The sequence below is a fragment of the Sceloporus occidentalis genome, unplaced genomic scaffold, assembly GCF_023333645.1.
Source record: "Sceloporus occidentalis isolate IW3139 unplaced genomic scaffold, rSceOcc1.0.p SCAF_208, whole genome shotgun sequence".
Taxonomy (NCBI): Eukaryota; Metazoa; Chordata; class Lepidosauria; order Squamata; family Phrynosomatidae; genus Sceloporus; species Sceloporus occidentalis.
Genome location: NW_028317188.1, coordinates 1,210,801 through 1,354,979, shown reverse-complemented (window position 1 = coordinate 1,354,979; position 144,179 = coordinate 1,210,801). Strand labels below are relative to the sequence as shown.

Genomic DNA, 144,179 nt, shown 5'->3' with positions numbered 1-144,179 from the left:
ATAACTTATGTAATGGTATTTCTTGGCTACCCCAAGCCTCAACTATTAAGCCAGTATCACAACCTCATAGTGATGAGTCCCATTAAGGATGAAACAGCTGTCCATCACTTCTATGCCTTTCAGCTAAGATCAATCATAGTGCCTCTAAGATGGGAGGGGGAAAAGCTTGATCCTCTGGCCTTAAGGTCAAGGTAGTATGGAGCCTGAGGTGAGAAATTGAGCCCCAGCTTGTAATATGGTGGCGTCACTCCCCACGGTCTGCGCTCCCCACGGTCTCCACTCCCCACCTGGGGATGTGAACTGCATGATGAAGCACTTGTTATGGGCTTGAAAAGAGGATAATTTTTTTTATTTCAGCCAAGTGCTGAACACCTTATTTATTTTCATGAATTGCACCTAGAAGCAGAAGCTTAAAAAAAACCCAAAAAACAGCTGTCCATGAGTGGTGATCTGGCTATTGCACCTCTTCCTGAGTTTTGTCTAAAGGCTGTCCTGTATAGCGAGCGATTACTTTCAAGGGCTCCATGTATAAAGTGGATATAGAGGCAAAAGTGATAATTGTTAACCTTATTTGCATGCGCCTACCCAGAATCATTTGGATTGTGGCAGCACCATGAGATTTCTGAGGGAAAAACAAGCCTTCTGGCTTGTCTGGTGTCTGTAGATGAGTGTTTAATAATACTTCTACTACCCCTTAAATTTAAGATTTAAAATGACAGATTTCTTTGTATGTTCCAAGTTGTTGAATAGTTACTGTGTATATGTAAGAAACATAGGTAAATTCTAGACTGTACATCACATCTCGGGAAGCATTAGAGAACACTGATTAAGAATAGGGGATTTGAACTTTTTTTTCATCTGAAGTCTCTGGCTTGGCTTTTTTGCTTTGGATTTTTTTTATTACAACCTATTAACTGCCAACGTTGGGCTTTATGCATTATACAGCTAAACAATTTGGAAATGGATAAAAATAGACGAAAGTGTAGAAGTCATAGAGTTACAGTATCCTCCGAGTAAAGTATTTGAAATGATGGATTTTTTTAAAGAAAGTCCAATTGTTTCTTTTTAATTGGTAGTTATGTCCTTATGGTAATGTCTTTGTCTTCTTGAAAAGAGGGAAGTAGGGAGTGAAAATTGCATTTCCCTGGAGGTAATTTCAGTCCTAACGTGACTAAGTGATGCTGTCCATGTGTCTGACAAAATCTATTTCAGTAAACTAGCTTCCTGCTTTAATTTTGCACTCTTATTATTGAAGACTTGAAATACATTGTCAGTTTCTCTGTGTTTCCATGTGCCTAAGGAGTTTATTACTTAAACAGCGATGGGCACGTTGGCAGCTCATGTGTCGAGTATAACCCGGAGGTCTATATGACCCGGTCCCACTTTAGCAGTTGCTTCTGTTCATGCTGTCACGTTTAACTGCTAACATCAAGTGATTTTTTGTTAATAAATGTGGAACATTCAGTATTTGTTTTATAAAATTAATGGAAACAGATCATTGGCAGGGCAAATGGCTACAAAGTATTCTGTGCTCCAATGCCTCCTTTGCTATCTTCTAGCTTCGTGTTGGGACCCCTACATACTTATGGCACTGAGTAATACTACTTTACTCATATGTGAGCTGGTGACTAGACCTCCTTGCTTTTTTGTTGCTGCTTTGCCAAGCCTGTTTCTATCTTTAACTTATTCTGCTCACCTTATAATTAGTTGCATATCCAAGAAGCACCACTATATAAATCCTTATAGCTTGCTGCCTATTAAAATGGGCTATTTAAGTATGCCCCAGGTGTTCACTCAGTCTCTTGGCATAAGAATCCCCCTTTGGGATATGAAGCCCAAAATCTAGAAGCAAAGTGAGGAACTACTAGAGTTTTCAAGGGAAGATGGTGGCCAATAGGCCAACCAGCCTTCCTGACAAAAACTGATTCTTTTAGGAACCCAGCAAAAAATAATAATCATATAAGCACCAGACATTTACTAACATTATAAAAATAAAATCTATCACTTGCAAGCCATAGGCCAGGCTAGTGAGGAATTAAAACAAAAAGTGCAATGAAGGGTCTCAAGATGTAATGAGGGTATGCATCACCACCATGATAGGCACCCATAAGCCAGGCCTGTAAAACTCCTCTTTGACTTCAGTGCACCCTCAGCCTTAAGGCCAATGGACCAACTATTCTACATATTCCAGGAACAAGTTGATGTTACTCAAATGTCTGAAAAGCAATAAGCTTATCTGCGCTTTATAGTTACATACAGGATTTAAGATAAAAGCTTGAGGTGTTGTGCTTTAACTATGTCGGTGAAGTTGGTGAAAGTGCCAGTGCCATTGTAAGGCCATTGAGGAATATTAGGTTGCCAGTCATCTTCTTCTGGAGCCCATCCTTCCAAAGGAGATATGGAGACCATTATAACCAAGGTAGGGTGGTATCTTCTTGGTCCCCTACTAAAGGGAGACCTGGCTTCATTATGGCATTTTCTGTGCATAGAAATTATGAGAATAAATCTCAATCAAGAAAAAAAGTGACGCACATTCACTGAAACAAAAAGGTACAGCATGCAGGAGCAAAGCAAAAGGCCCCAGGCCATGGCTGACATTACAAAAATTAAGCAAACCAACCAACCATAGGCTGATTTGGAAAAAATATATATATATAAAAAGGTTCAGAAAATCAAACTTTCCTTCTTCTTCACATAATCTTAACTTAAAGGCCAAAGCTGAGAACCTCAAAACAAGCCTTGTCAGCAAGATTCAATTAGCATGTAGGAAGGCACTGTGAAGAAAGAGGTCTACATCTGGGCTCCTGTTTTCTCTTAGGGATGACTAAAAAAAATTCCCAAAGGGGAAAACCTTTTCAAATAGATATGAGAGAAGCTGTTCTTAAATAGCCTGCTGTATAAGACTAATCCTACTCACAGGGGTGGTCTAGAACCAAAATGCTCATTCCAACTAGACTTATACTAATTATACCCCATTAATAAGGCCCATGAGGATTGAAAATAATTTCTGTACTTGTTGGTTCTCACATATATTTTAAATTTTCCTTGTATTTTGGTTCTAGGCTCCCCTTGTAGGCAGAATTAGTCTAATATTCTGAGAGGGCTTTTTTAAAACTAAATGTAGGACTCTCCAGAGCAGGGAGTGCAAGTCGGTGCATTCTCAGATAAGATAAAAAAAACCATACTGTCTATTAAAACTACATTTCCCAGAATCCCTTGCACGCATTATTCACAGCTGTAATCAGGATTGCTGGGCCAAGTCGCTGTATGCGAGTGAATTACCAGGATTTTGCTCTGCGATGCTACCGCTTACATTAAAGCAGGAAATAATCGCACTCGACATTGTTAGCGAATAAACCTTTTAAACTATGCCATTTGCACACATTAGGTTTTTGAAACCACCAGTACATTAGAATTGATGTTTTGGTTAATGTTACATATTCTACTTCTGTGGCTGAAAAACGCACTTAAGAAGCAATCCGCAGCCATCGTGTTTGTCGTTTGATTGAATTGATGGCTGTGGTTGTAGTCTGTGTCGAGGCGCACACATTTTGTTAATCTGGTGGGGGCACAGATGGACGGCATCATTCCTTGTGTTGTGGGAGCCCTGTAACATGTTTATGTTCTCCTTACACAGTAAACTCAAAAAATCCCAAAATCTGACACCTATGAACTTTACATGTTACAGATGAGTCTGACCAATGCTGCCCAGCGGTATATCCAATTTAAACACTGAATTCAATGCGTGTGAAGCGTATGAGTTTTACATACTGCAGGGGGGCATTTGTCAGCCTGGCATGCAGCGTGCAGAATTCGCACGCAAAAAATCAGCACAAAACTATACATTTCACACCTCTGACACTAAGAGGCTGAAACTCCATTTTCAAGGTCGTGTTTTTGACCCATGATGTTGAATTGACTTCAGACTTTTGCGTTTTTTATAAATATCATTTATTAAGCGCCAATAAATTACACAGCGCTGTACAATTTAAATGGGGCAGTTAACACACGTGCATAACAAATATACATTAATACATACGGACCCTGCCCATGAGCTGCCATGTAGCTTTATGGCACTTTATACAATGTTCTTGGCAGCAATGGTGGGCTTAAGAGGGCCCTGCTTGTGAGTTTACAATCTAAAGGAATTTTATGGGTAATTGAAACAAAAGGAGGGGTGAAAAGAGAGAATAGCAGCTGTCTTGTAGTAGTTTTTAGGGGTAATACGCAAAAGAGAATGTACAAATAAAATGAGGGGTTTGGGGTGAGTGCTTGGTTTCAGATGGTGGTTTGCAGAGGACTTGTGGCGTTATATCTTTGATACGGATCAGCAGGGCTTGTCTCGTCCGCAGCAAAATAATAATGGAATTCTATAACACTGAACAGCATCACGCAATTAGTACATACCCAGCAGGAGTTTATTACGCTATTGTGTCAAGTTGTATGTTTGTATGTTTCACCGCACGTGCTTGCATGGATCACCATATCCATTCCAAATTCAAATGCGAGTCTTCACGATAACGCAAGCAGAGAGGATGCTTTTAAGATGAGAAGAACATCAGCTTCTCGCAGAGACACAACTACATTTTATTGCTATCCACGGACGTATTTAATGCAGGCAGGAACCCTGAAACGGCACGCTGTGTTTGGAGGCAATGAGTGTGTGCATTTGGCAGAGCATATGAATAAAGTATCTTTTTTTTTAAACTGAATGCAAATCTGGAGAAAAAGGAAACTTATTTACATTCAAGATGGGAACCCTGCACTCAATGTATCTGCCAGAACCTTCAATCAGACACACTCCTTAATGCAAACAAGTGAAGTCTGTCACACGTTGACTCCTGCTTCTCATTACGACGGATGGAACTGACCAAAAAAAGGGCGCCAGGCATAATGGCTCAACGCATATAGAAACCCACGATATTAACTTTTTCTTCCTCCGGTAAAGTGTGTCTACTAACAACAGAGGAATCATTTATAGAGTCTTATTATTATTCATCATTTTGGGATATCGTAATGCTGTTTCTAATTTAACACCAACTTCACAATAAATGAATGTTTCCCCTCAAATGCCCAACCTAAAGACAGTAAAAGGCGATACCTTAACATCGAAATTTTCAATAGCATTATTTTAATCAAATAGGATACAGCGAGAGAGCAGCATTCTCCCATGCATGATAGAATAAAATCCATTTTACACACAAAGAAGGTGGTTATAACTGTATTCCTCTTTATTTTATTACATTCAGATTGCCAGTTTTGAAGATTTATACCAATGCGCTATGGTGGAAATTAGCTATCTGAAGGAAGCTAAGAATATATATGATCTGTGTTCTTCAGACACCCCAAAACTTGACCCATTAGTTTTTAATTAGTTGATCCTTGAAGACCCAATCTGGTCAGTCGTTTTTACTGATAATCAAGTAGAGAATGGCATATTCCAATGTAGGTGGACTAGTGACCAAAGGCAGGTCTCAGTCCTTGCTCTATATAAGATGACTAACAGCAGATATTGTAGAATCTCATATGTTGCCAAGATAAATTGATTTTCTCCGTAACAGGAGGTAGTTTTCAAAGAATTACATTTTTTAAATGACATTTTATTTTTCCTTTAATCTATCATAGTGAGACATAAGATGACTCAAGTATCAGAAATCATATCATAAAAACTTAGAAGGAAAAAAATAAGTAGACTATACAATATAGTAAAAATATACTATAGATCACTACAGTAGAGCTCCTAAAACCAAATGTTCCTACTTCAGTAGTTGGAACTGGGCAACAAATTAAACAAGATCAATAGGTTGTTGTAGAAAGATACATTGTTTTTTTTTGTTTTTTTTTTACCCAAATGCTTAATCTGCAAATTCTTCACATGAATTGATATGAGAGCCGGTAATATAACACTAGACAAAAGATAATAATGGTTTCCTCCAGTGTAAAAATATACTATATAGCATTACATGTAAATCCATAGAAATTTATTATATTTAACAATTTACTTGCATGAAAACCCATATGTGCCTTGTGTGCCTCTGGCAGTCTAGTAATTATCCAAGAAATTTATTTTTTAAAAAAACCAAATATTAGCGCTGTTACTTAAGCTACTTATTAATTTATTTTAATTAATGAGGTTTATTGATGAAGCTCTCACATTCACATTAATATCTAGTGCAGGGCTAGAAAATAATTACAATAATCCTCACCAAAATGTTCAGAGAAGAATATTTTCAGTGTGAATGTATATAGAAAGAAAAAGTGACACCTTTAGACATGGACAAGATATCATCAGCTGATACCTATTTTTAATGATTTAGAACCGCTAATAATTATTTTTCTTTTTATCCAGGTTATCACAATTGTTTACCCTAAATCCAGATATTCTAAGATATAGAGGATAGAGGCATATGATGGTCAGGACATTAAGATACTTAGGATATGGGATTATATATTTATACTACAGTAAGAAGAATAGATCAAGCATTGAGCAATACCCTAATAAGAACCCTTGCACTTATTTATTTGATTTCTTTTGCCTTGAGTTAAATAAATCACAAACATTGTCATCAGTCTTCTACACCTGGGACACAGAACTGGAGGAGCTCTATAAAGTTTGGCTGAACACCCCCGGACGCTCACCATCGTCAAAATATTAGAGGATCAAGTCGTTCACTTTTATCTTGCAGTGTGAAATGTTGAGCGAATTGCTGGAAGAATAATGGATGTTTGAAGAGATGAAAGAGCTGGAGTGAACATATATCTCAGTCAAACAGGCAACATTAACAGCGGCTTTATTAACTAGGTAAAATGGTTTGGTTTTGAGTGTTAATTAGTTTAGTTCCCTTAATATGTCACAATGATTAGAATTGCAGTTACATTAGAGGTCAAAGCAGGACATTGAGTTTTGCAGCTGTTAAGTCCAACAAAATGGATTTTTTCTATACAAAGTGCCTTGATGTTTATCATACATGAGGCTGTTTATAGTAGTTGATTAGACTAGAATGTTACAAATGAAGAGTGCCTTCACGTTGGATCTTAAGGTCTGGTGTTTCTGGTGGATCATTGAAGTCCAGGGCGGCAAAAACCTAGTGGGGGACTGTGATCACTTTGGAAAAGCTCTATTGGGGTGCATGCACAGACAAGCAGTGATGGGGGTCCTTATCAAGCTTAACCATGCCTTCCTGGACTTCAATGATCCAACAGAAACACCAAACCTTAAGATCCAACGTGAAGGCAGTCTCCATTTGTAACAGTCTAGTCCTCACTAACTTCCCCATTTTAAGACATCCTAAGACATTTTTACTTCTGCAAGCAGGAGGAGATTAAGATCTATCTTCATGACACAGATCTATCGTTAAGCACCCTGTGCAGGTTCCTGGCTGTAGTTTTATTTCCTTACTCCCTGATCCTCATGAATGTATTAACTGGTGGGGAACAGGAGAATAGCATCTTGTTGATGAAGGAACGAAAGACCTTGGTCGCCTGCTTATGCACTGTGGTGATCCTTTGCCCGGTCACCTCTGCATCCCCTACAATTTATCTCAATGCACCGATGCTTTCCTGTTGGGTTTGCATTACTGCTGGCTTGTTTTTTTGTCTCCCTCTGCAATATGTCTCTAAGCATGTCTATTTAGAGCATCATAGTAGGGTCATTCTTATCAGAGCATAACCTTGAGTAAGTAGAGTCCCTCAGAGCACAAACCTTAGTGCACAAAGAGCTCTAAGGGGGTTTCCTTTCAACCACATGCCTCCAATACTCCAACAGTGTAATCATTGGGATCTTCACACAATAGGACAAGGGAGAACCCTCATTGACAGAGGAAGATGTGCAACTCCTATGGCACCAAGTGACCCACAAATGAAGAAATCTTTGCAAACTGCACTGCTGGGTTTGATGAGTCTATAATTATTTCTTATTTAAAAAAATCCTCCATATCCAGACTGCTCAGCTGAAACTAGATAATGCATTATTAGCAACAATCACTTCCAGATAAATATATATATATATTTGTATATTGAAAGGTATTTAGAGTGGATTAATAAAACTGTCCAATGGGAGCAATAAAGTGATCATTTGGTTATCACCTGCATGCAGAAACTTGGAAATAGACAAAAAATATATATATATATATACTGTATATAGTGAGTTCTTTATAGGACAGAGTCTGGATAAACATTTTTAAAATGGGGAAGGGGTGCCTCTAGTATATGTTTGCTTCATGTGGGTTAACATGTTGTACTCCCTGCTTCAGTAACACTGGGCATAGCTGAACAAGTAAGTGAGTGTTTGGAAGCTGCTAGGGGCTCAGCTCCTGCAAGCTCAGAACGCACACACTGGATGTTAGATGCAGAAGCTTTGAGTCACTGTAGAGGAGTCCTCAGACCCCAGCTCCTGGGTGTGTGTGTTTCTATATATATATGTGTGTGTGTGTGTGTTTCTATATATACATATATATGTGTGTGTGTGAGAGTGGGTGAGGCAGAGAGTGGTCTCTTTAGCTAAACACAACACACAGACAGACAGCTCAGGCATTTCACCTCATCCCTGGAAATCAATCACATCAGCTCTGAGCAAGGAGGATAGAGGCAGGCAAAGGCACCCTGGCTTGTAGGGGTTATTAAAGGGGATTGAATGCATTCAGCGTGTGCAGGAAAACAGACCAGAGACCAGGACAGGACCTTGTTCGGACCAGCTGGGACTCAGTCAGCAAAGGTAAGTTTCCTGCATCTATTTGCCATCCTTTGTTCAGGATGGAACAGAAGCATCATTTCCATAGCAGGATCACATGCCTCCAGATTAAAGGTCCTGTGTTTCTCTAACCCAGATCCTGATTATTTTCTCCAGAGGGGATAGAAGAGAAAGTGATCTGCAGCAGATACATTTAAAGCAGTGCGCTTGAACTAAATCCCCCTTTAATAATGACGGGGGCTCTGCGGATGACCCAGCTCATTGAGAACATGGGGGTGATTAGTAACAAAGGGCATACGCAGGTTAGTAGGATTTAACCCCTTCGCCCCTGAATGGAGCTGGCGATGCGATAGATCAGAGACTTCAGCACTGCTCGGTGTGGACAGCTCCCGGCAGGGGACTGTGCTTTGTGTTCAGCCAGCGCTGGAGGGGCTGCTGTGTCTTTCATGAGGTCCTGTGCCAAGAGCTGGCCCCCTAACCATCCTCAGCTACACAAGTTTTCTCAAAAAGACCATTCTATGCTGGAGCAGCTGAACTGTTTATGGGGAAACAGGTGTCTACAGATCTATAAAACTAGAAGTATTGATTTTTTTTTTAAATTTAAATGTCTGGTTGAGAATTGAAAGTTTATAGAGATGATGGCTAAAATATAGATAGTTTGTATCCCCATATTGGATATCATTCCGGATAATAAATAAAGGGGTCTTCGGATCATCTAACTCATATGGCTTGATTCCTCTTTTGGTCTAAAGATTAATACCTTAATTCAATATTATCTATCAAACTCTCCATCCATCCATCCATCCTTGTTCATGTCTTGTGTACTTCAAAGACATTTGTAATTTAAATGATCACATTTTATGTGTAAAAACCACACTTTCTTAAAGTAATTTTGTTATCCGGTACTAATTTTCATATTTCATATTAATGCATGATACATTTCAGATCATTATATTATTGTTGAAATTCATAAAACACTGCTGTTTTGTTTTGTGATATTGGAAAGAAATTGCAAATAGCATTATGCGTTTGAGTGCAGTGTTTGATAATTCATTAAAAAGAACATTATGGCTTGATGATATGATGAAAGGTCTGTCAGTCGGAGTAACAGTTTATGTTTTAGTATTGTACAAGTAGGGGGTTGGTATTGACATGCAATATATTTGTTTTGGGAGACATTTCTGTTTGTGCATTAACAGCTGTCCCCTACTATGACCAGAATATTATATTACTCTCGGATATATGTAATTATGTTGTCTTTAGGCCACCTATAAATAATTGCATGTGAGTAAAATGCAGATAAATATATCATTCACTTTAGGAAGATTTACTAAACCAAGCAAATCCAGAGTGATTTTATTCTGTATATATATATATATATATATATATATATATATATATATATATATATATATACATACATATACTCGGTTATTCTCGCAAACCTATTTTATATCCCGGTGAGGATTTCCCATGAAATAACACTGACATTTTCATTGTCGTGAAGTATCTCCAATGGTTTATTGGTTAGTAAATCTACTCTTTGGAGGATCAAAAGTATGGAACTCAATTTTATTAGTTCTAAAATGCCAACTCAACCTAATTGCACTGCCTACTTTAACTTTGTTGCTTGGATGAAAATCAAGAATATCTAAATCACAGAATGACAAGGTTGACTAATGGCTTCATAGTATAGGCTATGACCAAAATGGTGTGCCATGGGCAGAAAGGCTGGGGTCATTTGTTGGTCATTTGTTGAACTGAGCACATTTGTGGTATTTGGGGAGTCTTAGATCAGATTACCAAAGATTTTATGGGAAAAACCTAAAACAACCTTCCTGTTCCACAAGACAATTTTTGTGCTTCCCTATTTCATAGGGGTTTAGCCTACATCTGATTACAGATGGAGGATGTGATGGGTTGCCCCGATCTGACCAACACATAATCGGTATGAAGGACCACCAGGAGATATATTGTAAGGTTTCTCTGATATAACATTACTTACAATGTATACAAATTAAATATCTATTTCTCAGATATTATGCATAAGCTCATATGAGCCTGAGTACAGCCAATTACTTTTTCATCACAATCCAATTGGCAGTCAGTGGCTTATGATAAAATCCAAGCCATCTCATGCATCTCACCATAAGTGTGGATTCCCTTTCCAGACAGATGGCGTAACCTATCTAATGATGAATGGAATTATCTCACCAGCCAAAGAAGAAGAATGTATTTGTTTGCTCCCTCACAGTCTAGATGTTACGCATTATGTTGGTGAAATGAGAATGTCTCTTAGCTAACATGATTTGGAAAATACATACGTATGTACCGTTCTTTACCATGCTTGGTTTACTTCTTCAGGTATCAACATTCTGCATTCTCTGAGATTTTTCAATATAAACTTCCGGGTCCATTTTTTGTGTTGCTGTGAATTAAATGGAGGTATGTGAGGATAGCAGAATTTACCCCTATTCTGAGCTTCAGCAGGATTATGCCAACCTACGCACCCTGATCCTTCTAGAACAACCTGGCAAAAGCTATAAGTGTATATAGGTGTCTTTGCCTACAACCCAGTTAGATATTCATAGAAACCTAGAACTTGATGGTAGATGAGAACCTTTTGGGCCATCTAGTCTACCTTTTTCTCCTGATGTAAGACTCAAACCTTAATAAGACCTTGATCTTGTCTTAAATTCAGTATGGCTTTATGCCTATCCAACGCATGTTTAAATTGTCACATGCACACCAGCATGCATCGGACCTCTGTCTGCATTGAGCATCAGTAAAAGAATAAGAAACTTAGCATTTAAGATGCCTTAAAATGGCCCGGGAATGAGTTACTTAGTTCCTTTTGTTGTAAAAAATGCAACCCTGGAATTCTACACATATTTCCGTGAGAGTTTTTGTTTGTCATATATTACTTTATTGTAGGTGCTGGGTTATATATGCTATTAAAATTATTCAAAATACTCTACACATGGACATCTACATCAATGTCTTTTTTAGTAACTGGTTCCGCAAAAGAGCATGCACTTTTTTTCATAAAACCCCCCCACACCACTGATTGTTGGATTAGCAGCCAATTTTCTCAGAACAATTATTCCATAACCAAGCTAGCTCAATTTACAAAAGGTCAAAAACGTGACGCCTTGGGAGCAAAGAGAGGACAATAGTTTATCCAATATGTAATCTGTATAAATTAGTACACTGGTCTTTGTGCTACCCAGAAGAAGGATATCTTATTGAATGGATGGCAGGATTTTTTAACAGCATGGAAACAAATTATATGTAATTTGCAAAATAATTGTTATTTATATGTTTAAATGTGTTCTTTATAACTGGCTCTTAAGAAACACAGGTTTTCTTTGTTTCATGAATTCACATTTAGTATGGTTGAAATGTGAGTGCAAGCAACATGTTTTTCATGTTTTTTTTAGTCTTTTAGGATGGTACCATAGTTAGCGGACGATCCAATAGTAACATGGATATCTAGATATTAGACTTGTGTATTTGGATTCGTACGAATTGCGAATTTACCGAATTTACTCTCACATTCTTGTTCACTCTCTCTCACATACTCTCTAAATGTTTCCCCACCTTCTCTGCTTCCGCAACTTTATCTTACTCTCTTTATCTTCTATCTTTGTCTGCATCCCCGATGGGAACTACCACCAAAATGGTTTCACTTGTGGTGACGTCCACTACTTGTGGAGAGGTCCACTACCCATCCAATCGGGGGAGAGGACGTCCCCTAAAATGTCATCATTTTGCCCTCACTTCAACTTGGAGCAATAAGACAGCACCTGCTGTGACATCCTCACCGGGATTCCTCCATTCGGGGGAGAGGATGTCATTGCAAGTGCCATAATTTTGCGCTCTCTTTGGAGACAAAAGTCCATGGGACCTCACTCGGTTATAATTTTAGCAGTTAGACTAGGATAGAAATGTAGTCATTTTTGTAGGGAGCCTTTTCTTTAAAAATCTGTCTTTTCTCAAATCTCACAGACTCTTAAGGAACTATATCTGGGGAAAACCATATTTCATATGATACAATTGTGCTAAAATCTTTATTTTTTATCTCCTTTATTCTCAGAATTAAATGGCTTATTTCTACTTTTTCTGCTAAATGTGTAGATTTAGAACATGTGTCGGCAGTAATGAAATATGTTTTTATGTACATGTTCTACCCTTATTGGGTTAATGTCTGTGCTGTCTGTGTTTGTGGTGTCAGTGTCTTGCATCCTATTTGTTCAATTGTAGTTTTGCTTGCTAAATCTATGGAAATGTATCCTTAAATGTTTTGTTTATGAACATGGCAATGCAAGCAACCTTTGGATAAGACACTGAGGATGACTGATTCATAATTATTATAATTTTCGATAATCCAGGCTACAAACCTTCCACCAGTTAGAAATTCCCTTGTACCTTGTTTTCCATTTTGTTGAAATTATTAGTATTATTATTGTTGTAATTGTCCACTCAAATATTTCCCGACTTCTCAAAAATAAGTTTTCTCATAAATCAAATACTTTAATGTGTGATTTTAAGTCTTCATTTTCAAATATTAGTGTAGGAAATGGTAGTACCATTGGGATGAAAGCATAGGTTAACACGTGTTATGTGCTACATTACTCGGCTAAAGTGTTATTATTATTTTACTCTAGAATATGTTGAACCAAGTGGTTTAAAAATGACATTTTCTGCTCTTTCTGCTCTACAGTAGTCTTCAAGTAAAAATAGTTTCTGTTGCAGTTACGTTATGTGCATCATGATATTTATATCACATGACATAATGAGTATGTCATAAGACATGTGACCTTTCGGGAAGTAAATGGAGTTGTTTTTTGAAATGTAAATGGAGTTGTTTGAAATGTTCTTTGAAACAAATTAGCAGAAGAGACACTTAATCACCCTGTCTTGTAAGTATTTTTGTTGCAGAGGTATTTTATATAATTATATGCTACCGATGTGTCTCGTCCTTATCCGCTCTTCATCTCAATCCCATTACTGCTGTAAGCCTTTTCTGATGGATAAATGTGAATGTAAAAGAAAGTTAAAAGCTCAAAATATACCTTTCTGTGTCAATATAATGGATAAACTTTATCTATTGAGTTTCCTCTTAAAAAAATTCTATCTTGTCACATTGGCTTTTTTTTTCCCTTAGCACCTCCGTATATCAAATTAATTTTAAAATCTGACATTTCCTATTATTATAGTAAACATCAACTGTAGAACCTATGATTATTATTATTTGTATTCCATCTTTCTTATTTCAGTTGTTTCCTATCTCTACCCTTGAAATTTCCATTTTTAGGTTTCCGAGGCTTTTGGATTGCCTACTTTATTTCTGTTGCTAATAAATTTAGCAGCTGATAAGTAGCTAGGAATAGTAACTGCCGCACCTGCAGCCAAGCCACAGAAATAAGTTTCAGCTACAGATGTGAAATGCAATACTTTTTAGTTCCGTGCCAATAAAATTCAGAAGAACCTAGATATTATATGTGAGCTTTTGAAATTGCTTTCTCCAGATCCCAATCACCAAACACTAAAATCCGGTCTTATTCATGTGTGCAAAATGTTCTCCTCTGTTGTTGAAGAAAGAGGTCATAATCTAAAACTAGACGGTCAGAAGCTCAGGTGTAGAAACACAGAACTTGATGGCAGATAAGAGCAATTTAAGGAATTTTTACTTTACTGATAAGGCAATAAATTAGTCAAACAGCTCCCCCCCCCAAAAAAAAAATAATCCAAAAGATCATCACTAATTGTTCAAACCAACACACATTAGCAAGTTTTTTTTTTAAAAAAAAGAATATTTACTTATCTGGACTCCTGACAGAAATGTATACATTTAATTGGTAGAAATAAAATGAAAAAAAAAAACAGTGATCACTGCAAAGATTTTTAAAATTGATACATTTGTAGCAAGCCGTTCAATTTGATAACCTTAATGTAGTTAATTTTTTCTGGAAATTGATATTTTTCTGGCAGAATGCCCAGCAATGTATCATATCTCTGTTCAGTAAACATTTCAAGAGACAAAACAAATGTACTGATATAAACACAGTGAAATATGAATTTGAACCCCTCCAAGGCTGGTGCATATTTAATGAATTAAATTAAATTACGGTAAAAGAGTTAAAATGTCCAGGGTATACTGTTCTTACACTTCTGAGAGCATGTGCTGTATGTTTGTGTTAGTATTCTACATTACGTTAACTTAATTTAGAATGGTGCGAAGATTTCTCTACAAACTTTTCATTGTACATGTAAAAAGCTACGGTAATACTCTGCATATAACGATGACTTTCTTTACTAAATGAACTGCATTGTATAGTAAATTTCTAAGACCATGTAGGTCCCTTTTACAGGCATATTACATATATGACGCTGGATATGCTGATACATTTATACAATAAAATGCAGTCACGAGGAGATACACAGATTGTGAATTGATATTACATTAGCACCGGGATCTCTGGGGGAAACACAAATCCATTATTACATTAGAGTGTCTGAAATGTATGGATGTGGGGATACTGTGAAATAAATTCTTTTGAGGTTTATTCAGTAAAAGAAGAGTTGACAAAAGAGTATGCATATTTACTATATCCTCTCACCTGTAAGTAGTGTTTTTTGAGGTTTTTTGAGTCAGCTCATGGAGTTTGGTCACTCGTCTATGTTTCTTTAAACTTCTGTCCCTGTCCAATAAAATCTTCATTGAGATTGTGAGATGTTCATCTTTGTCTCCCATGGCTTTGTTGTATGTGATATTTGTTGTGCGTTGTTGCTGTTAAGGTAACCGGGCTTGCATGTTAGTTTGTAGTTAGTTGTGCTGTATTTGTGCCCATATACTGTAAGTCCTGTTCAAATTTAAATAGCTTGTGTGTTAGCATATGCCTATTATTATTTCATATATGGTATATATTCTGGAGCAAACTGGTCTTATCCCACCACATTAGCAAAGAATGTTCCTGGCTGTTTCAGGATCCCTTGGTAGCTCAAAAATCCCTTTTGGAAACTTAAATTTCTGTTTATAAGCATCAGGGACAGACTGTGGAAGTAAACTGTCCCTATCACTTTAAGACCAAGTATGTGCGGCCACCGACTGGACATGCGTCAGTGTCGCGCATGGAAGACCGGAGGAGGCCTTCATGCAGCAGAGACCTAGCCTAGCCATCTTCTGCATGGTCACGTCGGGCTGCTGGAACATCTGTAATGTGCACTAGGGGGCACATCTGTGATGTGCAACAACAGACAGGACAGGCCTGGCACTGGAGTTAAGAACCCAGAACTGCTGTGCGGATGCACCCTAGCGTGGTCCTTTTATGACACTGTTTATGACTCTTGGCTTGTTTGACTACTCTCTCCCTAGCGATTTCGTACTTTGCTGATCTGCTCTGTGTTCCATACCTGGCTCTCCTTAGTACCCAATCTGTGTTCCAATCTTGGCTACATCCGAACCTGGCATTGAGTGGCTTCCTGTCCTGTGTACCTGCCCTGGCTACCTGTACTATGCATCTACCTGTGGCACCTCCTATATACATGTATCTGTCCCTTCGGCAAGTGCTTTACCATAGTATTTACCTCTACCTGAGCCTCCCCACTTGGGATCATCAAAGTCCCTGGTCTCCTATCTTAGGGCTCAACCCTTTCGGCTGGTGTATAAGGGTGAATAACTCCTGTGGCGTGTGCTCCTGGGGCTGGTGCTGTGGAATATACTTTGCAAAGGTAACAAATTCCTTTCTTTACAAACTGCCTCTTTGAATCATTCTTGGAGAACAAAGTGCAACAAAAAAATAACACACTCGAAAAATGTAAAAAAATGAAAAGAAAAAAACAGATGGAGAAAAAGGGTTATGAAATTCTCATCTTTATCAGTGCGTTGAGCAGTTCTGTATGCCAGTTCCTGATCCAATTTCTGCAGTCTTATCTTTACAAGGAATTTATCCCAGAGCCGCGGCATGGGGAAGTAAACATGATGCTTGTTTCAATTTAGATATAATTTAACATTAAATATATGTAGTGCCTTGGTCAGATTAAATAAAACAAGCTTTTACAGTCCTGTTTTTCTTTCCTCTCAGACTTATTTAACATCGATGTTCTAACATTTCCACGGCGGGGGGAAAGACAGCAAAGTTAATTTGGAAAGGAAACGTGTTAGCAAAATGTCATTTCATATTCACGTTGCCAATAGCTTATGCTGGTGTTATCTATATGCAATGCAAATGAGTTTCTGCCCATTTTGCATGTTATTCTTTCATGAGGTCAGGGAACTGCAGTTGGAAGCGAAAAACTGAAAATTGAAAAAAAATAAATTGCTCTTTTTAACGTCATGTCTAAACTGGAACATTGTTGGCTGAGAAAATTGAGGTCATTTGGATGTGTGGAAGTGGGGGAGGAAGGCAGTTTTCTATTTTGAATGCAGATGTTGACTGAATTAAATACATTGCTTAAAAACGGCTCCTTATAAATGAAAATATTGATTAATCAGATGATTCGGGTAAATCTAATTAATGTATAAAAATGTATATAAAAATGACCTATGCTCTATGTGGGTGGCATCCCAAATCTAACATAGCACCTATAGTAGACTTGTACGGATTCGAATTTGTACGAATAGCAGATTTACCGAATTTTGATGAATTTGGCGATTCATATGATGGCCTGAAAACAAGGCCAAACCTTGGACTAAAACAAAGCAAACAGCTCCAAATATTTGTCCAAAATTTGTGGGCCCACGTTCACTCACACTCTCGCTCACTCTCTCACACTTGCATTCTTGTTCAGTCTCTCTCTCTCTCACACACACTCTGTAAATGTTTCCCTATTCTCTCTGCCAACCACTTCTGCTATCGATCACTTCCGATTTCTCATCTTCTTCAACATCTTCCTCTTCTTCATCTTCTATCGTCTCCCTTCTCTCTTCTATCTTTAGTCTTCAATCCGCTATCTTCTATCTTCATCCGCATCTCTGCAGATTTCCCCGGCAGAAACTTATGCCAAAATGGCGGCACTTTCAGTGACGTCCTCTCCCCGATCCTCCAATCAAAACAGAAGAACCTGACATACATTTATCTAACATAATACGATGTGTCCTTAACTACCCAGGAAAGGAATGTTGCCCAGAAAGAATTGTTACCAGTGAGCTCATTATTTTGTGACCAGTTATGTGTGTGTGAATATAAAATTATTTTGTGACCAGTTATGTGTGTGTGAATATAAAACATAGATTAGTAGGCGTGGGTGGCAGTTTGCTAATTTAATGCTCTAGCCTGACAAGTTCTCAATACAAATAGCAGATTAGTTTATTATCGTTAATTAAATGAAAATAGATGAAACTTTGACTCTAAATTAGCCTCTACTGTATAAGAACCAGATTACACACAAAACCAAAAAGTTATTACAATCAGCGCTCACAATTTCATTTCTTCCCTAATAAAATGTATTTAATAATAAGATTGCAGGGAAGATGTATCCATTAGTTACTAATTCTTAATCACGGAGAGAAGATCTTGATTCACACTGCTGTAACATAGATAATGTCTCATAATCTACAGAATAATTAATCACCCAATAGTATCCAGTTTTTAGATTATCACTAATTAAAAAATAATTTAAATACGTCTCTCTTAAAACTAGATGATGCTTTTTTTGTATGAATTTGCACATTTTACAAAAGACGGTCTTTATTGTACACCCAACTCAAATTATCTTCTGTGCTTACATCATACATCCATTTTAGCCTTGATCTCAAGTTATATCATACACAGTAATATGGTTCTTACAGTTATTTTCCTGTAAAAAAAAAACATTTAGCAAGCTCGTCAAGCTGTATAAAGTATATTAAAAAAAAAACATACTGTACGTCAAAACATAACCCTATTTTTTCAGTGTAGAATTCTGACTTGACTTCAAATATATAGTGTATATTAATACGTAATTGGAAACATTCAGAGCTCCCTGTAATTTGTTTACTGGTGGTATGATTTCAGCATGGTATGCTTACAAATATTCTAAATATTATAAATGTTATATATAAACATATATTTACAGTTAATAAAAATACTTTGTATGAATAATTATTTTTAAAACTATACAATATCCCATTTATGGCAGCGTGTAGTTTTATGTTGTTTCTTATTGCCAGATCTACGCTTAGATTTGTATTCATGTGTTTAATATTTCATCATTGGTCAAATGTAGCTCATACATCATTCAAACTGCAATTTAAGTCAACAAACATTTGAATTCCACAATTGGAGTAAGTTTCGGCCATATAGTGCTGTCCCACCAACTGGTAAATTATTGATACAAACTCTGATCGACCGGCGGTTTAATTTCTTCAAGGTGACATGTATGCCTTGAAGAAAGTATTCCTACCATTCCAGCTCAATTTCCTTAATATGGAGTAACTTCGCTTTCAATAACCTCTGATTCATTTATTTCTCTGAAAGCAGTGATTGAATAACATTTAGATACTGTTTTCAATGAACAAAGTACGCTCGGTAAAAACAGATTACTTTTATTAGATTTGCTATGTGTTATAGCTGACAGTGCATCATGGAGGTTGAAGGGTAGATGGGAAAAGTCTGTGTCTATCAGTCATAGCCTATGGAAAAAAAATGCGGTCTTCTGAGTTTGGGGTGAAAATGCAAATATGAACCAAGATATTTAATGAAATGAGCAGAAATGTACCAGAATAGATAGCTGTCAGGGGTAGAATGTGACATTGAAGCCAATGAGTCATGCAGTGTATTTTCATATAGGGCGACGCTATGCTGGATAGTATACAGGGTTTATACAGCATAAAGTATACAGGGCTTTGGGGAGTGATGTACTTTCACTTGCACTTAGCCCATTTCTTTTCAAGGATACTGGCTTTTAGAGTTGTGCTTCATTTAGCATTGAGTTCAGCACTGCGAGCTGCCGCGTCGACGATCCTTGGGGCTCAGTTGAACTGCCTGCAGAAGACTTGAGAAAATAAACCTTTGCATTTCATTAGTTTGCAATGATTGCTTTGCACTTAAGGACTGACAAATTGAGGTTAATTTGCTAACCGCACTTCATTCCGTCATGCAAAATGACATTTTCTAAGCTCCCCTTTCTTTGCAGTGGAATGACTAGAGGGCTGTTGGCATCAAATACATCTTGAAACCTGAATAACCCACGGGTTTTAGCCATTTCAGCTGTCTCTTTTTTTATTATAAACGTTACCAAATTAACACAAGGAAAAAATGATCTTGCAAGTGTATGTGCAATGTTAGTTGTTGATAGTTGGAGGTTTGATTCACTTAGCAAGAAGACCGTGCGTTGCCCGCTGGTTAGTTGTGTGATGTCAAACAATCACTGAAGAAAGCTAATGCAGGAGGTCAACCCAGAGGAGCATGGGTCCAAAATGAGGACCAAGGCAAACTGGACACAGATGATTACTGGTTAACCATGCAGCTACTGGACATGAAGCTGGAGATCTTGACAGCTGACAATGTACATAGCAGAAGAATAACAGAAATCATTGAGGTCACAGAAGATACAATGGTGGTGGGCAAAGGAGCAACTGAAAAGGTCCATAGGTTCATAAATATTGGACAGGTGTAGGCAAGAGGCCATAACCAATATTAGCAGGACTGGTGAGGTCAGGCAAATCATGGTCAGAATACAGTACCAGGTTTGTAACTTGAAGTTCAAATAAGAACAGTCAGGTTGCAAAGTTCAGAATGACTCTATGGGGGTTAAGCAGTGAGATCAATGAGCATAGGAATAAGAAACAGAATACAATAAGCAAGAATACTCCAACCAAATACTGCGCACAAAATGTTTAACCCCGTAATATCCTTAAGATGTACTATTACATCTTAAGGTATTTCCCAAAGGGTCTGTCCAGCGAGAGAGTCACACAGATGTTACTTAATGCAAGGTCAGCTTATCCCTTCGTGCAGGAGAAACTCCCCAGGGTAGGTCCTTCATCAGGCATGGATAAGTAGGTGAATTGGTTTAATTTTTTTTACAACATATTGCTTAGTGAACAGCTGGCCAAATATTAAACACATATGCTTGCAGAAGGAACTGCGAAAAAACAGTCCCCCAGGAACTTTGAAAGGGACCTGGATACTTTTTCAATGAAGCAGAACACAGAGGGCTATGTATGATAGTATCGGAATTAATATTTATTTAGCGATTGTTGATCCAAAGGAGAAATCGGATGGCCATTTGGAGTCAAGAAGGATTTTTTTACCCATTGAAAGCACAATTCGAATTTTTTTGCCTTCTTTTGGATCAACAGCCGTAAACAAGGAATAGGTTCAACTTGAGGGGCGCAAGTCTTTTCTCAACCTAAACTACTATACTAACTGACGTGGGAGAACTGACAATAAAAAAACTAGGAGAAATCAAGATGTGGCTAGGTCAGATCAGACGTGGCAACAAGGTTTTCCCTGCATGAGCTTCTTCAGGGTGGAACAAACAGCATTCCACCCATTTTCAGACACGATAGACTTTTTTTTAATCCTTCTTTATATCTCGAGCGTATTTTGCAAAGTTTACTCTTAATATAATTGTCCCACAACAAATATCAATGACACACAAGAAACCAGCTTAGGAAAGCGAGTCTTCGCTTTATAGAAGGCCTCTCCGCATTTCCCAGTATCACACTCTGCAAATTAATTGCTTCAGATGATTAATTTCTGCAGCTGTATGCTAAGCAGCATTTCCGGAAAAAGCTCTTGTCATTCCTTGTTTGTGTATATTTGTCACTATGCACGTGGCCCTGGTGTCTTTTAGAAGAGCTGTTAGAAAGGCCTCCCTGGGTCTGGTAGAGGGAACCACGTCTATGTGGCCCTCACATTCACAAATTGGCAGAAGAGATCAGATGAAAACTTGGCCTTGTGCCATAAATCTGCAGCGAGTGGCTTTGGAAGCATGTGAAAGGACCAGCAGAAGCTGTAATTATGTGCGTGGCATATCCTGAGCCCTATACTTAGGACAAGCTGTGTATAAAAAGGGAAGCGGATAAGTCACATTGTATCTTCTCCGCACAGTGCATGTCTATTCAGCGTTTGCTAAACATACTCACACTGATACATTCTGACATCTCTGTTCCCCATGCTAGGTGCAGGTGTTCTGTCGACTGCACTAATGATACAGATTTGCTAACCTTATCCTTCTCAAACTGCCTTTTGCCTTTGATTGTTGCTTCACTGAGAGATCTGGAAACACCGCTCACATTTTTCCACCCTCAGCTTCTCAATTGTTAGGGAGCATAAATAACACATATATTGTTTTTTATGTTTTTCCTTTTCAAAGAAAGCCCTTTTCACCAGCTTTGTCTTGTGATGGCTGGCACCGTGCTGCGGCCTCACGTTTTCAGTTGTTACTTAACAAGAGTTACAGAACAACTATAAGACTGCGGATATTCTCTGGCGCCAGACAGCCACGCAGTCTGCTAAAACAATGCCCAGAAAGTGTGTGAAACCTTCTATCGGGGGTGAAAGGAGGATTCCAAAGCAATCTTTACAGATGACGTATCTGATAATATAGGGAGTATTTGCAATACAAGTCGGTTTTCAGCGCTGGATACAGTTATAGTTGTATCTGATAGAGTTCCTCTAAGTTACCAATAAAAATCCTCTCTTTGAAATCAGTGACTCGGACCATATAGGGCCCTAAGTATTTTACAATAACCATGGCATCCTGTCACAGCAATTTAATAAAAGAGATGTATATGCCCGTCCGTTGTTACTTTGCATACACATTTACATTTATATGACAGCTCTAGGGGCTGTGAGTGGGTTTTGCTCAAAATACGTAGAGAGCTTTCAACAACAAAGGCAAAAACATATGCGTGACATTGTTTGCCTCACATTTTGCATCATGTAGGCCAACTTACGAGAACCCATGATCTGTCACCTATGTTGTTCAGAAGAACAGGAAACCAATACGCTTTCCTGATGGTCAAATGCCTCTTGCTATCAATATAATGAAAAAATAAACTGCTACATGCTAAAATCCCTCTCATTCCGGTGTCCCAGGTAGGATACTCAACAAAGTATGAAAAATAAAGTATATTGCATTTTTCAAACCAAGGGAAAAAATAATTACTTCTGCAGAAGCTGCAGCTACAGAGCTGCAAGAAAATACCTCCCGCATGGTCTGATGTTTCCCGACACTGATTGGCTGCTTGAAGCAGCCAGTCATTGACAGGAAAGTGCTCCCTCTGAAAATGTAATGGGGGTGCATTTTGCACGTATGCACAGGGTCTCATCAGACCTCACAGTAGTGTTTGCTGAGCTAGCACTGGAGCTCACGGGTACCTTGAAATAAAAACATCTTCAGTCGACAACGTACATCTAAATAAATTGAACACCCCATAGGAATCTGAAATAAACACCCTCAGGCCAACAGGTAAAACACAGTATAGTTATAGCAAGTTAACCCTTTCAGTGCCAACACATGGACTGTTGCACTATGTTACCCATACTCTAAATTGTTACTGAATTTATCTTTTGCCACACCTTATTCTCAGTCATTTTCATATGGGTGGCTTCACATTCAGTTAAATATTCTCAATGTTTAACACATAAATTGTTATTTTTTACAACTTAACTATACTGGTTGATACAGTTGCAAAAGCAAGAAACATATATTGATTTAACACAAGGGTAAACAGAAATAACAAAAGAACTGACTGAACCACATTGTCATGAGCTTTTGCTGGGGTAATGACATATGTTAACCACAGTTATATGTGTCCATTGCTTACTTGTGACTCTGACTTTAGCATGACATTTTGATTTGCGGCAAGCCTAAATTTCAGATGGATCATTGAATAGAACCTTATATAATAGAATAATATACATAAAAAAACTGCTCTGTTGCAGGTCCTCAATTATTTTCCCAAACAAAAAATATATATGAGAGATCAGTTGTATTTAAACATATTTACGAGAATGTTGAAAAAACACTGTTATTCAAAAATTTAATCTTTTAGAAATGACAATGCTTGTGAAATCACTAGTGCATTGTTTGAAAACTGCAGAATTTGTTGATGCAGACTATACCATGTACTATTGAAGCCTATTTCATGCTCTGATGAAAAATGCAAATCTCTGCCACAATGACTATTGTTTGTGTACTGGGAGGTAATAAATATTACCATTATTTCTTAAACATTATGCAAAGGTTCCCATAATAAAGTGAGTTTGCATAAATGAAGCAATATATATATGCAAGGGAAGGCCGGCACAGTCTGGCCCAGGAGGTCCCATTGGCCCCTTAAACCCCCCCCCGTAACCTACAGACCCACTGGCACACATATTTACACATACATACTCACACTAACACACATACATACGCCAACACACACACATATACACATTAATGCTCACACACACTTACACATTCATGCTAACATACACACACATATGCAAAATTATGCTCATACACAAACATTTACACATACACATTCATGATAACACACAAACATAGACATTTATGTTGACATACACACTCATGCTAACACACACACTTATACAGCCTGTCCCTGAATGTATGTTTATTAGAAACCCACTTGATGTGTATATTATTGAATATATATTACTGAATGAGACTCACTTATCTCTTCTCCATTGTTAAATGTACACTTTTACCCTTACTGATTGACAAAGTGTGTAGTTATGCTAAAAGCTCTGAAGTAAAAGATTTATTTATTTTTAAGTATTTGTTTACTTTAGTTGCATATTAAATACCCTTTCAGTCTTATCTCCTAGAAAAAACAAGGTCATTATCATAGTGAATCATAGTAAACAATTAAATCCCTCAGTCCTGTTTTCAGAGATAGATTACAGCTAATGATAGTCCATGGAGGGAGATATGGCTACATAAACTTTGACATAAAGCAATCAGTATCGCCAGTCTCTGGGACAAAGGTGACTAAATATCACATGCAGCAGTGAGCACCATCTCGACAAGTAAAAAGATATATTTTTCATTAAGAATTAAAACAAATATTCCCTTAATTCTATATAAAATATTTTAATATTTCACTGTAAGGATGCCAAAAACGAGAACAAGCAGGGCTTTGGGCTGCATTACATTCTTGTACTTTGAAGGTTATGTGTATACACGACGTTCCTATATGGGCAAGAACATTTTAGAGATTAAAGAGATTCTTGAAATATTCAAACAGAATGTTCTCCTAGAACTTAAACTGAACTGCAGACATGGATACATCAGTCTTTTGTGCTCTTGTGGTCTGCATTGCAGTGTGAATTCCCATAGACTTATGTAAAGGCAATGCATTTTTTTTTTTAAATTGTCCCTAAAATGAAATGAGAATTAAAGTAGAATTGAATTAGGCCCTATGTTAACGCCTGCCAGAAATGATCTCACACTTCAAAAAACATGAAAATGGAAAATTCGGGACTGGAAAAATCAAGCGATTATACTTATGGTAAATTTCACTCATTAGTATTCAATCGCACAAAATTACCTAGTAATTAGTTGCTTAATATCCAGGAACATGATTATAGTTCTCTTGGTAATCAGATACACTGCTTGTATAATTACCATTCATTGCACCAATGCAGCATTGACCCCAAGATGCACTGATGAGATATTTTAGACTTTACAGGTCTTGTTTGGAAAGAGATAAATTGGATACATTTCACCAAACAGATTTATAGGAACAGGTTTGCTAAACTCTTAGTGAACTAGTCTCCTTGTTTTAAGGCTATGTTAGGGTTAGCTGGACAATAGCATTAAATAAATATCTTATAATAAGAATATGTTGAGTAATGTAGTAACATTTTGACATTTTCCAAAAATTTTAATTGTTCTTTTATTAATGTCCTCTCTTTGATGTAGAACTTATACCTCAGGTGGACAAGATTCTATAATCACAGCTAAGTCTCGGATAAAAAGAATACCAACTTGTCAATAGATTGCAACCGCAGATTACTTGAAAACAATGATAAAGAAAATAGAATCTATTTCTCAAATATATATGAACATTTTGTGTGATTAAGCAGTGTAGCAAATGTTAATATTAAATTCAGCCTTCAAAGTAACAAGTTCACAACTATTTTTTTTTTTTAGAAGTTTGGACAATTTTAGAGTTTTTTAGTCTGCCCGATTATAGTTGTTGCATATTGCTGTTAAGCCAATTAAGAATGTGGTGGGTCTTATACACGGTGTCACCAGTACCTAATACTGAGAGGACCACCACAGTAGTAGACACGTATTGCTTATGGTTTCTCATGTAAGGATCTATCACTTTGCCAAAGAATCTATGGTATCATTTGCCTTGTAGTTAGTTCTCCTATGGTCCATTCGCATTATTATCATTCTGATCTTAATGGGTAATTTTCTTGATAGACTGCCTTTGAGTGACATTTCCTCTTTTGAGTAATATGGTTGACTCCAAAACATGCTTGCTTCTTAATATTTTGCCTGCATGTGCTGACATTTCCATGTTTCCTGGATGAGAAAAAGAGAATATCATAAATAGTAACAAAATGTTTTACGCACAAAAAAGAGACCTAAGGAGAGGATAGAGAGGTTAAAAAACCAAGGCAGGGTATATATGGAATATCACCTTTTCTATAAGGTGTTATATTTCTGTAAGCATGATGCTGCTAACATGCTGTGATTAATGTGGCGTGCAGCACACTTCTCTGGAAGGCTTTACTCTAATCCCCCTAAAGGCATCCGTATTACTAGAAAATTGTGTATGGTGTTGGATAGAATACAGCTACCAAGTATTTGCTTGTAGATGTTTCTTGATCTTGCCTAAAGTGATTAATTACCATCCTTCCAGAGGTGACTGTGAAAGGAGTTGTAGCTTGAAAGCCTGGTAGAACCGGATAAAACCTTCCTTCGTTAAAAGCCAGTGGTGGAACTTGGGTTGTAGTAAGTCACATAAATGGCTCTTGATGCACTTGTTTTGTTTGCCTTATGGAAATTCAGTCTTGGCTCCTGACTCAAGTTTGAAAGACTGGATTAGGCAGAGGTATTTTAATACATTGTAATGAACTTCAAAGAAAAGTGGAGCAAAACATGGATAAGTACTGGTAAAACAAGCATGACACCATCATAGAGTCCATTATAATGGACTACAACACTGGTGCTCCTGCTTCAACTCAAATTTATCTTTATCTTTTTGCAGTTGGTCAGTGACTTTAGGCTCAAAAACTGATTGCCGGATCTGCAAACAGAAATGCTAGTCTAGTGTATGGCATGGCAAGACAGTATGGAATAGACTTAAGTCCAAAGGGACCACGTGCACATGAAGAATAAACCAATTTCCCCGTTTCCAAACAAGATAATTGTCACGCCTAGTGCACATACTGTAGGACTTGTCTGTGCTTGACCTTATGTTTAAAGCTTGCAATTTGATTTTCAGAAGTTAATTCCTGTCCTTAAAATACTTACTACAGAATATCTGATTAAATCATAAAACAATTCAGTTTTTGCTAGTTGTGTTACGGAAAAACAGGCAATTCACAAAATCGTGACTATCAGAATACATACATACACATATATATATATATACACACATATATATATATATATATATATATATAATAAAGTTTTCATTGGTTACTGTATTTTTTATGTATGCGTAGCCCTATTCCTGTCCAAATAAAACATCCTTATTTGCAATGTCATGTATTTAAGATTTCCTTGGCTAGGGTTAGCAGATGTTCCCTTTTACTGAGGACACGTATGGAATATGTATACTGCAGGGCTACTTTTAAATGATTGCAGCCTTTTAGAATGCTTTTTTAAGAACGGTTTCCAGTTAAAGAAGCCATCTTCTCTCCAACCACTGGTGCCATGTAGTTTTTTTTTTTTAAATGGACATAAGGTTACCTAATAATTCAACAATTTTACACATATATTATATTACAATGTTATTTTATAAGGTCCATCCTAAGAGTACTGCGCTTAACTCAAGAAAAAATATGGCATGCATTAAAATGTTCAAAGCATACGGTATTCAACACTATATTTAAAATATGCAACAATCTCAACAACTTGGTTATAAAAGTAAAGCAGAGATTAGAAAGTTCTTGTTTCCATTTAGTAGCTCCGACAATTAAATAGTTATATAGCAGGCGAGGTGAACAGATATGGTGATGTCAAAGTTATACGCCAAAACTGAATCAAGAACACTATTCTCCCTTATGTCCTAAAAACACTGAAATGAAACATAAAGGGATATTACTTCTGCCAGACCTAGACAAATCATCTTTTTCTTTGAAGCTCAGTCCTGCCTTATCAGTTTTATTGAACCGTAAACTTGTAAAGCATCAGAAATTCCAATGTTTATCTTCTAAATAAAAAATATATATCTTACATAACTCGTTCCTTTGTCTTTTGTTGCTGTTTCAGATGAAGGCTGCGGAAGTTGAGGACCAAACATTGTTTACAGATACGTACTGCAAAATCTGCAATGCGCAGTTAATTTCTGAATCTCAAAGGGTTGCACATTACGAGGTGAGTTAAAGACTCTTGATGATGTCAGACTCTATGATGTCATGTCTTTGGAATGTAGTTTTTAATTATAATACGAAAGCGCTACTTGTCTCATTCTTCCAGTCCATTTCTTTATTTGCTGGGCAGGGGGGTGACATTTGGTCATGTCCATGCTCTACCTACTACCCACCTGCTATTGCCTGCTGTCTATCCACTCTATAGTACACTTGTGCATTCAGAATTGTACAAATTGCAAATGTACAGAATTTTAGTAAATTTGTACAAAGCCTCAGAAATGAGGCCAGACCCCCACAAATACAAACAAAACAAAGAATAGCTCAGAATTTTTTAGGTCCATTTTCCTTACACATGGTTTCAAAGGGGCAGCACTATTTCGAAGTGATGGTGCAAATGTATCTTTCGCACTTCTCCTGCTATTTCTCCTGCTAATGAATCACATTCTGAATGCCTGTGCTAAATGATACATCAAGAATGACACCTTCCAGGAAAATGTGTTATAAACATATAACCCTACATCGCAATTGTTGTCCCAGTGATGCTGTCCATGTGACCGGAGGGCACCGCATGTACAAAATCATTTCAGCACAATACGTTTCTGCTGATGTGAACTGGTTACTTCTGTAATTTTGTTGCTTAATCTGGGCTCTAAAGAAAAAAAAAACAGCCTATTTTGAATGTCATTGCAGTAATGATCTACTAATATATTAAATAATTTCCTGGGATAGTTGGGCCATGGTATTTTATGGCGAGGATACTGTGGATTTCTTCTAAATTTCAGCTTTTATATATAGCTCCCCTCTAATGGGTTTGTTCCTGCCTTCAGTGGTCTGGGTTCATATCATATAGATTTTTCTACTAACAATGGCAACTAGATGGTGTGTGTAATATATCTCTGAAATTGCAAGGTTCAACCAGGCACAGAAATACCATTCTTAGGAATGGGTGGATGAAACTTGATGTCAATCCCACCACGAAATTTAACGGATGAAATGTATCCAAAATCCCCATCATAACCGCTTATCTCTTACAATGTTCAGAGCCTAAACCAATGACAGGATGGAAGACTGCTATCACGACACTTAGATGCCAGCAGTCATGCCCCCATTCCTGATTGGGCGAGAAAGGGGCTTTATTATCAGCGAAAACTGTACATTTTAACAACAGCTGAGAAACTCATTAATTTTTTACATGACATTTTGCCGCTTGATGATAATGACTTTAGAACACTTAAGGCAATCGTTGCATATTTCCTGCGTGCTATGAAAAACAACAGCATGTAACGGGTACGGAGCTCTTATGGGGCATAGCCATGCATATTGAAATATCAGCTTCTTAATTGCCATGTGCTTGTTTATACTTAAAAAATGCATGTAGGTCAAAAAATAAAATGCATGATTTGTGTCATATGCAAATTGCCTCTGGCATCAAGAAATGAAGTTACAAATCCATTTTTCATTCAGGTTCAGGAATTCCATTTCTGGGAAGGTAGCAATTAGACCCGAGATCCCCAATTGGAATCGCAGTTGAATCCACTTTTGGATTTTGACCACATTTGGATATAACTTTCTGCCCGTTGGCCTTTTAGAAGTGTTATTTAGAGCTCGGAATCTTACAGATGAATTTAATATCTAACATTGGGTTTCTGATTTTGCACCCTAAGTCACTACATACTACACAGTCAACTGTAGACCATGGAGGTTAAATTAATTGTAGCCGTTTCAGGTACACACATCCCAAAATTTGCAACTAACATACATATCTAACCGAGCCATTTATAAAGAGGTATCTTATTTTCAACACATTTTCTGCTGTTTCTATATACGTTGTTGAGGCTTTTTGAGGTTGTAGATTACTGTGATACCCTCATGCCCATCATCCTGAGCTCTTAGAAAGGAGGGAAATCAGAGGAAAAAAGAGGGACAGAAGGATTTCGGTCTCAAGAGGATCTTATTGTCCATTAAGCTGATTACAGCTTCTCCAATCCATTCTCTTGGGGACCACTGGTTGTGAAACTGGTGTCTAGAGAGTCACCATTGCTGCTTGCAGGTGCCTTATTTTGGTTATTTAATTATATATTCACCATGAAGGCAGGAGGTGCTTCTACATTTAATGTAATTGCATTATACACTTTTTGTGCACATTATGTATATTCCTCTTCTGCTGACATATTTCTACTTGATGATGACGCCCTTTGGTCTCAATATAAGCCACCCATTTCCCCTGAAATCTATCACATTTTGGTTTGTTGTACATTTCATCCAAATAAGGTTTTGATTCCAGTGCAGCCCATAATTGGATGCAGAGAAGTTAAATAATAATATAATGCAAACTAATTCTGCAGTGGGGATTTTTAAACATCACTAGTGGTGACGGACATATCTATAAAAAGGGACAGATACAAACATTCTTTACCCACATTTGTTTGTCTGTGTTTTTTTTGCTAGACCTACATGCATAGCATTTCCCTAAAAGCTGCCTTTTCTTACTGTCTCTTGTTTTATTCATCAAACATATTTACATTCACATATTTATTCATGCCCACCGCTTCTGCTTCAAGCCTCCTCTGAGCAACAACTATTCAGATTTGTAAACTGAACAGATAGGGCCAGTTTTTAGAGAGATTTCATCTTTTGTTCCCCTCTTGTTGATCGTTGTTCAATTCATTTTGCATGAATATGCCTGGTAAATATTTTTTTATTAACAAAAAAAAACAAACCATAAGAGCCATTTACATAGCAATTGCCATCTCGGTGTTGTATCGATAAGAAAAAGAATCAGCCATAAGGACAAGACGACTTATGGGACTCTGGAAACAGATGTTTTCTTTGCTTCTTATAAAGATATTTGAATTTCTGTCCACCAAGGCTCTGATCAAGGGTCTTCTTTTTGATGCGTGTCTCACATCTACCCTCTCTTTCAGAGCAAAAAACACGCCAACAAAGTTCGACTTTACTACATGCTTCACCCGGAGGATGGGGGACCTCCTTCAAAAAAGCTACGTCCTGATGACCCGGTAAGTGGATGAAATAATATGAGGACAATTTTCTCTGAACCATAACAGAAAGCCTACTTTATTTTTTTTATTGGCACCCAGTAGGATCAGTGATTTAGTTCAAAGCAGCTGTAATTTTCATAATATGATGTTTATTGATAAAAAAAATGAAAATCTTTGGTCTATAAGAATTAAATCAGATGGGAAATCTGATTAAAAAGAGAGGGACTTAGATTAGATGTCTTCGGTCATGTCAGAGGTGTATTCAATAACCGGGGAACATTTCAACCCCCTGCTTTCAATATGTGTTTTGAACGGCCACCAACAGTGAGCTTCTCCGGGTAGAAGGGCTGCTCTTACCCTGTATTCTGTATGGCAAATATTTGGAGATTTCTTGAAAGACATCACCAATTAAACTACGCATTATGCGGGGCCACGTCAGTTCTTCTTGCAGGTGAAGCTCTCTGGGTTTTTCCCATCTTGATGCATAACGAAGTTGGTAAGTTAAAATATTCATCTCACTAATGAATCCAAGAAGCAGAGAGAGAAGGTCTCTTCAGATGAATGGCTGGGTTCCAATGACATCTTATAAATAATGATTGCTTCTAAGAAAGAAAGTTTATTTTTAAACTTGAGTGACGGGTCAATATAATATTGGATATCTTCTACTCATAATGCATACTTGCTAAAAGACTTTGCAATAGTATGTACAGTAAAGTACAGTAATGCGGTAAACGCAATAAATACCGGCAGTTTGTCAGGGGTAGACAACATTGGCTGGCTTAGCATGATGAGAGTTGTATTTGACAGCAGCTGGATTTCCAGGTGTTTGCCTATGAGTGGTTTTAGTTTTTTGGCTGTGCTCTAGAGATGAAAATAGGATTTGTTGAAGCATATCAAATAAATGAAAGTACAAATTTAGACTCCAGAAAAAGATAAAAAGTTCTATGAAAGAGAGAGAGAACAGCAGGGAACGGGAGTTAAAAAAAAAAAGTCTAAAAAATAACTTGAGGCGATGCAATGCGTGTGAGCCTGCGCAGCCGAAATAATTAACAAAAATAAAAGCTAATATACTGAAAGTGGCAGCAATAAAATGCTAATTTACTGAGGGCTGCGTTTCCGATCCGGAGCAACATGTACTCTGCAAACGAGAGCTACATATTCTGTCTAATGTGTTGAACTTCCACTATGCTTACCGCAATAAGCCAAATGGCATATGGAAATGGGGGTCATTATACCTTATTACTTATATTGCTAATGTTAGATGGGGCCTGGGTTCAAATACTATTTTTTGTAAAGGAAAAATGCTTTAATCCCTGGCTAGTGAGTTTCAGGTGCGCTAAGGTCACAGTAGGCAGTTGATCTCACTGCATTAAATATTCATTATGAATGTGCAACCGTGGTGAGTCCTTTATGCAAGGAGAACTTGGCTAACCTATATCTAGGTGCATCTGTGTGCACGAAATGCGTAGGGGACATTTATTTCTCTTATATTTATTTTTAACCTTTCGTAGAAACATAGAACGTGTCAGCATATAAGAACCATTCGACCCATCTCGTCTGCCCAATTTCTGAATACTTTCCTTAGCCCCGGGTCTTTTCTTATATCTAGGATAGCCTTACACTCCTTCACTGTATTAACCTCTACCACTTCTGCTAAAAAGACTATTCCATGCGTCCACTACCCTTTTAGTAAAGTAATATTTCCTGATATTACGCTTAAACCTTTGCCCCTCTGGCTTAAGACTATGTCCTCTTGTTATAGTATTTCTTCTTTTAAATAAACTCTCTTCCTTTATCGTGTTGACTCCCTTTAAGTATTTACATGTTTCCATAATAGCCCTCCTGTCACGTCTTTCTTCCAGGCTATACATATATTAAGATCCTTTAACAATGAACCTATATAAAAACTAATGCATATTGCCCATCGGTTGTAAATATAACAATAGAGATTAATGTAGATGTAAGACTAGCAGTTACTGTAAGTTTGTACGGGTGATATTAAATGTATTTTTCTATAGTTTTTTTTTTTAAGTGCAGACATCTGAGGTGGTTTACAAAACAGGATTTAATGAAACCCCCGGTCGCTGCTTTTTGTTTTGATGAATGCATTCACAAACCCCCAATTGTTTCCATTAGTAAGAGTATCCTCATTTAAGAAAGAAAATCCCTCAAGGAGACGTACAGGGGTTACATTATACAGTAGCTTCTCTCTAATTCATTACAACCAGCTTTGAAAAGGAATTCTCTGCTAGGGGTAATTCTGTTGTTAACATCAGAGACAGCGCTAAGGGTTGATATGCTAAGTAGAATTCTCTAATACTCTTGGGTGTCTGCTTTTAACGGAGAGGATACATTACAAGAAAATCTCTAATAATGATATCATCAACTCTCTCTTCCCTTATTATGTCTTTTTTTGTTTCTCTTCTGGGCATTGTATCTTATGCGCTTATTTTCTCAGTGGTTTTTCTCCCATTTATACAAGAAACAAATGAGGGTTTCATAACATTCTGCAAATTCTTGAAGTGTAATTGAGTGTAAATGTGAATAAAACCTATGAAGAAATTTATTGATCATTGATTTTTCATTATCCGCTCATAATTTTGTGTTGTACATGACAAATCACAAATCAAGTGGCTTAGCAAAGAATATATAGTGCTCAGCCTAGAATCTAAAATGAAGTGGTTATGCTAATAATTGCACCTTATAATTAGATGTAGAACTGTGTCTGAAATATGGTTGTACTAGTGAAATAAAAGATGGTAATTCTTTGATTGACAACCAAAACTGAGACTACTGAGTAGCTCAATACTATAGATAGCAAATCTACATAATGTCTCTTTTTTCACGTTAGTGTGGATAATACAGGAAAAGTCAAAAGGTGACATTTCTATTTTTTCAGAAAAACCTAGTTTGAATTTAAAAAAGTTAGAGTGTTTCTATACTCAATGTAAGTCCATTAGACAGCAATGTTTCCAAACTTCCTTTGCTAGTATCATTTTAGATCAACATAACATTATTTGGCTGTTAATTCCACAATTTGGCAGCACTTACTGTCAAAGAGTAGTTTACTTGCTAATCATGAAATGTCATCTAAGGTTAAGAAGTATGCCCCGTAAACAACATTAGGCTTGTATATATTTGCATCTTTTGGAAGGCTCTCCCAAAGCAAAGATTGTCTACTGGGCCCATACCAAACACATTTTATTTATGAGGGCCATGACTGCTCAAGCATATGTTACAAGCCAGATGATGTTGCTTGCTCTCAGTTGCACATGCCTTACATTAGTCCGCATTGTATGTTCCAACATACAGCTGGGTAACACTTACCAAGGACTTCCAAAGAATTATAGAATTTATAGGTATCTTCTAAATGGTTGATATGACATCGCTAGGTTAACTTAACTGCTAAATATAGGCTATTCTACAATCTGATCTAATGTACTAAATTAAATTGAGTTTAGTATTTAAAATTTACATTTGATTATAGAACCCTGGTGCTTTACTAAACTTCCTCCAAAGTACTCCCCCCCCCAAAAAAAACCCTGCAAAATACAATATTGAGTAGTGATCAATAGTGAAACACAAAAAGTGCTTACATTTTACTATTAAGGAAACCTGTTGTGATTCTCAAAAGGTAGAGAATATATACAGAGGTGTGACAAAAACAAACGACACTTAAATCCTGAGTCTTGCTCAAGCCACATTACAGAAGAAAAACTTCTATAGCAAACTAATCCTACCAAACCACTGGTCCAGGGCACTTAAACATCTTGCTCTATGGTGTGTGCCCATTCTCATCTGAATATTTATAAATATTTTCTCCCTTTGTTAATAAAAGGAAATTACTTCCTTGTCCACAGTCAACAGAGGCATCTCAAACAGATCTATGATGTGGTCCCATCAGTTGTAAAATATATGCCTGAGAATGTTGGTTTCATTGTGCCTTGTGTATTGGTTTTAGACTAGTGTTCTGGGGAGAGCGGTTGTAAAATGAGATACTCTCCCATGTGGGGACTCATCATAGGACAAGTTATGGAAACATTGTGCCCTCTCTACAAAGTTCTTTGTACACACTCTGGAGTTAATGGATATCTTAATGTTCAATTGTCCTTTACATATGTATACACAACATAACGCCTGATAATAAAGTCTTCACTAGATTGGTGTGTATGGCAGGTTGAAGAATCACTTTGGAATTTTGTTAAGCAAAATCCACCAAAAAATTTCCATTGATTTAATTCTCTCTCCAGCCAATAGAAATCTTGTTTGCTTGTATCCAGAAGGGAAGTGGACAATCATGACAGAATGTCATTAATCGAGTCATCCTCTTTATGGAGGTCTTCAAGCTTGGGTGAATTCTGCAGGGACTATATCCAGTATGATCTGGTTTCCATCAATCACATCTGCAGTTATGGGAATTTATGTTTTACAACGATGAGTACATTTAGAAGGGGCAAATGCACGATCAATACGCTTCTCTGCAGTTGATGGGGAAATGCAATCATCCTGAAGCAGAACTACAGACATCCAGACATAACGGAAAAGAGACACATCCTAATATGTTATTATCTGATTGCTGAAGGCAAGACACACATTACTCTGTACTGCACTATAGTATGTATATTAAGAAAAATTCTTCTGACATCTTAAATCCTATAAACATTTCTAATTTTGCTACATAGTGTCTACACAGTTGAAATAGTTGAAATTAATGGAGAGATGATCTGGGAACATAGACATAGAACGGTGCTGGTTTTAGGTGCTAAATTCTGAGGAGTCACCGTGGAAACCAATGGAATGTTTTTGGTGATTGTTCTACGGTTAACCCTGTCTCAGAATTACATTTTTATTAATATAGCCTGTTGACTTCTTTACTTTTTTAAGAATTTACTGCCAAGGATGTTGAAACATTTCCAAGCATATCTGTACAACAACATAACTTATACATTAAACAAACCCGTTCTGCTTCCAAAGTTGCTTTCAACTATGTCCTAAGGATATGTCAATATAAGTTTCTTACAACACTGTGCTTAGAAAAAGTTATGGGTCCTTTAATGATTTTTTTAAGTGCTTATTTGCTTCTAACAAAAGCTTTTGCAAGAAAGCTGATGTCGATCACATTAATAACAATTGTGAGTTGCTAATAGATCATATAACTTAACAGGAAAGTAAGCGACAATTATCAATTAACTAACTAAAGAGTGCTAAAAAAACGTGGGGCATTGATGTATTTCCACTTTTAAAATCAATGCTTGTGCCTTATGTGTGTAAAATGTTAAATCCCAAATGCATTTCAGAAACTCTAAAATGAACCAACCTTAAAGCGAATTTAATTGTCATCTTTTTTACCACTTTTGTGACTGTAAATAATAGAATCTGTTTAGTTTATTATTTTCTACCAACTTCCATTGATTTCTGGCCCATTGATATTTAAATGTTTTAATAGTCATCTATTATTGATTTCTGAAAGGTTAAGCACTGAGTGTGATGTATTTGCCAATACACCTATAATGGCTATTTGTAATTCTGATATATATTTAATACACAAAAAAAGATGCAATCATCCCGACAATATGTTTGTTAGCAAAAACTGTGTTGTATGATTAACATAATTAAAGTGTTAACAATTTTCAAACAACTTAAGATTTCATATTTCTCAACATGACTTAATGATAGTCTCCCATATCTGATTTTAATAGCCATTTGATGACATTGTGCTTTATTGTTTGTTAAAACTATCAATGTGGAGTGTTTCTGATGTCATTTAATTTATTTTTCAGGTTTTCTATAGGGTGGAACAAAGACTCGTTGATGATTTTTGTGTAACAAAATTAGATGCCCTGACTTTACATTAATATTTACGTGAACAAAAATGTTATTTACATTGATTTATGAATTAATGGAGGGATTAAAAAAAAAATACATGTAAATGGTTATTTTGTGCTCAGCTCACATACACACACACACACATATATATATATATATATATATATATATATATATATATATATATATGGCAAAAGTATGTTTTTTCCAGCTAAAGCAATAGACAGTTCTTACATGCTGTGATTTCTGAATATTTTATCTGTTTATCTGTCTGCAATAATCCTGCTGAGCACCAAATGCTGCTGTCTAAATATTTTTAGTGCCTGTTACATAGAATGGTATCCCACTGGTAGATTTGAAAAAAAAGACTCTTCTGGGTGAGAGAAGAGATACAAATAGATGTCTTCATTAGTTGCGCACTGTATTGTGTGATGTCATTTGAGGTGTCACATGATAAATGGCAATTTTTTTTTGACATTTAGGAAAAAAATTATCAGGTCAAAACATCGCAGGAGGCACAGAAGCAGACATCATGTTTCTTATTGTCCATTTTTCTCATTCTTGCATCAAACAGTTGACATTTTAGAGGGAATCAATCACCAAGTGAATTTAAAATGCCAAACAATATTTAAAGGAAGAATATGAAGAGTATACAGGTTCCACTGACTACCATATAAAGAGGATGATGTTATTGGTCGCAACATGGATCAGTGTTTTACCCTTTGTACACTGGCTGTTATGCTGCATCATATTTGCAGTATTTTTGCATCTAACACACCCACTCAACACTAACACACATGCACACACTAACATATCCACATTCACACTAACACACTCATCTGGACACTCACACTAACATATCCAGACACACAGACACTCACACCAACACAACCAGGCACTCAACACTAACAAACCCACCCAGACACTCACATTAACATGCAGACATACCCTAACATACTCAGACACACACACTTATTTTTCCCACACAAACACATAAGCCGACACACACTAACATATCCAGACACACCAACATACTCGGACCCACAGACAGTCACGCTAACAAATTCACACCCCGAAACTTACATTAACACAACCAGACACAGTAACACACACTGACACTAACATAACTGAACACACAGCAAGACGCTAACATAAAACCACAGTAACAAACACACACAGACAAACAAACTAACATGCCTAGACACACACTGACATATCCAAACACGCAGACACCACACTAACATACCCAGACACACAATGTCACACACACTAACATACCCTGACATGCACACATAAACAGACACACACTAACATACCCAGATATACACACTAACAAATACACACTATACCCAGACATGCACAGTCAGCACACTAACATACACATACACACAGTCACACAACTCATTGTGAAGCCTCAGACTGCCCTTAATGTAGCTTGCAGTAATAGCTGTGGCGCTCCTACCGTAAGGTCACACAACGTGAAGTGACCTCGCCTCTTCCTTGGAATTTGGGGAATAATAATGCTGCTGCCTTTCTCCGTTGGGGCAATCGCCCCTTTACCACCCCCTGGATCTGCCCATAGAACAAACTTGGGAACATGTTTAGTTACGCACCTAAATCCACCTAAAGGACACAAAATATCTGCTGGAATGACTAATTGAATCACACCATTCAACTTAAAGCTATTCTTATGCCTTGCTTTATTATATAAAATTCAGAAGTACACCCCTCTGTCCACAGCGCAATAATATCAAGCTTAGCATAAAAATACCTCTATAGAATGCTAATTACAATACATATAGTGATGGGATGAAAGTTAGAATTTTGATAGGTATAATTATCATGTTTGCATCTAGGATCTTTCCCCATAATTTAATCTACTCTTTAAAGCATCTGCTTTTGATGTTAAATACTCATGTAACTGTCTATGTATAAATAATATATCAGGTTAAACCAACCTCCTTCATAATTAGTTTTTTTAAATTGTATTGTTATAAATGAAAAAAAACCTTAGAAAACATTATATTATAAGTGAAATGAGAATCACACATTACAGCAAAAATTACACTTTCATTTATGTGACTTTTCTGGTTCATTGGTGACATGTAAGAATGCAATTAACTCCCATTGAGTCTGTGACATTTAATGCAAATCTGCTTAAAGACAAATTCTATACAATTATAGCTGGTTACTATTTAGGGACACGCCATCTTAGAATATATGTACAGAGTAGACGTTAGATAATGCTTATATACATATACATAATATAGTGAACTCAGCCCTTTTTGTTGGAGAAACTTGCCATTGTAACTAATAGTGAAGTGAGTTAGTTGAAACCACAACACTCCCTTTAGTGAATAAACCCCAGTGACACACTCTATTACAGGACACAATCCCTGCTCACAGGGGCTGGCTGGCCCAGGGGCCGATTGCCCCCTTGGGTCGGTACAAAAGTATTCACAAAGGGCCACAACATAACCAGGTTACGTGAAAAAATGAGACCGCTTGTGCACAATGCGAGCAGCCAGAAGGAAAGTGCAGGAATCTGCACGTGACGTAAAATCCTGAGAGAGCGGGAGGGAGGGAGTGAATATGTATGTTAGACAGAGTGTATATATGTAATTTTGTGAATGAAAGGGAGTGTGTGTTAGCATTAATATGTAAGTGTGTATTCGCATGAATGTGTATGTGAGAGGGAGTGTGTGTAAGTACATGTTAGTATGTGTAAGCGTGTTATTGTAAGTATGTGTGCGAATGTGCGTTAGCATGAGTATGTGTGTGTAAAAATGTGTGCTAGTGCATTTGTGAGTCTCTGGGGGTACAAGGGGCCGCTGGGGCCACTTGTCTTTACCTGCCCCTCCAGGCAGAAAGTGCATCCAGGATGGGATGCAACCACTCCACTATGTTTACCTTCCTATGCAGTTTTTCTGCCTCTAGCTACAGCCTGACACACAGGAGTCTGCAAGGTCATTGAAAGACGCTCTCTGTGGAAAGTGGAAAATGTGCATAGGCCGTTGACGATATATTGGCCCTGTTGTATAAGCGGCCTGAGTTTAACAATAGAACTAGTTTTTAATAATATAATGTTTGCTGAATTAATTCTCTTTCGACGTCTAAAATTATTCTTTTACCATAATGTAAACCATAACCATAAATGAAATCAGTGACAACTTCAGGTTTTTAAGGGCTTTAAGTGATACTGTTAGGAGCAGTCCTTCTAATATTCAAGTGATAAAAAAGATAAATGTAATTTAACGAAGGAATACGATACATGATGATCATAAATTGGGACAAGAAGAAAAATGCATTGTAGTGATTATAAACTGAAGTAGAAACTGCATCTCTCCTCCCCTATTGTCTGAAGGAGACCCCTTTAACAGTGGGCACTTAGCAGATACTAAATACACTCTTGTAGTTTTGTTACATGGTCCATGTATGCAGAATTTAGACCCCAAATGCACATGATAGCAGCAAAGTCAGATCTTCCAGGGTGCCTTTCCCTTGAAGATCATTGAGATTGCTGAGGCTTCCATGATTGGCATGTGGTTGTATCTAGTAAATTGGTTAACCCATTAAATGTATTTACTATCTTGGTCGATTACCTCTGTCACCAGAGTGCAACTAGGCTTGATTAATACCCACAACATATGAAGAACACATGAGATGCAGACTGCAGTGGCAGGCAACACACATATAGTCACAATCTATTGAGTACAATTTGCAATTTTATGATTCTGACATAAATTATGCCCGTACTGGAACTGTAATTAAGTAAAACAGGCATCAAAGGCTTCATGCATGCCGGCTTAGTGCTAATACGAGATAGCAGTTCTGTATATGTAATAAATTATTGAAACATGGAATAAATTCGATCTTAATACATCCGGGATAGGACAGATTAAATTTGGTTTTAACAATGTACTAAAATAATAAAATGGATGTTGGTAGTGGTTTGTCAGTGAGCTGGAAATAATATTTTATTGGCCAATAAGACACTTTATTGCTTTTAGCGGACACAAGGATTATGGGTATTGGATATCTGATCTCATCCAGGCGCAGACAGGTATAACACGGCATAGTTGACAAAACTTATTATCTGTGAGGAAAATGAATGGTAATTATGCTTTCTTCTTCACCATTTGACCAAAACTAGTGAAAATAAGATGTCTTTTCACAAGGTCTGCTAAGATCGCAGACAGCACACAAGATTTAAGTTAACCAGGGAATGCATGCAGTACTCTTCTGTGGGTACAGACTGAATTTATATTCTAGGCACATGTAGGCCGAAAAGACATAGCTGCGATGCTTTGTTGGAGGCAGATAGACTCTATCTTTACTTTACATGCTTCTCTTAAAGACATGCCTAGTTTGCCTTGTGAAAAAAGTAAGCCCTGCCATTCAGCACTATCCAGCAGTGCCTCTCTTCCCCACCAACAATGCTACCAGAAGCCCTTCTGCTCCTCATGGGCAATGCTGTCCGGCAGCCCCTCCCCTCCTAACATAAAATGATATCCAACAGCCCCTCCTCATACACAATGCTATCCGACTGCTCCTACTCTCCTCAAACATGATGCTATCCAACAACCCCTTCAAACAAAAGGCTATCTAACTGCTCATCCCCTCCAAACACACAATCCTATCTGACAGCCACTCCTAACACACAATGCTATCCGACAACCCTTCACACAAAAAGCTATCCGACTGCTCCTCCCCTCCTCACACACAATGCTGTATGGCAACAGCCATCACAGTGGATGGCACATACATCAAAGGTCCAATCACAGTGCACTTTGTTTAAAGCCCTATTCAGTCTGACCAACAATTCCCACTATGATAAGGTTTTTATACATAGAGATCAATTACAGATTGTGTTTAGGGATGTTTGCTTTAACCATACCTGAATGCTTACCAAACCACTACCTCCGCTGCTACTTATTAGTGATGTCCGGATCATGAACGAATCGTTCATTTGATCCGGTTCTTTTTAGTGATCCGGATGAATTGGTTCACTAGACTGAACGATTCATTTGTAGCGGTTCAGTCTGTGAATCATGCAACTGTAACCTGATCCTAGAGCTGTGAGTCATCTGCAGAGCACTCAGACACAGACTCTGGGGTCAGGTTACAGCTCATTAATTCACACAGGAACGATGACTCATAGAGTCAGAGAGTCGTTCAAAGAGTCGAATGATCCGAAGAGTCGAATGATCCGAAGAGTCGAATGATCCGAATCTTACAGGGATCCGGATCTTACAAGGATCCGAATCTTACAGAGATTCGAATCATTCAGAGAATATTACTGATACCATACTTTTATAAATAAATACATTAATAATGTTCACACTGCCCCCAGGATTTAGATTCCCCTGACTTGGCCCCCCTTTACCTATAACTGCACCTACAGTTAACTTTATTAAATTAATTAAATTAACCCTCAGTAATCAGCATAAAATTAACCCTTATACCCCATCAACCATAACTGCCCCTGAAATTAACCGTAAAGATCCCATTAACCATAACGGCCCCTGAAATTAACCCTAAAGACCCCATTAACCATAACGGCCCCTGAAATTAACCCTAAATACTCCATTAACCATAACTGCCCCTAAATTAATTGCATGTACTCCAGATAAATTACCTAATAAATTGGTATGGTTGATGGGGTCTTTAGTGTTAATTTAGGGGCAGTTATGCTTAATGGGGTGTTTAGGGATAATTTAGGGGCAGTTATGCTTAATGGGGTGTTTAGGGTTAATTTGGGGGCAGTTATGCTTAATGGGGTGTTTAGGGTTAATTTGGGGGCAGTTATGCTTAATGGGGTGTTTAGGGTTAATTTGGGGCAGTTATGGTTAATGGGGTGTTTAGGGATAATTTAGGGGCAGTTATGCTTAATGGGGTGTTTAGGGTTAATTTGGGGGCAGTTATGCTTAATGGGGTGTTTAGGGTTAATTTGGGGGCAGTTATGCTTAATGGGGTGTTTAGGGTTAATTTGGGGCAGTTATGGTTAATGGGGTGTTAAGGGTTAATTTTAGGGGCAGTCATGGTTGATGGGGTGTTAAGGGTTAATTTTAGGGGCAGTCATGGTTGATGGGGTGTTTAGGGTTAATTTAATGGTGAGGGTTAATTTAATTAATTTAATAAAGTTAGCTTAAGGTGCAGTTGCAGGTAAAGGGGAATGTAAATCCTGGGGGCAGTGATTATTAATGTATTATTTATAACAGTATGGTGATATTCTCTGAATGATTAGAATGCCAATGAAGGCAGAGAGTCGTTCAAAGATCCGGATCTTACAATGATCCGGATCTTACAGTGATCCGGATCAAGTGATCCGGATCACTGTAAGATTCGGATCCCTGTAAGATCCGAATCTTTGAACGACTCTCTGCCTTCATTGACATCACTGGAGGCAGGGGGGAGGATTCATAATGAAAGGGGCGGGGCCAATCGTACAAACGGCTTCCTGGCTTGTTCCAAAATTTCTTGAACGCGTCTTTGTGCTCTTTCAAGATGCATCTGGTACCAGGCCAGGAAGCCGTTTGTATCGAGCTCCATTACAATGAATCATCGAGCTAAAAGATTCCTTGTTGCCTTAATTGTTGCCTTGGTATGTACAGCCATAGGTGCAGTCGTTGCAACCGGTATGTCTGCCGCAAACTCTGTTTCTGTTCAAACTTTGGAGAACGAAATTCGAGGCTTAAAAGGGAGAAATCAATGCTATGCATCGTGAAATGGAACGACAAAGAGAGTATCTAGTAGATTTAATGGTTATGGTAAATGATACCATTGTAACCACAAATATGCATTCCAAATTAATCTCTCACTCCATTAATTTGCACCAAAGTCATGAACAATTCAAACGTGAACTTTTGTTTGTGCACGACCCGATATTATTCCACACACTTTCATTTTTGGACGAAGTGCAATCTGGAATGACTGATTTAACCAGAGGACACATTCCTTTATATTTCGTGCCAAAGACATCGTTCATAAAATGATTACTAAAGTGGATATCGATATAGAAAATTTTCATTAATGACTTCTCTTACAGAAGCAAAAGTGTTCCAATCCGTGCATTATACCCCTGCAAGTACCATGTCGGACAACAATCTGACGTTTGTTTAGATCATTCTAAAGCAAACTGGATTTTGCTTTGTCATAATCTAAAGGGGGGATTATGTCAGATATTTTATCATAGAAAACATGTATTTCACATATTCTGTATTTTACATGAAATCAAAATGGAGTCAGATCCATTTTATTTTACTTAATCATGTAGTGATGATTTCTTTTTGTCCTTGTTCCCTCTATAATAGAGAACAAAGGAGTATTCATGTATAATGATGTTTCAGCGTATGTATGATACAATTAATGTTATCTTCCATGAGAAAGTTAAGGAGTAGACGCTGCATATCTTTAGAAATGTAACTTGGAATGGGGGATACATGGTAAGACTACCAAGGCCTGAGTTACTATCTAGGAGGTAGCACCTGGCGATTAGGGTGACCAAGGACAAATTCCAAACACATATGTAATGGTTTTAAGTTAATTCTTAGACCAGAGCGTCTCTCACAGGTAAATTAAGAAATTACAACGGTGTAAATATGAGTAGAAATCCTAATTTTAATGGGTAAAACCCACCGTTATGATTGGAGAATTCCAATCAAGAGGTGGAGGCTATGATAATAAGCTCTGTTTTTAAGCTTATGTCTTGGATAATTAAAAAAAAAAAAAAAGAAAAAGGAAAAGGACGGACTTATTCATCAAATTTACCCCAGAGAATTGGAATCTTAAGATTCTGGCACCATATTTCACTCTTGGAGTTACTTTGAGTTCTAACCTATATACCTTTTAGAAAGTTATATTCTTTCCCACTTAATTTCTTACCACTGATTAATTTCTACAAGGACCAGTTGGACAACAGCAACAAGTGGTGGTAAATATAATTGTTTTATTATTCTGAATAGAGATGAATTTTGTCTTCTTCATATAGAATTCCCTGTTTCCGGGAAATAGTATATTGCATTATTGTATATGACGGCTTGTGAGACTGCAGCTTATAACCCGTGATAATAACAATAATGAAAAGGTATTTTTACCTGTAGATGAAGTTTGACATAATTTGCATCTATTAGGAATTTCACTAATACTCGTAGACATTATTAAATTATTTTTAATTTGTCATATTAGTTAAAATATCTGACATGTTGGAATGTTTTGGCCTCCACACACATTTTGGAACACTATCCATTGGCTACTTAGACAAAGTACTAACCCTGTGGGCTAGCTGGGTAATTGATATTTACGCCATAGGAGTGAGTTAATGTTTTTATGTATGTGTTCCTGAGATAGGCTCTTGTTCCTTAGCCTTTTGTCAATTAATGGCTTTTCTGGGCTTTTAACCTTTCACCGCCTTTGACCGTTCACTGTTGGTCTCTCTCCATCTCTCATGTGACCTTAGCATCCCATCATCTTCTGTTTGTTTCGCTATTGATTTTTAGTTGCTTCTTCTGAGAAAGAAAGATAATCTTGGAAATTTGCCCCACTTTATCAATAGATTAGAAAGAAAAAAAAGCAGCCTCATTATACCTTGGTATCTCCTTCGCCTTTATAAACTACACAAATATGTATTTTTTGCACCATTAATAAGCTGCCCAGAATGTCACAGGGAAATTATTCTCCAGCTATTGCATTAATTATTTATTGGCAGTTCGGATCAATGGGGCTGGCAATTTTACGGCTTCATGCAGGTAGTTTATTTCTTTTTATCCGTAGATTTATGGAGACATTTTCATATTAGGGGTTTGTCAAGATGAATATTTTTAATGTGGCAGCTAATCACTCTTATGCTAATGTCTGGTGGGACACTTTATCATTACACTTAATAAAGCCCACCAGAGTCTAAATATTGCAAAGTTCCAGGTGGTTTATTGAAAAAGAAAATCTGGACTTTAACTTAATATTGTGACTCTAGAGGAATGAGAAACCTTATTCATTTTACATTTATCTTTATAACCGAGGCAATAATCCAGACTGAATGTTGCTTCAATAAACCGAGGCATCATTCATGAACAGATTAGCTCACTTAGCCGTATACAGATAGGAATAAATAATGCAAAGGCAACGGGTAAACGTCTAGATTATACATATATATTAATTATATATTTTATATATATATATATATATATATATATATATATATAATGTGCTGGCCCATATGACCATTAGCCACTCTGGGGATATATACACAAATATGTCATGAAAGGTAGTGACATTTTCAAATTGTGCAATTGCTTCAGATTTCTTTAGAAACAGGACGCTCCATTTTTGTAAAAAGCATCGGCCCAGAACCGTCTCCGTTTAGTGTTAAGGGCCACAATTGGACAGCCTTGGTTTACCAAATTGCTTCCACAGACCATTGAGAAGACATTGCCGGTGTGATCATCGGTTAGGTGTATAGTGTAAGGTTAGGGGTATGAGCGGCCAGGATTCTGTGGTACCGGCTGAATACCTCACATGACTTCAACGTGTGAAGAAATGGCGAGTTGAAATTTAAGTTGAAATATATATATGAAGGGAGATCAGTGTCGGAACAGATTTAGTAGCGGAGGGAGAGCTGGCATCTTCTCGCCTTCAGTGGCCCTATCAGCCCTTGGCCTACCCGAATAGCTTTCTGGCTGCCGTGGGGTCACCGCCGCGTTCCCTTCTCCTTCACCGGCTCTTCGCTCCTGCTTCCTAGGCCAGCCCGCCGCTGAGTGACAGGGATCCTGAAACGGATCTGGTTGCGGATCTGTGAGTGTGTCACAGACTGAACAGAGATAAGCTCATGGGCTGCTGGCAGGAATGTGTTGCATCCTGCTGTGTGGCGCACTTCACTAATGCCCCGTATGCCTCACAGACTTCACAAAGCCTTGTCAGGAGTCTCCGGGTACGAACACTTTCCCCATCACCGGTAATTGGGGAGCCCGTGAGGTAAATTTCCGATGACACCGGAGGAGGGAGACAGACTGTGAGTGGAAATATAATTAGATTACAACGCTCATCAAACTAAGCCATCCGAAAATAAATTTGTCGATGTGTTATGCAGTGTATTTTGGCGCCATTCCAGTTTCTTTTTTATTTAAATATATGTCTCTGATTTCTCTGTATTTAACGTATATATAACGTTTAACATTTTCTGATTATTGCTTCAGATTAAGCATTATTTTTGTTAATAGTAAATTTAGTGTGAATGCATTTTTTTATATTATTCTACCTTTTTGTAAAAAATTAACGATTTTTGATAGTAAGGCAATACATAAAAATATAGATCACGTAGTACACTTTAGAAAGTTTTTTTTTTGCGGCCGAATGTATAGTTTTACACACATTCCTGATGAAGTGGTGTGCTGTCTTACTATATGGGCAACACAGATGTTGTGTCATGGAATCCAGGAGTCTTAAAGGGGCTATCATAATATCTCAATGAAGATGTATGTTAGAGATCACACTGACTTTCCACTGGGAGAGAGGTGAGAGAGGCCCATACTTCATACGTGTGGCACTCGGTGGAAGCACCGTGCCGAGGAAAAGTGGGTCTTCGTACCCTCTGTAGGGTCAGTGACTTTCCATGGAGATGCGGAAGTGAAGAATAACTTCAGAAGGCCGAAGTGGTAAGATGGTACTTCTGCCGGACACATCACCTGGAAAGAATGGAAAGTGTGATAATTTGCAAAAAAAGTATTGGGACACCTGACCATTACGTCAGCATGGGCTTTTATGACATTGTATTCTAAATACACAGACATTAATATGTAGTCCCCCCCCCCTTTCCAGCTATAACGACTCTTCTAGGAAGGCTTTCCACAAGATTTTCGGTGGGAATTTTTGTCCATTCACCCAGTAGAGCGTTTCTGAGGTCAGGCATTGATGTTGGACTAGAAGTTTCGGCTCGTAATCTCCGTTCCAGTTCATCCCAAAGGTGTTTGATGGGGTTGAGGTCAGGGCCATTCAAGTTCTTCCACACCAGGTGTCCCAATACTTTTGTCCAGATAGAGTAGGTGTGATTAGGACAACTCTAGATCTATTCTGTGATTGTTGTTTCATGTTTTTTTTTTGTTGTTGTAAATATGTAAAAGTTATAAATTGTTAACCAATTTATTTACTTGTGTATTTTAATCAGGAAAGCGATGAGACTGAAGTGGATAAAAATAAATGCTGTACCCTTTGCAACATGTTCTTCACATCTGCTATAGTCGCTGAATCTCATTACCAAGGAAAAACTCACGCTAAAAGAGTGAAGCTTGTACTTGGGGAGTCTCTGAACACACCGGCTCAGACAGGTAATGTGTGCATTACTTCTAAAGGAACCTTTACTTTACTAACCAAAATAAACATGTTGTAAATGTATAAATGCTGGAATTGGAAATCTGTCGGACCGTAGGCTGGATACAAACATGAGGACCCCTTAAGCTTTCATCAGCCTGTCTGGTAAAAGAGTATGAAATTACTAGGTCGCTGCTCCCTATGCTCATTGACATAATTTCAGGTGCTTCGCATCACCCGCCAGCATGCAGAAAAGTGTAATGAGACAGATCCTTGTCAGATTACAGATTCCACAGACATCAGAGCAGGAATTCTCAAGCTTTTTTCAACCAAGTTCATCTAAACAAGTAGATTCCATTTCAGTTATTTTTCTTAGTATGTACTCCCCTTCTGTTCCCCTAACTTATTATAGTGCCTGGGTACTGACATACCTCCCGGCTCATCAAAGTTGTCCAAATTCTATATGCAGGCCCGGAGAAAAGAGCTTTGACTGCAGGCCAAAAAATATACCGCGTTAGGTGCCATATAAAGAAAATTTAAGTATATTTTGACTTGTGTGCTCGATTTTCCTACATGCCATAGGCATAGGAAGTTTTTCTGGGTATATGTATGAAGGGATGACAAGCACTCAATATGTAGCATGCGAGCACATCTTTTATTATTATGTCTAATAAATAGCCAAGTGCAGAAACGTGGGCGATACAGCATCATTAAATAATGAGGACGGTTCTCCGTCAGTGTAAAATAGGAAGCTTAGTGAGAAACCCATAACAAGAAAGGTGCAGAAGCATTATAGAGAAATATATGTTTCAACAGCAAAAGCACATTTAGAAGACTGTGGAACAACAAAAACATACATTTTCCTTATCAGGGTAAAAAAGTAGATGCTATGTAACTCCCAATTCGTGGAAAAAGATTTCACAATTTCTTAGTGTTGTAACAGAGCATGTTTGAAGTGACCGAGGTTGGAAATTTCCTAGAAAACGGCAGTTTTAGCAAAATTATTTTATCCACATTGAAGGTTTTTTTACTGAAGACTGAAGGGGTAGTTCTCCGACTCACACAGTATGGAACATCTTCCTTCCTATTACACACTGCTGTGCTTTTGCTACCAGTATTTTATGATTGATATCCCTGCTTGAATACACGTGACTCAGTTAAGTGTGTCTAAATAATGACCAAAGTTTCCATAAGGACAGATCGTAGAGCCATTTGGGTAACACATGTCGAGTCACTGCATATAATCTTTACTAAAGGTTATTAAAGGGTTAAAATTTAAAGAGCCTCAAGGTCAGCTCATTTAGAAAGATCTCAGCATATCAAATTAAATGGTGCAGCCTGGAAAATTGAAAAAGTGTGTCTTTAAATTGTTCTCAAACATTATAATATTTTGATCATCTCTTAACACAGTTATGTGTTAATTACTTCCACTAAAGCTGGTTTATTGCACCTGCAGTTTCTATCCGAAAAGCTGATGTAATTTCACTGCACTGTTCTCTGCCAATGCTTTTGCCTTTATGCTTACGGAGCATTATTTCAACAGTGTTATAGAAGACAAAACATAAAGTAGACCCACAAAATAAAGAACACCAGTCAAACTACACCCTCCTCTCTCACAATGTTTGATGGCATTATCTCATATACCCACACATATTTACCCTTTCTTCTCATTTCTGGGAGTTTTTCAACAGCTTCTCAGTTTCATGTTGGTTATTGGCTTTTTTCTCAAGCGTTTTACTTTTTCATTTGCTCTTTGTCACCTCCCCTCCTTAATTCCCTCCTGGAACTGCTGACAAAGCTGACATTAAAATGTGCTGCATTTATATTTTAGGAAAGTTTAGAAGAGAGATGTGAGCTACTTGCCGGGCAGGCTTGGAAATTAGATAATCAGGGTCAGTGGGAGCAACAGTATTTTCCATTGAAATTCCAGTTCTTGAGATGAACCACAATGCTGGGCTTTTTAATAGAAACATATCATCTGAAGGAATAAAAGAACAAGGGTTCAAAGGTCAGGGTCACTATATTACTGCTTTAACAAGAAAGAAATGTGTATGATGCACATAGAGTCATATAACTATTATTCTTGTAAAAAGCTGTAAATGCAATCACTATAGCAACCATTGGAGTTATGGTACCGGTTTATCTCCATGAGAATTTTAGTGTATTTAACCCATTGCTTGGACTTTTTCAAGTGACTTGTTATAAGTGTAAGGTACACAGCAATGTAAGGTATTTATTTAATTATAATGATGTAGCTTGGGAGTATTGCTTTTGACTTCATAATGGAAGGTTGATACTTTTTGAAGCGCCTCCATGTTAGTCCAATAAAAAGGTATTATTTTGTAATGCAGTACTCCCCCCCCCCCCCCAATCGGCAACTAAACCATGTACAGTCATGCAGAAAATAAGGGAACATCCTCTTTGAATTTTATAGTTTTTTGTAGCGGGACATAACAATTATCTGTTCTGTAGCAGATATAGGTAGATTTTTTTTTTAGACCTGCTACGGAACATGATTTGTTCAACAAAAATAAAGCCAATAACATAAAGAGAAAAAAATATGATTAAAAAATAGCTTTTATTAAATCAAATTAAAAAACCCAATAGGTTGGTAATAGATCCTCCATCCATCAAATATCACAAAAAACATAAAGTCAAAATGGAGAAGCCATGCGTGAAAACCTAAGTACACTTTATGACTCAATAGCTTCCAGAACCACCTTTAGCAGCAATAACTTGAAGTAATCGTTTTCTGTATGACTTTTATCTATATCTCACATAGTCGTGGAGGAGTTTTGTTCCACTCTTCTTTACAAAGTTGCCTTAGTTCCTAAAGGTCTGCGGATATTTATTTATGCACAGCTCTCTTACGATCCCACCACAGCGGTTCAATTGAGTTGAGGTCTGGACTTCGACTGAGCCATAGCAACACCATGATTCTTTTCTTTTCAACCCTTCTGTTGTAGATTTGTTGGTATGCTTGGGATCGTTGTCCTGTGGCATGACCCAATTTCAGCCAAGCTTTAGCTGTCAGACAGATGGCTTCAAATTTGACTCTACAATACTTTGTTATGCAGAGAGTTCACGGTCGACTCAATGACTGCATGAATCCCAAGTCCTGTGACTGGAAAACAAGCCCAAATCATCACCCCCTACCACAGTGCTTGACAATTGGTATGAGGTATTTCTGCTGATATGTTGTGTTTGGTTTAAGCCAAACGTGACTAAACATCTCCATTTTGGTCTCATGTGTCCAAAGGACATTGTTCCAGAAGTATTGTGGTTTGTTCAGATGCGACTCTGCAAACCTAAGCCTTGCTCCCATATTCTTTTTAAAGAAGAGGTTTTCTCCTAGAAACCCTTCCAAACTATATTTGTTCAGTCTTTTCTAACATGCTAACTGAGGCCTGTAGAGTCTGAGATGTAATTCTTGGTTTTTTTTGCAATTTTTATGAGCGTTGCACAGCTTGACCTTTGGGTGCATTTGCTGGGATCTCCACTCCTAAAAAGATTGGCAATAATCTTTATCACTGTAGAATGATGGACTTTAAATAGTTTGGAAATGGCCTTATAACCCAGATTGATAGCCAGAAACAATTGCTTCTCTAAGATCATTGCTGATGCATTTCCTAGGCATTGTGTTAACACACACTTGAATGCTCCAGACCAGAAAACTGCTAAAATTTGGGCTTTTATAGAGGTGGTCACACTTGCTGATGATCAATTCATCAAGGGCATTAGTAGTACCTCTTTGCTTTTTAGCATTTAGTTTGTGGTTTGTGTTTTATTAAGAAATATTCAATTAGGTGCTATGTACATATACACTGATCAGCCAAAACATTATGAACACCTGCGTAATATTGTGTAGGTCCCCATTTTATTGTCACAACAGACCTGACCCGTCAAGGCATGGAATCCACTAGACCTCTGAAGGTGTGCTGTGGTATCTGGCACCAAAATGTTGGCAGCAAGTCCTGTTGTTACAAGGTGGGGCCTCCATGCATGCATCCTGGTGCCATGTGTCCTCCAGGTAAGCGACGCACCTGGCCATGCACATGATGTAAAAGAAAATGTTATTCATTGGACCAGACCACCTTCTTCCATTGCTCCGTGGTCCTTTTCTTATGCTCATATGTCCACTGTAGGTGCTTTAGGCAGCGTTCAGGGGTCCGTATGGAAACCCTGACTGGTCTGCAGCTACGCAGCCCCAAATGCATACTGCGATGCACTGTGTGTTCTGACACCTTTCTATCAGAACCAGCATTACTTTTTCAGCAATTTGAGCTACAATAGCTCGTCTGTTGGATTTGGCCACACAGGCCAGCCTTCGCCATGTGCATCAATGAGCCTTGGCCACCCATGACCCTGTTCCTGGTTCGTCGGTTTTCCTCCCTTGGACCACTTTTGATAGATACTGACCACTGCAGACCGGGAACAGCTCACAAGAGCTGCAGTTTTGGATATGCTCTGACCCAGTCGTCTCACCATCACAATTTGGCTCTTGTCAAAGTCACTCAGATTCTTACGCTTGCCAATTGTTCCTGCTTCTAACACATCCATTTTGAGGAATAAATGTTCACTTGCTGTCTAATATATCCCACCCCCTGACAGGTGCCATGATAACCAGATTATCAGTGTTATTCACTTCTCCTGTCAGTGGTCACAATGTTATGGCTGATCAGTGTGTGTTGCTAATTTTATACTGTAAGCACCATTACACATTGTGTATTAGAGCCTTAATTAATCACTTGCTCGATTTACCAATGCGTCAGGAATTTTTGCACAGAATCTTATGGAACAGAGGTACAATAAATCTTAATAATGGTACAATTGACATGTTTGAAAGAAGGTAGAAGTACTCCTTTGTATATCTGTGGGCTTTTCCTTTCATCGTTTGTATATCTTTGGGCATCATGAAACAGTTTATGAAAGATGTGAGCCTGCCATTTGTTTGAATTGTGGTGGAGAGTGCCTCTAAGGGTTGATTTTAAAAATGGATTTCATGAGCTTTGAAGCGAGGTCAAAAAAAGAACCCTTTTGTACTTTTGTAGAGGTCGGCCACGGAAGCGTGTAGAAAATGTATTTCCTACAGCCCTGTCGATGTGGTCTATTTTAGGAGAAGTATTGCTTAAATGGGTATGGAAACAATTGTACAAATGTTATCTAATAATATTTGCTTAGCTGCTTACTGAAAATCCCCATCTTGTTTGGCACTTTATATAATAATAGAATCCTGCTATGACATTGTTTATGAAGCTGACCTTATGACTGGGGGCTTTACTGGCCTTGAGCATGAAATTGTTCCAGGGTGCTTTTATTTTCTTTAAAGGAGCAAATCAAAGTGACAGAAGAAATCCACCCCAAGGACATAAGGTTTTTTTTTTAATCTAGTGTTTCCTTCTGAAGGGCAAACTTTAGCTTCACATTTGATTACGTTTCCGAGCCCGATGGCGATGTAAAGTATGTAAAGAGATCTGATTAGCAGGAATTACACAGATCACGTCTGCACCTTTTTTATAACCTACCAGAAATATCCACTTCTGAAAACGCGGTAATTTCACACACAGCACCGTACTGTAGAAATTTAGATCCCAAGCGTTAATGCAGATCTAGACAGTACCCATTTGTACGTGATAAAATAGCCATGATAAAATGGAAACACTGTACGTAAAAAATGCTTATTTCATGTCAGTTACAGAGAGGTGTAGCAGAAACGTGACTTTTTTTCTTGTGTACAGGTACAGCTTCAAACGCATTTATTTTCTCATTACATCTTCACAGCCCTCTGGTCCAGAGTGTTAATCCGAGTTGATGTATATGTGAGCCGGGAAATGTCTGTCGAGGGCAGTGGATATGTACTATACAATTTGGTAGGGTGGGCGCTTTTTGCAAGGAGGACATATTTGATTTTGTGTTTAATAGACGGCATTGTACCCACAAAACCGTTTAGCAGAAAGTAATGCAGAGTACAGAGTATGTTTTGGGGTCATCACATTAAGGCACTACAAGTATATTTATTTAGGGCCAAAATGACTGCCTGCCAAATTTGACTTTTGCCATAATTCTCTAGCTTCATTTTGGCAGATGTTTAATTTTAAGTAACTGCCAAATGTGACAATAATGAAGTTGGCTTGAATCAATTGAACACTGCCATTTTGCCTCTTGGTGCCAATAAGGGGTATCCAACTGGTAGCTCTCCAGCGGTTAATGACCTACTTGGGATAGTTAGGCGTAATTAAGGTGGACAGGGGCTGATGGAGGATAGTTTAATTTTTTTTTCATTGTTGTTATTTGTTGTACCATACAGCATGTTGGATGAATTGAAATATTAATTATACCCACATAACAGCATTATGCCCTGCAAAACGCAGATTTAACTGTTTATAATGTAGGATTTGCTCTATACGTCTCTCATCAGCGTTTGTCCTTCATAATCATACCTGTGAACTTCCTGGAGTTGGAGCTTTTCCTCTCCTCCTCCTTGTACAATCTGGGAGGGGGGCATTGCCTAACTGAGAGACAGTAATAACCACACAAGGAAAGAGTTAACTCCTATAGACTTTGTTTGCCGGGATTATATTAGCTGTTATGAGCTGTGATTTCTGTAGAGTATGTTCTTAACACTTGGGTTATAAAGATTAAATGTTTCCTGTAAGTATGACATTCAACCTGCGTACAACAACGTTCATTCTGTCACCTTTTGTACAATAATGTACTGTTTTTTTCTGCACTGAAAAAAATAAAAAAAAATTGTTAAACTCTGACAACAAATCACCAACACATGTAAGTAAATCCCAATGAATTACCTGTTTCATGTTTTTTTGTTTCATTTGCCAGATTTAGGGTAATCACTTACTTGGAGCTCTTGGTAAATGCTAAAATATGGACAGGTTTGTTGGAATTTGTCTGACATCAAAATAGCTTTCTTACTCCCAGTAGGAACGATTATTGGCTGTAGCGAATTCTAGAATTTAAAAATGGCTTTTTTTTTTTATTCTTTTATTAAATATGTACTGCTACACAAAGAAAGCAATGAAAATACTTTTAATTCTGTTTTACCCACCTATTAAGTGTAATTTGTTTAACCCCTTGATGACAATTGCCGGTCCGGGCACGTCACCGAAATTCAAGTCGTTAACGACAATTGACGTGCCAGGACGGGCACGTCTTTAAACGGGTGCAGAAAGTGATCTATTTTCGCTTTCTGCACCGAAACGGCGTTGCTGTAATGCCTCAACCTCGAGGCATTCAGCAACACCATGATCGGCACAAAGGGACCATCTCTGGCCCCTCCCCGGGGCGTCAACATTCGCCATACTTTGTATGGCGACGGACGCCCGTTTTAAAAGCGTTTTAAACTTAAATGGTGTCGCTGGAATGCCTCGATCAGGAGGCATCCAGCGACACCAAACACTTTCCTTGGGATGGGCTGTGACCGCCCCGGAGAGTGGTCACAGCCGCAGCTGCTGGTGATCTTTGCCATCAGCAAGATGGCGGCGGCCCGGGAAAAAAAACAATAAAGACGAAAAAGTTTGCTAGACGGTCTCCAGACCCTCTAGAGAACTCTGGCTCCACTTGCAGGTTGATTACAGGTACTGCATTCAACCATGCAAGTCAATGGAGCTCAGCTTTCTAATCACAGTGTGATTTAAAAATAAAATAAAATTAATAATAATTAGAAAAAAATAGTAAAAAAACTGTAAAATATAAAAATAATTTCCCACTGATGTCACTATCAGTGGATCCCCAAATGCCAAAGTTCAACATTGAAAAATGCGCATGCCCCAAATGTGGCCCTTTTGCCCCCAAACATCCAGGCAAAATCATTCATGTGAGGTATCGCTGTATTCAGGAGATGTTGCTAAACACATATTGGGGTGTTTTTTGATAGTGACATATACCAGAACCTGTTTATTCATACCTGAAGTAAAATGTGTGTGAAAAAACAAATGCAAAAAAATTACTACCATAAAGTTTGACAAAGGCTGATGGTAGAATAAGTGCTTGGAAAGGGTTAAAATACTAGCATTTGGAATACCCTGGGCTGTCTAGTTTTCAAAAATACATGACTTGATGGGGTAAATTGCATTGGCCGGCTTCAAAGATACCCGAAATGGCACATGGGGGGAAGAATTACCAGATTTGGAAAAAATGGCTTTGAAATAGCAAGACGCTACCTGTACTTATTGCCCCATAATGTGTAGAAAAAAGCAAAAAAACATAAAAAAATTGGGTATTTCTAAACTCAGGACAAGTAGTAGAATCTATTTAGCAGGTTTTTTTATTACCTTTTATAGATGAGTAAAAGATTTTTCAACCAAAAGTTAGAAACTAAATGTTTCACCATATTTTATACTTTTTTTAATAGTAAATAATATGATACAATCAAAAGATTGTAAATGGGAAAGAAAATTACAGCTAAACACGAGCAGCGCAGAAATGTTAAAACGGCCATTGTCACGAAGGGTACAAAAAGTAAAATCAGCCTTTGTCACGAAGGGGTTAATTACAGCATTTCTTTCTGTATGTTTTCTGATGGTAAAAAAATAAATCTGTTTAAAAAGCTTAATACAAAGTTTGCACAAAATATTTGCAAAATAATCCTATTCAAAGTGTACATTTAAAATGAAAATCTGGGAAAGAAATAAGACTTTTTCCCCATATTTGTTTTTGCTTTTTCTGGTTATTTTGTTTCTGGTTTCAGTTTTGGAATGACCATTTTTGCCTATATTTTGGATCTGAGCGATATTTACTGTGATGTCAGATAAGATGTTAACTTCTGTAATCATTTATTGCATGTAGAAGCTGTGTCTGTCTAACTCTTGAAATAAGCATTTGAATTATTCTCATTAAAATAAAACTGGAGACATAGTCAATGTAAATTCATGTAAATGTTAAACTAGTTTGAGGAAGATATGCCAAAGTACGTGGAGAGCTGCTATTCCGGACAGAGGTATGAATGTATAATTATCTTGTGGGTTTTCGCCTGTTATTAGTAGCGCTGTATAATTTAACAGCAGATATAAACTATGGAGACTGCAGATTTCCTATTATTTAATATTGTTCAGGAAAGTAGTGTTTCTGTCCCACATATTCTTGAAACAACTTGCCAAAGATAGAAAATGTGTATCTCCAATGTAACACAAGTGTTTTCCGTCTCCTCATTGTACCTGGGAAGTCTCTAGGTTTGACCCAGAGTCTCCAGGTGAAGCACGGCTTCCTCGGGTCAGGGGAGCAGCGTTTGGCAATGCTTACTCCGTGCCCATTTATCCTCATATTCCCTACCCACCTAAGACTACATGGGGCTATGCATTTGAGTAGCTAGCCCCACTCATGAATGGCTAGCCCCAATCAATACATGGCTAGCTCTGCTTCCTCTGACAGCTAGCCTCACCTTTTGTGAACGTATTCTCCCATATGATATCCCTACTAGGTGCCCTTGTCTCTATTTTCTCAGACTACCAAAGAAGAGAGTAAGGGGACCAATCACCACAATGGACCTCAAGGAAGTGGGAATCCCCCAGACCACTTGACTCGCAGCCCTGCACCCTGTAACCCATATTGTTGTACTATTTTATATACATTCATTACTACATGCACATGTTTAAGTAGAGTGATGGAATAACATGGTGTAAAGTGACATAGCTCTAAAAGAAGACTTATTCATTACCATCAAACCATTAGATTGAACTGGGAAATTCTTCACTCGGTGAAAGAAGCGGTTTTCTGGTTCTGGAGAGATGTACACGCCTGCATCACTCGGGAGATTTACATTTATGACTAGGCATCAAATCATAAATAATCAAGGCCATCCTGTGAGATTCAGATGAAAGAGATTTACTTAATGGAAACCTCTGAACTCAAGAGGTATTCTAAGATTTTCAGACCCGAGTGCATTAATAACACATTTATCGAGGAATCGTTCTGGGGGGGAAAAAAAGAGGCATTACATTTCTCAGGAAGATAAATGATTATGTGTCCACGATTTATTTACAGAAGCATTTTTTTATTTTATAGCCAACTGGTCTGATTTCCTTCAATGTCAAAGTAATCGGCTTAACATCTTGTTTTTGTGCTGTCAATGTTTTGGATTGTTCCTCTGAGCAGCAATGTACAGATTAAGAAAGTCTCCTTTATTTAGGTTTTCATTGAGACATATATAGACTTTAGATATACCCTTAGACAGCGGGATGAAGTTATTTGATTTTGAGTTCTAGTTTGTTGTCCGGGAAACACAGTCCACTTCTTGATGTGTGTATGCGACACTTTTGGTTTCTGATGTTTTTTAATCATTACTTACATACTTGGGGACAGTTGGAGATGGAATTACTGTGGAAGCAAGCATTAAAAATCTGCTTTTCTCATGGAAAACCTAAGCTGGTGGACTTCTTGTTGAATGCAATATTTTTGGAAACTTTGTGTTGTGATGTCAGGAGCAGAAGGTAAATAAAGGCTCCAGGCACTCAAGAGTTCCAGCGTCAGGCAGATTTATTGAGACAAAAAAAAACGTTTCGACCTCACAATGAGGTCTTTTTCAAGTTCAAGTGATGTCAGGAGCAGTCATCTGATAATCTCACGATCAGAGGAAACTCACATGGAAGAACAGGGTTTTTCCTATGAGAGATGATCTTCGGTGGAAATTGTCACTTTGCACCAGTTTTTGGAGATAGGGGAATATCTTTTCCCTGTTCTATATGGGAACTTTCTGAGTTTACCATGGGAATCTATTGGCGAAATGATAGTTGATTACTGGGCTTTCAGGGCAATTCTTTATGTGCATGTAAGATAATTTGGCATTTGGCCTTGCACAGCACCCATGTGTATTCTTGTGCAGTAGCAGCCAGGAACACCCTGTGTGTTATAGCCCTGCCTTTCTGATCCAGCTTGGAAGGCAGAAGAGGGACAGTTTCTGGTCAGCTAGTCTGGAAATGTACTGGGTTTGTCAGAGTCCAATGTCAAAGCAACCTGATTGTCTCACTTATGGGGCTGGCTTTGGTGTCCTCAGACCCTGGTTGTCCCCCTTTCTTCATGCAACAAATTTTTTACAGAATTCACCTTTTGGTAACATTTTAACAAAGGCACAAACGTCTTGTTCTGATTTGCACCTTCAACTTAAGGCTTTGTAAACCATGCAGTTCAGTTAAAATAAAATGCAGTTCATGTTCAGTATTTATTTATTTATTTTGCTTTACAATTGGTACCATTCTTAGAACAAAATAAATGAATCTAGATTTTGTAACTTTACACTGCAATAAAGTTTTGGGAGCTTCTGAGAGAGTTGACGTGACTATTTTAGCTTATGCTTCAGTGGTTTTACACTCCAGCAAACTAGATCAATATGGCAGCAAATAATATGAGAAAGTGCAACAAAAAACCTTATTTATGGGCCTAGAAATAAAAAAAAAATAGTTTTAAGCTCTTTCCTGGCAACTGATACACTTAGCTTGCTCAGATAAAGAACAGTATTTAATCAGTCCTCAAATCTGTCTTTATCAGCCAGTTGCCAATTAAGTACAGACATGCTCAAAAGTTTGTTACATTCAGTTACTAATGTACCCATAAACTGTGTGATTTTTTTTTTTTTTTTTTTTTGTAGAACCTGTTCAGGAGACCCCAGATGAACCAGACCTAACGCTCCAGGAAGAAGATACTCTCTGGAGCATAAATATTGGAAATGAGTCTACAAAATTTTGTGACCTCTGCCGAGCGTGGTTTAATAACCCATTAATGGCACAGCAGCACTATGAAGGGAAAAAGCACAAAAAGAATGCGGCAAGGGCTAAACTTTTACAAAGGCTTGGTGAAACCCTGGACTCCGAAGCATTGGAAGGTCAGTGATTTTTGTTACCAGTAACAAGTTCTAGAATGCACTGCATTGGCAGATGTTACTATTTCATGCAGATGTTTCCCTGCCTGTTGGGTTCCCAAAGGTCTACGTCAACTAAAGACTTATGACTGTATATAGGATTGACACTATGACACTAAAATGAGAGTCAGTACAGCTGGTGTGAAACACGGCTCAACGCATGCTGCTTCCCCAGCTCTCTCACCACACTTGTTTTATGGGGATCACTAAAGCTATACCCTTGAATTCATGCGGATGGCTGCTGTAATCAAATACTAAATTTAGCTGTCATGAAAATGAATTTGGAGTATGATATACAAACGACACCATATATTAAAACATGCATTTACTGACTAACCAGATTCATTACCAGAGCCCATTAAATTAGAAAGATGGTGGCTGGGGGCGAAGAAAGCAAATATGAGAAAGCCGTATCTCATGTAATGAAATGCAATATGTCAGAGTCATGGAATTTTCTTCTGTGGCTTGGCCCCAATTAAACATCCCCATTAGTATGTTTAACGTACAGAAAGCATATGACCTAGTGAAATAAGTATGAATAAGTGAAATATCTCTGCCCCATAGGTCAGTAATAATTAAACCTAGCAAATGGGTATCTTTGTGATGCAGCCAGCATGGATTTAGACCTCTTTCTTGTTCTTTAATGGTTTTACTCACTTTACCTGGTCTTCAAGGTCAGGCACTAGCTTTAAATATGTAGAACGTGTTTAATATTTGAGGTGGGTTGCCGCCGCAACAGAAAATCACTTTCTTCAATACTACCAGTAGAACATCACAGAAAATATATACATTAATTTTGATATGGCACTATCATTTTACAGTTTACTTGAATTGTAATATAGTTACAAAGTGACAAATGACATTGTATTAAGTTTCTTTAACCGTATGAGACAATTCCACTCCGTCTACTGTTCTATTTAAGTCAATACGATTTTGCTGGCGTTTTCATTTCTAAGCTGATGTGGCAGTTTATTAATTGAATTTGGTGTTATGATCGCACTCGCATCATTAACTCTTACCTATCAAAGTAAAATGTATTTATTCTTATAAATATCAAAAATGTGCAGTAGCTTTTTCTTTTAGTGCAAAAAATGATTTTTAATCAAAACATCTATTCTTAGTCTTGTTATCATTCTATGGAACCCAGTATTGTCTTGATTTTGAAAAGCTTGGGTGTTTTTAATCACTGTTGTTATGATTTTTCTTGGAGTATTTGATCATTTTCAACAAGGGCTAGCTTTGCATTTCATGCATCCCAATGCACATAGAATCTGTACTATAAAAAAATATATAAATAACATGTATTGTGGCCGGGGCTGGCTTTGGTGTCCTCAGACCTTGGTTGTCCCCCTTTCTTGCACTCTCGTTCTGTTTTCATTCTCCATGCACTACTGCTCAAGTGGGTACAACTAACCTCACCGACAATACCTTTTAATTGTATCTTTTTAACAATTGTGTTAGGGAATATTTGCACCCAGGCATATCTAGGATGATAATGTATACCTGAAAAAAATGTGTTTGTACAAAGGATAGAATCACCATTGAGCTGAACACAGAATGTAATGCATTTGAGTGCAATGCAAAACAGATTGTTTAAAGTAGCTCATATAAGTAATTTATTTCAGTTCTTTTCCTTGCTGGCCAAGTAAACAGAAAACAATTTATGAATACGTTGATATGATTTGGATGTAAATTGAAAATTTTAATCTCAATTAAATGCTTTAAAAATGAAACAAACCAGGTTAGAGTCTTCAGTGTTAGTTAAGATGATTTATTCACCTTTCATTTCTTACAGTGATCCAATTTTCTCTTTGCACTTGGCCACCATGAGTATAGAAATTACAATTCCCTTTGACACGTAAACTGCATCACTGAAACATCAACTGCCGGGGCTAAGCTGGATATTTATTTAACCGTAATGTAGAATCCCTTCCTGATGACAAAAAAAAATCCCCAATATTTAAAAGAAAAAACATCTAAACTAGCATCACCTTTAATGAGATCAAGAAGCATTCAGCAAGAATGTGTGAAGCCACAAGTGTGTAATTTTAATTTACAAAGCCATGACATCTGCTGTTAATATATATCCTGCTGAGTATGTAATAAATGATCTCATCCAGTTTCAGCTTGTTTTTAATTTAAAAGTTTGTCGGGTTGATACAATAGAAGATGTAGCTCAAAACATAGTAAAAAGAAAATGATTCCAAAAAAACATTAATTACTAAGTTGTACCCATAAATTGTAGGTGCAGCTGCTAGAAATAGGATAGCATCAGGTAGATCAGTTTAGATGAGGATCTTTAGGACTGTTGCCTGGGGTTGTTGCTTCTCTCATGCGGAGGAAATTTGCCTTTCAGTCCATCTCTAGACTGTCCGTGTTTGAACGATTAGGCTGATATGCTGATTTTACTTCTGTAATGGAACAAATGTTTTACAATTTGAGACACTCCTGAGTGGGGATGCACCATAGGGCAGGGTATTAAGACATTGTCCATTCTTGGTCTCGCTATTCTCATGCTTTTTTGAGTGTCCCTCAATCCATGTAGCCAGCGGACAGGTTGATTTCCTTGCTGGTAGTCACTGGGGTCTAGTGAGGGTTCCTAGCCAATTCTTCCAAGAAAAGGGCCAAATTTGCCCTACAGGTTGTTAGTTAGTGTTGCCTTCTCTTCCATTTTTTTTTCTCTTCAACTGTACTCCAAACTATGATTGTGTTCAGTGCACCGGTCATAAAAACAAAGAATTTGTCAGTGATCCCACCGATTAAGGGACAGCTAAGTGACTGGCTATTTAGAAATGCATAATTTAATTTCTGCTGACATATTTTATCAGCTTATCTGCAAGCATCTGGTGAAAGACAAATCAGCTGCCTTGTTATCTGGTTGATATTTTAGTAACAAACACGATCATGTTGATACATCAAGCTATTTGAATTTATGGAATGCAGTTGTGAAAACGTGCAGAATTGCAGCTGAAGCATCTGTGCGGCTTCCTGTACATACATGGATGAATGCATTCGTTAGGAGATACAATGTCCTGTCATTATATTCCCTTTGGTTTAAGGACGGCGAATATATTTAGAACACAAAGGATGTGGGTGAATCAGAGATCAATACATATAATCGATATCTACATTGACACAGACCCCATGTCTTATGGAAGAGAAGACTGAAACCAAATCTCTTTATATTTAACATTACCGTGATTTCCCTTAACATGTAGGGAGAAAATCGAATAAAAGTATATTAAGAATGGAATAAAGTATGCAACAGTTATTATTTGCAATATTAGGCCCTAAATCCCATAAACAATCCCTGCCCACAATGCCCACGGGATGTATTTATATGAGAATCTGATTTTCTGTGCATTTGAAAAAGAACTATGTGTCATTTTCTTTTTTTAATACAAGCAAGTATAGATCTGAGGTATTTTAGAATTGTATATAAAATATTGGCAAAAATATAGGTTCTGGGAAGAACCTTTATAATAGACTACTTATAACAAATTTAGCCTTCCCATCAAACCTTTTGTGTTCTCTTAGTGTATGTTTTGCTGGTAATTTCTCTTTGCATGCTCTCTTATCCTGTAGCCTTGGTCAGAAAAGCTTTTACACAGAAGTCAATGAACTACATGTATGAAGCGCAGTCCAAATCTGCACACCTCGGTATAAATTTAACATACGCAAAATTAAAATCTGTGGCCATGGCATAAGATAAGCTTAACAAATAGTAAACATTTAGAAACAATACTATTCCAAGCTGTATATTGATATCTTATTGTGTATATAGTCTCACAATGTCATATAAGTGCGGACGTAATAATCCATAACAGTAGAAGTCTGTTACTACACCGTATATATCTTCAGTCCAGGTGACAAAAAATATATCGAATTACAGAATGATAAAGAATAGAATTCTGAAATGATAATGCAGCTGGTACAAGCGCAGTTCTTAGGTGAAATTCATATTATGTCGAAGATGTAGCTTCCAGAGGTTATCAATGTAGTTATTGATGATTTTCCAGAGACTTAACTAGAGATCTTTTTGGGACAAGAAACATGAAAAGCACCCTTGACATAAGATCGAGTAGCGACAGGTCATTGATTGTGCAACAATCACTTACTGAAGGCTGGGGAGCAGTCTCGGCTGGTGGAGAAAAGCATAAGGAACAATTGCCCTTCTTGCCCTCACAAGGCAGTACGCGTCTAAGCTGGCAGTACATGGGTTTCTATAACTTTCCAAAAATAGTTGTAAATTACTTGCTAGCATTTTGGGTAGTGTTCAATAAGAGTACATATGATACATGCACACATCATCAGAAGTTTACAAAAAAAGAATATATACAATATATACATTATATATACATATACATAAAACAGGGCAAGGATTCAGTCCATACCCAGATAATACTATTGAAACACCTATCAATAGCATATAGATTGGGGATTCCATCACACTATATGGCTATATATTGCTTATTCTGTCACTATGTCAAAGTACCCCAAGTATGGTGCGTCCTATCTAATTTTTCATGACTATACTGCTTACCAAGAAGCTGTGTCAATGGGACTATATTGCACTTTAACCTAAACCAGACTCTCAGGCAATTTAAAGCCTTCTCTGAACACCATTAATGGTATGGTAATGTCCTCCTTTTGGCATCCTCGGTAAATATGAGCAAAAAGGCTGTGAAAAAATTGTCATTGTTTAACCTTTTTGGTTTTTTCTTCAAAAACAACACAAAAAGATTCTGCTCTCATAAATATCAAATAATTACAAACACAACACAGGTTTATCCAAAATAAGTAAAAACAGTTAAATATATGTGTGGCACAATTATTGACAACCTTTTAGTCAATACTTTGTGTGTCCTCCCTTTGCCAAGATAACAGCTATGAGTCTTCTCCTCTAATGCCCGATGAGGTTGAAGAATACATGGCAAGGAATCTTGAGACCATTCCTCCATACAGAATAACTCCAGATCCTTGTTAAATATATGGGTGGCACAATTATTGGCACCCCTATGAATTAATACGAGAAAAATATGTTCTCATTAAAATTTTTCATTTTTTACAGGGGTATAAATATTAGGTAACAAATAGGCCGAATTGTTGTTGAGCTTCACAAAATGGGAAGTGGCTATAAGAATATAGCAAAATCAATGAAAATGCCTATTTCCATAATCAGGGTGATAATTAAGAAGTTCCAGTCAACTGGAGATGTTATAAATCAACCTGGAAGAGGACATGTGTCTTTATTGCCTCAACTCACTGTGAAGAGGATGGTTCTGGTGGCGAAAAATCTCCAAGGACCACTGCTGGAGAATTGCAGAAGTTAGTTGTGTCATGGTGTCAGAAAGTCTCCAAAACTACAATCAGACGACACCTACATCACCACACATTATTTGGAAGGGTTGCAAGAAAAAAGCCCCTACTTTCATCCAGAAACAAACTCCACTGTCTTCAATTTAACATACACTACTTGAACTTCAAATGGGATCGGGTTCTGTGGTCAAATGAAACCAAAATAGAGCTTTTTGGCAATGAACACCAGAAGCGGGTTTGGTGCATACAGAGAGGTGGCCATATGTAAAAGTACCACATGCCTCATGGATTCTTTTCAATTACCAACGGATATTAAATGAACACCTGACTGCCTCTGCCAGAAAGTTTAAAATGGTTGGATATTCAAGCAGGGCAATGATCCAAAGCATACATCACGATCAACACAAAATCAAGGTCCTACCAAGGCCATCCCAGTCCCCTGACTTGAATCCCGTGGAAAACCTATGGGATGAATGGAAGAGGAGAGTCCACTAGCAATGAAGTACATGTATTAAGCAATGTCCAAATATGCACACCTCAGTTATATTTAACAATTTAACAAGGATCTGGAGTGATTCTGTATGAAGGAATGGTCTCAGATGGCTTGTCATGTATTATCCAACCTCATTAGGCATTGTAGTAGAAGAGTTAGTGCTGTTACCTTGGCGAAGGGAGGTAGCACAAAGAATTGTATTTTCATGTATTTTTTTTAAGAAAAGATCAAAAGGTTAAAAAATAAAATTTTGCACAGCCTTCTTTGCTCATAAATGTATTTACCAAGGGTGCCAATATTAGTGGAGGGCACTATATATATATATATATATATATATATATATATATATATATAGTACCATGATTCATTCTATAAACATCACAATGTCCGTGGTGCATGGGATGGGATCTAGGATATTGAGAGGTGCTTTCTGAGTATACCAGTAGGCTTTTGTATTTATGTTCATTCCCTATGGTTTGTATTTACTTTTTATATTTATTGTGCGGGGACCATATATCTTTCTTTTGTGTTAATAAAATGCACCTCTGTTTTTTCTGTCAAAAATAACGAGAAACCTGATGACAAAGGCCACCAGAAAAGACACAAATAGTGACATGAAGCTATTACTATGAATAAAACCTAACATGAAAATACAGAATTGCAATAAAATAACAATCGATTTAACTTAAAATTTCCCTTTTTATTAAATATTTCTTTCTCACTTGAGAGTGAGAGAAATTACTTTCCTATTCATCATTCCACCTTTGATCCTCTTTTAGTCCCAGCTGTTTTGTGTTTAATTAAATTTCGACCCTGGAGGTTGTGGGACAGATAGACATATTGATGTGGCACAGAGGTATAGCTGAGGCGTTGCAACCGGGAACTGGGAATACAACTCTGAAGGAAAATTATTAAGAAGCTGCAAAAAAACAAAAAAAGCATTGAGAAGTGACAGAAATGCTAGAAATCATCTTGTGGCTACCAAAAAAGTTTGTAAATGATGCGTTTAAATGTGAATAAGTTAGGAATGCTATAAACTCATATAGATCAACAATACTAAATGTGGAGTCAATCTGGTAAAGTTTTCTTGAATGTGTCATCTTTAGCCTATTCGTTTTCAGGCAATGAATTACATTACCTGCCCGTTAAGTTTGGCTGGAAATTTGGGGGCATTTTTGATTCAGGGACAAAATATGTTGTCTAGTGCCCACATTCACTCACACTCTCTGAATGTTTCCCTACACTCTCTGCCGAACACTTCTGCTTCCGCATGTTCTTCTGCATCTTATTCTTCAATATTCTATCTTCATCCGCATCTCCACAGACATAATCCTACGGGAACTTCTGCCTAAATGACTTCGCTTGTGGTCATGTGCTCTCCTTGATCCTCTAATTGTGGGAGAGAACGTCACCACGAGCACCATCACTTTGCCCTCAGTTTAACTCTGGGCAATATGGCGGCACCTCCTCTCCCCCATTTAGGCAGAAGTTCCCTCTGGTCAGCAGAGAAGGTAGGAAGTGAGAGAATGTTAGTGAATGTGGGGCCCCCAATTTCAGACACAAATTCTGAGCTTTTTGGTTCGTTTTCATCTGATTCGTGGGGGGTACGGCCTTGTTTTCGGTGCTTTGTAGGAATCGCCAAATTTTTTTGTGGTACGAATCCTAATGCACAAGTTTAGTGTGTGTGTGTGTGTGTATATATATATATATAAATATACCATATTTGCTCGATTATAAGACAAGGTTTTTTTTCAGAACAAATGCTCTGAAAAATAACCCTTGTCTTATATTTGAGGTTGTCTTATAATCAGACCTCAAAGTCCCGGATAGCAGCGGAGGTTGTCTGCACGCATCATGCAGATGTCCACCGGCTGCCCCCAGGGAGTCTGGAGCACAGGGGATAAGTCAAGGGATGCATATCAGGGGGCAGAGTGGTAAATAGGGGGTATAAGGCATATGAGGGGGACAGAGTGGCATATATGGGGGGCAGATGTGCATAACTGGGGGACAGGTTGGCAACTAAAAGGAAATAAAAACAAAAAATGCATTTTTCTCAATCATAGTTATTATATTAAATACGAAAAAATAGTTTACATGTGAATTAGGTTTTTTCCGGTAAAACTTTTTTCTTATAGTGTAGTCTTATATGCAGGCTTTTTCTTTTTTTCTAAATTAATATTCAAATTTTGGGGGGTCATCTTATAATTGAGCAAATACGGTGTGTGTGTGTTTTTGTATATATGTATATGTGTGTGTGTATATATATATATGTATATATATATATATATATATATATATATGATATATACTGCATATAAATATTTTCCTTGTGCTGTTCATATAATATACACAGAAGTACAGTAAATACCATGCTGATGGTATCTTGACAGCAATGCAGATGGCCATGAAACCAAACCAATGAATTCTTCAACAAAGATTGCAGTCAATGTAAACCAGCTTAAGATATTTTGTCCCCCACCCCCTCTTGTACTGTAAATATGTTCTGCCAAATAGCTTTAAGAATTCCAACAAATGCTATTCTGGACCAGCTTTTATCAAGCAGGAGGTCTGCAGCAAATCCTTTTGTTCTTTGTATAGAAATGTGGTTCTGCTATTATGTCAAAATAATTCTGTCTTTCTATGTTCCACTCCATTCTGCTATCACATGGTGAACGTGTTAAAACTGTATTATATTTAAACTATACATTTATTGAACATTAAAACAATTCCAGACATCTGTTTAACATTTTATTTTTTTAAATTATCCATCAAATAAGGATATTGGAAATAACATGTAAATAATCACAACTCTTGTTCCATGGTAGTCATTATTTTCTGGTTATCTGCTCCTTGTCTTATCTAACCTTTGTCAAATTGTCAAATGTTTTTTTTTTGCCAAGGAAAGGCTTGTCCTAAATATAAAATCCCCCCCCCCCAAAAAAAATGAAAAAAAAATGTTTTATGAGCTGTTGATTCATTTCATTTAATATAATATAAAGACAAAATATATATAAATACATCAATGCCGTCAATTTAAGATCACAGGTATAGTTTAGATATTTCATTTTTTGAAACTGAAGAACTCTGAGTGAACCTTAACAGGAACTCAGACTGTTTAAGAAAGATAACTTTGATTTGTTCAGCACTAATCCTCCTATACGAGAAAACTTGTGCCCCAGCCAAACCTTCTGTTCTCAGTACTGCCAAAAGAACACAAAACTCCAGGACTGATAATTCCCTTAAACAATTCGTGTTCGTGTTTCTAATCCTTCGGGACCCAAAAAGAATGTTTCATCTTAGGTTTTATCCATCCAAAAACAGACTTTTTCAAAATAGAAATGTAGTAACAAGAAGGGAAATAAATGTCCACACAGAGCAGTCTCTCATTCATTTCTCAATTTATATAAATGTGGAACTTTTAGAGAATGACATGACATAAATACAACTTGTTACCTGTAATCTTGTTTAAATGACACCAGTGCGTTATATACACAAGTATGAAGTTCTGTCAATGATTTATTGATATACACTTAAGGCGATATTGTTTTTTATTTTAAACTTACCCTATGATTGAACAAAAAAAATAAATAAAATAAATGACTCTTGGGTATCTGTATCTGAGACACAAAATGCCCCAAAAATCGCCAGCCAATATCAGCTGATGGTTTATTACGATAAATCTATTATAGCCATTGCTTGATACCTTGTCATTCGTGCCCTGGTCAATGCATTCAGTGCAGTGTTTTAAAATGTGCATGGTGGCCTTATCTTTCTGTATGTTAATTGTGATGTCCTAACATGACTGGTATTCCAAAGAACTGTCCAAACCTCTCCTCCATTTAAAAGCTCATATTATTAAATCTTTGCAGTCATTGCCTATATGTTTAAGTGTTCCAGGTCCTTCTGGCTCCATTTCTGGCTTAATAGAAATGATATACAGTATTTTCTCCCCTATATGCATGATCTATATTCTAATTGCAGACCCTCTTCACCTTAAGAGTTTGACTTAACCTATGATAACTCGCTGCATGTACTGTATGCTGTAGAAACGTAACTTTGTTAAATGTTTCCTCTTGTTTCGTTATGCAATTCTGGGATTTCACTTTTTTAGTTGCTGTAGCAGATGTGCTGGGGATTTGTCTTCTCCTGCTCGGAGATTATGGGTTCTCTTAGGATCCCCAGTGACTTCTCAAACAATCCAGGAAAGCATATTAAACCCCAAATGAAGATACATTAAACACTGATACTATACTTCACGTAATGATCTTTCCTTAGAGCCACAATTACACTTTGCTGTTTTTATCATTTGATAAAGCACAACTGTAGGTATTTTTAAAAGGAATTTGAATTATTTTCACATGGGGTACAGAATTATCTACTATTATTCAAGAGATGGTTAAATTCAAAAGCCCTGTTCAAATAAGCCACAGAGGCAGAACATATCAGTTCTATTACTATTCATTTCGTATACATTTTTAAAGTGGATGAAACTTTTTTGCAACAGGGTGAAGTTGCAATAATTTTCCTTTCAATTCGTCTGTGGTCAAGCTTACATCTGTAAATACGACGATTATATACATTATCCAAATTAATAAGAAACCCAAATGCTTATATTCCAAAACTGACCTTGCTTGTAGCGCAGCAGTAAATAAATCCTTGCCGCCACAAGATATATCAGACAATCCTAGCAGATTCAAATGGAAAAATACACACTTTACGCAGAAACGTAGAACTTGACAGCCGATAAGAGCCATCTGCCCCATATAGTCTGCCCATTTTTCCTGATATAAAGACCCAGACCTTAATGAATCCTTGTGTTTGTCTTGGATTCAGGTTAGCCATATGCCTATCCCATGCATGTTTACATTCCCTCACTGTATTAACCTTTTTACGTGTTCTTCACCAACATGGACTCTACCAGTAATATCAGTGACTGATCTCAAACTGTTTGCTTTGAAAGTGAAAATCTTCTGTAAACTTTCCGGATCCCAATTGTGCCATCCTCAGCACGCAGTGTCCTTGAACGCAAACACTCCCTCATCTTCCTTGGCAGCTCAGCATGCTGTTTCTTAAACGCTTTGCAAGACACGTCATATCTCAGCAGGGGCAGTTGTCGGGTTGTAGGCGCATAATGTATAATTTCGGTATCACTTCTGTGCCTGCTTGCAGACATGCATTTTTATGTGCTGCTGTATAATTCTCTATTTGCATCTTTACATTTATGTCACAGCACTTTGCAGTAGCTGCTTTAACAGGTAATTTACATAAACGAGGAACACCGTGTTAAGGAACAACTTGGTGTTTATAATCTGGTGAGGAGTGAGCAATACCTCTTTGTTACACAGATTGGCTAGTGTAAGAGGAACGTAAACTAAACCCATAAAAGTGAACTTTATAGCTTTCAGCATATGCAAATTCATTTGATTGACATGATCTATAGCTAAATAAGAAGTTGAGTAGTTACTTGAATTAAGGTTTAAATGGACTGCCCGCACCCGACTGATATCACAACAGCTTGCATATTCCCTGCCTGGAAGAGTTAGAGGAGTGGTTGGAAAGCCTTGGTTAAATGGGTTTCACGGGGACCCCTGTTTAATTGTTTGTTTTAATTAATTTATTTTTTTGTTTCGTTTTTTTATGTTTTCTTTTAACTCTTCTAGCTGGTGACACTCGCTTGTCACCTAGCATACTCCTAGAGGGCAAGGTGAAATATTCAACCTCATACTTAGTTTTAGCTTTCATTTGCAAGTCACAGGTTTATTAGTCAGTGAGTTGCTTGCTTTTTTCCATTTGCATCAGCTTACTACAGAGTCAAGTGTGATCTTAAATTAATATGCAAGGTGGATTATGTCCAACTTGTGCAAGTCCGCTACTGCAAACTCACATTTGTAACTAACTTGCATGCATTTGCAGTTTAATGAATAAAGCTCTATTGTGCCTTTTGACAGTTAGTGTAAATGTTTTAAATATATTTAATTTGAAAGTTCAACTCGTGGAAGAAAGGTGTGTGGCAAAGCCAGCGTTCTCAACTGAATTTCCGGTGCTGAAGTTATCTCCCTTTTCCTCACTCCACACTTACAAAGGCTGCCTGAGTCTTTAAATTAGAGCTGTGATGACAGCATTGATGGGAGAATTATGTCACATGTACACATTGCATGAATTTGCTAATTCTAACTAGAATGGTGCCTTCCACTTACCTTTTATTGTTGCTCATGCGTCAGATCCCATCCTTCAATGGCTGGATACACATGGCCAGCTGCTGTAAAAGTGTAAGAACATGGCATATGTCTATGCGCATCTAGCAGGCAGCTGCACATTTAGGTTATTTTATTTCCTGCTGGCCTTAAAATGCAAGCAATTATTTTAATCCCTAGTCTGGCCCCGATAATGACTCGCTTGTTTAGAAGCATTTATCATTGTTAGGTTAGCGTCGTCTCCGTAGCAGGGCATATTAGTTCAACCAAGCAGTACGCATTTACCTGAATCAAACGACCAAGGAATCCAAACTCTTACGTTAATATTTTCAGTGATTTGTATGCTGTGGATTCCATCCCCTACCACAGCTCATTGATAAACGTCTTCCCTATGTGTACCTTCCTTGCCGAGTCTTTTCTTTTAGTAAAGAACTGCTGTTGGTGGTGTCTGAGAAAGCTGCTTACCAGCATCTTGTACAGTTTTTTTACAGCATGAAAAATACAGTAGAAAGTGTTATGCAAATTATGAGCTTTCGGCATCTTTTGATGGGCTTTAGTACGGTTTACATGTCCCTGGAATGCACATATTGTAGTTGGAAAGAAGTTAATGTTGAAAGCATGGACCACCAGCTGGTGCTTGAAAGGAAATGCAGTGGATTTCTCTTGCAATTGGAAAGTGTGTTCGCAAATATTTGCATCATGTTTCTGTCGTATATACTACTGTTGAAAAGTTTGGAGTCACTTAGCTGTTTTCATGGAAAACAAGGACATTTATAAGTGGCCCCAAACTTTTGAACCATACAGTACACCCATGTCTGACTTCATGCTGCTTGTACTATTTGAATCATAGTTCATCATCTTTCTAAGAGTTTAGAAGTGCTTTTATGATGTCATGTCTATTAATGTGTTGTGTGCACCACATTTCTCTGTATCAGACATCCATCTCGTTATCATTGTCCTTTACATTGTACTTTTACACTGTTTCTGTTGCATATTGCTTTATGTTATGTTTTATTATTATGACATCAGTAGATATGGGTTATTATTCAGTTTTAAGTCTGGTAGAACCCATACCCTCCATCGTGAGGCTTAAAATGACCAGTCAGAGCATGGGGTTCCAGCATACATGTGCCTCCCAGTGGATAAGCATTGAAGATGCCTAGAAAAAAAAAGACCTTTTTCTAAAACGTCACAAAATATTCAGAGAAAAGCTGCTTATGTATTACATTTTACTTGGTTTATTTCTTCTACTAAAAATAAGTTTTTCTTTTCCTTTAAGGTTACAGAAAGACTAAAAGGAAATTGTAACCTTATGATCAGTAAAGTATTTTGGCTGAATGCTGGTCTAGCTGTGCCTTAGCTGCCCGCACCACTGCAGCCACCCCTCACCATTACAATCGTCCCTCACCACTGCAGCCACCCCTCATCACTGCATCCACCCCTCATCACTGCAGCCACCCCTCACCATTACAATTGTCCCTACCCACTGCAGCCACCCCTCATCACTGCAGCCACCCCTCACCATTACAATTGTCCCTACCCACTGCAGCCACCCCTCATCACTGCATCCACCCCTCATCACTGCAGCCACCCCTCACCATTACAATTGTCCCTACCCACTGCAGCCACCCCTCATCACTGCAGCCACCCATCACCATTGCAATCGTCCCTCACCACTGCAGCCACCCCTCACCATGGGAGTTTTTGTCCTCTGCTGAATACCGGAATATAACTTTATAGGCCTGTTACAGTGGAGATCTGTAAAGCCTCCCCAACTGGCCCATGGTGCAGTGGTGTACAAGGGAGCCTGATTGCCAGACCCCACTCCCACCCCATGCTGCCTCTCTCCTCATAGTTGACCTAGCTGGTGATTATGCATGAATGTCTCATGTGATAGTAGGGATAGCTTTGTAAGTAATATTTGTTTGTAAATCAGTTCTCCAAGACATATTGTGCCTCTGTATCCCTGTAGTCATAATGGGGTTTAATCTTATTGTTGATTGAATATAATGTATTTTTTTAATAACGCTGTTGTCTCTTTTTTAACTCCTCGTTCTGTCTTATCATTGCATATGGACTTCTTTTACACGTATTTCTCTCTGAATATGCCGGGTGTACTGGGCATCAACCTCTCTTTGTGCTGCTTCTACTTGTATCACAAATCACCTTGTTTGTACAGTCCATTGTGTAATCGTACTGTTTGTATCATACATCACTGCCACTGTGCATATGACAGAAACAGATTTTGCTGTTTAAACAAGGACCAGATTTTATCATTCAATGTCTCTGGAATTTAATTATCATTGTTTCTAAAAACATGGAATATTTTTAATGATTGATCTCTTGAAAAAGCATTATTTTGGAGTTAATATAGCTATTAACATTATATAATATTACTGATGCATTTACCATATTGTACCCTTCTTTAACTGAACTGTAGTGTTAATATAATATACTATATGTCTTTCCATGGAACTGGTTATATACAATCTTTTTTTTTTTTTGGGTGGTAGTAATTTTTCAGTAAAGGCCATTACTCTGCTTCTTCATATATTTTATACAGAAGTCACATACAGTGCATAAATCCTACAGTGTATATTCTTAATTGGAGATTTCTTGTGGTCCCCAACAAAGTAGTCAAGTATGATATAAATTGTTATTCTTGGCAGAAGAAAAGAGATACACGCCTATATAGCAGTCATTTGTAAAAAGACTACTTCTAACATTTCATTTTAAAAATAAAATAAAAAAACTTCAGTTTAGCCTATGCTTTAATTTAATGGAATGATAAAATTATTTTCATATGGAACAATCCTATGGATAAGGTATGTGCATCAAGCTTATTGATAGAAAGTGATTAAGGAAGCCGAGCTCATCAAACTGTTGAGAACTTTAATTAAAAGTGTAGGTTTTCTGACAAAGTTTGAAATTGGGTAAAAGCTGGGGAGCCAAAAATCTTATTGTGTTAAATTATATTATAGCCCCAAAGGAATGAATCTGTACCTTTATACCCTGCAAGCGGCCTCACTGCCATCTTGTGGAAATACCTTCCTATTATAACTCCTCTTCGTCACTGTTTTTCTCCATAAACTAAAGTACACTGTAACATAACTGTTATGGAATATTGTCTGAAATCTTTTTTTTCTCGATAGAAAATTTACTTCCAGTAAACTCACCACCAGAATATTCTGTGCCAATAGAGAGGAGTTTGAAAAAACTACAAAATATGTGATTTATTTAATAAAAAGCATATATATTTTACTGCCCCATTTTAATGTAAATAAGGAGGTTGCTTCTTTTTTCTCTCTCACCTCTGTATTTTCTGGTCCCTGTATTTTCTGGTCACCATAAAGTCAACAAATGGTTGACTATAAAACTACTCTCTGTTTTTTCTGGGCATTTAATTCGTTAATCCATCTGTCATTTTATGCAAAACCCATTTATATTAACTGTTTGTTTCTTTAAATACAATTACAATCTGTAAATAAGTGATTATTAGTTCTGACATTGTTGTTTGTGTTTCTTAGATGGTGTTTAACCACATAGATGATTGAAATTAAAAACATTACAAGAGAAGAACAAAGACCAATATTAGAAGAGATTGTTCACTGAGTGTTGATAACAGAAGATGCAGAGATAAGAAAGTTAACAATATCTTGGTAGACATGATGAGTATTTTACTAAGAAGTCAAGTGATTAGTTGTGCTAACGGTTAGCTCTGCTGACCAGACTCAGCTGAGCTTGCGCCCACTTGCATGCGAAGACCCCCAAAACAACATGTATAGTTGTTTGGGAGGACATTTTACAAGTTTCAGGAGAGGGCATGGATGTTCAATGAGAATTTACCTGCCCTGCCTGAAACTTGGAACCTTCACCCGGACCCCTTATTAACAGGTTACGGTGGTTAGATATAATATTACCCTAAGGAACGCACAGGGATAACAATATATAAGCCTTTAGGAGTCTGCTTTCCACTCGGGTGAAGTGGGTAAAAAACAAATAAAAGTCTCACCTCCTCCTGTTCCAGGAGTCAACTCACAGGTTAATTTATTTGCAAGTTGATTTTTTCATTTAAGTCCACTAGAGCTATTTTTTTCATTGTGAACTCTTTGTAAGGGAGATTGAAGAATATGGGCTAACTAATAGCATTTACAGAATGGCCAAATGGCAGGCAGATACGGAAGAGATAGAATTTGTTGAACAATTTTAAAAGGAAAACATATTTAACATTAATTACCTCTGGTTAGCTGGTTTGAAAGTTGATACCTTATCACAGAAAGAAAGCTTTCTTCCTAAAGCAATAAAATGCCAGATGCTCGACCTATGATATTTCAACTTTCAGTACATTGTTTATCCAAGCATGATACATGTACAGTACATGTCGTGATATGTGAGTTCGACTTTCGAAATATTCAATTCATGATGGGTAATTTGGAAGGTAACCCCATTGTAAGTTGTAGTACCCGTAGAGCTAGTTTAAAGGGAGCATAGTATCCAAAAACAATTGGACATTAAAACAAAATTAAAATAAATGTTATTACAGAATGATACAAGGAACTTATATTACAAGGGTTATGTGACATCTGTCAAACCAGGCATTTCTCAGCAAGCCCCTTAATCCTATGCATTTTTTCTATGCATCTTTTCTAGACTAAGTGCCTGTTTTGGCTGGATCTGCAAACCTTTTTAAACTATAGTATCCAAGTATCAGTTATAGAATGTTTTCTTTTAGAACCTATTTCCATTTACCATTGAATTCCATTTTTCGAGAACTTGCTACTAAAATTATGCAATATATAGACCAGAGCGCTATCAGATGTACACACCGGTTTTCTTTTGTTAGTTTTGCTTAACACTGTTATTATTATTATTATCCTTTATTTATATAGCGCCAACAGTTTACGCAGCGCTTAATACAATACATAAATTCAAGGGATATGACAAGACAAGAATTGACAGACTAAGACAAACCGATACATTTGGTGGAGAGAGCCCTGCTAGCAAGCTTACAATCTAGAGGGAAAATTATTTATTGTACACTTGGTTAGGGCTGCAACAACTAATCGATAAAATCGATAATAATCGATAATGAAAATCGTTGCCAACGAATTTCATTATCGATTAGTTGAATCGATTTTTATCGATTATAAAATGAGGGGTTTTTTTAGAGCAAACTCTCAGAAAAATACCCCTCATTATATAATCCGTTTTAGTGACTCACAGCAGCAGCTCCTACGTACCAGCCCCTCCCTGTAATCACTGTGACAACTGGCCCCGCCCCCTTCCTTCTCCCAGAAGGCCAGAACCACATGGCTGTGACACTCATCTAACTGTAAGTATGAAATTAATATTTGGGCTGCTGAAAGTTAGGGGAGGTGGGGGTTAATTTAGGGGCAGTTATGGTTAATGGGGTGTTTAGGGGCAGCTATGGTTAATGGGGTGTTTAGGGGCAGCTATGGTTAATGGGGTGTTTAGGGTTAATTTAGGAGCAGCTGTGGTTAATGGGGTGTTTGGGGTTAATTTGAGGCAGTTGTGGTTAATAGTGTGTTTAGGGTTAATTTAGGGGCTGTTGTGGTTGACGGAGTCTTTAGGGTTAATTTAGGGGATGCTGAGGTTGATGGGGTCTTTAGGGTTAATTTAGGGGATGCTGTGGTTAATGGGGTGTTTAGGGTTAATTTAGGGGCAGTTATGGTTAATGGGGTCTTTAGGGTTAATTTAGGGGATGCTGTGGTTAATGGGGTATTTAGGGGTTAATTTGATTAATTTAATAAAGTTAACTTAAGGTGCAGTTAGAGATAAAGGGGGGCAAACTAAGGGGAATCTAAATCCTGGGGGCAGTAAAGATTAACCCAGTACTTATTTATAAAAGTATGGTGTCAGTGTGCTGTGAACAGGGGACTATGAGATATCTGGGGGGTATAAGGCATATCTGGGGAGGACGGAGTGACATATCTGGGGGTATAAGGCATATACGGTATATAAGGCATATGTGGGGAGGGCAGTGTGGCATGTCTGGGGAGGACGGAGTGGTGTATCAGGGTGTATAAGGCATATCTAGGGCCACAGTGGCATATCTGGGGGTAGAGTGGAGTGGCATATGTGGGAGGCAGCGTGGAGTGCCATGTGGGAGGCAGCGTGGAGTGGCATATGTGGGAGGCAGGGTGGAGTGGCATGTGGGAGGCAGTGTGGTATATGTGGGAGGCAGCGTGGAGTGGCATATGTGGGGGGCAGCGTGGAGTGGCATATGTGGGAGGCAGCGTGGAGTGGCATATGTGGGAGGCAGCGTGGAGTGGCATATGTGGGAGGCAGCGTGGAGTGGCATATGTGGGAGGCAGCGTGGAGTGGCATGTGGGAGGCAGCGTGGCATGTGGGAGGCAGCGTGGAGTGGCATATGTGGGGGTAGAGTGGAGTGGCATATGTGGGAGGCAGCGTGGAGTAACATATGTGGAGTGGCATATGTGGGAGGCAGCGTGGAGTGGCATATGTTGGGGGCAGCGTGGAGTGGCATATGGGAGGCAGCGTGGTATGTGGGAGGCAGCGTGGAGTGGCATATGTGGGAGGCAGCATGGAGTGGCATATGTCGGGGGCAGCGTGGAGTGGCACATGTGGGGGGCAGCGTGGAGTGGCATATGTGGGAGGCAGCATGGAGTGGCATATGTGGGGGGCAGCGTGGAGTGGCATATGTGGGAGGCAGCGTGGAGTGGCATATGTGGGGGGCAGCGTGGAGTGGCATATGTGGGGGGCAGCGTGGAGTGGCATATGTGGGAGGCAGCATGGAGTGGCATATGTGGGGGGCAGCGTGGAGTGGCATATGTGGGAGGCAGCGTGGAGTGGCATATGTGGGGGTAGCATGGAGTGGCATATGTGGGAGGCAGCGTGGAGTGGTATATGTGGGAGGCAGCATGGAGTGGCATATGTGGGAGGCAGTGTGGAGTGGCATATGTGGGGGGCAGCGTGGAGTGGCATATGTGGGAGGCAGCGTGGAGTGGTATATGTGGGGGGCAGTGTGGAGTGGCATATGTGGGGGGCAGCGTGGAGTGGCATATGTGGGAGGCAGCGTGGAGTGGCATATGTGGGGGGCAGCGTGGAGTGGCATATGTGGGAGACAGCGTGGCAAGCCTGGGCTCAAATGTGCATAAATTGGGGGGCTGGCTGGGAAATAAAGACAAATGCATTTTATCAAAGTTTTTTTTATTCTGCTGTTTGTATTTAACATCATTTGTTTATTAAATTATTTTAAATAAATGAAAAATTTACATTCATTTTTTTTATCCGATAAATCGATTAATCGACAAAATAATCGGCCAACTAATCGATTATGAAAATAATCGTTAGTTGCAGCCCTACACTTGGTGTATCAGATAAAATATTGTTTATCCCCAAATCCTTAAATATTTATCCTTAAATATAGCCTGTGTATGGTGTCACCGTGTGTGCTTAGGCTTTTTTACATGGTTTTGGGCTACATTTTTATCTAGGAAACCATGATTATTGCACCGAACCACAGTTCCATTAGGCATATTCTAAAAAGAATCCCAGTTCAATGCATTGAATGTGAACATCAGAGAGAACGCCAATCAAATATATTTTAATTAAGAGAATCCATTATCCATTACAGAGTATCCGGTTTGCTAAAACATAGTAACACAGTTCCAGATAATAACAGATTGCTTCGGCAACAAAGCCTTTTTGGGACAATTGTTTCCCATTCCATCAAGAATAAGACAAAAGGTAACATCCCGGAGACCACAGACTCGTTGCTTGTTCTTCTTATGATACATATTTAGGAAGAACAGGCAACAAAGTGTACATTTTTCCAAAGTGTACATTTCTTGGTATGCATCTTGCCTTAAATCTGTTTTCTAATATGTCAGTGTGTTCTAATTTTTTTTAATCTCAAATCGTTAATAAAATGTCACCATGTAGCAAATAAACTCATACGGGGCAGTCTAGACAGTGGCTTTCTTGTGATGACAATGGAACTGTAAACATATTTCCTTGCTCTCTCCTTCTATTGTGCTCTTTTTCTTCAGTCAGAGGTTACCAGATGGGAAATCTCAACAGGGTATTTACAGCCCTCTTGCTATTGTCACCATTCATTAGCAATGGGAGGGGATGGTAATGTATGTTTCGCACAGTTTGCTAAGTAGTATGTGCGCAGCAGAAGAGATATTTATAGAATGTATTCTGCTTCTCGGTGCAGTTTTGTTTTAATAGAAAATATTTTTAATCCTCATAATTTTTCTTAAAAAAAAAATTTGCAATTGCACCGGTGTCATAAAGGTTCATTATAATCAGGAGCTTGATACTTTAAGCTCCTTAATGAAATGCATCTATAATTGTGCTGTTTGGACAAACAATGGAAATTTCCTATGGATGGTGCATGGCGGACTGTGCCAGATGGTACGGTGAGTTGGCAGAATCTGAGCTTATAAATAGCCAGTGATGACTGGATAACTGATACACATTTCACTTAAGAGGTAGCATTAGCGGTCCTATTTATTATCTCTTTGTTTTAAGTATGACAGTAAATTTAGTTTAATCTTTGGGGTCTTTTCACTAAAGGCATTGATTGCTGGAAAGGTGAACATTATCTTTGATAATACAACTTTCCTGCATAAATCAGTGAATATTCTACTCTGAAGCCTAAATATGTTCCATATCTCTGGTCAAATGACTTATATAGTTAATTATAATTATATATGATTAATACAATTATATCTCAATTTGTCGCATAGCACAATTGTTTTGGCACTATTTAGTTTACAATTTTTTTTTTTTTTAAAGTGCGATAGCAAAAGGTGGCAGACAGGGTAACGGTATATACAGACATTACTGCTAAATTGAGTTTTGGCTGATTTGAGCTTGGGTTCTGGTTTTCATTAAATTATGTTTGGTTGCCTTATGCTCCTATCAAGTTCTTGAATGTGCATTTCTTAGTAGGGTTTATATTGATGTACTTGGAGGAGTAACAGAATAGGTATTCAGCTACTGTGGCTTCTTACTACTTGTGGACCATTTCTGTAGACCAGGTGTCACCGGCATCAGAGATCTGGAGCTCCCCTGAGTACTTTCAATTCTAGATCAATGATTCCCAACCCAGTCCTCAAGGCACCCTCACAGTGCAGGGTTTAGTAACCGCAACATCCTAAAATCGGGAGATTCAAACTACCTGGATCATTGGTGTACCTTGAGGATTGGGTTGACTGAAGATGTGACTAGGCAACTATCCAGGCTTGTACTTGTTGGTAAAAGACAGGAATTTTTATTGTCATAATAAATATTCCTGTCTTTTACCAACAAGTACAAGCCTGGATAGTTGCCTAGTCACAAATTCAGTCAATAGCCTTCTGCAGCCTTCCATAAAATATTTTTAAAAAAATCATCTGACCTTGCATATTAGCTTCTCAAACTCTGCAGTCATCCTGCATACTCGTTAATAGAAAGGAAATGTCAGGACTTATGACCATCTGTGTTCAAGACAATTTTCTCAAAGTTTATGATCAAATTTGTTTGTCTTATAACTTCTTATGTATTTGCTGAATTATTCTTTTATTCATGGTTATACAACTGGTATAGACACCCAGCTATGAACAAATCTCCCCCTGAGCGGTTATGACTATTGGTGAAACATTATCCTAGCGAGTGGTCTTAGAACATTATTGGGCTCACTTTGAATCAAATGTGGTAACAATAAACTCATGTGATATCAGGGGACCTAAGACGATATTACAGTCTCTCAATATGCAGTGATAGAATTCTATGCATGAAATAGTTACAGACGAGTGTCATGATTTTGTTGCTGAGGTCTCGCAAAGGTAGTTTCCTGTTCTAGAACCTCCTCATGCGTGCTTATTGTACACATATTAAAGTATCATTTTACAAATGTTTGCAAACTTAAAAGGTTAAAGAAAAATTCACATGCATGTCATGGGATTTTGTTTATGTGTATAATAGACAAGTCCTCTCTAAGTGTTTGAAAACGGGAAGACATTTAGGTCTACACAGTGAGGGTTTGCAGCAACCTCGCACATGTCAGACAAGAGTCGTCGGATTCCCTAAAGCCACAAACATTTGCACACATGCTGTAGACCACATACACGGGACTGCAGGAGAGTCGAGTCCATGCTAGTACAGAAAAGCAGATTCATTCACCTCGGATGTGCTTGCACATTGCAAATGTGAATAAGAACTTTGTTCCAGCTGGGGTGAGGGGGGTATAGTTGGAGATCATACCCCCAAGGCTAAGTTTATCGTGACAAGGGGAAGAAAGGGGTGATCTTTAGCTGTCTCTCAGTTTATTTTGTCAGTTTTTGTTTAGAGGTTGTTTGTTTTGTTTTTTTAAAATTGATTTGTTTTTTTTCTTCTTTATTCTGGATTCATTCACATATATTGTGGGGGGGGGGGTGTTTCAAGAAAGGACATCAATTTTTCATTCAGGTCACAACTTTTAGCCATAAACTAAAAAAAAAAAATAAAGTCACATGCACTTGTGAGTGTTAGCAAGTGAAGGCATGAAACCTCAATTGAGTCTGGTCAGTAGAGCTAACCCTCAACTGGACTGACCACTCTTCTTCATAGGGAATAGGGAAATGTGGTGGAATTTACAGTAGTAAAATCCCTAACTTAGCCTGCTATAGACCTTAAATTGATAGGATCTGGATGCTAAGTGGGTGTGATTACTCGCCATTCGCCCAATCTGGAGCCTAAACACTGACTTGGACACTCGGTAACCCGCTTTGAATTCCGGAGATGATAATGGGTGAAATCCGAAGAGTCCCCTCGTATGGTCATACTTCATCACCTTCTGTTACTGGTGCCGATCGGGAAAGAGATCTGTACTATACATATGAAATTCTCATTATGTTCACATAGGCGGACAATGAATAAGAACTCCTTAGAAATGTTCAAAGGTGCAGAAAGGGTAAAAGGATACATTTTAGTGAAAAAATGCAAGATCAGTTTCTGAACAGAACACCCTGGTATGTGTGATGTTCTGATAATTGGCTCTTCTTGGTTTTAACACATTTTCCCTGAATTTTTTGATACTGCATTTATTAAATGATGTTCATAAATTAAGTGTTTTGAAGGCTCCTTTACACAATTACATTTTGACTTTAGAGAGAAACTTGGATACACTTTATTTGAGTCCATGTGAAACAAAAAATCCTCATGAGGAATGAACCCTCTGACTTTCTGCCGTTTTCTCAAGGTGACTCAGTCTTTGCTGTGTTGTTACTGATGATAAAATATACATACAACAGAGACAGAGGGACCTTAAAAATAAACAGGATGCCATTTATTTAGATGCTATTTCTCTGGTACAGTTATTACTTTTTTATGAAAAAAAGGATAATTAGCTTTCTCCATTTCATTACTTTCATATCAATAAAAACTTATGTGCTTTCCCACAAGGACATTTTGTTCTTTTTGCACTTGGAACGTTTTGCAGTCTTGAAGAAGCTAGTGTAATTCAATGCTTGATTCTGTAAGCTAAGCCCTGCTATTAACAGATGAGAGGGATACGTTTTATCTGTGTTCAGAGGCTCTTCTTAGGTTAAGTTTATTGTATTCAATGAGTGTGCCATGCATAACAGAATGTGCTGTTCTGACCTGCTTGCACCCTGGTGTTTACTGCGAATAATTGAAAGGTGTTGTGGACTGTAGGCATTGCAGCTAATTTACAATTAATGTTTTTTTTTCTACTGGAACTATGTGATGTTGTTAATGGGTTACAATAAAGAAAAATGGTTACCATGACAACTTGAGGACATAACGTGCCCTTTATGGATGTTGTTTTATCTGCTGTGGAATTCTTCTTGGACACTTCATTATGAAGAACGGGCATTATTCCTGTATTTTGCCAGATTCAAACTTTTACTACTGTACTAAAGATTCATAGTTAAGATGACTTATAGCGGTCCATTGTTATGTGGATATGATTACAAATTTCTAGTATTCCACTTACGCTTGTCAAAATACGCACGTGAGTCGAAACATCAGTAAATCATTTTTTTCCCCTAATTACAGTGTTATCTGCCCGGCATTATTGTTTTGCACTTGCTGAAAACCCTTACTGATATTTAGACTTGTGTGCCTTTATGAAGTGTGCTTAGCTCTTCAGTCTCCGTGGTCAGTCTGGGTTTCTGGGTCAGTGTCTTCTTTCTCCAAGCAAGGGATACCCAATCCCTGTCTACTCCCCACTCACTAAAGGCTGACTATACACCTCACCCTCAAGATACTCGCCAACTGCCAATAGTCATTGTTCAGGTCTGGACTGGCCACCTGGCACATACAAATGACAGGTTGGCCGCTGGCCATCATGCCACATATTTACACGATCTGCCACACTAGCATCAAAATGTAGCGTTTAGCCATATTCATTTCTTTTAAGTCTCCAAGAATTTGTTACATTGTCATAAACACAAGCGGAGTTAATTAACCACATATTGCAATTGCGTTGCTATGTATTAATGTTTTCCTTGATCGCTACATAACAAAAAGTAATTTAGGTGAGTTGTTTTGACAGGGTGCAAGATTTTGGATACCCCTTTTCTAGTAGAAACATTCCAAAACGTAATGAACATGCGCATATTTAATATCTTGCATACATGAAACAAATACAAGTCTTAAAAGCAACACATACTTGGGAAAAGAAAATCTGAAAAGGCTTTAAAATTATTAATGACTTCAGAGCCAATGAGAGTATGTACTACAGAAGAAGGAGGAAAATGTCAGAATAAATGGTTTGCCAGCAACAGGCTTAAAATGTGTCTAATCTCAGGGGTGAGAGATTAACAGTGAATCACATGAATTATAAAACATAGTGAAAATTTCTAGGTAAAATAAATGTGGCTTTGGAGGAAATGTTTACTTCTTGACTGGTGAAAAGTCAGTATCCACTATACCTAAAGGCTTATTGTGTTATTTCCTGAGAAGCATTTCAGATTCTTTATAATGAGTTTTAAGTGGTTCTATAATTTTAAAATTAGAATTTGAAATAGTAAAATTACATCTATGATTTGCCCTAGATGTGACCAAGGATAGTATCACCTGACTACTCCCCACTTATATACCTTTTGGGGCAGTTATCATGGGGCATGAGTTTAAACAGGTGTAGATATCTAAGATCACTTTCTTCTTCAAAACAGTGTTGCTATAACTTTGACCAAGGCTGGTGGTGGAATCCATGCATGGAAAGAGTTTAAATACCAGCATTTGAAATACCCTGAGGAGTCTAGTTTGATGGGGGTAAATGAAACTGCGTGGCTTCACAGATGTCCTAAGTAGGACATGGGAACAGTATGACCAGATTTAAACAAAAAAAGGTTTTGAAATAACAATAGGCCACTTGTACTTATTGCCCTATAACTTGCCTAAAAACATTCGTTATTTCTAAACTCAAGACAAATATTAGAATCTATTCAGCAGGTTTTTTCATGTGGCCTTTTAACCCCAAACAGCAGTCAAACCCATGCATGGGTGGTATCACTGTACTCGAGAGATGTTGTTGAACACATATTACGGTGTGATAGTGACGTATCTGGAGCTATAAATGTATACCCAAAGTACAATTTGTGTAAAAAAAAAAATACCAAAAAATACTAACACAAAGTGTGGCAAAGGCTGGTGGTAGAATCTCATGCATGAAAAGGGTTAAAATACTAGCATTTTAAATACCTTGGGGTGTCTAGTTTTCAAAAATATATGGTTTGATGGGGTAAATTGAATTAGCCGGCTTCAAAGATGGTCCTATTAGGACATGGGGGCAGAATGACCAGATGTAAAAGTTCCAAGTTAAAAAATGTGCACTTCCTAAATGTGGCATTTTACCTCCAAAACAACCCGACAAACCCATGCATGGGGGTATGACTGTACTCGGGAGATGCTGCTGAACACATATTGGGGTGTTGTTTGAAAGTGATGTATACCAGGAGCTGTAAATCCATACCTGAAGAGCAATTTTAGCGATAAAAAACACAAAATAAATTACTGCCACAAAGTTTGACAAAGACTGGTGGTAGAATTAGTGCATGGAAAGAGTTAAAATTCTAGCATTTGAAATACCTTGGGGTGTCTAGTTTTCAAAAATATATGATTTGATGGGGTAAATTGCATTGGCCGGCTTCAAAGATACCCGAAATGGCACATGGGGGGAAGAATTACCAGATTTGGAAAAAATGGTTTTGAAATAGCAAAACGCTACTTGTACTTAATGCTCCATAACGTGCAGAAAAAAGCAAAAAAACATAAAAACATTGGGTATTTCTAAACTCAGGACAAATAGTAGAATATATTTAGTTTTTTCATTAGCTTTTTTGGATGAGTAAAAGATTTTTGGGGTAAAAGTCAGAAAATGTGGGGTTTTTTTTACATTTTTCATCATATTTTATTAAAACAGCCTCGGTCTCAATGGTACAAAAGGTAAAACACAGTCTGGTCCTTAAGGGGTTAAAAAAATAATAATTTGATCAATTATTTTTTTAACTCTTTCAATGCTGATGTTCCATTGGAGCACAGCATTGACTGATATTTAGTCCCCACAAGCTTGTGGGGACAAATGTTAACCCCTGCAATGCCACGAATGTGTCATACACAATTGTGGCGTTGAAGGGGTTAACGCTGCACTGTCGCTCTCATGGAGCGATCAGGCAGCAGGGGAGGGTTGGGGCTGGTCTCCACACTCATGTGGAGACCGAAGAACCCTCTTCCCTGTCCCTGAAGCTGCCTCTGGCAGCTGGGACGCAATAACTGGTCTATAGACCAGCCATTGCAGGGGGAGTCTCTGATGATTGCTGTAGGCTTCCATGCCTACAGGAGTCATCAAAGGGCTTGTGGGGGCTCGTTTTTGCTGTTGCTGGCTTCCAGGCAGACCACCAGCAGCAGAGCCCTGTACAAAACGCGAATTAACCCCAGCAGGGGGATGTTGTGTCAGTGTGGGGACCCAATCAACACACAACCACCTTCCCTGAAGCTGTCTGTGGCAGCTGAAAACGCAATTGCTGGTTTGCCGGCAATCTCGTTTTCAGCCTACAGAATCACTCCGTGGGAGTGATCACAGGCTCAGGGTGGCTGGGCTCGGAGTGGCTGTGCTGGTCTTCCCAGATACCTGGGCAGACGGCCGCTATCACCACGATTGTGTCGACGTGGGGGCAGGATAACATTCTCAGTCGCCATGGCGACCTGGCGCCTGGGATTTGTTGAGCCCTGCTTTAAGAGGTTAACACATATTAACGCATACTGGTGGCAAATGAGAAGAGGAACCTGCTCTTATGAGCTTTCAGTCTATTGTACTTGTATGCTATGCCAATAGTTCTAACGAGGAATCGACATTAACAGCCTATTTTGACACATAATGAGCCTGTGTCGTTTAAGCGATGCCCAATCATTTTGTTTACCGAGAGAATCTTAAGTAGAATCTCTACCGACCTTGAAGAATTACGTACACAGTAGATGAAAGTATCTGCTGATCATGTTCTTTAGTGTGTTCTTGTGAATGACTTATGTCATCTTGATTGAATTTTTAACTATTGACTTATTATTTGGTTAGATTAATGCTCCATTAAGTTTAGAACAACCACACAGTGGGTAAAGAATGTTTGAATCAACTTGATACAGTATATGGTTGTGTCATTTAACTACAATCTTCTGGGGTCTCAGAGCCCAGTTTGTGGTCAGAGGGGAGAGTTGTCCATTTAATCCCCACTCTTTACTATTCATTATGAAGGGCCAACACTAGCAAGCTTTTCCTGCAAGAAAGGCTAAGCTGGCTCCGTATTATTTATACTTCAGTGTGAGAGAAGACTTTGAAGGAATCTCGTTGATTTAGCTATGCATAATACAGGGCCAGCCAAGCAGCAGAAGCTTATTACAGAAGGCCCTTCATAATGTATAGTAACTGAAATACATCTCTCTTGGCAATTCTCGTTTTAGTAAATAACCCCCCCTTTCATAAATACTATCCTTGCTTTAAATACAGAAGCAAACTGTAGTTAACAATACCTTAATTAATATCTTGAGCATGGGCCATACCAAAATAGACTGGTTGTTAAGAGGTTCCTGCTCTGCAGGGAGGAAGATCTGACAGCTTCAGAGGAAATTAGTTCTTTGTATAAGAAATTGAGAACACAAATTCTGTAGGGGATTGCTGTTTCTAGCACCAGCTGGTGGAAGGCAGGTTCTGTCTTGATTAATCAAGGTGTCAAGGAGTTTTTAGCCACAGCTGTAAGGTTGTGGACTAAAGGGCTTCAGGGCATTCATTTTGACAACTGGTTGACCACATCTCTATTGCAAAACATTTGGTGTGTTTTAAATTTTAAAACAGTCTCTCACAGATCAATAGTGTTTTGGGGCTGCATTTATGCTGCTTTTTTTGTTTTCTTGTTTAGTTTGTTTTATTTGGTGCATTGTGTTTTTGGGGGGAGGCTGCACCCTCTACCTCACAATCCCTGATCCCTTACATAGTAGCAAAGATTAGCCTTTTTACCTGTATGCCAGCCATCTGATCTGACAAGAGATCAGATGACAGCAAGCCCTGCTCAATGAGTTTACAATCTAGAGGGAGTTAGGGTGTATTCCGCAATAGGTAAAAGTGCCGATGAAGCAGCCACGCTAATGTAAGTATTGCAGGAGAGGGACTAGGAAAGGTGAGCTAAAAAAATATGGGAGGGCGTTAATGTGAAAGAAGTGGGTCTTGAGGGATTTTTTGAAGGACCCAAGGCAAAGGGAAAGATGGAGAGGATGGAAGGAGATCTTTGGATGTGCGGAGAGACAGTTGATCAGTCTATGACTGATCTGCAGCTTTCTCCTCAGATTAAAAGGAAAGCCAGCATGTTTAACATCAATATACATCTATACTGTTTAACGGCAGTGTTGCGTGTACTACAAAACGCACAAGACACAACACATCACGACACAATAAGATGGCTGCCGTCGGGCTGAAGAGGAGAGGTGTAGAAGGTTACCTGCAGTACCCGCCGTGTATAATAAACGTGATTGGCTCCTGGGGTCTACTTTGTCAACCATGTACGATCTGCGGTTATTTTGAACTGTAAAATAAATCTAGGACCCTGAGATCACTTTGAAAATAGTGAAACAATGCAAGTCAATCTACAAACAAGAAGAGATGACAGAAGATTCATTAGAAAAATTTTATGTCTTTATGATTCTCTGCGTTGTAGAACAACTGCTTTGTAGAATTGTTCTCTAAACAATTATTTCTTTGTATTGACAACCTGAGAAGTTGGTCTAGGGTTGGTCTATGCTTTTGTCTTGGCTACAACAAAGGATTGTGGAAACCACCATAGACCCAAAGGCTGCTTTGCAAAAAGACTAACCATCGCTGGTTTTAGGGTTTTAATAAATTAAATATTGCAAATAGCATAATCCTCTTCAATGATCCTTGAACAAAACAAAAAATGGACATGATTGTCCTTTTTTATATGTATTTTGTAAATAGAACTTTCAATTACATATACTCACACACTATGCTTTCCTATACTGATATATATATTTGTGTTTCTTCTTCTTGCCCCCAGGTAAATCCATCATACCCCATGAGCTCTGGGTTTACCTAGCAGCATACATTATTTTATTCATTGCTAACACTGTAAGCATTTCATATTTCTGCTCTGTTTTTTTGTTTAGTTTATTCCCCTAAGTCATTTTTAACATTCTCTGTTTTTCTGACAACTAAGAAACTGTGAAATGATTGTTATTAAATTGTCAACACTGTCTGATGTAAACTCCTAGACCACTTTAAATTAAGCAATCTTGGAAAACTGCAAATATTGTAAATGCTTCTTGTTATTATTAAATTGTATACAGTATGACTTTCAAATATGGTGGCGCCCAGCAGCTAAGAAAGTGCTTACCAGGCAATCAACGATCGATATCGGGGGCATTCAGCGATACAAAAAAAGTCAAGAGCCTCCTAGAAAAGACTTGTAGTGCCCATTAAAAAGTTCCCAAGAGGGTCTGTCCAGGCCCTCCTGAGAACTCTGAGCAGGTTGACCACAGGTACTGCAGCCAACTATTAACTTTAAAATTAAAAAAAGTTAAAAATAAAAATAACATTTAAAAATAAAAAGTCCCCGGTGATGTCACCATAACATCATAAGGGGAACCATCCAGTTCAAAGAAAATATGTCCAAAAACATGTAAAAAGCAAGTCCTAAAGTTCAAAGATGCAACCTGGATGCTGGGCAGGTGGTTTGGATGTAACTTGGGAGCTGAGCAAGTCTTGTGGATGCAATCTGGGCACGGGGGAAATCATATATGTGCAATCTGGGTGTTTGGGCAAGTCCTATGTGTGCAATGTGAATGGCGGCAAGTCATGTGAGTGCAAGCTTGTTGCTGCTGCAAGTCCTGTGAGTGCAATCAGGGTGCTGCGGCAAGCCCTTTGGATGTAACTTGGGTGCTGAGCAAGTCCTGTGGATGTTATCTGGGTGCGGGGGCAAATTCTATGTGGCCAATCTGGGTACTGGGTAAATCCTGTGTGTTCAATCTGGATGCTGGGACAAATCCTATGTGTGCAATCTGGATGCTAGGGCTGGCCTTTGGGTTGTGCGACCTATAATCTGGGTTGTGGGTCAGTGAACACTAATGTGCATTTTTAAGTTGATGACCCTTTGGAAATTGTCTACTTATTTTTTTATTCTAACTTTTTTTATACCATAAAAATGGCATTTGTTGGTCTGTGATTAATCAATGTCACTATTCTGAATTGTGCATTCGGATGGGCTAACCTTTTGTGGTTTGTTCTGCATTCTTGGTGTGGCTGGTCCTTTTATATATTTACATTTGCCCCTCACAATGTAAAATTATTGCACACATTTTACCTACAGCACTACGTGGTGTAAAAATTAGGAATGCTTTTACCAATGCCCCAGCACATAAAGTTAAAAAGTTAGAAAGTGACGGCAGATAAGAACCATTCGGCCCGTCCAGTCCCGCAACCTCTGAATACTTTCCTTAGTATATGGCCTTATCCTATATCTAGCTTAGCCTTATGCCTATCCCATGCTTGCTTCAATGTCTTCACTGTATTAACATCTACCACTTCTGCTAGAAGGCTATTCCATGCATCCACTACCCTTTTTATGTAAATTAATATTTCCTGATACCTTTAAACCTTTGCCCCTCTAGCTTAAGATGGTAGTATTTCTCCTTTTAAAAAAACTCTCTTCCTTTATCGCGTTGATTCCCTTTAAGTATTTAAATGTTTCATATCCCCCCTATCATATACTTTAACCTTTCTTGGTAGGTTTTATAGTGTAATCCATGAACCATTTTAGTAGCCCTTCTCTGAACTTCTCCAAAGTATCTATATCCTTCTGGAGATACAGTCTCGAGTACTGTACACAATACTCCAAGTGAGGTCTCAATGGTGATCTGTACAACGGCATGAGCTCTTCCCTCTTTCTACTGCTAATACCTCTCCCTATACAACCAAGCATTCTGCTAGCATTACCTGCTGCTCTACTGCATTGTCTACCTACCTTTGAGGTTAGGACAGTATTAAATATTCTGTACTTCACCCTTGAGTTTCTGTGCCCCAGATGCATTACTTTGCATTTATCCACATTAAATGCCAGTTGCCACAGCTCTGACCATTTTTCCAGTTTACCTAAATCATTTGCCATTTGGCTTATACCTGTTGCAAATTTTTGTGTGGTCAGCAAAAAGACATACGTTTCCATCAAGACCTTCTGTAATATCACTAATAAAAATATTAAGGAGAATGTGTCTAAGTACGGATCCCTGAGGTATCCCACCGGTAACAAGACCTTGCTCTGAAAATATGCCATTGACTACAACCCTCTGTTGCATGTTCAACAACATTGGAATCTAAACTCAGAGATTGCAGTTTATTTATAAGTCTTCTGTGTGGGACAGTGTCAAAGGCCTTGCTGAAATCTAGACACACAATGTCTACTGCACCACCTTGATCAATTGCTTTAGTCACCCAATCAAAAAATCAATAAAATTCGTTTGGCATGATCTGCCTGAGGTAAACCCATGTTGTTTTTGATCTTGAAACCCATGTGACTTCAGATGTTAAACAATCCGGTCCGTTAACATAGTTTCCATTAATTTCCCCGCTACTGATGTAAGACTTACTGGCCTGTAGTTGCCAGACTCCTCCCTTCTGTTTGGGAACAAAGATGGCACTGACAAATTGTTAAGGGGCAAGGTTGGCACTGTTGGAAGCGAGTGGAATGTTACATGGTGAAGTCGGTGGGCCCAAAGACCCAATAGTAATAGCAATATTACCATACCCACCTTGAGGTGGCAAAAATAATTTTGCACCCAGACATCAGTGACCGTAGGCTCGGCCCTGGAAATACACAGAACTGGACGTTTGGACTAGTCTATGACTGGCGCAGAAGAACAAGAGATATGGTTTTACTTTTCATGAGCATTAGGAAGGAACATATATCCCTCCTTCTTGCCTAATTTTCTAACTCTGTACAATGATATGGTACCACGCACAACTTTTATTTTCCCTGTAAACCTATAATAACATACGAACATACTCTTGTCCTCATCCACACGTGAGAAATGCACTCAGAATTCATTTGGTTTCCGAAATAAAGTGCATATGTTTTTAGACTATTAAATTACATTTATATAATGCCAGTAGATTCCGCAGCTCTGTTATTGACTTAAGCGTCTTAAGAGGAAAACTATTCACACTATTCTGTAGAAGACACACACACACACAACCTTAAACAGAAAGATAACACTGCCCTTGGCCTTAACCTACTTTATTCTAACTACAACTTACAACTTATAACTAACAATACTATTACTAATAATAATCCTATGAGTCCAACTTGAGAACCAATACGTCTTGGTTATCTCTCAATCCATTAGTCTTCTGTGTATTAGGACAGCATTCTGATTCCCTGGCTCATTGATTCCTGGAACATGCACATACTTTCTGTTGCCCTTATTAAGTGGCACTGTCCTATCTTTACACTATCCTGACATAAGCTGAAATAGGAGAAAATAAAAATAGTTTGTCAGGTTCTGTAACATAGTTTTGTTATCAGCTCATTATCACTCTAAAATCTAATTTAACGTGAGTTGAGTTTACAAAGTGTTAAGATGCAGAGAAATGATACAATGATTAATTTGGTGGAACCAACTCTACAATATGAAGTTATAAAGTTCTCTGGACATATTCGCAATTCGTATCGCCCAACGACCGGGACATGCAGTTCCGGGCACAGGGCAGGCAGCAGGGTTAGGATACAGATCTCCCCCAGCGCTGTAGGGGACCTGGATCCTACTCTTCGATGCACTGAGACATCCTCCCCTGCCAGCACGTTCCACGGGGGGAGTGGCGGCATCGGAGATTGTTAAAGCACATCGTGCAGACGTGGCGGCAGCGGAGGTTGTTTATGCTCGCATCGCCGCAGCCGGTGAACGTCTGCACGTTCTACATTAACAATCTTCTGTGCCGGCACTTTCCATGGCGGAAATGCCGGCACCAGAAGTTGTCAACGCGTATCATGCAGATGTCCCCCATCGGCCCCGCTAGACACCAGGGAGACTGCATTGGTAAGTCTAGGGGGGCATATCTAGGGAGCAGAGTGGCAGCATATCTCGAGGGGTTGGAGTGGCAGTATATCTTGGGGGCAGAGTGGCAGCATATCTCGGGGAGCAGAGTGACAGCATATCTGGGGGGAAATGGGCATATCTATAAGTAAGATGTATTAAAATAGCTATTGGTTTTCTGTTTGTATGTAACATATGTTGACTAACTGCATAATAGATACCAAAAATGTTAAAATACAGTGTGTTAGTTAGAATACTGTTTTGCTATTCCACTAATGTGTATTTTTTCTAAAAATCTAAATTTTTATTTAAAAAAGCACCTAACTTTTAGGATGCGGCCTATAATCGAGCCAATACGGTATATCGTACGAACCCACTCCATTTATATATGACCTAATAAGTTATATATGACATAATTAGGTCACAATAATTGGGGAATTACTGTGTAAAGTTTGCTAGGGTTTTGTTAAGTATGGGGTTTCTTATGCAATACATGAATATAAGAGTGACATATAACACATACCCATCGTCTGAAGAACGGGCTACACACTCTTGGAGGGAAAGCATTGCAGCATCACGGCACATTTCCCTCAGATCACTGCCAGATAATCCTTCAGCGTAGTAGGCAATTTCAGTCAAGTCTACATCTTCATCAACCTAAAGAAAACGTATTAGGACACATAAGTACAATGAAGGGTTTCCTGGTGATTTTCCCCAAAGTTGGAGGGGATACAGATCCGCAAAGATTAAACAAGAGTGTGTTTTTCTAAATATTTAGAGGATGAAAGGAAAAGATTCAAACAAGACTGAGAAGCAGCAAAAGGAATCGAGTCCAACTGAAAATGCATTGGGTAAAACGATCCCAATTGCCTAGGGATCTTATAAATTGATATAGCCAGAGAATGGTGGTTTATGATTTTTGGCATTTAACAGTATGTTGTGGAAAGGGGTGACTATCTGAGGCAGTTCCAGCTGAGCAGGATGGTTCTTGGGCCATCGGAGGAATAGTCAACCATTACATAAAAATCACATATATCAAAGAATAAGTTGCTTACGTTTTCATTTTCCAAGATGAGACTCAGAATTGATTGACGCTGTGCCACGGACTGGAAAAAGGGGAGAAACAGCATTTTTGAAAAACTATTTACAATTAGTCTTGTTACAACAGTACAGATTTTTTAGTATAAAAATAGGAAAATATATAAAGAATTAATTGTTATGGAGAGGCTAAAACAAACTGTAAATCACCTCCTATGGGTGATTCTTCAGGAAGAGTCATGTCTGCTACAAGAGAACCTAAGAGTTCTAATTATCTTACTAATTCATCTTAACAATACTGATTTGGTTTAAAACCGGCGGTAAAAGTTGTGTTTATATACAATAGCTACTAAAATCCTTTTTTACATTTTTTTTAAAATAAATAAGGTTCTGTTTGTCATGCAACATTTACAGTAACTCTTGGGTGTACCAACAAACTATTGCTGGAATTTCTTATTAAATGTATGAAAAGCAGCTCCCTCCAAGTCAACTTAGAAATCTCTTACATAGATTTTTTAATTCCTAAGGCCAGTCTTAGTGAGCTACATCACATCTTCCAAATATTGAGCTTATTTAGAACATGGATATACACCCGTTTAACATGAGGATTTCCTTTTAAAAAGACATTTTAGTTACATACTGGTTGATTGATCAAGAATCTGGCTGGCATCCTCCTCAGTATTGCTGGATCAATGTCCTGAGGTCGGTTAGTAGTCCCCATGATAACAACCTATAAAAATACAGATAAAAGCGAAACATAAGAAATACAATTTGGTGGAATTTTTTGTTGAAAAATGTGGTAAACCTAACTTTTATTGCGTGTTCTTTCCATGTTCCAGAGCCTCAAACAGCCTTTAATAGTTACATTTACTGATGAATAATATAGCTGTATTTTTGTTGGATAGATGTCTTATCTTGGAGTTCTCTAGCTTAATATTGCTATGCAATGTCCTCTTATTTGCTTATAAAAAATATGAAAATAATGCTAACAAGTTAATACCTGACAATCGTGGCCTGTTTCCAGCCCGTCCCAAAGACTCAGGAACAGGGCTTTCATTATGGCCGTCGCTTCATGGTCGGTGCTTGAACGACTTCGAAGGAAAGAGTCTGTGTGGCGAGAAAGGAGAGGGTGATGAATAAATACAAATCAGAAGACTAGAAAATACCCTTAGATTGGAGTTGGAGCCCCCACAGGGACTAAAATTGCCTTAACTATAGCCTGTTAACTAATCAGGATAAACACAACTCTCAAGGTTCTCTAAATTGTTAAATATCACATACAAGGCCAACACATACCCTGTTTGGTATTGCTAGAGATTGGTGACTTAGGACAACTTACCGATTTCATCGATGAAAATGATTGCCGGTTGGAGCTTCACAGCCAAAGAGAAAACAGCAGCTGCCAGTTTCTCTGACTCTCCATACCACTTGTTGGTCAGGGTGGATGGCTGGAGATTAATAAATCGGCATCCTGATTCTTTGGCTGTGGCTTTGGCAATAAGAGTCTTGCCACAACCTGGAGGTCCATAAAGAAGGACACCTATAAAAAAAACAGTGCATGATTGTATGTATACAACCAGTAACTTAATATGTTTAAAGATATACAAGTTTCAGACTTTGAACGCAAAATGCAACTCAAATTATATGCAACATAAAGTATTCATGATGTAAAATGGTTTGCAGCTGTAAAGTTTGGTATGTGATTAAAAATCACTTGAATTAATAAAATTGGTCTCATGCAACAGGAACCATACAGCATAATACTACAGATCCTGCAAACCTGCATCCTCCATAGAAATCAAGGGGTACCAAGTGAAGATTTACTATTGAATAGAGCAGGTTTGTCTATAACTCAACCGAGCCTAAGGATATCCTGACAGTAACTGCCGGAGGGCCACAATTGGACAGCACCTTAAGCCTTAATAAATAGAACAGATTCAACCTAAAGAGTCCCGCATACAGGGTTTGAGTAATACCTTTAGGAGGCTGCATCAGCCTGGATTTTTGAAACAGGTGTCGCTTTCTTATAGGGAGGATGACGCTGGTTTTTAGGTCTTTGATGACATTGTCAAGACCTGCGATGTCACTCCAGGTCACCTACAGGGAACAAACACAATTGTAAAACTGCTTCTATAATACAACCTTAGAAACATTAGACAAAGCAAAAAGGAATAGCACTATAAAGTAATGGGGTTTAAAAGGATATATACAGGTTTCTTCACTGTCCTGGTCCTTCCTTTCCCAGTTTACTTCTTTCCATGCAGCCTTTTCCCTTACCTCCATTCTGAGTGGGTCCACTAACTGTGCGGCGATGCACATTTCGTATTCTGTCAGACTGACATTATTCACGCCAATCTGACTCATCAGTCGTTTAGCCTACAAAATAATAAAAATAAGTTTATATTATTTTAAAATGATTAACTAAGGATCCCACCAAGAATATCACATCTCAGGCCATGCTATTAAAACCCTTTCCCATGTGAGGGCCACATATGTGATGGCCATATGTGATATAAGGCCATCCATAATACTGCTCCTCCGTACATTTCTGACCTCATTAGCAAATACTCTCCTACTCGATCCCTACATTCCTCCCATGGGCTAAGGCTCTCCTCCTCACTCATCACCTCTTCCTTTTCCTGTCTACAAGATTTCACTCGAGCTGCCCCATATCTCTGGAATCTACTCCCAAGGAACCTTCAGCATTCACCCTCCCGACATTCAAGAAACATCTAAAAACCCACTTCTTTAGAGAAGCCGCACCATCTTAGCTGCTAGAACTTCCTTGTCATCGATACAACCACCACACTACCTCTCACCCTTTCTCTATGCCTTATGTTTGTCACCCCATTTCCCTCTAGATTGTAAGCTTGCAAGCAGGGCTCTCTCCACCAAATGTATCGGTTTGTCTTAGTCTGTCAATTCTTGTCTTGTCATATCCCTTGAATTTATGTATTGTATTAAGCGCTGCGTAAACTGTTGGCGCCATATAAATAAAGGATAATAATAATAATAATAAAGGGCCACCTGGTGAGATTCATGGATGATCACTGCACATAGGTTTGGAGAACTAATGTAAATACTGATATCTGTACATCCTGTTTACAATCACAGGATTTTATCTTTAGGAAACATTGTTACCCTTTCTTTCTATAGACTTTACTTGTATTCTCTATTGTTAAAGTTATAAAGAAAAAAGTTCCATACCTCTTTCTGAGCTTCATTTTTCTGTTTTCTGGTTGGATCTAGGGCATTTAGCATCCATTTGGTGGTGTAATAACCGGCTACGCCCAATACCGACAGTTTGACAATATTGCCGATAACTTCATTTCCAACCAGGTAGCGAGAAAAAACATCCGTAGAAAACATGTTCTAAAGACAAATAAAAATACATCAATATAGAAGAACTTCTTTCAGTAACTACTACTTTTGATTTTAGAATAAATTAAACATCATATTTGCCCACTTTACATATTTCTATATATGGTAATATTGTTGTGGCTGGTGGTAGAATGGTCATGTAACATAATAATGACTTGAAATTTACATACTTTGTGTGTTCACAGCTTATTGATAAACTAATTTTAAACCACAATAGAGAACCAGACTAGTGGGTTTAAGAAAAACCTAAATCTTCCAGAACCTTTTTTTAATATTAAAACTATACTTTGGTCTTCTTTCAAGTCTAGATTGGAAACGTATACTTTAATAATACCCTCACATTTTCAATCCCATTATAGCCCTGTAGCGTCTTTGCTATTATGACATCACAATTGCCCACTTTGCATATTTCCATATATGGTAATATGGGTCTTGGTAACTGTCAAATTGTTTATGAAGAAAATTAAACCACATAAGGCCAGAAATAATAGCGCTCTGAACAGAGATATTTAGAAAGTTTCGGTTATAGATGTATGTAACCACGGTCCTGAGTGCTTTGCTGGAGAAAGTTCATCCACCTCTTGTATTACAGCCATCTATCCATAGGGGAGATGATAACATCTTGTTTTTCATCATATTTTCTTAGTGCAGATTAATTTCTATCTCATTGTTTATTTTCTATCTATATTTTACCTCTGTTCCATGGGGAAGGACACCTCAGTTCAATCATTTTTCAACCACAACAGAGAAGGATGTTTTGAGCAAAATAATACCTTTGTCTTTTTATACTAAAACTATACATTTGTCTTATGTTCCACGTTAGATTATGTGCATTTATTATTTAGGGTATACATACCTTTCCTAATAAGCTACAGTCCTGTAGCTTCTTCTCTCTGAGGTCCTCCTGTATAAACAATCACTGTGTGAATGAGGGCACAGTCAATGCAGGCACCAGGGTTTTAAAGCTTAGCTATTATGACATCATAGTTGCCTGCTTTGCATGTTTACCATATATGGTGATGCGGGCGTGGCTGAGAGTAAAATCCATGTATGTGTCAAGGCCGTGCAAGTTAACTATTATGACATAACATGCCTGATTTGCATATTTTCTATATATGGCAGTGTAGGTGTGGCCTGCATGTTCACAGCTTACTGATTATGAAAACATCAATTCATAGATGCAGATAATGATGTTTCAAGTTAAATAAATGAGATAAAAATAGATGCTGTCGGAATGTTAGGTTTGCAAGGTTTGCTGACCCCCTTTGCCTTTAGGAGGGGCAAATAGGAAATGTCATTATATTAAAGACAATACTGCTCACTTTATGATGTTTTCTAATGAACACATGTTTTCCATGTAAATAAACAGAACTCCACGTTCTCCTGTCGGGTGATGTGATCTGTCTTTTATAAAAAGAGGGGAAGCCATTTTTGTAAACTTTACCTTTACCTTTAAAAAGTAGTTTAAAAATTCAAGAATAAATGGCAGTTGGCAGTCATAGCTCTTTCTTATATATTCGCAAATAGATGACAGCAGTGTAATCACACTTACAAAAGTAATGGTTATATGTACTAAGCAACACTTACAAAAAAATGTATGTCCATACACAAATGTGGCATACAGACACTATAAATGTATATATTTATACACCTATATATTGTTTTAGTCAAACCCCCCCATAGAATCTATAGAAATAACTCTGGGAGAAAATAATAAAATAGGATTGTGAGAATTCATCTTATTTAACAGACAACAGTTATCTGTGTTTAAGGTAAAACCACAAGTGTGGAGTCCTTTATGCATCCAATGACAGTGATGCCACCAGAAAAAAACCGCTTGTATAACTTCTACTGGAAATGCAGGATGTTTTTCCATGGTGGTGGTTCTCGTAAGGATGTCAAATGACAACTGCATACATCAATGAAATCAGTGAGAGGAAAGACTAACCTAAATGCAGTTATCCCTAAATTATCCAATTAAACGTTAAAATGGTTTAATATTATGTATTTTACTGTTAATTCATATCACTTGTGTAAGACATGATAGCAGCAACTTTTGAAATGTATCTGCACAGGATCATCTATAAGGCAAGTAAGTAATCTCCCTTGGTTTTTCCCATCTCTGCCGTGGAATATGCACATGCTGTTGTGTTAACATGAGTTGATTACAATCTCTTTGGAGCAGCCTTAAGAGTTTAAAAAGTTTCAAGTTCTCCTTTTAAAAGTTTTTTATTCATTTTGGGTTCTATTTACTCTCCTTAAGTGGGAGTGGGGATGGCAAGGGGGAGCAGGGTAGCAATTACCACCTGGACTGTTCTTATTTAAACATTCTGGTTTACATCCAGAAGCCATTTTCTATGTTTTACTGTGTTTGAAACAAGAATTTATAGATTTTTTATAATTTTGGATCCTATCTTTACTACCTTTGCAGCCCTTTATTCTATGCAGGCCCCTTTTGTTGACAACAGCTAGTAAAGAAATTCAGAAATTGACGGCAGATAAGAACCATTTCGCCCATCTAGCCTGAATGTTTTTTCCTATTTTAAAGACCTGAGAATCAGTCCATGGTCTCTGATTTTGGATAGCCAGATGCCCATGCCATGTGTTTAAATTCCATTTCAGTGTTTTCCCTCTACCACTTATGCTCGGAGATTGTTCCACTTACTTACCATTGCCCTTTATGCCTGTTCCCCCCTGGTCCATGACACCAACCATCTTCTTTCTTCTGTAATTCGGTCCTATGTGGGTTAGGGTTGAGATAACCTGTTGAACAAATATCCGGGGGGATTTCAAAACATGACTGGTGCAAAAATAAGGCATCTTGATACCACAATAGTCACTGGAATATCATTTTTTATTGGATTTATGGTCATAAAGTCACTCTTTAAACAGTGTATACATTGTCATGATGGTAATTGTCATGTTTTACATCAGACTCAAAGAATTTTAAGGTTTTTTTTGGTGTCAACTAACTTAAATGGAATCAATGATTTAGTGCATGCTGTTTTGGTTTCCATCTATGCATAAAGATAAGCTGGAGTTGTAAGAAGCTTTTCAGCATTCAGTGAGTCTGCCGTTCAGTCCATCCTACTTTCCTTTTACGATGTCACTTCATTTTCCAGAATCTTTGCTATTGAGTGCTTGCTCCTTTGGGGAGATACTGAAAGCCTAACACTGTTACTGGCTTAGGGAATGCCTTAATGATTTATTGACTAAGATGTTTAGCCTACCTCTTACTGGACCTAAGAGCAGCACACAATGGCAGGTGCCCCCCTGCCAGACCTAGACAAATGCCAGATAAATCATTTCTTGTATTATGCCACTCTGTTCCCTGCATGGCTTTCTCAGACACTGTGACATGGATGGTTTTATAAAAGCAAATAACGTATTCTTCTTTAAGGATAATAATGTTTGCTGTTGCACATATATCTCCAGTAACAAAGAAGCCTAGAAAATGCCAGTCTCATTGTTACAATTTAATTGCTAGTTTGTGCCTTTGTGAATATTGTTTCCCTTTGCTATTATGTTTACGCACAAAGCATTTATACATGTAATAAGCCCGCTGGATGCTGAATGAAATGCGACTTCCTATTATATTCACTATTGTACCAGAAAGGCTGCCGGAAAATGGTGATATATTTCATATACACTGTGCTAAAGCTATGAGAGAAACGTCTGAATACTGCATTTACAAAAAAAAATAAAAACTAATAATAATAAAAATACATACACACACACATATATATATATATATATATATATATCTCAACATTATTAATTCTAATTTTATATTCTTAATTATTTTGTACCTGCCAGCATCACTCCACCTCAATACATGATTTATATCCTATTTAGAGGAAAAAAACAAACAAGAAACAAACAAAAAAATGATGCTTTCTCGTATCTTTAGTGGAAGTTGGGAGTTCGTGCAGTTCTTTATATGTCCTTGTCTCTATTCTGTAAGTGACATCTTTGATTTTGATTGTGTATCTTGTTTTGTATTTGCATTAAAGCAATTGGTCTATTGAGACCTGTATGCAATTGTTGCCTTATTTGACTATATCGGTTTAGGTATGTTTTTTTGTTTTTTTTGTTTTTTTTTTAATAATCAAGTATTTTTGTATTTTATTCTATGGTTCTCCAGCTAACACCCTTCTCTTTTTTTTTGTTAATTTGTATTGGGATTACTTGACCATTATTGATAATTGGGAACCATTATTATACTATCTACCCGCTGCCCCGTCTTATAATCAAGCGAATACGGTAAATCTGTGTGTTCAGAAGCTTGTTTGCTAAATGGTTTAGGCATACCTGCAAAAGCAAAGATTCCAGTTGATTTTAAAGCTCGCTGGGTCAGAGAATCTCACAAACCGGACGTAGCAGTGATTGAAAATCGAGGCCGACCGTGAAAACTAGATCTATTGGGAAGTACGCTTTAAGGCTTATATTGGACTCTAAAACACTTGACAAGTAATACAAATCCTACATTTTGTTTTGTCTTACTAAAAAGCAACGTTCCCTTCCAATCCCTGACCTCTTATTGTCTGCCTCAGGTGAGGCATTTCCTAAGGTTTTTAATACTATTATGTAACATCTTGCATTATGCTATTGTATGCATGGTCAGTCCCTTGTGACTGTGTCTTAACATTTTCATATTATGCAAATGTGATGAATTGTTCTTTTTTAGTGCATATGTTGCAGTTTTTTTCGTAGTCCAACTTTTTAAAAAGAATTTAATTTTAGTTTTGAAGTGTTTGCACTTTCTACATCCTCTACAGGATTATTTACGGATACGTTGTCTGAAAATTTGTCAAAAGCCGTCTATATTGAGATTCAGATGTGGACTTCTGATTGATTGAAGTGCACTTGTGACCAGATGCATACACAATGGGTTCTTCTGACATTTTAGCATAGCAAGAACAGATTAAACACAGCGACTTTGGAATTTTGATTAGTTATGTAGTTTGCTCAATATTCATAAAAAAATGAATCAAGCTAGAAATAGTGTGATTCTCTCATTTAAAGTGACATATCACAGTTTTTCCAGGGTAGCCCTTTAATCCACTTCGGATTTATACCAGCAGGTTATATAGGGGTCATTTCCATGATTACCAAAATATCTTAAATTAGTACTGATTCAAATAATCACAGCAGCAATCGCTGACAAACTGACTATTGCCATGCCCAGATCCTAAAATATTCTCCAGTATTACAAACTATCCATCAACAGAATCTGCTGGTGCTATAGAACTAAAGGGAATGTAATGTTAATTCTCCTCTAGATCACGACAAACCTAAGAAACCTCTGCTCAGCACTTCTTAATATTACCTGCATTCTTGTACTATTCACCTTGTTTTATAAATTACTCCATCGGTTACTTAGATTACTTAAATCTATCTATCTATCTATCTATCTATCTATCTATCTATCTATCTGTCTATCGATCGATAAATGACAGTAGTAATTTTGACCATAAGAGTTACTGAGCTGTTGTGACTTATTTATTCATTAACAGGAGAGTATACAGTAGCATTGTGCTTCATCTCCTTGGCCTCCTTACTATACAAGCATACATACTTTATTGAAAAGCCCACATCAGTGAGCTCCTGCTGGAGGAAGAGCTTGGCTAACCCTGTATCCGTGAGGTTTCTCCAAACAAATCATGTCTTTCAGGAGAAACATGCCAGGGTTGGCTTCAAAGTTCAGGAAAAGCAATATATGTAATAAAGGAAGTCCCTGAACAAAATGATGTAGTTTGTAGCCTGATGACCAGTTTGAAAATCTACTAATTTGGAGATAGGATAGATCATATCTGAAAGGATATTACTTAGCAGAAGTACATGGACAAATGGCCAATATGCCAATGGGAAATTATGATTTTGATGTCCCCCATATATAGATTGACATGTCATAAAAGAAATGTGTTACCTGGCTTGGTATATATGATGAATTGTCTGGCACAAGCAAACAATGAGGAAATGGGTGAAAAGAAATACAGTAAGTAAGCTATTGTCCATAAAGTTTTTGGCTTCTACACTTCCTCTTGAGATGTGACCAATCCTTCTAAACAGTGAAGCTATTTAATTAACATATCATCACATTTAGGTACATAAAGGGTATTAGTGGTTTATTATATTCCATGGTGATCAAATACAATAAACTCATGATTCCAGCCGATTATCATCTCTCTAAACATGCCCTCCTTCTTTAAATAACACCATGAAAAATAAACGTGAAGAATCCGGTAACGTTGATTTCATTGGCAATCTATTTATTTCATGCTGATATAACTGCATGCGCTTGTACTAGGACCACACCAGGTGGGGATTTTTTTGTAGTTTTACTTGCCAGCAGAATAAAAACAGTACACATTAAGTTAGATGAGGAGGATTGAGCTGTTCATAAGCACTCCATGTACCATAAAGCAATAGTGAGCTGAAGTCATGCTAAGCCTCTCATTACAAGCCATCTGCTTGTGCTGTGATACTTGCTACAGGAAATGAAGTGACATGGAAAAAAGTAAAATGTACTTATTTTTCCAAAGCCTCTTAGCTCAGCAATGACTTATTGCACCTTTTGCCAGTCAGCAGCTGGCCAAGCTCACCTGGAGACAGATCATAGGGAAGAACTAATGATGAAATTACAAAAGGAGGTAGGATAATAAATTGGAAATATTAGTGAGCTGTGGGTCTCAGTGACTTGAAGTATGCAGAGACTTTTAATCCCTTAATTTTTGTATGATAAACAGTGACTGTACAAGAACCTTATGGATAGATCATAAGTATTTGAGTGCTTTTACAGTACACAGCAATATAAAATATGCACCGTTTTGTGTTGTGGTTTACAGGTTAAAAACGGGGACAGCTGGTATTGCTGGTAGGTAAAATGACAGAGAGGGGATCTGATAGAAACGTTTAAGGAGGCAGTTACAGTCCCTGACAGTGGGCGGGTAGTAAAGGGGCTAATGCATATGGGGGGTTCTGCAGGAACAAGATGAAAATTTAACACCTTAGTGACCATCACAAAAAAACGGTCAGTTAACGCCATGGCCTTAAATGAGCTTAGAAAGCTACCAAGGGTCGAGACATTCAGCTCCATGGACACTGGACCTTAAGGGGTAAAAAGGGCCATACAGCTATCATATTCATTCGCTGGCTTGAATCTCCCTGTAAATGCGTAAATAGTAAAATTACAAATACTGTGTTCAACCCATTTATCTCCTATGTAGACCGTTTGTTCGTTCGTTCTTTACTCCCTTGTTTGATCTTCGCCCTAAGAAGCTAGACCCGCCCCTGAGGAGCGTAAGTATAATTATTGCAGCAATGTTGAGTGCTGTATGAATATTTAAATGTATGCTAAGCTGAGTGTTCATATGTATATAAAAAAACAAAAAAAACAAAAACAAATACAGAACAGTATTTTTAAAGGCTTAAGCATCTGTAAGTTAAGGAGGGAGAAATAGATTATTCTTAAAAATCCTGAAATGCCATCACACGCTACTCAGATTTGCTGTTTACATTGTACCTCCATATTCTGTGTGATTCATTGTTGTTTGACTGACACAACATTGCTTCCATTTATAAGACCTAGAATACTGAATCATTGCACAATTTATCCACATATTGAACAGATGGGCATAACACCTGTTATTGCTTTTAGCAAATATACAGGTTATATCGGGTTTGTGTCGTGTATTTGAAATTTCGACTGCTACTGATTTGACAACATACTCGCCTGATAAAGACAATAGCTGGAATGTGTCCAAAAACAGAAAGTGAGAAGTATTTCAAGAAATGCAATAATTGTAAATCTGCAAATCCTAAAATGCACCAAAGAAGTAGAATACATGATAAACAGAAAATGATATCATGGTTTTCTGTAAAGGAACTGTGCCATTTAACTGTTTAAACTTTGGAATTACAGGCAGAGCAAATAACAATGCTGCCTTCCTATTGTGAATCTGTTTCACAGGTCGCAAGACCTAGTGTGACACAGACACTTTGTGACTGTTTTTTTTTCTAGTGATCTGATTTATGAAGTAGAGAAATTAGATTTTTTGTCAACGTGGGATTTGCATTCGATTTGTCATCATGACAAACTAAAAACAAAGACGGAGATTTATTAGTCCTGGTTAGGAATTAATAAACTGGTGTCATTTTTATGCATATTGTACACTTGTAACTGTAGCAGAGAACTGACGTGAAACGTGTAATGTCCTGTAATTGGCCTGAACAAAATATCCAATTGCCACTGTTATTGAAAATATCCACATTTATCACCCATAAAAAAAAGCTGGGAATGGGGATTATATATTTATTATGTAGGTTATTTTTAATGAAGAAAATTTATATTTTGTGTATAAGTCCAAAATTAACAATTGCACTCCAAATGCCAAGTTTCTGCCTGGTGCCAAATGTCCTGATGAAAGTCTTTAATAAACAAGACTGAAACGTTGACTTGAAAACCGAAGTTGTTTGTGTGGTTATTTGGAAAGTCCCTGGAGTGCCGGTAACTATTTTTGGACTTTATATATATATATATATATATATATATATATATATATAATGTAGTTCTTGATACCTAGGGCAGCAGCTGAGGTAAATAGGCCAGTGCTCGGTCTACTCCTTACAAACATCCAACTGACGGCTCCAGATGAGTTAACACTACCGAAACTGTAATTCATAAATGTTGCCGGTGTCAAGAATTCTGTAAAGCAAAGTATTTTCTTTTTGATCTGTAATTGATATCAACCAATATTACGGTAGGAAAAGTGATTATAATGTCAGAAGCATTCCTGCCACATGACAGCTGAAAATTCTATAGGTGGACATTCTATGGTTACATGTACGTTTTATTAATCTACAGACTGATATATACTATATGTTTTCTGTTCTCACAGCACCAGTAGCTGATACTAATAACAGATGAGCCTCGTATTTAATTAGACTCTGTTCCTTCAATAAGTGGTTTAAAATTCTAGAATAAATTCTAATCAAGTCATTTAATTTCAATGACAACCGTAACAAAGAGATGTTTTTTTTTTTAAACTGTGTAACTGTTACAAAACATTTTTTTTTCCATTAATGTGTTGGAACCATGACCAAAGAAATTATCTTCGCAGTGTGAAGTTAATTTCATTTGGCCTTGGAGATCTCTAGAGATGCTTCAGGATCTATTATACTTGAGTTATGGTGTTTGCCGCCAATTGGTTTGAATGTAAAATCGCCAGATCAGAACCTAAATACTTTGTCATGATATGATTCAACAAATAGGCGGCAACTTAAGTATTTAAACTGAGAGGAGAATGACATTTTAATATGTCCATCAAAAAAAAAAGAATATTTGAAAACATTTCAAATATCCCGAATTTCCAATCTTTCGCAGTTTACAAAAAGGTCCGGTGAATTGGTTTGCATGTTCTATCATTGTTTAAATCATTGTAAGGCAGGCTTGTACACTAGAAGCCGAGTCTTGACGAAGATTGCACGTACTCGCAGTACAACCCACATTCACTAATATGCAAGTTGCTTGCGAGTGCATGCATCTACGCATTTAAATGCTTACATTTTCACTGTCTCATTGCTGACTGGCAGTAAGGAGCATGAAAAATTATTAACTATTTTACAAAAAGATGCATTGTTATATTCTGTTGATCTGTATACAGACAAGTAGCCAGTTTACAAAAACCACCAATGTATTAGTCCTAACATAACATAGATGTCTCTGTATGACTGAAAATGAAATAAAAAGCAAATTATTAAAAATAAAAACACACACTTGAAATGAGTCACAAGACAAATAATGTAATGTGGAAATATGAAGAATGTGATTTGTGTGCGCTATGTGTAGACATGTAGAGATATGAAATACAGTAATGATCACAATCCAACAAAGTTCTTGAACAGCTTCTAATAGGCTCCTCTGTGTGCAAGATGTGGAACGGGGGTTAGAATAGAAAAATGACTGTTCTGTCCTGTAAAGGCCTTGGGATTTCTCCTGAAAACACTGAGAACTAGCGGGTTGTTCATACAGAGATTCTAGAATCCGTACATGCGTTCCCGCGTGCAGAGGTGACCTTTGGCCAGGACCACTTCCTTGCTTAGCAGATGGAGAGACAGCATTAATGAAACAGGACTACTAAATCGTTAATTTAGCAATTGATCCGTTTACCACGCTGATCTTAATTGTTATCAACACTACTAGAAATGAAGCTTCAGGTGAGAAATATACTCTAAGGATCCTTCTTTCAAAGAAGCGTGACTGGAACCTTTTAAGTCATGCAAAAATCAGCTTTTAGTTTGGTGCAAAGAAAAGAAAAAATCTAGTAAGTATAAGGTTTCATGGACATTGTACAGATTTCTTTTTTCTCCATTCACCAAAATACATTACAGTCAAAGGTAATCTTACAATCTGCTGCGTGTTCTATGCGTTTTATCTGTTGCAGAAGTGATTTTGAAATACATGAATTTATTCCGGATTTTCTGCAAAGAAATGTGTTCGCCTGCTATTAGATTGATGGATTCAATGTTCATAGCTGTATAATCAGTAACAGGAAAGCCACATATAGGAGCTTCAAGAAAATCCGTCATCAGATTTGTGTGTAGTCAAGCGTTCTGATTTGCTGTGTCTGTTGGGATTAAATTGAATTAAGGGTTGTCGTTTTCTTGGACTGTTCCCTTTGCATCTCTTTTTCTAGCTATATAGCGTCCTCTTTATGACACGTTGTATCTCCAAGGCTTTAGGTGTCACCATCAAGCCTGAAAGAAAGGTCCTTTGAACCTAATTACTTCACACTTCTAGAGTCTGCTTTGAATGATTTTATTCATGCAGGGAATATATATTTTTTGGTTTATTGTTCCTTACAGAGCATTAAGTTTAAGGCAGAGGAACAAAGATACAGTATGGAAATGTCTGTAAAAACTTTCAGCCAACAAGAAAGGTAACTTATACCTAGATAACTTATAAGGAAGCTGTTGAGTAGGAACAGATAAGAATATAACATTGTAAAGGAGAAAAAAGATGTTTCAATGATCTCTAGCTGTAAGGTTTTTGGACCAGTGCCTCTATAAGTTTATAACATTGGTTTGAAAAGCCTAAAATAACAAATCCATCTTTAAAAAAAAGAACTCACCATTTACATAAAGTATGACAGAATTCAGAGACATTGTATAAGTAAATATAATAATAACATATAAATATATATATATATAACAGGTTTTTTTTTTCTCAGATAAACCCTAGTTTTTTACATAAAGCTGACGTTACGGAAAGGCATTTTCAGCATCGAATTCTTTGTGTTGTGTCCCAAGTGTAGAACAAATGATTGGAGAGCATCTATGTGAAACATTAAGTAGATTCCTGCGGCTTACATATTATATTGACATATATTTGTATTCCTCTTCTAAGACAGCTCATTTTCTGATCATAAAAAAGGATGCCTATGTCTGTGTAAATATTTCTCGTGCTACCCCAAGCCTTAAGTAGCCAGTATCACAACCTCATGCTGATGAGTCCTATTAAGGACAAAACAGCTGTCCTTGAGTGGTGATCTGACTATTGCCCCTCTTACCCGAGTTTTGTCTAAAGGCTGTCCTGTACAGCAGGCGATTACTTTCAAGGGATCCATGTATAAAGTGGATATAGAGTCAAAAGGTGATCATTGTGGGAAGCACCATGAGATTTCTGAGGGAAAAACAAGCCTTCTGGGTTGTCTGGTGTTTTATAATACTTCTACTACCCCATAAATATTTATTTGTAACTGATTTTCAGTATACTCTTAAATATTGTGTGATAATTGCATACAACCTGTATAATGAAAAAACATATCATATGATCTTTTTGTAGTTTATTGCTTTACTGATCGACAAACACAATGCGATTTTTTTTTTCTAATACAGCATCCCATTGTGTGCCCACGATTCTGAGATGTGTTGCATCTGGAGATACTCAATATATGATAAAATAAGAAGTTAAGGTGATCTGTTTAGTTGGGAGCCCGCCATCCTGAATGCAACTTGGACCAGACATGTGTTTCATGTGCCCCAGGTCACACAGTTTCCAACAAGCTTGACATCAGTTGTATGGACAGTTTATCCATAACATGTTTCTGTGTATTGGTCATTTTAAAATCTTTTTTTGTGTGCCAAGGGAAAATAGGTGAGAACACGAACACCGTAAAGCAAATTAATGCTTTTTTAAGTAACATTTGGCCTTTTTTCGACCCCAATGAACAGGAAGGTGCTACTAGTGTAATTACATTTTGTTTAATTGAGAAGGCAGATGGATGCTAATTAGAAAGGCCTAATCAATGTAGAGATTGAGAAGCATTGAAGGAGGAGTGAGTTATAAAAAGACAGGGTGACTTTTCAACTACTTCAAACCAAATGATACATGTTATGTTATTCTCATTATAAAGAATTACTAATTAACCATCAAACTATGTATAAGCAAATCCCACCAGTCAATTCTTGCTGTAGAAGCTTCCTGGGGTTGGCCCTATAGTGAAGTCAGTGTTCAAACTAATGGCTTATTGAATACACCCTATATTCAGTTTGAAGTTTGGTATAACCAACATACTAACTTCTTAATTGATACATTTGGGAAAATCAAGGCTACTCCGGGTCAACACAAAAAGTCAACATATATGTGACCACTGTATAATGGGCATAATGTTATCAGTAATTAATAAAGGGGTGGAAATAGGGTAGTTTGCATTGCTTGTGAGGTATCTGATGGATTATTAAAACACTAGACGGAGCCATTGAAACTCAGACTGAAGTAATCCTTCAAATTAAGACGTAGATCACACAGAGAAGATGCAGATTAAAACATTTACTGAAAGAGTTCCATAAATTAAAAGTTCCTAATGCACAAGTGGGAATTGCTGATAGTGTTCGAATTTCACATCAACAGTAATGCGGTCACATTGCTCAAAACAAGCCGACATGCTTTGGGGAATATTAGATACATTTATTAACCACACCAAGCAGTTTGATACTTCTTAATTGAATTACAAGTGCACAAATATGCCTTCTTGTGCCTATATAAACATATATAAATAATAATTAAGCTACAGTAGCAAATGATGCACATAAAAACTAAATCAGTAAGACAATGTCAAAAGTACAAATGTGTAAAATAAGATCTTTAGTATAGCCAAAAAAGAGTTAATTCATTTGCATTTTTTTTTCCGATAAAAATATTTGGTCCTTCTTGTTACGTTACATGCTGTTGTCATTGCGCAGACAATAGAGTTGCTTACTGTTCGATACTTCCACCAGGTTTAATGCTTCAATAAGTCTTTTGGTATAATAGGCAGCCAAGGAGTGACAGGAAAAGTAATGCGGTTGACATCTGGTATGATTTATAGAACAGTGTAATTCAAGCAATGGCAACACATCACTTACTACTTGAAGACAGGACGACAGCTTTGAGAAATGGAGGGAGGAGACCCGAGATGGGCAATTAATCTCTACCCACAGTTTCATGATTTTACTTCTTTGGTCTACTTTTTATGTTTCTTCTTGGTCTACTTTGAAGCCGCTGGTACAGTAAGGGCTTTCACATCCCAATTTGAATTGCATTATCCAATAGCTTAATTCAGTGGAGCCGAGATAGCTAAGTGACCGTGATGCAAAGTAAATCTACTCGTTTACTGGAATAATTATAAATTCCACAATGAGGGGTTTTATTTCATACTTTCGGTATATGCAGCATAGCAAAGGTAAAAGCTTACATTCATTGTACACAAACGCTCATGCACATTCACCTGGGCCGATCCAAGGCTTTGGTGGGCCTTGGGCAAAAAATATAATAATGGGTGCCCTTCCCCAACAATACCCAACCGTGTTTCCATCACATTCATTCTGGCACATTTAGTCCCATGAACCCACCAGGCTCTGGTGGGCCCCTTGTTGCTGGTCAGCCCTGGGCATGTGCCCATTTTGCCCTGATATTTCCCGGTGAGGAGTGGGGGCTGTCCACAGATTGATGACATTGTGACCGAGCAATGTGAGTCTCCATACACTGGCAGTCGACAGAAGGGGAGAAATAGCTACCAAATGAGGCACATATATTCAATCTAAGACAAGGGTGGTCTAAATATCTCTGCTTGAGCACAGATGATTAAATTGAAGCTTCACATGGAACTCGTCTGCATTCAAGCAGGGTGATCTAGAAACCCTTGTCTCTTTGTGGTCCTTGACACCTGGAGCACCATGCCGATATTTTCAGATAATGGAAATACGTGATTATATCATTATTTTCTCAAAGGAGGTGTCTGATTAGAGCTGTCCATTGCATTCCAATGTTTTAGCCATCTATTTAAAGAGATTATACAGTTTTACAGAAATTGCTGGAAAAATCTTTGAGGTCTCCTATCAATTACTATCTCAGCATGTGGCATTCCAATGAAGATATGAAGAACTGACTCCCATTTTACTGCGATGGACATATCTTTATGCCGTACAAAATAACCCGAATAAATATATTAATAAACATGATATTTGAGGAAGAGACTTTTTAGAAACTTTTTCCTGAAATGGAGCCGAGGTGCCTTCGCATAACCCAGACACATTTCAACGTAGGCATAAACTGCCTTGAGATAATAGAAGTTTAAAGTAACCCCTGCTTTGTTCAATATTAAATTCACAGCTTTGTACTATATGTAGTCGGTTTTTCCTTTAATCATACAAAAGCTGGAAAGTCACGGTTCTCTGTTCTTGGTCTGAGTAATTATTTTGCTTCAGATGGACAAGATGGGGAGGTTTTTCCATTAAATGTACATGTGAGTCCAAATGCCCATGTTCCTATCTCCATTAATTTTGTTCATAATTATTTATGACATAACTGCTGAGAGAAGGAAATGCACAGGATATCAATCAGATCCTAGGAGTCATAATACATGCTGGTCCTTAGGGCTCTTCTAATGGTAACCCAACATTATTCCACTAACTCCTAAAAATGATCGACTGCTTTTCATTTTTAATATTTTTCTTTTTGAAAACATAGAAAACTGCTGGCATAAACTGCAACTCTTATCATGCTAAAGCAGCTAATCACCCAGTCCTTGTCTACGTAACACATGTTGCATGAAAAATGTAATGATACGTAATATAGGTTTTGGTTTTAAAATTAGATCATGAAAAGGATGCATTATAAAATATATATAATAATATTTTTATTAAAATAGCTTTACTTTAAAAAAAAAAAAAAAGTTCCAGGGGAACCACATCTCAAAAAATTATGTTTATTCTGATTGACTAGTAGGGCTACAAAACATATTACTAGGCATTAAATCAATGATGTTTTCCATGATTGATGGAAAATATTGTATTTTACAGATTCCAGGACTTAAACGGTGTAATAAAGTGTTTATCACACGAGCATACTCACATTAACATACTTGCACAGTGCATTCGGTCCGTCTTCTGTCAGGTGGCTCTGTGGTATGTATATATATGTAAAGGTACCTTGTATGTGAATTAATTGCTCATAAAAAATATATATCTGCCTCATATAAGAGCAGGGCCCTCCTCACCTGTTGTCTCTGTAAGTCAATTTGTTATGTTACATACTACTTGTTATGTCCTGTCTACCCATTGTACAGCGCTATGGAATTTGATGGTGCTATATAAAACAATAAATAATAATAATAAAATATGAGATGTGTGTAACATGCATAGTTCAAACACTAGGGACAGTAGACAGCTCTTTGAGCCGGGACAGTGGAAAATGTATATTTTCAGGGAACCAGACAATAGCTGTAGAGAAGAGGGGGAAAATACTTGTAATTAATGCATGACTTAACTGGAGACCATGTTAAAGTTTTGAGCAGGTAGAGAAGGGGAAATAGATATGGCTGGAATTACTGGAAGATTAATGGGCCAGTTCTAGTACGAATGTTCCCTCTATTCTGTGCATGGCTGCTTCACGCTTTCACCTAATAACATACTTCTGAAAATGCATGCGCCTTGCGATACAATAGCGCGATGCATCTGTCTTTTGTACGTTTCCAATGCAAAAAAGTAATAAAACAAATTCATATTCATGTGAAATTCCCTGACTCAGGATAGGCAGTCCGTAGTCTGTTAAAACATAATAATTTATCAGCTTTTGCCAGCGCCGAGATAAATAAATTACATTTCTAATAATAATTTCATATTTTTAAAATGAAATTAAATGTAAAAATAAAACTAACATATGCATAGAGTTTAAGAGAACGATCTCATATACGTGTTTCTGATTCTATGGATAATTACTCCCATGTGGCTAGTATAGGTAGGTGCGGAAATATATTTCCATATACATACCAGAAACTTAAATTTTTGTTTTTGAGATGCTAGGACAGATACTAGGACAGATTCTTTAGGACTTTGACTTAATCTGGGAAAACCTCCATGTGTACCATTTTCGGCTACTAATGCTGGGTGACACTTTAGATTGGAATCAATACAAACATCATCTATCATGCATATAAGCTTAACTCAAATATCCTATGCATATGTCTATGAATGACTCATTTAGCAGACATGTACTGTAGCTCCCCATTTATTACTAAATTGTATTCATTTAGTTTACTTGTGTTTTTATACTGCTGTTCTGTCCATTCAGTTGTTCTTTTTTAAATTCATGTCGAATCTCAATAACCCAAAATATTTCCCTGCACAGCAATTATCTAACCTCTGCTTGTCCAACTGGTTTATGGTTCTTTTCTTTTCCTTTTTCCAGCTCTGCGAAGTAGCTACTCATGTAACACTTGCAACATGGTCCTAAATTCAGTTGAGCAGTATCATGCCCACCTTAAAGGTGCTCGCCATCAGAACAAGTAAGTCAACGAAGTACATTCAATGTCCAATTAAACACGAAATAGAATGATGCTATAATGGTGCTTGTTACACATAATGCAGTGGACTTTTACTTAAGGAGTTTTAAGTAGTACATTGTCTTATAAGACAGCATATTTTATTTTAATGAAGAAAGCCCCACCATCTTTATATTCTGTTACACATCAGTTATACTTTCACTATATCTAGATGACTGTTACTGCTTTGACGCAGTGATGACTTGGCTTGTCCTGCCAAAGATACGTTGGTTGCCAGTTTTATGTGCAGAATGAAAGATAAGCTGATAAGAACCATTTGACCCATCTAGTCTACTCATGTTTCCCAATGTAACAACTCAAACCTTGGTATTGCCTTAGATTCAGAATAGCTTTATGCCTATCATATCCATGCATATTTAAACTCCCTTATTGTATTAACCTCTACCATTTCTGACGAGAGACTGTTCCTTTTATCTACTAGCCTATTGGTAAAGTAAAGCATCCTTACATTACTTATTTTGATATATTTTAGCTATTAATAAATAAAAGCTTATATCATATTATCCCATCCTGCATGTATTTTATATTAATAGACATAAGCTATCCATCACTTCAGAGGTGAATTAACTATCTGGACATTTTTTGTATATTAATAGCTAGAACTAATAGAACATTAATGGTGATCTTCCACTTTAATGAAAAGTTTTGCTGAAATGCCTCAATATTCAGTCATGTAGTGACATTGAAAACCCACCCTAGGACGTACTGTGATTGCTCAGGAGATCGATCACTAGCACCATAGCGAGACGCATGTTGCCTCTTGCAAGATGGCTGCATTCTTTAAGAGGGTGTCTCCCCTGCAGGTTGAATACTGGTACTGCATTCAACCATCCATGTCAAGTGATTAGTAAGATATATAAATAAAAATAGTTATAAAAAAATAATCAAAATAATTCTCCAGTGATGGCACCATCAGGGGAACCATCCATTTCAAACAAAATGTAAAAAAAAGTTTATTTTTATGAGTAAGTCCTAAAATTAGCATTGTATCTTCCCAAAAATGTTGGCATGGGAAGAGTTAAAATACTAGCATTTGAAATAACCATGAAGTGTCTAGATTTTAAATATGTATGGTTTGATGATCTCAATTGTATTGGCCGGGTTCAAAGATGACCAAATGTCTAAATTCCAATTTCAATATCTGGATTGCTCATGTCCCAAATGTGGAGTGTTTTTGTCAGTGTCACCAAAATAATGGTATCTAAAGAAAGCCCTTCTTGTCCTGAAAAAACCCCCAATATATAATGTCAATGTTTAAAAAACAAAACAAAAAAACCCACCGGATTGCAGGGTTAAAGCTGTTGTTTACTGCTTGAAGTCACTATTCTTAGCACAGCTAAACTGATCAAGTAGGAAAACCTTGGAAAATGTGAGACTTTGTATCAGGCCTCCTTGTACCTAATTATTCTGACATACATGTAACATAGCATACAGTACATGATATATTGGGATCTTAGGGTACAATATATCATATACAACATTTATTAGTCTTGAGAAAGTTGTGATTCTTCCTAAACTTAAGCAACAGTAGCGCGATTATTTTAAGACCTGTGTGATTGATGCTTTTGCAACAGCAGTGACAGGTGACATGGGGAATTGCACCTGTGTGATTGATGCCATTTAACAATTTATACAAGAACGGTATGCTTTATAAGCAGGGTGACCAAACATACAACAATCAAGTTGTATCAAACTGAGAATTTACTTGTAAGTGATTTTGAAAGTAAACATTTAAAAATAAGACATTGTAATGAATATTGTGAAATATTACTGTCATGTTAGTGTATTCTCCAACCTCAACAGGAATTATCCTTGCCCATTCAACGAACATGTTCTCAGAGCTTTGGGTACACTTCTTCATGCCTCCTCTTCATATAGTTAGGGGTAGTGTATGTAGTTTACCTCTACAACAGTCCTATCCACCAGTTTGTTTCAATTAATATGTATGATAATAAGTGGAATACTGCAGCGTTTGACATAAGGTTGATAATTATGCATCATTAATTGAACTAGAGAACTGTTGTGTATAGTGAGATTTCTGTAGGGACATGAAAATTACACATAATTATCAGGGAGACTGGGGCAAATACACAAAGTTATTATGTAGGTTATTTTGCATTATGTGATGCAGCTCAAGGGATTTCTCCATTGGTTAGCTATATCTAGACACAATCTAGGCAATAAATCTTAAATCCTGTACGATGCAGTAAATGACATATCACAGCCAACGATTCTCAGATTGCTACAAGATTATGTCACTGTTTCTGCAGCCTTTTCTTATCTAAAATCTCAATGCACCATTATCCTTAGCATTTTCCTAAACACATATATTGTAATTTGAAAACATAAATGTGCATTACAGAGTTTACCAACTCAATTATACGCAGCTTACACTTAAAGCCTTGTAAACCCTAGTACGAAGTGAATCATAATGGTAATTATAGCACTGTCCTAGAAATCATAAACAGCCCATAATTGCTCAACATCATCATCATCTTGCACAATATATCACTACAGAATAATGGAATCATCTGGAAATATGTTTTGCTAACTTTTTGGGGAAAGGACTATGTGTTGCCTTGTTAAGTCATATGGTATAAGAAGGCTGTGCCTTGTGAAACAGTGGGGTGGGAGAGGGACCTCCCTTGTGAAGCAGTGTGGTAGGAGAGGGACCTGCCCTGTGAAGCAGTGTGATGGGAGAGGGACCTGCCTTGTGAAGCAGTGTGGTGGGAGAGGGACCTGCCTTGTGAAGCAGTGTGATGGGAGAGGGACCTGCCTTGTGAAGAAGTGTGGTAGGAGAGGGACCTGCCCTGTGAAGCAGTGTGATGGGAGAGGGACCTGCCCTGTGAAGCAGTGTGATGGGAGAGGGACCTGCCTTGTGAAGCAGTGTGGTGGGAGAGGGACCTGCCTTGTGAAGCAGTGTGATGGGAGAGGGACCTGCCTTGTGAAGAAGTGTAGTAGGAGAGGGACCTGCCCTGTGAAGCAGTGTTATGGGAGAGGGACCTGCCCTGTGAAGCAGTGTGATGGGAGAGGGACCTGCCTTGTGAAGAAACGTGGTGGGAGAGGGACCTGCCTTGTGAAGAAATGTGGTGGGAGATGGACCTGCCTTGTGAAGAAGTGTGGTAGGAGAGGGCTGTACCTTTTGAAGCAGTGTGGTAGGAGAGGGTTTCGACTTGTAAAACCAAGTGAAACAGCTATGTCACATTTTATTTGTAGAGTACCAGCACATTCTCTACATGAATTTGTTTTCTTTACAGAATTATAACATGTTTTTGATATTATACAGTACATTGCAAGTATAGAAGTCAGAAAGGGTTGGCAAGATTTACATGCAGGGGATAGATACTGTATGTTCACTCGGAAAACCAGTCTGTCCCAATTGTAGAAGCCCAGGAGCTGCCGTCACCCAGATCAGCCACCCTAGACCTAGTCAACCTAGGCAAGAATATGCCAACAAGGTAGCAAGGTGTAGCAACTGGTAAGGGCTCAAAAAGTGACATACCTTTAGTCCTTATGTGTATGTCTCCACCTAAAGTTCTAAAAGTGTACTTTCCACATTTCCAGTAAGGCTTTTCTACGAACCTATCATCATTTCATTGATGTTCTGCCTGAAAAGACCTTTTGCATGTGATGAAAAAGCTGTCCTTTTTGCCCTGATAATTGTGAAAATGGCCGGAAAGCAGATGTGAGGCCACATGAAGGCTAGGGACATGTAAAAGACCCATGTAACGTATACATTGGCACATATTTATCTACAAAGAAAGGCAACACACTATAGCAGGCAGATCTTGCATTATTTTCTATAGTCTTTTTATTTGTGAACTCCTTCCAGTGCGCCATTAACATGACAGAAGGACCTTGAGCGTACTAAAAATATATAGTCTTCCTTTTTTTATTGGGGTTAGATAGTAAAGGTAAAAGACTTTGCATTGATTTTTCTTTATACTTCTACAGCTTGATGATTCATAGATAAAAGATCACATTTTCTTCCATATTGATTGAGGAAGAAATGTATCATACTTCATTTTTCTGGGCAAATGGTTCATGAAAATTTACATTTCTAAAGGAGGTTTTGCATCGCTCAATGTTTAAAGGGTAAAATACAATACACATTCTTTTCTTCCTACTTGTAACCCTGCTTTCTTCAGAGAGAAGTTTAGAACACATAAATGAACACCTGAAAAAGTATAGGGCTTTTTCAGGAAATGTTTTTGCAGTAATTTCTGTGGCCACAGACCAATTTATAAAGAACCTGTTGATTTGTTGTCATCTTCATTCTGTAAGATTATGGGTAACAAGAATGAATATTGTTGGCAAAAACAATATAGGTTCAGTAAAGGTTTTTGCCTATGTAGTATCCACAGCAATTCTGTGTCAGGTTTTATTACTGAGTAAGTGATTATATTTTTTTTTGGAGCTTAAATGTTCCTCATACTGCAGGGGTCACAACTTTACATGTGCTACTATTACACCAATAGGGACTTTCATATGTAGTTGGTCCCCCCCTTTGCAGCTATAACGGCTTCTACTATTCTTGGACGGCTTTCCACAAGATTTTGGAGAGTTTCTGTGGGAATATTTGGCCATTCATCAAGTAGAGCATTGCAAGCCAGACGAGAAAGTCTGGCTTGCAGTCTCCATTCCAGTTCATCTCAAAGGTGTTTGAGATGGGGTTAAGGTCAGGGCTCTGTGCGGCCGGTCAAGTTCTTCCACACCAAGCTCATCCAACCATGTCTTTGTGGACCTTGCTTTGTGCACCGGGGCACAGTGATGCTGGAATAGAAAAAGACCTTCCTCAAACTGTTCCCACAAAGTCGGAAGCTTAGAATTGTCCAAAATGTCTTGGTGTATCCCTTTCTGCATATGGAAAGGGTGGACCAACTACATATTAATGTCTATTTATTTAGAATGCAAATGTCATAAAAGTCCTTATTGGTGTAATGGTCAGGTGTCCCAATACTTTTGTCCATATAGTGTTTGTCTCCTTGAAAGACGTGGGACGTGGGACTTCATCATCAAATTTGTAAGCTTGTTGTGCACACATATTAACGTTATTCCCAAAAATAAGGTGAGCATAAAAATCTACATCCAGTCAATGTTTTCTTGCGTATGAAATTTCAGTGGCATAAGATAAATAAGTACTAAGGTAATTAATCACATGTCTTCTGAAGAAAACTGTAAATGTAAAAGCTTTTTTTCTATAGTCCTAAACTGATTTTTTGCGTAAGGCTATTTTATGAATCTAATAAGATATGCTAAAAGTGAAATGCATGATGACATTGTGCCGATGAATAATGTGGCTTTAAGGCACAGTAAAGGGGATTGTAGCTGAACATTTCCCATTTTTCCATCTGGTATAAGAAAAGTTAGGCTAAATTAAAGCTTGGAGATTAAAAAAAAGCACAGTAATATTCAAAGTTAACTAGACTTAGCCTAAGGCATGATGGATTTTTGCTGTTATTAGTCAGACTGGATACTTATAATTAATGGTCCCACCAGGGAGGCCTGGGATGTGTTTTAATTATTGAAACTTCTTATCTAAGGCAGCTGTTATATAAAAGTATGTTTTATTACTAAGTGTTCTTTTCTGTGGCTGTTTTATTTTTGGTGCTAGAGATGGTTTTGTGATTAAAATTCAGTTTGGGTTTTATTTTTTAATCGGAGCAAAAAAGAAAAATAATCATAGACTCTTTGTTGTGTGAAATTGCAAATATACACAACGCCTTTCGAAGATCAGTTCATAACAGCTGTGTTTTGATCACACTTCTGAAAAGCATCAAGAGATTCCATGCCAGGTTGCGTCACCTCTTCAGAATTCATCTGAAACCGGGCACAAAGTTCTAGAAAATTGTAAATACAGGCTGGCTTTGGAGGCTCAGAAAACGGCCAGTTTTCAGCTACATCTGTGATTAATGTCATTAGCCGAATTATCTAATTAAGTCAGAAGTTCTGTAAGCATCTTTATGAGAATTTCTACTGGTTGTAGGTTTCTATTTTTAGTACAATATGGCTCATGTCTTATAACAAAGCTCAACAAAATCCTGATGGCAGATCATTAGCCAATTAATCTAATTAAGCCAGAAGTTATGTAAGCGTTAGAATTTGACCTAATGTTAGTCTTCCAAGTGCAGTGTGGGTCGTATTCTACAACAGGGCTCAACAAGACCCACGTGCCAACTTGTGTGTCCAACACATGACCCGGCATTACTAGTGGGGCAAATCCTGGCTCCTGCTCGTGGGGCTGTCTTACAGTTATACTATGTGTATTTTATACCTTAATAATTTTCTCTAGAAGAACACTTTGTTTGGTGTTTGCTACACCAAAAATCAGTGAGTATTAAAAATCAGTTTACCTAATAAAAAAAAAAATCAGGAACCTCCCATTCTGTGTATGTATCTAATTCTGGATCTACACTGTTGTGTCTCTGTATGTGTCCTTATGGATATTCAGAAAGACCAGCTGTCACATGATTAGAACGTGGAGGAAATAATCAACTGATATGATAACATGAAACACCTTGTGCATGCCTGGTAATAAATACCATAGTTATAGGGCTCAATAGCAGCAAATTACATTAGCGTCAACTTGTGTACTGATAACTCTTAAGGAGTCTCATTGCGACAGAATGTATATGTGAAAACGTCTAATATACATGTAATGTTTCTAATAGTTGAAAAATCACAGATCAGGGCCATTTATAGGTGAGAATGTGAAATAGAAATTTGTATTCTGTCACATTATTTTAATTATGTATGGGATTTGGGCCAGCTTTACCATTCCATGAGCATCCATACTGAAATGCAGGGTACTCATAAAATGTTCATTTTACTTATATAGTAATTGCTCCATAGACCCATTCTTACAATTTTGACAGCATTAGTTCAACCACAAGTTCAGACCCTGATTCTCAGAGGGTGAAGAGTAGGTTCTGCAGTGCCCATCTGGATAATGAAGCACCAATATTTAGCATAATATACTTATTTGAAGTGATACTTAAAAGAACTTCAGAAGAATTGCATGGTACTAACTTGGAAATTACATCAATTATTCTCCAAGTTTTAGTAGATTGCTGGTTGGAGGTGCTAATGAAGATCTGAGATTTGCATCATTACCACAGTGCACTCTTTTTGGCATAAGTACTTTCAGCTTCGTTGGCTCTAGTCCAGATTCACAAGAATATTCTGGATTGCTTTATTTCTTATTTCGATAATATTTAAAAATGATGGAAACATTATTATTATTACCTTTCATTTACTAAGCGCCAACTTACTACGCAGCAATGTACAATTTAATACATAACAAATGTTCATTAACAAAATACAGACACAACAGGAGTTGAAAACCCTGCCTGTGAACTTCCCATCCAGCCTGACAAGAATGGTGGTCTTATAAGGGTCCCACTTGTGAGATTACAATTTAAAGGAATGATATGGATAATTGAAACAATTATTCATACAAGATAGAGTTGTAGCTTTCTTGTATCTCTGTTATAGCAGTGATTAAAGGTAAGTGGTTTTCAGGATGTAAAAGAGGATGTATAAATAAAAGAGGTGTATGGTTGTGGCAAAGAATGGTGGCTTAGTACTGGTGTCAGGATGGTGGCTTTCAAGGGGCGTGGGGTGTAAAAAAACATGGAGGAGTCACAATAAACCCCACAAACTATATATTGCTTGAAAGCACTTGGAGACACCCCATTTATCTTTCTAGGTCACCAACAGCAACCATAAAACTTCCATAACAGATTAAGCACTGGCCTCCAGCAGCTCATAGTTGTGGGTCCTAGCCTCATGTTCACTCCTACTGACATTGATTTGTCACACTGACACAAACACACAGAACATTGTCATCTTTGACGACACAAACTCAATCTCTAACTCAAATATGGAAGGAAGAACAATACATTCAGAGGCAGTGACTTATCCTGTCCTAGACTGTCAGATCCAGCAGCTAAACTGGTGTGTGTGGGCAGATTGTCCTCTTGGGTGATCAAGTCCCCCAGTGTGCTGCACCCTTTAAGCTGGTTACAGGTGAGATCCCTGATCTCCTCAACTGGCCTACATACTAAAAGGCTATGTGTGCCTTTAAGAAAAGAAGCACAAAGGTAAGCTGTCACGGGATTGTGTGTATCAGGACGAAACCTCTGTGTGTCCCTAGCAACTCCCTGAGAGGTACCAGAAGCTGTGAATACAGTTCTACTTTCTGATTAACCAAGTACATCAACATGTTAATGTGTTTCCACTTGAGAGGAAGAAGCAGCTTGAAGAACATGATTTACCCTGGTTGTTTTCCACAATACAAAGCCAATACCTCTTTGACATGAGGAATTTGAGTTCAATGAGACTCGGTCTATGGCTTTCTCTTGATAAAGCTTTTGAGCTCAGAAGCCGAACTCTCTGGAAGAGTGTATCGAGTTAAATAAATAACATTTGTTTCCCTGCTAACTCAGGCTACAGAACTTCACAAAATAAAAATAAAAAAATACTGGAAAGAAATAGCAAAATGAAATGTTGCCAATCTCTTTTCATAGATGATGACTAAGGACCATTATGCAAGATACACAATCTGAATATTGAATATGAATTTGTATTTCAGTTATATTTTATATATCTCGAGTATTTGTTTTCTGGTTTACATCAGTTCTTCGAGAAACAATGAGAAATCAAGTAAAGTGGTATACTTTAATGTTCTAAATTGCATTGTTTATGTCTAGACTAAAATAAGCTTCTCTTTCTGCGTTGTATTGTGTTCTTCCTCTTTCATTACTGGTCTGTTTTCTCGTTGTCTATGACACTGAGTGACAGTACTGCCGCTCCCCATGTAGTTTGTACCCATTAAACACGTGGCCTTCAGAATTCTGAAAGCCGCTAGAAGAACACAATTGCCAGGCTCGCCACTGTGAATGACATTTAATGTCCTTATTTTATTTTGCTTTAAAGAATCGCTTGTAATTAGCATGTCAAAACTTTGCGAAGGGGAAACAATGGATTTGTTTGAATATAAAAGTTGCAATTGGGAAGCATTCCTATAATGTAGTTTGGGGGGTTTTTTATACATGGCTACCGGCTAATCTGCTCATTTAAATGCATATATCCAGTTGAAGTGCCTTAATACTTTATATTAGATGCAGGACCAGTTCTAGCATTCCTAGTACTTGTCTTTAATCCCAGGAAAAAAAGACCCTTTCGTTTTGGATTCTAGTGGTTAAGTGAACGTACCCCCATCGTTCCAATTCAGTATATTTTTCCAGTACTTTAATGGTGAAGAACGCAGCCTTTGTGCGGTCTCCTTGGATGCATAAAGAATCGGGGGTATTTCAATGAATTCAAACAATTCTTTTATCTATGAGTATTGTACTGTTTTTGTATATGTTTTGCCTGGCCTGTCTCTAGCTAGTTGCTTTATTCTTTTCTAGATTGTAGAGGAAGGTAATAGAGATGTACAGCTGACTAAAGGACCTTTCCCCTGAAGCAGGGATATAATCATTCAGCTTGCAGCGCCTCTGCCTCCTGGGCCACCCTGATAAGAACCTAGCACACTTGGAGAGATTTTTCCGCGCTGTGCTTTTAGGTGAATGATGATTTTATTATTTTCTCTTATCAAACAAATATGGGATAAGTGAGTATATTAACCCGTACTGAGGTGAATTATATATAACTGCGTGGTTCTATTTGGGTTTGCTATTTTAGAAAGTAGTTTCCTAATGGAGGTTATTATATATAAAGAGCATGGATAATTTACTAAGTGTAGAAAAGGTTCTGCAGTTATTACATCTATGTATGCTATGAATGTGTTCCTTATAGAGTGAGATAATGCAATAATCATTTAATTACCATTTGAAGGCTACATTGCAAAATAATGCTTCAACCATGTCCATTGTACCAATTAGCATTGTAGATGGGTATGGGTTGGTGTTCACTGGAAATTGCACATATTGGAATAAGTAAACTTATTTTGTGTATAGGTTCAATCAACTGCCAGGCAGACCTTGCTAGGGACTCGTCTACATCTTAAATACAAAGGTATCCACAAAACACAAATTGACAAACTTACCTTATGGGTGTATTAGATCTGTTAAACTGAAACATATGTTGGGTTTGAGTCATCACATCACTTGCAGACAGCCTAGAATATCAGTAGCCATCAGCCAACAACGTCTTAGTTTGTTTATAGCCAGATGCCTATAAAGCATCCTATACCACCTTTGCTGGGAGGCTGTCCCACTTATCTACTATCCTGTAATGTAAGTTGAAGTTCCTTACATTTCAGCTGACCCTCTAGTTTTACAGGTTGGCTACCAAAACTTTAGAAAAAATAATCTGAAGAAACAAACTCATCTTATAATTGAGGTTGTTATTTACCTCAGATCCACTGCACAGCAGACTAAGCCTAGTGGCCTGTCACTCACCCTCACTCATGCTTTCTCACTCACTCACTCACTCTCATGCAGAAATGCTTCTCTTTCTCCACAAATCTGTCTTCATTATTCTAGACAGAGAGGAAAAGTGGTGGAGCCATGTACACAGCTGCCCCCCTATTCCTCTAACCGCCCTTTTGAGGAAGTTCTCCGAAAGGGCTGGTTCATGGAGAAGCGGATGAAAAAAGAAAACACGCTGAGAAGCGGATGAAAAAAGAAGAGAGAACAAGAAGAGGCAAGACAAGAAGCAGAGCTGTGGGAAGGAGACAGGGACACGGAAGCGGTCAGCAGAGAATGTAGAGCATGAGAGAGAGAGGAAGTGTGAGTTTTAGAGAGAGTGTAAGAGAGTGAGTTTTACTTTTTTTCAACAAGGTTGTCTTACAGTCAGAACTTTTTTTATTTCATTAAGATCCTGAGTTTGAGGGGTCATCTTATAATCGCGCAAATATGGTAATTGAAGTCATATTGATACATTTACTTTTGTTAGTAGGACAAGATGAGAATCGTGTACCAGCCATAAGTTTTATCTTTAACATGCAATTGTTTTGTACAATGGGAACGAAGCATATGGAAAGGTCACTTTCAACCATACAGCGTTTGAGTATAAAATAATCTTTGTGACCTTCTCTCTTTTACTAAGCTCATATACACCACTGCCTAGAATTGGGTGATGAATTGGTGGCTACACAGTGATCAGCTGATATCATTCTGAGCAGCGGCCCCTATGAGATAATTCTGCTTCAAATCCCTCTTTCTTCTCTGTGTTCTTATCTCTCTGTTACACAGAGGCAATGTAGATACACAAAGGAAGAAAAAAAAAGAACAAACAGTTATATTTTTTAACATCCTTCACTTTAACAAATATGGCCTGTGATTTCATTGTAATTGTCTATGTGGAGTAGCCTGGGAGATTAATATGTGTTTGATCTATTTCACATAGCAAGACAAGGCAGGAGGAATGGTGACCCAAGGCTATGATATCTGTCACAAGACATGGCAGCTCATTATTAGCCTGGAGAAGCCATCCCTTAAGAAAGGAGGGTAGGAGAATTGATCATACCTTTTCTGGCACGAAAGCCCTTGAGTGACGCAAAATTCAATAACTTGAGAGATTGTAGAGTAATCATTCTCCATTAAAATTGTCCAGAAAAACCATCATCTGCAATGTTTTCCCAGAATTAAATAAAAAAAATTATGCCATCAATTTGATAATGAACTTCCCTGTTACTACTGATATACTAGAAACCACACTAACATATAGAGCTGTCACTTCAACCTTTGCCTTAAACTTGTATATATATACGCTTTCTTTTATATGATTTCCTATTAGGGAACTTAATCTACTGACTTATTTTGCCCGGAAGTTGCTGTGTACAGTTCTATAAATAAAACAGGATCATTATTAATAATGATATTATGTATTAATTCATATAGCTGATAACACAAAGGAATCATTGCTACATTCCGAGCTGACCTGAATAATTCAGTTAACAATAGTTATTTTTCTGTTAGTCATTTGTCTTTCGTAGTGCATACCGGAAGCAAAAGGCAAAAATCAGGTTTCTTAGCCAGTAATTTCTTTACATTATAGATAGGGCACGTTTTCACAAGGGTCATGCCTGGTTGAAAACCCAGGTTGTGATTTATAAGAACCAAGTTAGCGGCCAGATACTGCAGCGCCCGATCTGCCGCTAGAGAGGTAGAAGCAGTTAGTATCCAGTCGTGTTATGACCAGTCCTTGCCTGGACCTCGTGTGCAAGAGACATCAATGATCAACCATGGACTCATGGCCTACCATACACCAAGTATATGCCCTAGTTCAAAATATCTGCTACATTTTGTTTAAGATTGTTAACCTTAGGTGTACATGATCAGAGAGCTGCATTCAATAGTTGACAACTACTTTATTCCAGTCCATCAGTGTAAAGAACTGTTTTATGCAATATTACTGAAGGATAAAAACTGCTTGGGTTGTGTGAGGACAGATGGTATGAATGCCACCAGGGAGTATTTCTAGAACTCCTTGCCTTGCAGAAAGGATCTATAAAAGTGGATTCTTTCCCTGAGAAACACACAGGCCACACTTTTTGAATATCACAGCCTCAGCACAGGCATCTCAAAAAAAGAAATCCACATAGAGATGCATAGAATTCCTTGCCTGTTTGTGGTCCTTATGTTTAAAACCACTGATCTATATATGCACATACAGTATGAACAAGAGTTTTAGCCCTGAGTAACACTAGATTCAATGACACTCTCTGTGACCGATCTCGATACAGCTGCCAGATGGTGCAACAAATTAATCTTGGTGCCCCAAACTCCAGTTACCTAACTCGGTATTTAAAGCTCAGCGTCATCTCCTGCAAGTGTAACGCTTATCATACGTGAATCTATCCAAGGCAAGATCGGGAGACCGCCAATCGACACAAAACAATCCAGTAACCCAGCAAGAAATTACTTTTAACCATTCTACATGTTTAGTGATGCTCAGGGTTTCAAGGACATAACACAAGTTTATTTCATCTAAAACAGTTGTAGTGAATTCTGCACAATGAGTTGAACTTGTTCAAGCAAAGGAATATCACGCACAAATGAAATCAGAACTATAGAACACTGTGAGGAAGCAGCATTTAAAACAATATATATATATATATAACATGTTACAATTCCCATCCGGGCCACTTTCCAAGAAAAGAACATGCAGCACTGAAACGTATATGTGGTACAGTTCAATTTCAGTCAATAGGTATGTGGTGTCATTGCTAGAGGTCATTAAAGTGATGAACACTTTAAGTGAATGATTGTCCTTGACTCCTCATGAGACATTGTGACAGTCAAGTGAAACCAATAATTGTGTAACCCAAGATTGATCTAACATTTTGTGAATGGATGACAAGTGATATAAAGGTAATGAGATTTGTTCTATATCGATATAGATACTGTATATTTGCCCAGCATTTTTAGCAAGTTTCCCTGGTTATAGGAGCCACTTGAGATCCTATTCTTGTTTAAACTCCTTGGTGATCTTGCATCTTACCCTTAGGATGTGTCCAATGCCTTCTATCCCCAACCATTTGATGATAACCCTTTCTGCCATGATAGGACGATGTATCCTGAAATATTTCCAGATATCAAATATGGTTTGTAAATCCATTACGAAGAACCATCTTTATAAATTAAAATTAGCAAGATTTATACAAACCCTGAACAATTTGACCATCTGAAAGCCTGCTGAGGGTCATGGGAGTTGTATTGAAAGCAGCCTGTGGATAATTTATGTAACGGAATGCAATGCAGTGCTTGCTTTTTCATGGGAAGGATATTGTATGCGTGACATCAACAAATTAGTCTTGTATTGAGCATAATATGAAAATTAAATAACAATTATCTGTTTGTTAGTGTAAATATGGTGTATATTTTTGTGTTGCTTGTTTAATGAGTTCCTGTGGGATATCTAACATTAATATACCAGGTTTTTTAACTGTGAGTTTTCCTGTGCTTTTTTGATTTGGTGCCCCCTTTGCTACACCCTCCATTCTTTCTGACAGTACCTTATCGTCATGATCGTTATTAACTGTAGCAAGTTGATGTCAGAAAAAGGTTAAGCCGTGGATGGACATCATCCTTTGTGCTGAAATTAATTATATACATAGCACATATACAGAGGGCTCGATGCTATGCATCATTGCAGAAAAAAAGAGTAACCATCTGTTTTTTGTTCCTGGTCATTAAGACTTGAACTTTCATGCAATGAACCTTAAACGGTGTATTCTAAGCATATCTAATGGGTTCGATATGGAGAGATGCCTGCTGTCTTGCTGAAAGTCTGTTAGTTAAAGGGGAAGTACAAAAATAGGAAGCCAGAACTGCACTTCAAATGGTTTTAGCACATATAGAACAATATATAGAACAATAGTGCAAAAACCTACAGGGGCCCTCCAAGCACCATTAATAGCAAAAATGTAAAAAAAGGAGCACTCAAACTACATGGAAAATGCAAGGTAATAGACATAGATGCCGATGCAAACAATGTTTACTGGGTGTAATATCACCAAAATACAAGGTACAAAGGTTTTCAACATACCAATGTAATGCATGAACAAAGTAAGGACAGAATAGGCTGACACCCAGTGTGAGATCCTCCAAAATGTCGGCTATGCGTAGGATCTCCTACCCTTTGTAAAGATCCATAGCTATTCTATCCTATTCTGTCCTTGCTTAGTTCATGCATTACATTGGTATGCTGAAAACCTTATTGTGGTGATATTACACCTAATAATAATTGTTTGCATCAGCATATACTGCATGTCTATAACTTTTTGTTTTCTATTTGTTTTTAGTGCTAGCCTTACTCTTTTTTTTAGGTTAATGGCTGCTTTGTTTCAGCTTTTATTTAGTTATCATAACAGTTTTGGCTGAATAAAAATAAAAAAACAGATTTAAGGGGAAAAAAAATTTGCGTAAATTGTCTTTTTTTCAGAAACCATGGTGAGCATAATGTAATGCATTCAAGTAAGTGTGCTTAGGGGAAATAGGATGTTAATTATGTCAATCTGTATTATTTCTTACATTTTACAAATACAAAACATCAATTTGTTTTCCCCCATGATCCGTTTACTGTGAAGAACACGTACCGTCGATATAACAGCTTGAAGTTTGTTTATTGCATTAAGTGCGTTTTAAGAGATCACAAGCATCTGTAAAAATCACACTTCATTTTTCATAATCTATCTTGCCTTTCAGTTCAATTTTTCAGTTGAAAGCACAAACTGTCCACATAAAATCTATCATAAAAATTGAATTATCATATTTACACTTGAATACATGGTTAGGTTGCACAGTGAAGTACCTTGTTTTGCAGAGCTACCAGTGTGCGTACAATTATATCATTTTAATCATTGAACGTTGTTCTCCAAGTTAGACTGCAATTAGATTGTAAGCTCTCAAAAGCAGGACCCCCTGATCCTTTTGCACCAGTAGTTCTCAACAGGCCTCAATGTTATTGTCCAATTTAATGTTATATTGTCGATTTTTCACTTTCCTGCTATTGGAAAAGCACTACAGAGTCCACTTGTGCTCTATAAATAAATGCAGCGTAATGCTATCAGACTGGCTTTTTCAATTACTGTCTGTTTTGGTGTCTTTTTACTAAAGACTGTCATATAAGTTATCAAAACACATATTTTTTGGATTCAAGAAAATTGCGCATTTCTTGGATGCACCAATTTTTTGTGGCAGTCCTACAGGGTGAATTTATTTGTGTCAAAGTTTTTATGTTTTTTAATCTAGCAGATTTAACTATGCAATATAAAGGGCTAATTTAGCCCTCCTCTTGGGAAATCACATATCTTCAGACAGAGATTAGTCCCATTGAAGTGTAGAAATCATAATCTTAAAGGGTCAGGGGTTTAGATGTAAGGAAGTTTTACGTTACTGAGATGTTGGTAGATAAATGAAACAGCTTTCCATCACAAAGGGGTATAGAATAATACAGCGGGGAGATTTAAACATGCATGGGAAAGGCATAAAGCGATCCTGAATATAAGACAGGACGAAGTCTCTATATCAGGAAAATGGCAGACTAGATGGGCCAAATGGTTCTTCTCTTCAGTCAAATCCTATGTTTGGTTGGGATTACATGAGAATTGCTCTTATTTCTGAATGAAGAAGAGTAGAGGATGAAGACTAAATTCAAGTGTGCAAACCATGTAAACTAATGAACGCCCTACTGTGACACATCTACCGTTGGTAGGTAGAACAGCCTAATAGTTTCTTAAATGATCCTCAACTTTAGGTAGCGAGCTCTCGTATTCCTGATGACTCCTAATTGGCACAATGGAGTTATATATATTTTTCTTGAACAGGTTCAGCAGGTGTTGATTTCTAGACATAATCCCAAATAACTCCTGGAGGTCACAAGGTGTCACACCTATATGTACTAAAAGTCTGTATAAGATAAAAAGTGCAAAGTACCTTTACTAGTAGACATATTTCTTCTCTGCTACTGATCTTGGCTATGGGTTCTACGAACCCTTCAAACTAATGGCTAAATTGCAAATGCATTTTGTGATACACTGGCTGTTGAAAGCCAATGTTCTTACTTGTCTCTAATGTTTCCCTACTTTTCTTTTTCTTCTGCTCATAGAAAGAGAATATCCTGCTCATGGTTTTGCAGGATATATTTGCACAGATGTATTGTCTGTGGATGTGGGGAAACCTGCAGTGGCTGATATAGAAAAGTATGAGATTGAATGTAAAACATAAATCCCAGGGTCTTATCTGAAGTGGCTGGTGAAATGTCAGTATTCTCAGATTTACTGACTGGCGTTGGCAGGCCATTAACTACAGCAGCATCTTCTTGACAGAGTCTGTAGGAACATTGTAGGAACACAAATGTGTCAAATCGAGCTAATACATTTTCATTTGGGAAACTCTAGACTGTGAAATATGATGGCAAGCAGTTTCATCTTCTATTGGCAATCATGAGTGACTGGTTAATTAGAGGCTTTGTTAATCCCTTGTTAAGTAAATTGAATTTCTTTCTATTTTTTTAAAAATAAAACCTATTAAATGATAATTGCGATGAATGGGAAATGGATGAATACCAGGGCTTTTTATGAGAACGATAAATGTGAAGTGTCTTTAATACGTTATTTTGATTGGAATTAGAATTGAATATGCTTCTAACAGTCTAAGCCATTGCATTTTATAGGAAAAAGTAAAGTTGAGAATAGGGTTAATAGTGGAGATGAATGGGAGCTTTTGATGTGAAACGGCTGAGACATTTGGTTAGGGAGTCAATGAGTGTATTTTTGAGGTTTGACATTATTCTGTCCTATCCAGAGTGATATATTATCATTATATTACATTCTCATGGCACCATACTGCAGGGCTCAGGTCACCATGTATCCCCGTACCCAGGGGTTCACATGTTTTTCCTTTCCATTCATTTCTAGGAGGCAGGAGCTCACCTGGGTCATGTAGTAGTTGAGCATCTCCTGCGTTTTGTGGTTGGCTTTTGCATGCTTGAAAGTGGAGCCCTGCCATGCTATAGTTTGAATTTTATTATAACATTTAATATGCCTTGAAAGGGAACTGTCATTGGAAGCGGTTATTACTAGTGTCACATTAAAAAGGTTGTTGCTGTTTTCTTTTTTTTAAAAGTTAACATTTTTACACAATATAAGTGTTCCTGGCAGCTGCATATTGGTTAATTGTATGTGTCCTAGCTATGTCATCTTGGCTTTATCTACTAGACACCAGATAAAGGACACCGCACATCTCTTCAATGGAAATGGTAATTTATTCCAACACAAGCAGGCAGCGTTTCGACCTTCACAGACCTTTATGAAGCGATTGATGAGGTTTGCTGTGTCCTTTTTTGGTGGATATGATATACTTGGAGGAAGCAAGGTCCAGAAATCCCTGGATAAGGCAGGATATGAGGAAGGGCGCCATGAATTTGGAAAAGAAGCAAGGCTGCCCTTTTGGTGACCCTAGATGGGCGGGGGAGTAAGAATGTCCTTTGCATGACCCCAGGAAAGTAGTGTGGGTGACAGTGGGGAGGGTTCGAGTGATACGATAGGTGGGTTTATAATAAAAACAATGGGAAAATAAAACAAAAAAAAATAGACATATATGTGTTATTTGAGGATGTGGTGGAAATTAATTAACCAGTTTCGGCAAAGAGACTTGTCAGCAGAAGCATTTCCCTCTCACCCTTCCCGTTGTTTTAAAGAGTTATACATTTTAGCCTCCTGGCCTGGTTACTGGTGGGATTAATGGACACAGTTTTGTCCAAGTTGCGGGGTGCCCATCTCAAATATGGGACCACGTTGGTTTGAGTGTACGGTGTGGGTCTTTCCAGCAGGCAGGGTCCCAATGGGAAGCTGGGTGGTAGTACTGACCCCAGCTGCTGGTGCAGTTTACATCTGGTGGGGAAAACGCAGTACTTGCCAACAACGTAGATGGTGTCCCTCAAGTGGGACTGGTATTTGTTGATTTTAAGCGAACACGGGGTTAATTAATAGTTGGAGGGGATAGCCCCATGAAGTTTTTGTTATAAATATGTTAATATAATTATACCCAAATGTTTACATTGTTTGCTATAAATAAAGGTGTGTCACAGAGGGAGAATGTGTGGGAATGGCTGTGGGCATTGTGGTAAAAACAATAGGCAGTGCCTGGATCATGGGGTTATATGAGGGTTGGCTGGCTTCACAAAGTACCAGCTATAACATTTTATTATATTTATACATTTTATTTATAAACACTCGTTATCATACTGCCTGTGGTAAATAACAGAATGGCTCAGTTCCAATTATCAAGGCGGACCCTCTGACTAATAAAAGTCTACGGAGGAAAGGATTTCATTGGATAAACAGCTTTTTCAGCACTGACATTAACTCATTGTTGGTTGGGAAAGTCACCCAAAATGACATGACTGCCTGCAATGGCAGCCTCCGGGTCGTCAGATAAAGGAAATTTTTTGGAACAAAGTCACGTTTTTTTTTTTTTGCTATACTACGTGAATGTGATATGACTTTGTTAAATGCCTCTTTTAACAATACAATAATATTTTAAGCACATTCGTTTTTCAACTTCTATTAATTCTTGTGTATTTTGATTAGAAGTACTGTATATCTTTAGTTACATTGCACCTTGTTATTTATTATGTTCTCCCTAAACAAGAAATGGTTAATATTATATTTTCCTTCCAGGTGCTAAACTGACTAATCAGAATGACATATTTGGAACACGGCATTCGGTTCCATTTTACCTGAACTGATTTACAAATCAGCCAGAATCTGTGCTTATTTGTCACAGAGATTAGAACTGTTTCAATTCACAGCTAAAAGTGTTCTGCTTGTATTAAAAGCTCACAAACATAATGAAACCTGTATTCATTTCTGATGTTACCTTTTCATGCATCATACAAGATGGTAACATATAATGATGATGATGATAATAATAATAATGTATATACAGTAGTATAGTTTGGTGCATTATGTTACTGCTTCATGTCTGTTTTGTGGTTATCAAGATAACTGGACTTTGCCTGTCTGGTGTTCGCATTTAGTGAGAGGGGACGTGATGGCTAATGGTGCTCCATTTATATATAGCTGTGTAAGCTGGTATGGACTCAAAATCTTATCTCATTCAACACTTGGCTTGTGCCTAGGTCTTCAAGGGTGGGGGAATGTGAGCTGGAGACAGATTGAACACCTCCTCTCATTTGGAATTTTATTCTAAGACACAAATTACTCCTCAAGGGTAAAAAAGGCCACGGTGTTTCCATATCCTAGTGCACAGGCTGATGTGATTTGGCAGCCCTGCAGTTACGCATCCCTTGGTCCAAGGGCCTTTCTTATTTGCCAGAGGAGTCTAGCTTGCTTTGCACAACACAAACAAATCGCATCCCACCAGAAAGCCAAAGGCCTTGAATATTCCCACCTACTACCATCTATTTGTTCATAGAAAAACTGTAATATTTGCTGCCGTTCAATATTTCTAACAGTGGTTCTTTAAAAAATGTCCTCCTACCACCTCTTAATACCTACATCAAAAATGGAGTAGAGCCTTTGTCTCTGCATAGTATAGGAAGCCTAACAATGCACTGGATATAGGTATCTGTAATATGTAGGGTTTAATCACTTCATTGCCAAAATTACCTGTAATCATTTCTGTTTTTAGAAAACCAATTAAATGTATTTTTTTCTCTCCAAGTGCCAATAACAGTACAGAAGGAGCCAAGTCTTACGAGCCAAGTATTCTACCGAATTCTGCTGATGCTCAGATGCAACGAAGGAGCAGCTTTTACACAAAAAATAACACACAAGAGAGAATGACAAAGGATGGTAAATATCAAAGTATTTTGGTTCTTGTTTTATGTTATCTGCAGCACATTTTAGATGGTTACAGGCTAGAGTAATTACTCAAGTTTTATCATGACCATGAACTTGATATACGTCCAGCTCTGGCCTCTTTACTATAATATTTCATCTTTCTCCATATCACTTGCCCTTTGTTTGTCTTAAACCTTACTTACAACAAAAATAAGACCTTTACTTCATGTAGGTCAGAGGTTCCAAACCCAGTCCCACAAGTTACGCCAACTATGTAGGATTTGGGGTTTAACCTACTGCATTCCAATGTCAGTATCCGTATACCTGGTTCACTGATATGACTTGAAGACTAGGTGGATCTATACTAAGATTAACCCTTCCCTCACCTATAATATTCATTTTAAAACCAGGCATGTTGGCTGTGGTCTCATATCTCGTTTGAGCTAGAAGAGTTCACGTGTAGACTGGCAACTTTGTAATCATACCTGTAAAATCTCAATTTATCAATTCTGGGTGGCAGGGTCAATGGGCAAATATCCCATAATAACATAATATCCGAGCACCCTAATTGGTACTGTTCTTACTGGTACATCACAAATTCTCTGTTAAAGCAAAAGTTACTTCATTTAGGCAAATTTTTATTTTATTAGTTTTCCAGTAGAAATTTGCAGGAAAATAACTGAATAAAGGTAAAGGACAAATATGTTAAAATGTTTTTTTTATTATTAAACATTATTTAATACGAACTTAATATATTACAGCTGCTTGAGCTGACTTTTTGCTATTGAGACAAGTGCAAGTATGCCGATATACCCTACTTATAGTACAGTCCCTTCTAATCCTTGAATTCCTTGCGTTGTGATTTGATGACCTGACTTTGGTTTGTGCCTCGATCCTATTGGGAATTTAATCCAGGATTACGTTAGATTAGTTTGCCGTGTGGTTGACTGGATTTTTCAATCAAAAGATCAGTAACCTAGATCAATACAAAAAACAGAATATCAGTAATCTAGAATGGATTTATGTTAATATTTTGCCGATACCAGTTAACCCGATTCAATAAATTCTTACACTGCATTCTGTGCAAAGTGTTGAGGCGTGTGTAAATGTGATTTTCCACAGGTTCCGTTTCTGATTAATGGCCAATACATTTCTAAGCAAAACTCGTTTATGTACCAATTAACTCAATCGGGGCTGCACAACTCCAGTGCCTGAGGGCTACAAACAGGCCAGGAATGCTGTCTTCTTTCCTGAAAACAAGTTAATTAATACATGTTTAGTTTAGATAACTGTGCTTAAGATGTGATATCCAAATGACGCAGCCTGCTTGTAGACCTTGAGGACAGGAGTTGTGCAGCCCTCGACAAGGTCATTGCAAAGAAAGCCCAAAGGTTCTGCTGCATTTCATAATTTAATGGAGTCTGACCCCAGTTTTTAAATATATTTTTTAACTGCTAAAACCAATGACATGTTATGATGTCTAATGTGTTAGGAAGTCCCGTTAAATTACCTGAAAGTCATCTTGGGACAGTTTGCAAATGGTGACTCCCCTGATACCCAAGTTTCCAAGAGTTTCTACAAGTTCCTCCACATTTTAGCTTTTATAGGATTTTGCAATATAAAATATGTAGTGTGTACGTTTTTGTTAAAGTGCCTATATCCTTTATCAACCATTTATCATTGAAATTGTATAATATATAGAGGTATATATAGAGGTTTGCAAGAATACAAGACAACTGTTCCCTGCCAGAAGATTGAAACTGCATTGATCATGAATAATAGTTTTTTAATGCACCCTTTTTTTCTTTAGCAGGAAAGGACAATGACAGCGGAAGGAGCTCCCTCAGTCCACCGCAAATGACAGAGTGTTCACCAGAAAGCACTTTCTTTTCCATGATGGTCGAAGAAGAAGCCACATTTTGTGCTGACTCGTGCTGACTTGTCAGCTTTTCTGCGTAACACTCAGACTCGTTTTTATTAAGTACAGCACAAGAAAGGGCTTATATTTTTTAAGATATCACTTGGAAATACTGGAAAAAAATGAGCATGGAATCATCTTGAAATATACAATTTGATTTTCGGTTTCCATTGAAGAGAAACATCTCTCGTGACTACAACATGATCTTTGTGTTTTAAGGATTCTATTGGATTATGTGGCTCCAAAAAACATTCATCTTCAAATGAAAAAATGGGACATGGAATAGTTTAAAATCTGTAATTGGAATATGCAATTTCAGATGTGTGAAAAAAAGGTTTCTTCCCTAATCTGGATAAAGTATAATACATTTTCCACGCTGATAAAGATTCATTGTAGACACTAAATCTGAATTAGATAAATGGAAAATACACTTTGGCAGCTGAGAGGTCAAAAAATAAAGATGGCTGGGCAGATTATCAATAGATTTCTTGCTTGACCTTTGATGCTAATGTAAGACTAAATCAGTAAAAAGCCAAAGGTAAATCTGATTTCACTTGGGCAAACTGTGTGTTACAACCCTTAATGGATTTTTGGATTAGCATCGGACGGTTTGAAGTTAATTTAACACACACAGGACACTAGACGGGGACAAGATTCCCTTGTCTCTTATCTCTGACATTATATTACACAAGCAAATCCGCCATATTTACTCTACTCCCTGTGGATTTAGGAAAGGTAACATTTTTGGTGGAGCTTGAAACCAAAAACAGTGTCAGGAGATTATAGACCCAGGCAGAAAGTGTGATATTTTATATGGCTACGTGTGCTTTTTTTTAAGGATTGGGATATCAGGAAATCATATTTTGGAACGAAACATTATGCCAATATACAAACGTATCCAGATCTTAACTCATCTCCATGTTCCCTGACATTTTGGGTCAGATAAACAGAAAATCTTATAGGAGTCGCTTATCAGAGCTGACATTCTAACTACATCTATATATCCAAAAATAACAAGTATAAGGATGTAATACATTGAAACTGAAGGGATTTAATAAGCGCAGTGTTATAGCCGAGGAAAATATATGTATGTAGTTGCTTTTAAAACTACAGAGGGATTGTTCTCGAAAAATAACTTTGATTGCATTTACGCGGTTAAGGGGGGATCAGATGATATTTATTAAGAAAGTATTGATGAATATTAATGAAATATTATTTGCGTCTGTATTATTAGTGCTTATCATGTCCACGGCTCCAAGACGTGCAGTGTAATGATCACTGGTGTATGTTACCAGTTTACTGCAGAGCATTGAAATATAATCATGTATGTTATCAGAACACATTTCTGAAGCTCTGCATGAGATAGAATGCGGTTAAAACAATTACCCCGACAATGGGTCATACGAAACATCTGCTTACATGTTCATCAGTTATGTGAAAAAAATACATTGTCACGCAAATATGTGTGTGTGTGTGTATATATATATATATATATATATATATACATACAACATTGATCTACTTTCTGTTGCATGCCCCCTTTGCCTCCAAAAGGGTTAAAGGCCATCAAGAGAAATGTAACATGAAGGTGATATTTAACATATTGATCAATAGAAGGGGTGAAAGACTAATTTGTATCAAAGGGTATGAATTATCTTCCCTTTATTGATAAATGTTTACAAGAAATGAAAATCCTCTTATATCATGACGATGCATGCATATATGATTTCATACATCAGAAATACCGACCCATGATTGATCAATCATTACGTTATACCAAAAATGTATAGTTGTACTGATCTCCAAAGACAGAAAAGTGGAGTAGGGTGACCGCATTGGTCATTTTTTCCACCAATCACACTGTAGGGAAGCATTTTACATGAACTGGTCGGTAACATGCGAATTGTCTACATGTCCTGGAAAAAATGATTGATGTGGTGAATTCTATGTTTTTTTTTTTCTGGTGTCTCTCTGCTCATCCGCAGGAGCAACAGTAAAGGGGTCAAACTCCAGAAACCCCCTCGTTTGTACAACAAAACCATGAACACTCTAAAACCAGATATTATGTAATATTGTACCAAAAAACAAAGAATTCAAGAAGAATTCAATCAAATAACTTCCCCTGGAGAACTCTGTCTTGTGATCTGATAAATCTATTTAGATAATATAAGATTATATTTATTGATTACTCATTTATAAATTTATAGGAGTTAAAGTCTTGCCTGTTCCGGTAATCTTTTTCACATCATTCCACCCACGTTTGCGGTATTGACTTACAGTCACAAAGCATTTCCTTTGAATATAGCAATAGATTGAGAGAGATTAATTCACTTAGGTGGACTCGACAGGTTTCATTCAGGTGTGTATTGTATGTAAATTGTTATGTAATAATGCCTTTCACCTTCCTGTGGATAGGACACTAATCCAGGTATTTAATTTACATCAAAAATTATTCTTGTACAAATAAAAATAAACTATGCAGGGAATTTTCAGCTCTCCAGCACAAAATGCGACGTAATAGCTTAATAGAATTACTACTTTTTTACTGGTACTATCATGTATAATGCAACTCAATCGATGTATTCATTTAGATGGAATTCTGAACCATTAACCAAGAAAGGGTTACTACAACAAATCATTTTTTGGCCGATCAACGATTGCACCAAAAAATCTTTAACGTGAGAATTTGAGAGATTGGGAACAAATACAGCATAACAGGATAATATTAAAAATAAAAATCATGAACTTTGCAGCTATAAAAAAAGGAGTAAAAATGAAGAAGCGCTATAGCAAGTGTTGACTCTACATTAGCCATTTAGAAGCCGAAATGTTTTGCAGATTGCTTTCGATGCCAGTATTTTATCGCTAGGATTTAGGAAGCTGCTCCATGCAAATAATTTTACTGAATTCACTTAGAAGTACTGTGTGGATTTATTGTGTTTCTCTATAAATCACACATTCTATTACTTGATCACACTTGACATATCATGTTGTAGTGATGGCTAGGTGACTGCTGCAACGTTATGCTTTCTTTGCTGAGAATGATGAGAGTTGAAGTCCACAAAGCAGGCATGATAGTAATTGCCATCCCTTATTGTAGATTTCTTTACACTTTTCTTTGTGTTATAACTTGCAGCTGGTAGTGCCTATTGCTGTCCATTTTCTGTGCCCCTTATTGTTTTTGGGTATCTGTGAACACAAATGTATGTGCTAACCAACTGACAACAAATAAAGACTTAAAAACATCTACTTTTAACGCTTACGGATGTATTTTTAATGGCACTGTGTTTGATAACTTGTCGCATTTTGCAGTCCTGCATAATATATGAGAATCGTTTTGAAGTTGGAAATAGTATGAATTTGGTCCTTTGGCTGGATATCGTATTTGCGCATTCAGTAAAATATCTACCTGTATATGTTATTCCTCCAGAGCTGGTGTTTTATCTAACGACCTGCTAGGATTCCCATAACCCAATGGAACCTAAAACATAAGTATCATTTTTCTTTTCTCAAAAGAATATGGCTAGTGGTAGATGGAAAGGCCTGTCGGAAATGCAGTAGAGACAACAGTTAAATTGTGTGGTCCAAGGCCCAATACACGAGCCGTGCTGCCACATTGTGCCTGCAGGGTGTTTAAACCCGCATGCTGCTCCTTGTTTGCTTATAAAGAGACAAATTGAATTGTGGTTATCAAGTATCTCCAATCGTTCTTTCAATCCACAAGTGACAATTAAACGACAGCCTCCAGATACATGAAGGTATCTTCAGGGCCAGTACTAGGCCAAATGGCGGCCTAGAGGCTACTACTGCAAGGCCACGTGATTCCACATTAAAACTAAAAACTTGGGGCAGATGACTGACTGATTTCCCGAGACCCTGAATTGTTGGGTAATTTGAGGGCAAGTTCAGAAGCATTTATCTGGAGGACTGTATGGGAAACTTGAATAATGCCCTACGACACTTGGGCTTTTTACTTTATTGTCTTGCCTTTTCCCACCGCAGGGGGCATTTGGTCGCTTAGTGAATGAACAGACTTCATTAGCATTGCCATAAAGAATCAGCTCGGTGTGGTGTTTGAGAAGGAAAAAAAAATACCCAAAAATACCCAAATTTCACTCGGGTGAAAAAATTGTCTCAGATACCACAGCAAATAAATGAACAGACTGTGTTCCCAGACAGTATGTAAGGAACCTAGCTGCACTAACATCGTGCTTATTATAAATCTCATGATTCTAATGTCAGTCACCAATGAGACACTTAATATATCAGTGATTAAAGGTCTTTGATGGGGTAACGTGTATTTTAGCAGTGATTGCAACAATGATTTAGAACTAGATGCACACCTACAAGGTTTTGGTTTTATCAAACTTGTCATCTACATGGTTACATGATTTATTACATTTTTATCACTACTCATATCATGTATTATTCACGATTTAGTTAAAAAGCTGAGAATCTTTTCATGGGAAGAAAGGAGTAAAAAGCAGGAGCCGTTTATTCACCAAACCGAGTGCCTTTGAGATACATATTTCAACTCCATGGCTTCACAATGCATTGTGAATGAAGTACAGTAAGCTCTTCATGCAAAAAAAATTCAGAAGGCCCTGTATAATGTATAGTTAAATAAGTTAGATGAATTTCAAGAACTGCACAACATTTACTGTTTTTTTGTTGCTTTCTTACTTTAAATCAATACACCTGTTTTAGCAGCAGCTTTAACACTAATGAAGTGGTTATTCTTACCCACAACAGGCTTTGGATTTTCTAGTCTACAGACAATAAGGAAGTGGTATAATAACTTACTTACTTTAAGAGCGCAAAAGAAAATTGTATGTCTATTTAGCCAAAGAATACTTCCCTTATCTATAAGAAAACAGAACATGGACTGAACAGCACCTTTCTGTATTAATTATGGAGGGTATTATATCGGTGGGGAGGGAGAAGTAGAGTTGAGTAGTAGGTCAGCCATGCTAGATAACCAAGGTAGCTGGTGCTTTCTATTAGTAAGAAAGTGCATGCAAATAGCGGACGCCAGTGAGTTTTTTTGCCTAGGGCGCTAGAAATCCTAAAAGCCAATTACCAAAAAATTGCAAAAAAAAAAGTGTATTTCCACAGCGGGAAAACCGCTGCAAATTCATTTACTGGATTAATTAGGTTGCTTGTTTGATAAATCCCCATAACCTTCTGGACTGCACAAAATATTTGTAAAAACACAAGAACCACATTTGTTGTTTCAACAAAGAGCCAAGTAACATAAGGATACAACCATTGTAATGTGACTCACAGTTAGGAGTGATGTTGGCCTTGGGTCGTTACCAGCCTGTAGACCATAGAAGTGAGCAGTTAAACACATTAGAAAGCAATAAATAAAATGAGGTTTCGTGAGGACTTCATGTGATGGTCTGCAGTGAAAGTGTAGACATTTGTTATACATCTTTTAAAAAATCAACTTTTCTTTTACATTCTACCCAGGCAACTGTCCTTTATACTGATATCAGGGGTTCGGGACATGTGGCAGTACCTTTTCATGACAATGTGAAATTGATGGGGAAAATGGAATGTCTCTACGAATAAGGGTTGGAGAACGAAGGAGTTTTACGTTTTACAGAGGAAATATATAGCCCTCCTTAGAACGTACACCGTGATTCCACCAGACATCAAATAAACATCTAACCTTATACTGCTTGTCTGCATCAGCTAAAATTTCCGGGCTACATTTTTTAGAGTGAACGAGCGCAGTGCATAAAAACATCACAATGACAGAACGTGAAGGAAAATTGATTGACCATCTGTCTTCTTCTCGTACCCTTCGAAGCTCATAAGTGTTTTCTAGCAGCTACCAGTTTAATCAAAGTAATATTTCAAGGCCTGGTACATTAGCGGACTCTTACGTTAATATCACCACCTCCATGTTTTTTTTTATTTTATTTTATTACACCATTGGCAATATGTTATGTTATCCCCAGCAAACTTACTAAATCTTCTCGTGGTAAAGAACTCAAATGCATTATAAAGGGTCTGCCTTTTCAAGCTTTTTCCTACGATTAGGGCTAAGCTGACCCTGAATAATGCATAGTTCATTAAACATGGGTTTAACTATGCATTACAGACGGTTAGTTTAGTCCTTCTAGCATGAGACATCTACTTTGAAGTTGGTAAGTTGAAACCACAGCTCTCCTGCTTTGGTTTTTTTTTTTTATAAAGCACTAATTTTCAATAGGAGGACCACAAGTCCATTGCAGCACACAAAGGGTCTTGTGTCTCGCTTATTCTGTCCTAAAAGTTCTATTGTTATAGATCCATAATTTAATTATATTAAAATCTGTACCTCCAGCTTCTAAACAACAGCTCTCATCACAAAATTGGAAAGCACAGTTTTAATGGTGCTTCCAGAAAATAACAAAAATCTAGCAAAACATTTACAATCGATGCACAACCCTAGCTAATTGAGTCCGTTTTAAATTCAATGGAGTTCAATGTTGAGCGCAGGTTGGTGACCTTGGAAATTTATTTAATTATAGTACGTTACGGGTCACTGTAATTGATAATAACCTCTGCAGCCCTTTAGTTCATGCAAAGATAATCAGGATAAATGAAAGCACAATGAACAACATGATGGGGCGATCACAGAGCAAGGCTGGAGACAGCCAGAAAGAATATATTTAGGGCTTCTGCGCTTATTAAACTGAACTGCGATGGGCAAGGAAAGGTTGGAGAATGAAAGAGGATCAAGGGTTGGTGAAAGAGTCAAGTAAGTAAAAAATAATGATTTGGAGGTTTAAGGTAAAGCATTACACAATTAATTCCTTCTTAAAAAAGAATTTAGGCACAGCAGTTCCCCTATAAGTGCTACCTTAAATAAAACCAATCACGTTCTATGGTCGTCTTTTTAAATAGTCACGAATCTTTAAATATACCTTCATGAAAGGGATGTCATTTATTTTTCAAACATTAT

General features: G+C 37.6%; 2 protein-coding genes across 2 annotated transcripts; one reads left to right on the top strand and one right to left on the bottom strand.

The window, feature by feature from the left end:
• Positions 1 to 28,069: 28,069 nt before the first annotated feature.
• LOC149277636 (zinc finger matrin-type protein 4-like) lies at positions 28,070 to 137,244 on the top strand. The gene is made up of 13 exons (XM_089502680.1): positions 28,070 to 28,186; positions 31,107 to 31,199; positions 48,166 to 48,334; positions 49,014 to 49,047; positions 49,358 to 49,373; positions 50,150 to 50,158; positions 59,988 to 60,138; positions 114,893 to 114,989; positions 129,942 to 129,973; positions 131,607 to 131,700; positions 132,691 to 132,825; positions 135,188 to 135,318; positions 137,120 to 137,244. The coding sequence occupies exons 1-13, from the start codon at positions 28,082 to 28,084 to the stop codon at positions 137,242 to 137,244; spliced, it is 1,191 nt and encodes a 396-aa protein (XP_089358806.1). The 5' UTR covers positions 28,070 to 28,081.
• On the bottom strand, positions 89,285 to 114,633 carry LOC149277637 (outer mitochondrial transmembrane helix translocase-like). Its single transcript, XM_089502651.1, has 11 exons — positions 114,475 to 114,633; positions 97,990 to 98,154; positions 97,060 to 97,158; positions 96,759 to 96,879; positions 96,122 to 96,322; positions 95,783 to 95,889; positions 95,423 to 95,512; positions 94,800 to 94,850; positions 94,268 to 94,401; positions 93,122 to 93,177; positions 89,285 to 89,289 (listed from the first exon to the last, which is right to left on the bottom strand). Exons 1-11 carry the CDS (start codon positions 114,631 to 114,633, stop codon positions 89,285 to 89,287), a joined length of 1,188 nt encoding a protein of 395 aa, XP_089358777.1.
• Positions 137,245 to 144,179: the final 6,935 nt, after the last annotated feature.

Coding starts and splice junctions, on each gene's coding strand:
- LOC149277637 (XM_089502651.1), bottom strand. CDS start 114,633: ATGATAGATGATGTTTGTATTGATTCCAATCTAAAGTGTCACCCAGCA. Junction 96,880..97,059: donor TGGACCCACTCAGAATGGAG/GTAAGGGAAAAG, acceptor TGTTCCCTGTAG/GTGACCTGGAGTGACATCGC. Junction 95,513..95,782: donor AAACAGGCCACGATTGTCAG/GTATTAACTTGT, acceptor GTATTTTTATAG/GTTGTTATCATGGGGACTAC.
- LOC149277636 (XM_089502680.1), top strand. CDS start 28,082: ATGAAGGCTGCGGAAGTTGAGGACCAAACATTGTTTACAGATACGTAC. Junction 31,200..48,165: donor AGCTACGTCCTGATGACCCG/GTAAGTGGATGA, acceptor TATTTTAATCAG/GAAAGCGATGAGACTGAAGT. Junction 129,974..131,606: donor GCATAATGTAATGCATTCAA/GTAAGTGTGCTT, acceptor TTCTGCTCATAG/AAAGAGAATATCCTGCTCAT.